Source organism: Pipistrellus hanaki (genome assembly GCF_964339955.1).
Source record: "Pipistrellus hanaki genome assembly, chromosome: 1".
In the NCBI taxonomy this organism is placed as follows: domain Eukaryota; kingdom Metazoa; phylum Chordata; class Mammalia; order Chiroptera; family Vespertilionidae; genus Pipistrellus; species Pipistrellus hanaki.
Window position 1 is genome coordinate 149,640,445 of NC_140503.1, and position 144,179 is coordinate 149,784,623.

Sequence of the window (144,179 nt, forward strand, 5' to 3'; positions counted from 1 at the left end):
TCCTTTCCTTTCTCTCTCAAATCATATTAAAAATAATAAAATATTAATGAAAACATTTAAAAAGTACTTAGGCCCTAGCTGGTTTAACTCAGTGGATAGAGCATTGCCTGAGGACTGAAAGGTCCCAGGTTTGATTCCAGTCAAGGGCACATGCCTGGGTTGTGGGCTCAATTCCCAGGGTGGGATGTGCAGGAGGCAGCCGATCATTGATTCTCTCTCATCATTGATGTTTCTATCTCCCTCTCCTTCTCCCTTCCTCTCTGAAATCAATAAAAAGATTTTTTTAAAAAGTACTTAGATTGTAGCCAGCAGACTTATTTAATCAACTATAGGCCCAGTGCATGAAATTCTTGCACGGTAGGGTCTCTAGGCCAAGCTAGCACTCAGAGCCAATCAGAGTCTTCCTGCTGCAGGCCAAGGCCTTCCTTTATTCCGCACTGCCCCCTGGTGGTCATCGCACATTATAGCGAGCTGTTGAACTCCTGAGGGGACAACTTGCATATTAGCCTTTTAATATATAGGATGTGAACTACAAGTCAATTTAATATGGTCTACATATAAAACAGAAAAACACACACACAGCTACATATATTTAATAAAGTACTGTACAATGCTGAGGCAAAATTCCAACAATTAAACATCTTTTAAAGCTACAATAAGCTCTTTTGTGATGTTATGTAAGACAGTAGGTTTTAAAACTGTCATGTACCCTGTTTATGTGTCTCTGGATCTAGGATGGTGAAGGCCTGGGGTTGGGTGTGTGGGCAGGCTGGTGATAGATCCTCCCTTCCTCCAACTGATGGACGGAGAATGACACAAACTCCACCTGCAGCCCGGACATTCCTGAGCACCTAACCAGGCACCTTATATGGACTGTACATTGAACCACCAATCCGCACCTGCCAAATACCCTAAGCCCCCGATTACTAAGTCCCTAGGCCCCTAATCATGTGCCTTACATGAAACCACCAATCAGCATGTGCCGAGTGCCCTTCCTTTTCCTCCCCTGAAAAGGCGTGTTCACCCCCGCACGTGTGCTTTCTCTCCTTGGAAGGTAGCCTGGCAGGGGTGTTCTCCACCAATAAAGCCTGTATCCTGGCATCCCGGTCTCCGGCCCCTCTGTTTCATCTTTCAGCTGGAAGGGGGTAATGGGGGAAGAAACCTACTGGTTTAGGGGAGTGGACTGAGCTTTCTTAATGCCTTTGCTTTGCTTTGTAAACAGCCATGAATCAATGTTGCTTTTGCCTGGCATCTAACAACAGAAGCAGCGTCCAGTTACCTGCACTTGTATTACTTGAGTTAGTTGGTGAGCTTATCCTCTCCTTTCCCCGCTCCCGGTTTCTTGTCACCAGACATCCTGGGTTTCTTTCTTTCTTTTTTTCCTTTTTTTAAAAATTTAAAATTCTTTATTGTTTAAAATATTACATAAGTTTCCTTTTCCCTCATTAACCTCCCTGACCATGCCTTCCCCACCCCCATCCATTGATTATGCTCATAAGCATGCAAACAAGTCCTTTGGTTGATCTCTTACCCTCACCCCTAACCTCCCCCCCTCCTCACACACACTTCCCTCATAGGTTGCACAGTCTGTTTGATGCTTCTATATTTGTTCATCAGTTTATGTTGTTCATTATATTCCACACATAATGTGATATGTGGAATATAATGAACGAGTGAGGTCATGTGATATTTATCTTCCTCTGACTGGCTTATTTCCTCTCTAGCACAGTTTCCATTACCGATGGGATCAAGTCCGGGGTGCTTCTCTGTGAGTGGAGGAGGGGGAGGGGTTTGTAGTGTCTAGTAGGGGTCGGTGGTGAGCTTGGCAGAACCCAGGCTCTGTTTTGCGCTAAGGCTTATCTTTTCATTCACAGTTTTTGCTAGTCCCTTCCATGTTGCCCTAATTCATTTATTGGGGAAATGCATCAGTCAAGTTAGCTCTAACTCTTTTACACTACCTGGTTTTCTAGAGCTTTTCTGAGAATCTGGGACCTACAGCAGTTGACCTAGAAAGCTCAGGGTGGGGCAAGTGGGCGGGCTCAGCGCTGTGCGCATGCTCCCTGGACACTGGGGGGGGTGGGGGGGTTGAGCCTTCAGCCTTCCTCCGGGAACTTCCGGGACGGGGCCGGCGCCGGAAGCACAGGGCTGTAGACTAGGCCTTTAATCTCCGGCCTGGGCAGGGAGGGGAGCCACCGCGTTCAGCTGGTGGACCAGCGATTGTGTGAGATGTCTTAAGTCCGTTCAGCTCCCCGCACGTTACCGCAGGGCGGAGATCTCCTCGGGAACCCCCGAACCCCGAGCAGCTGGGGGGGCAGCCTGTGCGGAGGCGCTGCCCGCTCCTCAGGCTGGGAGGCCTTCGCTCCGCTCCACACCTCCTCAGCCGCCCCGTTCCTACCCGCGTCCAGCCGCCCCGCCGCTATGTATGAGCGGGCTCCCCGCGTGCTCAGGTTCGCGGACGGCGGCAGCACCGAGGCCCATGTGGGGCCCGGCTCCTACCAGGTGCCGTTCCCGAGGCAGCAGGCCACAGGTAAGGTGTGAGGAGAGGAGGCCTTCCGGAAGGCGCCGCACTGTCCTCCTGCTCCGCGGGCTGTGCCTGGGAGCCAGCGTGACCGCACCCCTTCCCAAGTGTCACCAAACACGAAGCAGGCAGGGCAACACCAGCCTTACTTTACAGGCGGGAACTGGTAAAGTCACCTGGCCCAGGTCACAGGGCCAGCCGGCACGTGGCGAGGCCTTCTGACTGCGGGGCTGCCAGGTGTGCGGGTCAGAGGTGAGAGTACGTCATTCTCCCAGGTGTGCAGGTCAGAGGTGAGATTACGTCATTCTCCCAGGTGTGCAGGTCAGAGGTGGGATTACATCATTCTCCCAGGTGTGCAGGTCAGAGGTGAGATTACGTCATTCTGCCAGGTGTGCAGGTCAGAGGTGAGATTACATCATTCTCCCAGGTGTGCAGGTCAGAGGTGAGAGTATGTCATTCTGCCAGGTGTGCAGGTCAGAGGTGGGATTACGTCATTCTGCCAGGTGTGCAGGTCAGAGGTGAGATTATGTCATTCTCCCGGGTGTGCAGGTCAGAGGTGGGATTACATCATTCTCCCAGGTGTGCAGGTCAGAGGTGAGATTACGTCATTCTGCCAGGTGTGCAGGTCAGAGGTGAGATTACATCATTCTCCCAGGTGTGCAGGTCAGAGGTGAGAGTATGTCATTCTGCCAGGTGTGCAGGTCAGAGGTGGGATTACGTCATTCTGCCAGGTGTGCAGGTCAGAGGTGAGATTACGTCATTCTGCCAGGTGTGCAGGTCAGAGGTGGGATTACGTCATTCTGCCAGGTGTGCAGGTCAGAGGTGAGATTACGTCATTCTCCCAGGTGTGCAGGTCAGAGGTGGGATTACATCATTCTCCCAGGTGTGCAGGTCAGAGGTGGGATTACGCCATTCTCCCAGGTGTGCAGGTCAGAGGTGAGGTTGGGGTTGCCTGGCCCCACTGACCGGAGCAGTCTCCAAACGTACTTCCTACCGCCCGCCGTCTTCTCCCATTGTGACCCTGTCTGCTTCGCACACCTGCCCTCCCATTAGCTAGCGATAACATTTATTTACTCACATGTAACTTTTATATTTCTGTTTTTGCAGTATCATTTGAAGATGGTTCCACGTATTTTTTTCAGATAGACGCCTCTTGTATGAACACACCCATGTTCTCTTTGAGCATACTTAGTGAGAGTCCCTCTATTTCCCCCATTCTGTGCAAAGCAAAGCTATACTCTTGAGAGATAAAGTGGGGATGGATAATTTAAATAATTATTCATTCTCCTCATTTGTTTGCAGTTAGTGAGTTTAGGATGGGTTTTTATTAAATATTTTAATTTGCTTTCTGCTTTTCCTAATCTTCTGATTTTGTGGTTTAATACCATTAAAGTTTTTTTCCCCTTTTTAATCTGTATTTTCCCTATTCCTACATTATGTCTGTATTTTTATTTTTTTATGTTTGTGGTTTTAAACAAATGCTAGGATCCATGACTCTATGGATATGACTGATCAGATTAGTATATTAGGTTAATTTAGGTTTCTCTGGGTGGAGTACAGATTTGTCAATTGTCCTTGCTTTAATATTGAGTTTTAGTAGTTTTCAGCATCTGATTTAAATATCCTTGGAGCTTACCATGTCTGTCTTTAATGCATTTGAGTTAAAAACAATAGCTCCCTAATAATTTACTAGCTACCAATGATTTCACTTATGGTTTTATTTTGGCACAACTGACCACTTTGTTTTTATTTTAAATGTTTTAAAATGGATTTTTAGAGAGGGAGGAAGGAAGGGGGAGAGATAGAAACATCAGTCGCTGTCCCTTGCACACCCCTACTGGGGACTGAGCCTACTACTCAGGCATGTGCCCTTACAGGGAGTCAAACTGGTGACTTCTTGGTTCATGGTTAGCACTCAACCACTGAGCCACACCAGTTAGGAACAGTGCCTAACACATGCTGAGTCAGGGAATCCTTTTCTATTTTTAACAACTCTTAAAATTTACATTTTTCTAAACACCTTTTAAGTGTTTATATACTGTATTTCTATTCTTTGCTTGTTGCTTTTCTCTGTGTACTTTCTCATTTAAACCCATAGCTTTAACCACTATCCACATGCTGATTCTTCCCAAAAGAAAGTCTTTAGAGATATAGGTGATTTATATCTCTAAGGCGAGCTTTCTCCCTATCTTAAGTTCTCCGCATTGCCAATTTCTGTTTTGGACATCTCCACTTGGGTGGTTTCTGGCCTCTAAAATTCCAAGTGTTTGAACTCATCATTTTCCCCACCATTACTGGCTCCTTTAAAAAAAAATTCCCTACCAGTCATTTATAAAATTTACTAGAGGCCTGGTGCACAAAAATTTGTGCACGGGGGGGGGGGGGGGGGGGGAGGGGTTTGAGTTCACAAGCTGTCCTTTTATATATATAAAAGGCTAAGTGTCTGTCTGACCTGTTGCTATGACATGCACTGGCCACCAGGTGGCAGACGCTCAACTCAGGAGCTGCCCCCTGGTGGTCCGTGTGCTCCCACAGGGGGAGCACTGCTCAGCCAGAAGCTGGGCTCATGGCTGGCAAGTGCAGTGGCGATGGCGGGAGCCTCTCCTGCCTCCGCTGCAGAAGGGCGGTAAGGAGAGAGAAGTCCCAGACTGTGAGAGGGTGCAGGCTGGGCTGAAGGACCCCCCACCCCCCCAGTGCATGAAATTTTGTGCACTGAGCCTCTAGTTTTAAAATAAATGGCACCATGGACCTGGTGCTGAGAGACTAACACTTGGCTTCTCCCAAGTGGGATACAGTCCTCTCCACCACCCTAGAGCGACACCCCACCAAATCGCAGCCAACGCTTCTAAGACCCCCTGGCGCAAAATACAGCCCACAGCCCAGCCCAGCCCAGAAATGGTCACTGTGGGCACCAGGTAATGTCGTCACATAATAACGCCAGGCTTCCTCCTTCTAGTGACTAGTCTCCTTGGAGTTTCTTCAGCCCAGGAACAGGACTTGCTTTATAGCAAGTGGAAACATTATACACTTTAACCAAATGTCTGTGAAGGCTTTTCCCATGCCTCATCTCATTGATCCTCACAGAAGTCCTGGAGTAGGTAGATAGGAGACTCAGTAGAATCCTATTTTCTTTTCATTAGCTGGAAAATAGAGATTTAAAAAGTTTAAAAACTTGACCCCACTGAAAAGAAGTAAGAAATGTCGGCATTTGAAATGACTTCAGATTTTCTCACTGCACAGAATATAGTCAAACACTGCTACAGTTAAATATTTTACTCTTTTTTTCTCCCTGCATGATCTACAAAAATAACCTGGTTTGTATTGCTAACAATTACCTGAAAGAGAAGTTGGAGTGCTTTACAGGGCTGGAAAATGTTTAGCTACATCATAAAGCAGGTCTAATTAAGCAAGTTTATTCTATATCTATAAAAGGCTAAGTTGACTGGCACATGCACATTACATATAAAGCTCTCACTGGCTCAAATTGCACATGTGTGTTACAATCTGTCATTGTCGACTGTGAATTTGATTGACACTTCTATTATAGAGAAAGGGTGAATAGCAATATTAAAATATTTCTTCTAATTTCCTTTCAATGTGCATGAATCCATGCACCAGGACACTAGTATTATAATAGCTATGTATGGTGCCAGGTGGGTATCGGAAATACCAGGGGGAACACTTTGCAAAGTATATGAGTATCTAACCATTATACTGTACACCTTAAACTAATCCTATATAATAAAAGCCCAGCGACTGAACAGTTGAACAACCAGAGCCAACTAGCTGGTAGCTATGAAGCACACTGACCAAGACCTTGCTGCCTGTGCCCTGACAGCCCAGAATCTGCTTCACCTGCACCCCGGACCCTGACAGGAGGGAGGTGGGAGCCCGATTACTCATGGAATCGGCCACTGGTTAGCTTGCTGCAGGGGCAAACCTCCAGCAGTCCCTCCCCATGGCAGTTCCTCCCCTTCCCGATTGGCCCTGATCACCAGCCAGGCCGAGTGACCCCCCCCCCCCCCCCGCCTTGTGCACGAATTCATGCACCAGGCTTCTAGCACAAAATAATATTAAATGTAAACTATCACTTAATAAAGGGTCAGGTAGACTTTATAGAGTATGATGTATGAAGAGCAGATGTGGGGACTTTATATTACTTGTTACCTGAATTACACAAGAGGAGAAGACCTCAGAGCAGTGGTTTTCAACTGGTGTGCCACAAGAATTTTTAAAACACGCAATACCTTATTTTTTAGTCATGGGCACTGACTTCTCCTTTAGATTGTCAAGGTAAAAAACGTGACACGTGCCATCACCACAATAGCTGACCTATTTGAGTGACTTAAAATTATAATTATACTCTTTTTCTTGTCAGATTGGAAAAAAATATTTTTTGGTGCATGTAGAATTTTAGTAATTAGTTTATATGTTCCATGAGCTGAAAAAAGGCTGAAAATTGCTGCTTTAGAGTCTTGGAACTTCAAAAGAAAGAAGCAAATACTCTTTGTTTTCAGCATTTCTCTTTCATAATTACGGCTCTTTTTATTGTGGCTGTCAATCCTGCAATGTATTGTAAGATTTTCCTCAGGAAATTATTTCCACCCTAATTTTCAAACTTCATTGCCTTGGCTTTTGGCCATTTGATCAGGGAGACTTTTCTAGATTTGCAGCCTGAGAGAGGATTTGGCTGTTCTTATTTCAGGAGTGGGAGAGATAATGGATCCTCCAGTTCCAGAGTAATGAGAGCTATTTCTGATTTTCTCACAATTATCTGAGAAGCAAGCTTATCTTATCTTATTAAAGCAAAATTTCCCAAGAGACAACTGGCCTGGCAAAATATGTTAAAAACATAATCCCTTTAATAATCTGACTGCTCCTGATATTATTGTGCTCAGAAGTATTTCATTGGTTTTTGAGCTTTTACATAATAAATCGCACCTCACATTAGCTGTATATTAGTTATCTGTGTTGGTTCTATATTAGTTATCTAAACTGGATGACATCAGCCCCTAAATATATTCTTTCCCATTTTTTTCCCCCTTTGGAGAGCAGTTAGCTTTATTTGCCACAGAAGCATGAGCTATCTGTGGTCTTGTACTTATGCCCAAGTGCTTATGCCAACAATAATGATTTTATTTTATTAGCCAATCAGAATTTAGAGAGATCATCTCAGAAAGTACAGTCTATTAAGTTTATTTTATTTTTTATTTTTTTTTATTTTATTGTATATCTTTTTATTTATTTATTTATTTATTAAATATATTTTATTGATTTTTTTTTGACCCCCTCCCTCCCTCCCACACATCCCCTCCCTCCCCAAAGTTTTGTGTCCATTGGTTGCACTTATATGCATGTATACAAGTCCTTCGTTGATCTATTTTCTCCCCCAGATCTTCCTCCCCTCCCCGCTGTAATTTGACAGTCTACTTATTGATATACTGTCACTATATCTATCTTATGGTTCATCAGTTTATAATGTTCTTTATTATCCACAAATGAGTGAGGTCATGTGGTGTTTCTCTTTCATTGATTGGCTTGTTTCACTCAGCATGATGTTCTCCAATTCCATCCAGGTTGCTGCAAATGATGAGAAATCCTTCTTTTTTATGGCAGCATAGTATTCCATTGTGTAGATGTACCAAAGTTTTTGGATCCAATCATCTGCTGACGGACACTTCGGTTGTTTCCAAATTCTGGCTATTGTAGATTGTGCTGCTATGAACATAGGGGTGCATATATCCTTTCTGATTGGTGTTTCTAGTTTCTTGGGATATATTCCTAGAAGTGGAATTACTGGGTCAAATGGGAGTTCCATTTTCAGTCTTTTGAGGAAACTCCACACTGTTCTCCACAGTGGTTGCACCAGTCTGCACTCTCACCAGCAGTGCACGAGGGTTCCTTTTTCTCCACAACCTCGCCAACACTTGTCGTTTGTTGATTTGTTGATGTTGGCCATTCTGACAGGTGTGAGATGGTACCGCATTGTTGTTTTGATTTGCATCTCTCGAATAATTAGTGACTTTGAGCATGTTTTCATGTGCCTTTTGGCCTTCCTTCTGTCTTCTTTTGAAAATATTCTATTTAGGTCCATTGCCCATTTTTTAATTGGATCATTCATCTTCCTTTTATTTAGTTGTATAAGCTGTTTGTAGATGTTGGAGATTAAACCTTTATCAGTGGTAACATTTGCAAATATGTTCTCCCACACAGTGGGCTTTCTTGTTGTTTTGTTGATGGTATCTTTTGCTGTAAAAAAGCTTTTTATTTTGATGTAGTCCCATTTGTTTATTTTCTCTTTAGCTTCGATTGCGCTAGGGGTAGTATCAGTGAAGAAGTTCTTTTGGCATACGTCTGAGATTTTGTTGCCTGTGGTTGCTTCTAGTATTTTTATGGTTTCCCGTCTGATGTTTAATTCCTGTATCCATTTTGAGTTTATTTTTGTGTATGGTGTAAGTTGGTGATCTAGTTTCATTCTTTTGCATGTATCTGTCCAATTTTCCCAACACCATTTATTGAAGAGACTGTCTTGACTCCATTGTATATTTGTGCCTCCTTTGTCAAATATTAATTGAGCATAGTGATTTGGGTTGATATCTGGGTTCTCGATTCGATTCCATTGATCTATATGTCTGTTTTTGTGCCAGTACCAGGCTGTTTTGAGAACAGTGGCTTTGTAATACAGTTTGAAGTCTGGTATCGAGATACCTCCTACTTTACTCTTCTTTCTCAGGATTGCTGTGGCTATTCGGGGTCTTTTATTGTTCCAAATGAACTTTTGGAGAGTTCTTTCTAGGTCAGTGAAATATGCCGTTGGTATTTTAATGGGGAGTGCATTGAACCTATAGATTGCTTTAGGAAGTATGGACATTTTGATGATGTTGATTCTACCAATCCATGAACATGGTATGTTCTTCCATCTGTTTACATCTTCCTCTATTTCTTTTTTCAGTGTCGTGTAGTTTTCCGAGTATAGGTCCTTTACTTCCTTAGTTAAGTTTATTCCTAGGTATCTTAATTTTTTTGGTGCGATGGTAAATGGAATTGCTTTTTTAGTCTCAGTTTCTATAAACTCACTGTTGGTGTATAGAAATGCCATAGATTTCTTGGTGTTAATTTTGTATCCTGCTACATTGCCAAATTCATTTATTAAGCCAATTAGTTTTTTAATGGAGTCTTTTGGGTTTTTTATATACAATATCATGTCGTCTGCAAATAAGGATAACTTTACTTCTTCTTTTCCAATTTGGATGCCTTTTATTTCCTCCTCTTGTCTAATTGCAACGGCTAGTACTTCCAGTACTATGTCAAAGAGGAGTGGCGATAGTGGTCATCCCTGTCTTGTTCCTGTTCTTAGAGGGAATGGTTTTAGTTTTTGCCCATTGAGTATGATGTTGGCTGTGGGTTTATCATATATAGCTTTTATTACGTTGAGGTATGATCCTTGTACTCCCACCTTGTTAAGAGTTTTTATCAGGAAAGGGTGTTGGATTTTATCAAATGCTTTTTCTGCATCAATTGATATGACTATATGATTTTTATCTTTCAACTTGTTTATGTGATGTATCAGGTTTATTGATTTGCGGATATTGTACCAACCTTGCATTCCTGGAATAAATCCTACTTGGTCATGGTGTATGATCTTTGTGATGCTCTGCTGGAGCCGATTTGCTAGAATTTTGTTGAGGATTTTGGCATCTATGTTCATGAGGGATATTGGTCTGTAATTCTCTTTCATTGAGTTGTCTTTATCAGGTTTTGGTATTAGGGTGATGCTGGCTTCATAGAAGGAGTTTGGAAGTGTTCCTTCCTCTTGAATTTTTTGGAATAGTCTGAGAAGGATAGGTTTTAGTTCTTCCTTGAATGTTTGGTAAAACTCTCCTGTGAAGCCATCTGGCCCTGGGCTTTTGTTTGCTGGAAGCTTTTTGATGACTGTTTCAATTTCTTCCCAAGTCACTGGTCTATTGAGATTTTTAGATTCTTCCTGATTGAGTTTTGGAAGTTTGTATTTTTCTAGGAATATGTCCATTTCCTCCAGGTTGTTCAGTTTGTTGGAATAGAGTTGTTCGTAGTATTTTGTAACAATCCGTTGTATTTCAGTGGGGTCTGTTGTTATTTCACCTCTTTCATTTCTGATTTTGTTTATTTGGGTCCTCTCTCTTTGTTTATTGGTTAGCCTGGCTAGAGGTCCATCTATCTTGTTTATTCTTTCAAAGAACCAGCTCTTGGTTTTGTTGATCTTATGTATTGTTTTTTTGGTCTCTATGTCGTTTATCTCCGCTCTGATTTTTGTTATTTCCTTCCTTCTGCTTACACTGGGCTTTTCTTGTTGCTCCTTTTCTAACTCTTTGAGTTGTAGAGTTAGATCATCTGTTACTACTTTTTCTAGTTTTTTGCAATAGGCTTGTAAGGATATGAACTTCCCTCTCAAAACTGCTTTTGCTGTGTCCCATAGATTTTGGATTGTTGTGTTTTCATTGTCATTTGTTTCCAGGATGTTTTTAATTTCTTCCTTGATTTCTCTGGTAACCCAGCCCTTGTTTAATAGCAAGCTGTTTAGTCTCCATGTGTTTGATTTCTTTGGATTATTTTTATTGCAGTTAATTTCCAGTTTTATGCCATTGTGGTCTGAGAAGATACTTGATATGATTTCTATCTTCTTGAATTTGAAGAGACTTTGCCTATGTCCCAAAATGTGGTCTATCTTTGAGAATGTCCCATGTGCACTTGAGAAGAATGTATATTCTGTGGCTTTGGGGTGGAGTGTCCTGAAGATGTCAATTAATTCCAACTGGTCTAGTGAGTCATTTAGGATTGATATTTCTTTGCTGATTTTTTTGTTTAGATGATTTGTCGAAGGGTGACAATGGGGTATTAAAATCTCCTACTATGATTGTATTGCTATTAATCTCTCCCTTAATGTCCTCCAGCAGTTTTTTAATGTATTTGGTTGCTCCTGTATTGGGTGCATATATATTTACCAGGGTTATTTCTTCTTGTTGGATTGTTCCCTTTATTATTATGAAGTGGCCATCATTATCTCTTGTTATGTCCTTCACTCTGAGATCTAATTTGTCAGATATAAGTATTGCTACCCCAGCTTTTTTTTCATTTCCATTTGCCTGGAAAACTTTTTTCCATCCCTTCACCCTCAGTCTGTGTGCATCTCTTTTTCTGAGGTGGGTTTCTTGTAGACAACAGATGTATGGGTCTTGTTTTCTTATCCAATCTGTTACCCTATGTCTTTTGATTGGAGCATTTAATCCATTTACATTTAAGGTTATTATTGATAGGTACTCATTTGACGCCATTTTTATTCTATACCCATGTTCCTTCTTCACTTCTTATTTCTTTATTTTTACAGTAGACCCTTTAGCATTTCTTGCATTGCTGGTTTGGTGGAGATAAATTCCTTCAGTCTTTTTTTGTCTGTGAAGCTCCTGATTTGCCCTTCAATTTTGATTGATAGCCTTGCTGGGTACAGTATTCTTGGATTCAGACCCTTCCTTTGCATGACTTTGTATATTTCGTCCCATTCCCTTCTGGCCTGATAAGTTTCTGTTGAGAAATCAGTTGCTAGTCTGATGGGGGTTCCTTTGTATGTAACTTTCTGTCTCTCTCTGGCTGCTTTTAAGATTCTTACTTTGTCATTGTTGTTTGCCAATTTAATTATAATGTGCCTTGGAGTCTGTCTTCTGGGATTCATTTTGCTTGGGACTCTGTGGGCATCTTGGATTTGTGTGGTTTTTTTCTTTTCTATTTCAGGTAAGTTTTCTGTCATTATTTCTTGAAATACTTTTTCCATGTCTACCTCAGTTTCCTTTCCTTCCGGAACCCCTATTATTCGAATATTATTTTGTTTTGTTATGTCCCAAAGCTCCCGTAGGCTCTCCTCCTGCTTTTTAATCTTTTTTTCTAGAAGTTGCTCTACTTGGGTATTTTTTTCCATCTTATCTTCTAGCTCACTGATGCGGTCCTCTGCTTCATCTAGTCTACTCTTGATGCTTTCTATTGAGTTCTTCATGGTAGCGATGTCACTTTTCATTTCTTCTTGGTTCTTCTTCAGTTCCTCATGGCTCTTCTTCATTTCCTCATGGTTCTTCCTCATTTCTTCTTGGCTATTGTCAAATTTCTCTTCCATTCTTTTTAGCCATGCTATGATCATTACTCTGAATTCTTGCTCTGGTAGGCTGCTTACCTCTGACTCGCTTACTTCCTTTTCTGGTGATGCCTGCTTTTCTTTCACGTGTGGACTATGTTTTTGTCTCCCCATCTTTTCAGGAAGTCTGGTTATGTGGTATTCCTTCTCCTGCGTTGATTTTTGAGGTACAAAATACAACACTACCAGGTACAACACAAGAGGCACTTAACAGGAATGTATTTACAATATTAATAACCTCTAATAAAGGTGACCACTAGAGAAAGGCAACTTAGGGGATAGTTAAGAAGGAATAGAGGTAAAAATAAAATAAAGAAAAATTTTTTAAAAAAAATTAAAATTAAAATTAAAAAAAAAATTAAGTAAATTAAAAAAAAAAAGAGGGATAAAGAGATAGAAAAAGAAGAAGAGGAAAAAATAATGACAAAATGAAGTTGGAAAACAGGGAAAAAAAAAAGATGGAGAGAGAGAGAGAGAGAGAGAGAGAGAGAGAGAGAGAGAGAAAGAGAGAGAAGAAGCAAACTAAAAGAGAAATGTGAAACAAACTATATATATGTGGAGAAAATTGCCAAAGAACAACCTCTGGACCCCGCCAATGCCAGTAACAATATTTGGAGATTAATACAAACTACTATATCCACTATTATTAAGTAAGGCTATGATATACAGAAGTAAAAAAAACAAACAAAAACAGAGGATTTAAAAAAAAAATACAAAGCAACAATAACTATACAGGAATAAGCATAACAATTTCACTAAAAAGCATAAAAATTCACAATAATCAACCTTCACACATACAATGCGACAAGGATAGAGGGGAGAACAGATTTTTTTTTTTTTTTTTTTAACTAGTTAATATAGTGCAGAGATTGGTATTTATACACTTGGATCAGGGGTTGGAACTTAGGTCTATAAGTATAGTGAGAGCTTTAGCAGGGGGTATACAGAGAGAATAGAGGAAAAACTAAAGCCAGAATGGGATAGGATAAACTGTAGACTAAAGGGTAAAGTTTAGTAGGAGAGTGATAGTGTAAAGGTTGAGTTGGGATAGGGTTGAATGATGCTATAGTAGAGATTAAAATAGAATGAAGGTTACTCCTAATGTAAAATAAAGAAAAAATAAAATGGTACTAGAGAGAGAGAGAAAAAAAAATAAATAAAATTTTTTTTTAAAAAATTGCAAAATAGCAGTAGTAATAGTGATGATAGAGATTGAAAAATGTAATAATTGAAAAGGTAAAATCAAGTAAGGAAAAAAGAAAAAAAAATTGTTTCTTAAGTAAAAGATATGAAAAATGAAAATTAAATAAAAGATGTAAAAAATGAAAATAAAATAAAGAATAGCAAAATTAGCATAAAAATGACCAGTAGTAGTCCTTTACTTCCTCAGTTAATGTATTTGGCACTTCTGATTCTCAGACCAGACAGTCTTGCAGTTCCCAGCTTTCCACTGCACCTCAGTTTTGTAAGGTAATCCTTAATTTTAAGTAGGCTATATCTTAGTTATTTGTGTCCATTTATTTTTGATTAATTAAAAGACAAAAGAAAAGAAAAGAAAAAAAAAAAAAAAAAAAAAAGAAGGGCAGTTTGTAATTCAGCTCTTAGGTGTCAGTGTTTCTGGTTTGACCTCCCAGTCTTTTTGGTTGCTCTGGCCTTCTTTCTCTATGGCTCTAGCTGGCAGGGTGCTAGCTGGCTCCCAGACTCTCTCTTCTGGCTCCGATCCCTTGTTTCCAGGAAGGGAATTTCTCCCTGCAAATTCCCCGGATATGCCCAACTAGGCAGGCCTTCCCTAGTATTCCGAAGCTAGGGGTTGAAGGGGATCAGGCGCCGAGGTGTCCAGATGTTCCGCCCTTGGCGGGACAGCCGCGATTCTTAACACTCTGTCCCCTGTCCCCTGGCGTTTGTTTTTTTTTTTAAAAAATAAAATAAAAAATTCCCGCTTCTGGGGAAGCTTATGCCAAACCCAGCACTAGATGTCGCTGCAGCCTTCTGAGGGCTCAGCTTTGCGGGCGCTCCATGGAGGCGGGGCCGGAACTCTCCGGCTACCAAAGCTGGCCGTGCCGCAGGACCGCGATCTCTCAGGCTTTCCCCGCAAACTCTGACCTTTCCGTGGGTGACCGAAGAACTCCTTTGAATCCACGCGCCTGCGCCAATTCGGGCGTCTCCGCTACTGGATGGACCTCTCCGCTGTGGGCTTTCCCGGCCTCAGAGAAGCCACTCCTTTCTTGCAGCGCCGCCGCCGCTTCTGCGGGCCGCCGCTGCCGGCCGCCGCCGTGGCCAGGAAATTCTGTCCAGAGGATCGCTCCCTAGCTTGCTAGAGACCTCGGCTGCCCCTCAGCTGCTAATCAACCCTCCCTGAGCGACTCAGATGCCACTTTTATCTGTTCTGGGACCAGAGTCAGAACAGGTCCGACTGTTCGGTCGCCATCTTCAAGCTCCGCACCCCCCCAGTCTATTAAGTTTAAATAAACAATATTAATGTGATTGCTTAACATCAGCGATTTTCAACCTGTGCTGCAAGAATTTTTAAAACATGCTATATCTGACTATTTAGTCAGGAGCACTGACCTCTTCTCCTTTAGATTGTCAAATAAAAAAATGACAACAGCAACACAATAGCCATCCAGTGAATGAATCAAAATTATACCTATTTTTGTCAGATCTGCAAAAATATATACATATATTTCTTGGTGTGCTGCATAATTTTAGTAATTATTTTATGTTTCCATGAGATGAAAAAGGTTGAAAATTGCTGCTCTCTATGCTCAAAGATCTACTTTTATGTTGAGAATATTCTTTTTTGTTTTTGTTTTGTGGTTATAGTTGTGGGATGGAACTTTTAATTACATGCTACCACCCTCTTTCTCAGAATGGATTGTTTTTATTGCTTCATGCCAGTTTGATTTATCTCCTGATGTTGGCACCTCAAACTCAATATATCCCAAACTAAATTTATTTCTTTTGATATCTTTTCCTCTTCTATATTCTTGATTTCTTCCTACCTGACAGTTTATCATTTGTAGTTTGTACTTTACATGCCAATAGATCCATATGCCCCAAATAAAACTTGCCTTACACTTCACCAACTCTAATTCCCCAGAACTATCATCTCCTAAATTTTATACCATAATTATTAGCAGCACTGTTTATAAGTGTAATTATTTGCTTATTTGTCTGGCTTTCCCACTATTTGAGGTCAGGGTTTTAGTCATTGTTGTACCCTCACTGCCTCTCTTTGACATATAATATTCAGTATTTTTGAATAAATAATTAAAGGTATAATTTAGAATAGCACCTACTAATTCATTATTTATTGTTTAATATGCAGGGCTCTATGATAGGATGACCAATCATCTTGGTTTATCTAGACATGTCCTGGTTTTGGCCCTAAAAGTCCTATTTCCTGGGTAAAATAGGACAGTATGTCACCCTAACTATAATTAGGTATAATCCTCATATGTAAAAAGCCAGGGGCTGTTACGACCAAAACAAATGGATGAATGACCGAACACAGGCTGCGTGGGGCGACAAGGCCGGCAGGGGGGCTAGTGAGGAATGACCAAACGACTGAACAGCAGGCTGTGTGGGGTGACCAGGCCGGCAGGGGGCAGTTGGGGGTGACCAGCCTGGAAAGGGGTGCAGTTGGGGGTGACCAGGCCGGCAGGGGGCAGGGGCAGTTAGGGGTAACTAGGCTGGCAGGGGTGGCAGTAAGGGGCAACCAGGCCTGCGGGGGTTGGCCTAAACCAGCAGTCAGACATCCCCTGAGGGTTCCTGGATTGGAGAGGGTGCAGGCTGGGCTGAGAGGAAACCCCCCCCCCCCCCCCCCCCCATGCACTAATTTCATGCATCTCTCTAAAGCCAAGTGGCCAGAACAACTGGAACTACTGGAATGACTGGTTGCCACGACATGCACTTCGGCTGGCCAACCTCCCATGGTCCCTCCCTCCCCTCTGGCCCTGCTTGATTGGCACCCATTGGGGCAATCCAATAGGACCCCATCCGTGCATGAATTAGTGCACTGGGCCTTTAGTGCTATGAGTAAAACAGAAAAGTCCCTTCTCTCATGGAGATCATCAGTATAAACACTTTAATTTTCTTGTGGTTTTATTTCAACTCAATGTTTCATATAAACTGATAGTCCATTGATGAAAGATTCTAAATAATTACCTTTGGAAAACTTAAATGAAGATTTGATGAGTCTTGAATTCATGGGCTGTTGTGTATTTTGTTTTTGCATTTTTATATAAATTTCTGTATTTTGCATTTAATTTTACATTTGTCTAGGTAAATTCAGTTAGAATCTCTGCATGCTCAGATAACAACAGCCTCAGAACTATCATGAGCTTAGCTTTCTTATATTAGTTCTCACATATTAGTTCACATTAACTTAGTGCCTATATGAACTTAAATTAGAAGGAATATACTTTCAATTGTGAGAGTAAAATATACTTTTAATTGTGAGAAATACTTATGAAGAAAATCATATAAATATAAATTTATGGCTTAAAAAGTGAATACTCAAGAAATAACATTACCAAAATTTCCTTTTTAATCATAATCCTTTTCCTTTCCCCATTAGGTAAGTATTATTCTGATTTTTATGGCTATCACTTTCTTGCTTTTCTTTACAGATTACTAAATTATCTTGATGAAGTGATCCCTTTATCATAATGAAATGTCTCTCTTACTCCTGCTTTTCCTTGATTTTAATATAGTCAAAACAGTTTTCATGGATTCATGGATGCATGGCATATTTTTCTCATCCTTTTATTTGAGCCTGTGTCTTTATGTTTTAAGAGGGTCTCCTATAGACAGCATAAAATGGGGTCTTGCTTTTTTCATTTAGTCTGATGATCTCTATCTTTTAATTGACATGTTTGAAATTCTTCCACTTAATTATCAATATTTTTACATTTAAATTTACTATCTTGCTATTTGTTTTCTATTCATCTTATCTATTACTTTTTTCTTCTTTTCCAACCTTTATTGAATGAGTTGAGTTTTGTGGTGTTTTTTTTTTTTTTTTTTGTTTTTTGTTTTTTAATGATTCTGTGTTGTTGTTGTTTTTCGGTTAGTTTTTACCAGAGGATATTTTTTCCATTGATTTTTTAAAAATTAAATTTATTGGGTTGACATTTGTCAACATGATCATATAGGTTTAGGTGTGAATTTCTATGTTACAAGATCTGTATTCCATCGATTTTTAGGAAGAGTGGAAGGGAGGGAGGGGGAGAGAGCCAGAAACATTGATGTGAGAGTCACACATTACTTGCTTGCTTCCCATCCCCACCCCAAGCCTACAACCCAGGTACATACCCTTGGCCAGAATTCAAACCTTTGGTGCATGTAATGATGTTCTAACGGTTAGAACAATAATTGGGTGACACCAGTCAGGGTTAAATGTTTCTGTTTTTGTCTTTGTCTTCACTATTGTTTTACCAGCTGTAATTCTTTGTTTTATTTTTTTTTAGTGGTTGCTCTAGGATTTATAATGTCTGTTATCACAATCTACCTTCAAAAAATACTGTACCACTTTACATATTATTAACTCATTAACTCTTTTATTAACTCAAAAAATTTTTGTTGTTTATTTTATCCAGTGGCACTTTTCCTTTTAGAAGTTTGATTTGAATCTTTTAATGTAGTATCTCCCCTTTATCTGTTCATCATGTTCATCTTTCTTCTACCTTGTTGAACCTATGAAGAATATTTATGATACCTTAATGTTTATATGTGCTAACTCCATCTTCTCATTTCTAGATCTGTTTCTTTTCATTGACTCTTTTCCTGTTTACATGACTTATTTTCCTCCCACTTGGAAGAAGACTTTTTGGTAGTTTGCACTATTGACTTTATATAATCTGTAGCTTAATTTTGTGTGCTATCTGTGTGTCTTGAATGAAACCTGTGTATTGTTCTCTAGTTTCTTACCGAGTTGGAATAGTTCTCTGAGGTCCTGTGTTTCTCAGCTCTGCTGAACAACGCTTGCCTTTTCAAAATGAGCATTGGCTTCCTTATAAGGATTTCTGTTCTTGTGGTCTTTGTTACTATCCACGTGTTTTTGTTTTTGTTTTTGTTTTTCTCTCTCTTTGCTTTGGGACAGCCAATTCAAACCATCAAAGTTTTAACATCATCCATCAAGGTTTTCCTAATCATCTAAGCATAGTTGAAAAGTTCCCCTCGTTTGAGTTTCTAAGCATTTTGGCACTTGATATATATATTTTTTTAATTTAAAATTATTTTAGTTCTTTTCTTAATCTTTGACAGACTATTTTTTTAAGGGTAAAGTCTATATTTTACTCACTTCTTTTATGTTGTAATACCTAACACAAGTAAGTAATATTTGATTTCAGTCATATTTTAATACACATGGGCCTCAAAAGAAACATTATTTCTAGTTTTAAAATCAATACCTTTTGTTATTAGTCTGAGTTAGGGAGATTTTAAACTATTCTAATTATCACCATAAAAAATTTCATACTATCCTTCAGTTTCTGTTAGTGTACAAGATTCTTACCAGTTTTGAGTCCTCACTTCCATTCTTTTATTTCCTGTTGACTATAGCTGCTCTCTCCCCTCCCCTCCCCGCCCCTCTCCTCTCCTCTCCAGTTAATCCCCACCAAACAATATTTTTCCTTTTTATTTTATTTTATTTATTTTTTTTAGAGAGAGAGTGGAAGGCAGGGGGAGAGACAGAAAGAGAGAAACATCCACATGAGATAAACACATTGAGTGGTTGTCTCCCACATGTGCCTGGAACCAGAGATTGAGCCCACAGCTGAGAGAAGTGCTCCTGATCAGAATCCAACCTAGGACCTTCAGTCTGTGGCTTTATGCTCTATCCACTGAGCCAAACTGGCTAGGGCTCCCATCTCTTCTTTAATATCTATGTTGCTTTAACTATACTAATTTTCTTGATACATTTCTTGAGATATTTATCAGTCTTTCAGCAGGCTAAGTCTGTCTACTGTCTACTAAGTTTGTCTAAGTTTATGATTGCTTTTACTGTGAAATTTGTAACTTTTATTTATAAACCTTTGGGGTGAGGCAATCCAACTATGGATCAAAGCAAGGGGACATTATTAATTACTTGTTATAAACTCACTTTAAGTTATTTCTACTTAGGCTGTCTCTATAAATTTATATATGTTATTCTCTACAAATAATAGATGCTGTTCCAAAATACAAAACAGTGGTCTTTGGAGGATGAAAATACATTATCAGCTAAATATAACTGCCATTTTTATCTCAACCAAATATACTTAGAAGAAAACAGACTTTTGTCTTTTATTTTCTTTAGGTATTTTTTCTGTTGTTTAGCAACTCCAGGTTCTTATATTTAATATATAAGGTATATATTATATATTATATAATATTATATATATATATATATATATATATACACACACACACACACACACACACAAATTCTGCTTTTACATTAGAATCTTTAAAATGCAACAACTTGCCAGAACTGGTTTGGCTTAGTGGATAGAGCATCGGCCTGCAGACTGAAAGGTCCCAGGTTCGATTCCGGTCAAGGGCATGTACCTTGATTGCGGGCACATCCACAGTGGGGAGGTGTGCAGGAGGCAGCTGATTGATGTTTCTCTCTCATCAATGTTTCTAACTCTCTATCTCTCTTCCTCTCTGTGAAAAATCAATAAAATATATTTAAAAAAAATAAAATGCAACAACTTCTGTAGCTAACTGTTAATTCTGATAGTATAGTATCAACAGTTGAAGTTAATAATTGATTTTTATGCATTTTGAGTGCTTTTTCTCTGAAATCATTGAAATATTATCTGTCGCTGATACGATTTTACTTTTATAGGTGGATATGCACCATTCCTTTCTTTGGTTGTGAGAAACACTGTTGCCCTTAACACTGAGGAAGCTATTCCAGGTCCAGCACACTATAATGTTTTTGAAAATCAGGTAAGTTTATAATAAATATTATAATTATTTAAGTTAATAAAATTATGCTTTCTTTCTTTAATAGACTGTCATGACAATTGTTTTTTTCCCCTCCTTCATATTATCTCCTTTCTCCTTTTAATCTATATTTTGTAGTTAGAATAAGAGAAAGTAAATGTGTTTCAATTCTGGTTGAACATATTCTGTAAAGCCAGAGCTATTGAAACTGAATCACATGTCTCCTAATTCTATAGAGTCTCAAGAGTGTTTGACAAGAGTATTTTTGATGTTTCATTCATGTTAAAAATACTCCTCTCTTATTATGTAGGATTGGATTTACAACTCCAATCCTACATAATAAGAGAGGAGTATGCTAATTATCTATTGTGCCGTGAGGCGTAATTACCTACTGTGTAATGACCAGATCATGGATCTGCAGGAGGGTGGGGCAGCGAACTACAAGTGGGTAGTGGAGAGCTGCAGGAGGCGGAGAGCTATAGGAGGGGGGCAGGGCAGCAAGCTATGAGGAGGGCGCCTCAGGAGTGTGGGCAGTGGGCAGAGAGCTACTGGTGCATGGATTCATATGCAGGGCTACTAGTATCTTCATATTCATGAACATCACCTTTTATTCTTTCCACACACTTTGCCTTCGTAAATAATGACTCCTAGCTGACCCCACCAGACCTTATCTTCCTTGTTGGAGGCCCAGACACAGTCGCTGAGGCCTTAAGTTTTGCATTAGTCTCCCTGAGTTGATAATAGCAACCATTCTGTTAGTAGATTTTGGTTACAAGCAATAACATAGATTTTAAAGATAGATACTAGGTTTACCATGAAAGATTTATAGGAAAGGAACTTAAGTAGCTCATATACACTTACAGGAAGATTGAATAATTAAGTCTTAAGGCAGTATAAGACTAAGATAATTCTAGGTATTGCAGTAGTAGAAACTTCTGCAACTTTTAATAGGAAACTACCATTAGATATACTTATTTACGTTTTTTCTTTCCTTTCTCCTCCTCCTTCTCCCCCTTCTTTTTTTCCTTGCCCTCTTTCTCCTCCTTCTAATCTTCCCCTCCCAACCACCACTACCTTTCTTCTTCTCCATCCTTATCTTTTATCTTCTCCTTCTCCTCCTGCTCCTCTTACTTCTACTACTTCTGTTTTTGTTGTTGTTTTATTTTCTTCCTTTCATTTTTTTATGTGTGGCTCCAAAGAAAATTAAAATTCTCAGTAGGGAGAATCTGATTGGTCCAGTTTCATTATGGAACAACACCTGTGGTTCCAGGGTTAGGATATCCTGTGTTTGTAAGCTACTTTAAAACCACTAAGCCATAAACCCCCAACACTCATAGACACAGATAACAGTGTGGTGATTACCAAAGGGGAATGGGGGAGGTAGAAGAAGATAAAGGGGGGATAAATGGTGACAGAAAGAGACTTGACTTTGAGTGGTGAACACACAATATGATATGCAGATAATGTATTATGGAATTGTACACCTGAAACCTATAGAATTTTATTAACCAACTAGAGGCCTGGTGCACAAAATTTTTGCACGGTGGGTGAGTCCCTCAGCCCGAACTGCACCCTCTCCAATCTGGGAGCCCTCAAAGGAGCCCTCTCCAGTCTGAGAGCCCTGACATCTTAGGCCCACTTCTCGTGGTTCTCTGCTTTCTGCAGGGCCTGGCTGCTCCACACCTGCTGACCAGAGGCTCTCCACAGTCCAGAGGCTCTTCATGGCCCAGAGGCCCTCTGTGTCCCACCCTGGACGCTCTGCGCCCACTGCCCAGAGGCCCTTCATGGCTGTGGTGGAATGCTTGCCTCATTGCTATGGCTGCCTGCTCTCAGCGGCCGCCCCCTACCCCCACCTCCTGAGGACTGGGGGACTCTGGCAGGGCTAAGGGGACTGGGCATTGCCATCTTTGTGATGGAGCGATGGTTAATTTGCATATTACCTTTTTATTAGGATTTCACCCCAATAAATTCAATAAAATTAAAATACTACTGTAAAAACATTTAAAACCCCTACAAAACTATGGAAAGGGGGTGGGATTTGATTGTCTCAAGGCTGATGAATATGCTGTTATCTATATATATTCTATATATATATATATATAAAAGCCTAAGTGACCGAATGACCGAATGACCAATCGTTAGACTGGTCACTATGATGTGCACTGACCACCAGGGGGCAGACGCTCAATGCAGGAGCTTCCTCCTGGTGGTCAGTGCACTCCCATAACAAGAGTGCTGCTCAGCTGACTAACCCATCCTGATGGCTCATCCGCCCGGTGGCAGCCACTCCCTCCCTCAGTAGTCCTACAGGTCCAATCTCTGGAGAATGGGCCAGGTACCAATGGACTGGCACTGCTGGCATGATCCCAACAGCACCACTGGCCTCCCGGAAATTAGCCTCAGGCACCGCAGCCGCTTCCCCTGCCTAGACTCTCCACAAGGAAGAAATGATATAAAAGTGGCCATCCCCTTTCCTTTCCCCTTCCCCTTTCCCCTTTTTTCTTTCCCCTTTCCCTTTCCCCCCTTTCCTTTTCCCTTTCCCTTTTCCATTTCATTTCCTTTTGTCTTTCTTTCTTTCTGTCTTTCATCCTCATCAGAGGATATTTTTTCCCCATAGATTTTTAGAGAGAGGGTAGAGGGAGAGGGAGAGACAGAGACAGAGAAAGAGAAACATTGATGTGAGAGACACATCAATTGGTTGCCTTCCATACACACCCCAAACAGTCCTGGGGATTGAGCCTGCAACTGCACTACATGCCCTTGACTGGAATCATACCTTGGACCCTTCAGTCCTTGGGGCAATGCTCTAAACACTTAGCCAAACCGGGTAGGTCCTTATATTGTTTTTTGCTTTATAGCATAAAGAGCCTGAAATGGTCAGCTTTCAATTCATTGGAACATATGTTGCTTCTCTCTGTCTTGAGAATGCTGGAGCTTAGAGGACAAAAAGCAAAACATTCAATAGTGGGTCATTAAATCTAATCATTAGAAGTGTCATTCCTACTTCCATGCCATGGCCCACAAACTAGCATATTCATGGGTATATGGGCTTTCTAGTTCTACCAACAGTTCCCTTATTAAAATTGATACATAACCCCAGTATTCTAAGAAGGAAAAGTAGTAAAATACACAATAGGTAGATTTTAAAGTTGTTAAAAATGACGTGTCAGGATGTTGGAATATTATTTTATGTTAATACTGATTTTAGTCAATTCCATGTGAGATAATATAAAATACAATCTAGATTAAAATTTACTGTATTTAATATTGGGTAAATTTCTTGGATTTAAAGAATAAGGAATTGGGAATTCTGCTTTTTTTATATAATGAGTGAACAAGAAAAAAGTTCTAGTAGTCTCTATTTTTCTTCTTAAAATTTTAAACAAATGCCAGAAGAAGATTGATTTCCTTGTTTATAAAATTATTTCTAATTTATTTACTTAACTGCTGTTGATTTTGGGTGGGGGTAGTTTTAGGCTAAACTCTTATAGAACTTTTAGAAGTTTAAGAAGTGTGCATTTATCACAATGTTTAAAAAATAAAGTTTATTTTATTTTAAATGGATGAATTAGTATTGTGACATAGTTTACATAATTATTCTGTATATGAAACATAATTAAAGGAATAATATTATTGGAAATTAATGCAGGTATTTAACTTCTTTTTTTAAAAAACTTTTCTTTTGGAAGCATAGGTTGAAATGTTATTTTATATCAGTAATACTTAATAAATATTATTTAGGGACTTCAAATGACATTTTGAAAAACCTAAAATATGGGTTGTGGTTGTGAGGGCCTACCTTCAGTGTAAAATACAAAATACCTCAAGCTTTATTAAATAGAACATTTAAGTATTGAAACTGTGTGCAATAATTTGGTCTTCTGTGGTTATCTGTATCTCTTAAACTTATTTCACTTTGATTATGGGCATCATCACTATTCCAAAGTGGTGGGGAGGGGTGTGGAGGGAGGTTGGGTATATCTTTGCCTTTATAACTCTTGCCCAGTCATGGCAAAATCACTTTTCCTTTAGCATATCTAAAGCATGCTAATTTTTTTGTTTTATTTTATTGCTTAAAGTATTACATATAGTATTATATATGTCTTCTTTTTCCCCCATTGACCTCCCCCCAGACACCCCCACTCCGTAGCACATGCTCTCACCCCCCTACTGTCTGTGTCCATTGGTTATGCTTTTATACATGCATAAAAGTCCTTGGGTTCATCTATTACCCTGTAGAGTATTATGCATCTCTTACCCTGTAGAGTGTTATGCTAAGTGAAATAAGCCTGTTAAAGAAAGATAAATATCACATGATCTCACTCATTTGTGGAATATAATGAAGCATGCTGAGTTTTTTGAAAGGAAGTTTGTTTAGTAGAAAAGAACATAAAGGAATTAAAATAAAGTGAGAAGAATCAAGTTTACAAAGTGCAGGCTTTTGATCCTTTAATAGATAATTAGCTCATTAAGTTACCGGCCTTGTTCTGTTCATATCCTCTTTCCTAGGATTCTTACTTCAAAGTGTCAGTACAAATTTCACTTAAGTTTTCTGGTCCTGTTCTTTTCCAGTTTCTGACCTATCTCTGCAGGTACCATCTTGTTTTTGCTACATGAGAATGGTTCTAGATGTTCTTTTTTCTGGGTCTAGACAAATAGTTTCATAATTTTTATTATGTAGGCCTAGGAATAGATGTTCAAATTAGGTCTAATTTTTGATCTGAGAGATATCTCTCACTAGAGTGAGTGATAGGATATCACATATGATACAGTACATGCTCTCCTCTTTCAGATAAGAATTGCCCCTATAGTGTTGGGGAGTTGCTGACAATATAACAATTCATCAAATAACTATAGTATTTAGACAAAAATCCGTACTTAAAAAGTAGTAAGACCATTTTCTCAGAGGTTTTATATAAGATGCATAATCGGTCATATATTTTTGGGTCATTAATCTGACATATAGCAGTTCCTTTTGTAACCTCTTATAAAATCAGTAGAATTGGTAATTATGAAATATGAATAACCTGAAAATATTCTGGCTAATTTGTATCATAGTTAAAAAAAACCCCACTGTAGATCATTTTTAAAATCGTCTGTAAAAGTATTCAATGTAAATTTAAATTACAGTTTGAGCTTTAAGATCATGGAGACCATAGTAATGGCTTTCAAATAATCAAAATTTGAGGAGGCCTTCTTTTTTAGTGTGATTTATCATAACTTTTTATAAAACTTGTAATTTTTTTGCAAAATCATTAAAGTTTATTATAGATCTAATCTCTTTAAACATAGGAATTCTAACCTTATTAAAACAGTAATCAAATAGTGAATTGGCTATTTAAGAATATAATTGGCTCATTTTTTAAAAAAAGACCTCTATTGTGTATTTCTTGAAGCCAAATAAGGCAAATAATATGCAAACTAGAAATAAGCTCAGTTAATAGTGATTGTGAACAACTGACATGTATATACCACGTGAAAAGATCTGTTGGGAAATCAGTGACTTAAAAAAAAAAAATCGTATCTGATCAGTCAAATGCCAACCACTATTATGAATCATCTTTGGAGTGACTGCACTATGACTATTTATAGAAACTGGTACAATGGAATTTTATCTGAATAAACTGGAATTAGCCAGTTGATAATTCTGATTCTGGAGAACACAGATATTAGGCATGGAAGACATTTCTTAGTGCCTTCTCTGCAATGATAAAAAAAAAAAATTAAAATTAATCTGAGCATAAAATCTAGCAGGTGCCAGTACAGCTAAATAATTATCTTAGAAGATTTATTTTTTTCTTGCAGTATAAACAGAATTATTTTAGCTCGTTTCAGAGGTATAAATTCTTCATGAACCTGTTAGCATACACTCTTTAAAATAAATATTTTTCTTGATTTCAGGAAGAAAGGGAGAGAGAGAGGGGTAGAAACATCAGTGATGAGAGAGAATTGTTGATCGGCTGCCTCCTGCACAACCCCCTGCTGGGAATTGAGCTTGTAACTCTAGTATGTGCTTTGGCCCAGAATCCAACTGTGACCTCCCAGTTCATGAATTTATGCTCCACCACTGAGCCACATTGGCTCGACTATACACTCTTTATTTTTGCTCCACAGCTTTGGAGACTCCTGTTTCTCTGATTCCTATTCTAAAACTGAGTTTTGCATTCTCTTAGAGTGCTCTGAGTAAATTTTAGTTTGCGTTTAGAGTTAAAACTGACAGCTATCATTGTCAATTTTCATCCTCTTTTTCTAGGACTATGTCTTCAATCAGGGGCCTTAACTTTCTAAGGTTGGGTTTAAAAGCTATTTGTTCATATAAACATGTACTTATCAAATAGCTATTAATTATAAAGTGCTTCTTTTATTTATTTCATTTTTTTCTCTTCAATTCAGTGTAACATAAAAGGAGGTAGTAGTCTACAAAATCGGGAGAAGCGTTTTAAGAAGTTTATTTCCCATGGTCCAGGACCGGCAAGCTATGGTCAGTCTTGTTCTGGAACCTTAGATACCATGAAGAGAAAAGTACTAGAGACTAAAGATCATCTTCAATCAGTAGGTTGCAATTTTAAAGTAAGCTTCTAATGACATATCTTTTAGTTAATGTAGAAAAGGTTCAGTGTTTCCTGTGATGTTAAGTGCATTTAAAAAGCAGTACTATAAAACTTAGCAGGCTAATTGGTATCCATATTATAGTTATTTATAGTTAATGAGCACTTTGATTTTGTATACTTAAGTTTTTAATTGTATTGCCATCTGACTCCTTTTTTTGCTTTGAATAAATCTATTGTCACTTCCTATATCCATGGTGAACAGAAAGTAAGGAAGATTTTTAAAAACCATCTTTTTTTAAAAAAATATATTTTATTGATTTTTTTTTTACAGAGAAGAAGGGAGAGAGGGATAGAGAGCTAGAAACATCGATGAGAGAGAAACATCGACCAGCTGCCTCCTGCACACCCCCGACTGGGGATGTGCCCGCAAACAATGTACATGCCCTTGACCGGAATCGAACCTGGGACTCCTCAGTCCACAGACCGATGCTCTATCCACTGAGCCAAACCGGTTTCGGCGTAGAAACCATCTTAATGGGTTACCTGTATATGTGTTTATATATGAAACTCTGTTCAAGTGGTTAATAAAATCAGTGAAATTTAAAACATGATTCCTGAAATAAAAAGCTTAACATTTAAATGGTAAAGATATATATAGGGAGCTATTAATGCAAGGTGAAATATGCACAGGTGCTAAGTGAATGACCATGTAATTAAATGCCATAGGAATTTAAAGAAGGACTACTGTATTTTGGGGAAGTATAGTTTATAGAGGATTTATAGAGGAATATGCATTTAGGCATGGAGAGCTAAGTGAGTGAAAATAGAGAAATGGGATCTTATGGAAGACAATGAGAAGATTATTTGACTGAAAGGAGGAATTTGTGTAGGGGACTAGCAGGTAATATGTTTGAAAAGGTATGTTGGTATTGTGTAAATGAATACTTTTTACACCAAAGGCCTACCTTTTTGAAATAAATAATATAATCTTTCAGATTTTGGTCATGGTATCTTTTAGTGGTTCTGACTTCTCTTGCCATAATTTCTTCACATAACTCATGGTTAATTAAATTTGAATTAACTTCCTGCTTGTTTAGGAGAATATATTTTAGGGTTCAATACTCAGTTGAATAATGTCAGTGCAATTGCAGTGAGATTAGTATACTAGAGGCCCGGTGCATGAAAGTCATGTACTCTAGGAAGGTGGGGCAGGCCCTCAGCCCAGCCTGTGCCCTCTTGCAGTCCGGGCGCCCTTGGGGGATGTCTAACTGAGTTAGTGCTGCCGCGGAGGCGGGAGAGGCTCCCTCCACCGCTGCTCTGCTTGCCATCCATAAGCCCGGTTTCTGGCTGAAGGGTGCTTCCCTTGTGGGAGTGCACTGACCACCAGGGGGTAGCTCCTGCATTGGCATCTGACCTCTGGTGGTCAGAGTGTGACATAGCAATTGTTTGTTCTGTTGTTCAGTTGATTTCCATATTAGTCTTTTATTACGTAGGATTTAAATATCCTCTATTTCATGTGTGGAGACACGTAAATGTTTACTTACTCATGCAAGAATTTACCAGGCATTTTTTTAGTGACTGTATCAGACATAAAGCCGGGCACTGATAATACATAGAATACAAATCATTGCTCCCTGAGATCTATAATCTTAACAGGAAAATAATGAAAGAAATTCAGTACAAAAAATTTGATAAAATGATATTTTAATAAACATATCTATACTAGAGGGCCCAGTGTATGAAATTTGTACATTTGGAGATTCCTCAACCTGGCCCGTGCCCTCTCACAGTCTGGGAGCGCTCAGAGGGTGTCCCACTGCTGGCCAGGCATAAGTTGGAAGTCGGACATCCTTAGCACTACCGGGAAGGTAGGAGAGGCTCCTGCACTGCCGCTGTGCTTGCCAGCCAGTTTTGAGTCTGGCTTCTGGCTGAGCGGCACTCCCCCTGTGGAAGCACATTGACCACTAGGAGGCAGCTCCTGCATTGAATATCTGCCCCTTGGTGATCAGTGTGTGTCATTCTGCCATTTAGTCAATTTGTACATCAGCCTTTTTATTATATTTACTAGAGGTCCAGTGCACAAAATTCATGCGTGGGTGTGTGTGTGTGTGTGTCCCTCAGCCCAGCCTGCACCCTCTCCAATCTGGGACCCCTCAAGTGATGTCCAACTTCCCTCTCACAATCCAGGACTGCTGGCTCCCAACTGCTCCCCTGTCTGTCTGCCTGCCTGATTGCCCCTAACTACTTCTGCCTGCCAGCCTGATCACCACCTAACCACTCTCCTGCCAGCCTGATTGGTGCCTAACTGTTTCCCTTCTAGCCTGTTTACCACTAACTGTTCTCCCCTGCAGCCCTGGGTCCCCTGGGGTCTATAATCCCTGAAGGCCCAGTTGCCCCCAGCTTCCCTCCTCTGATGGGCCTGGTCACCCCTAACTGTCCTCCCCTTCAGGCTTGATCGCCATCAAACTGCCCTTCCTTGCAGGCCTGCTCCCTCCCAACTTCCCTTTCTTGCTGGCCATCTTGTGGCAGCCATCTTGTGTGTTTGAGTGATGGTCAATTTGCATATTACTCTTTTATTAGATAGGATAGAGGCCTCGTGCACGGGTGGGGGCCAGTTTGTTTGCCCTAAAGGATGTCCCAGATCAGGGTGGGGGTTCCCTTGGGACATGGGGCGGCCTGGGTGAGGGGCCTATGGTGGTTTGCAGGCTGGCTATGTCCCCTGATGACCCAAGAGGAGGCTCTTGTATCTGGGATTTATTTATCTTCAATAATTGAAACTTTATAGCCTTGAGTGGAGGCCTAGGCTGGTCAGGGTGTGTGGAAAGCTTGGCTTCCTCCATTACCAGGCAAACCCAAGCCTCCTGCTTGCTCCATGGCCACAGCCATCTTGTTTGGGTTAATTTGCATACTCGCTCCTGATTGAGTGGTGGGTGTGGCTTGTTGGTGTAGTGGAGGTACGGTCAATTTGCATATTACTCTTTTATTAGACAGGATAATAATAAAAGCATAATATGCAAATCGACTAAATGGCCAAATAGCAGAACTGCTCGGATGACCTTCCAGACAACCTTCCAGATGAAGCCAGAGCTGCAAGGGCCAAGGCAGCTAGGGCTGGCTGTGAGGGCTCAGGCATCTGGGGCTGTGCAGGCCTACTCTTTTTTTTTTTTTTTTTTTTTTAATATATTTTATTGATTTTTTCACAGAGAGGAAGGGAGAGAAGATAGTTAGAAACATCGATGAGAGAGTGTCATCTATCAGCTGCCACCTGCACTCCCCCCACCGGGGATGTGCCCACAACCAAGGCACATGCATGCCCTTGACTGGAATCGAACCCAGGACCCTTCAGTCCACAGGCCGATGCTCTATCCACTGAGCCAAACCGGTTTCGGCTGAAGGCCTACTCTTGCATGAATTTTGTGCATCAGTCCTCTAATCCTACCTAGAAATCCTATCTAATAAAAGAGTAATATGAAAATCGACCACCACTCCAACACACAAGATGGCTGCCCCCATGTGGACACATGATGGCCACCACACGATGGCTAGAAGGAGAGGGCAGTTATGGGTGATCAGGCCAGCAGGGGAGGGTAGATGGGAGGGACCAGGCCTGCAAGGGAGGACAGTTGGGGGTGATCAGGCCTACAGGGAAGGGTAGTTAGGGGTGACTGGGCTGGCAGAGGAGGGCAGTTGGGAGCAACCAGGCCTGCAGGGAAGAACAGTTTGGAGGGAACAGGCTGGCTGGGGAGGGAGGGCAGTTAGGGGCAATTGGGCTGGTAAAGGAGCAGTTAGGCATTGATCAGGCTGGCAGGGAGTGATTAGGGGGTGATCAAGCTGGCAGGCAGAAGCAGTTAGGGGCAATCAGGCAGGCAGACAGGTGAGCAGTTAGGAGCCAGCAGTCCTATATTGTGAGAAGGATATCCAATTGCTTGTTTAAACATCCCTCGAGGGGTCCCAGATTGGAAAGGGTGCAGGCTGTACTGAGGGACCCCTCCCCTCCTGCACAAATTTCATGCACTAGGCCTCTAGTAGAATATCTAAAAGGCTTATATGTGATGTGTCCCTGCGGGAGTTTGACTGGGAGACCAGGAGTTCTTTTGCTTGCTATGACATTCGCTGACCACCAGAGGTTAGCACAGATAGAAGGAAAGCCCTGGCCAGCAGTTGGAAGGCCCTGATTGGCCCTGATTGCTGGCTAGGTCTAGGGACCCTACCTGTGCACAAATTTTGTGCACTGGGCCTCCAATACAATAAAATGTTTAGTAATAGCCCAAAGAAGAGAGTTTTTGGAGGGATTACCGATATCACAGTTGAAAAGCATCTTTAAGAATTCACTAAGTATTTAAAAAGAATTGTAGCTGAAACTGGTTTGGCTCAAAGGATAGAGCGTCAGCCTGCCGACTGAAGGGTCCCAGGTTCGATTCCAGTCAAGGGCATGTAATGTGGTTGTGGGCACATCCCCAGTAGGAGGTGTGCAAGAGGCAGCTGATCGATGATTCTCTCTCATCGATGTTTCTGACTCTCTATCCCTCTCTCTTCCTCTCTGTACAAAATCAAAATATATTTAAAAAAAGATAAGTAAAACATCTTTCACCTGCTAGTGATATCATACTAGGTCCAGCATACTTAATAGTTGTCTCTAATGATAAAAAAAAAGAAATTCAACCAGTGACAGTATTTTTATAACATAATTATATATTGGGCATGTGCGCACAAACTATAAAATTAATTAATTAACTTAATAACTTATATTTATTTATTATAGAGCAGTGGTTGGCAAATTCATTAGTCAACAGAGCCAAATATCAACAGTACAATGATTGGTATTTCTTTTGAGAGCCAAATTTTTTAAACTTAAACTTCTAATGCTACTTCAAAATAGACTCACCCAGGCCGTGGTATTTTGTGGAAGAGCCACACTCAAGGGGCCAAAGAGCTGCATGTGGCTCTCAAGCCTCAGTTTGCCGACCACTGTTATAGAGGATTAATAGATTCTTAATAAGGAATTTTCCAGATAGCGAAAGGACTTAAATGCCTGTATTTTGATATATTTTATAGTAGTATTTTTTTTCTTTGTCCTCCTTTTTTTTTCTTGCTAGTCCTCTTCTGAGGATATTTTCCCACTGATTTTAGGAAGGGGAGAGACAGATAGAGGGAACCATTAATATGAGGGATGCATTGATTGGTTGCCTCCTGCATGCATCCTGACTCAGACTGTGCATCAACCCTGCAACTGAGATACGTTCTCTTGACCAAAATCTAACCCAGGACCATTCAGTCTACAAGTCAACGCGCTCTCTACTGAACCAAACCAGCCAGGGCATATAAGATATTTTTTATTAAAGAAAAATTTGAAAGATGCATAATTACCCTAAAACTCCTGACTCGAATATTAATATTGGTATTTTTTGCATAGTTTCTTTCAGTATTAAATCATGTATGTATATCACTTTATACACATATATAATTTCACAGATTCACAGATTCAATTTCATATTTTATATTTTTATTTCCTTTTCGCATTATGTCATAGACTTTTCTCTTATTACACAATTTCCACAATTAGGATATTAATAAAGGGTACAAATAATATGGATATAAGTCAGGAGCTGGGAAGGAATGAAATCAGGAAATGTTACAGAAAATATTGTTTGTTTTTTGCATAGCAGATACTACCGGTATGATAGCATGGCACAGTAATGTTGATTGTTGATGTGACTATAGTAATGAATGTCTCTTTTTATTACTTGCTTTACTAAGCAAGATAACTGAGCTGAGAAAGAGACACCTTGTCTCTGAAGGTGGTTTTAGTAGTAATGGTATATATCATCTTGGTTTATATTGATAAAGTGAGACTTGAATTCATCCCCTGAAATTACCTTTATAGGACCAATATTTTTGGTTTAACAGTTGCCGTTTAGTAAATTTAAAACCCTATATTTTATTGATTTTTTACAGAGAGGAAGGGAGAGGGATAGAGAGTCAGAAACATCAATGAGAGAGAAACATCCATCAACTGCCTCCTGCACACCCCCCACTGGGGATGTGCCCTCAACCAAGGTACATGCCCTTGACCAGAATCGAACCTGGGACCTTTCAATCTGCAGGCCGATGCTCTATCCACTGAGCCAAACCAGTTTCAGCTGCCTTTTAGTAAATTTTAATATTTGATTCTTCATTCCTTTTCTTCTTGTCCTCTTGCCTTTGAGTAAATAATATACATTATTTTATTTATTTATTTTTTTTTCCAGAAAATTTCAAAGTTACCTTCAATTTTCAGAATGATTGTTCCTTCAATTCCTTCTTATGGACCGTCATATGGTTATCATCTTAATGAGGATGGCAGTATTAAAAAACATCTTCCACCTGCTAGTGATATCACATTAGGTCCAGCATACTATAAACCTCAATTTGTAAGTATAAAGCATTTAATATTGACAATTGGGAAATTACTTATAATTATGCATATTTAGTTAATGTAATAATAATTGCTGTCACAAATAGATTCCCAATCTTAGTGACTTAATACATCAGAAATCCTTTTTTTCTCTCAATAATAAGGGCAATCTTTGTTAAGAGATTTCCTCCAGGTAAAGATTGAGAGACACAGGTTAATTCCATTTGTGTTGCTGTCATCTTCTGAGACCTTGTTGTCTTCTGCATCCAGCTGGCAGAGGGAAAAGAAGATGGAGGACTGCTAGTGGATAGATTTTGTAGGCCAGACATGAGAGTTGAAGCTCTGTCACATAGACACACTTAAATACCAAAGGAATCTGGGACATATATAGTATAGGAAAAAGAGGAAATATCAGAAGTCTCTGCTATAATGTATAATCCTGTACAATACATAGATATTATTTTCCTGAATTTGAAAGTGAAAAAAAAAATCCTACCTAATAAAAGAGTAATATACAAATTGACCATACCTCCGCTACATCCACCAGCCATGCCCACCAGCCAATCAGAGCGAGTATGCAAATAAACCAACCAAGATGGCTACAGCCACAGAGAGCAGGAGGGAGGCTTGGGTTTTCCAGGCAATGGAGGAACCCAAGCTTTCCAACTGCCCTTGCTGGCCTAGGCCTCCACTCAAGGCTACAAAGTTTCAATTATAGAAGGATAATAAACTCCAAACAGAAATTGCTGTGGGCCATGGAGTGAACAGGAGGCTTTGCTCTGCTCCAGGCTACAAAGTTTTAATTGTAGAAGGTAAATAAATCCTAGATACCAGGGTCTCCTCTTGGGTTGCCAGGGGGCGTAGCCGGCCTGCAAACCACCACAGGCCCCTTGCTCAGGCCACTCCATGCCCCAATGCAACCCCCATCCTGATCTGGCAAACCATCTGGCCCCCACTCATGCACCAGGCCTCTATTCTATCTAATAAAAGAGTAATATGCAGATTGACCATCACTCCAACACACAATATGGCTGCCCCCATGTGGTAAAAGATCCTGCCCCTATGTGGACACAAGATGGTCACCACAAGATGGTCAGCAGGGGAGGGCAGTTGGGAGGGACCAAGCCTGCAAAGTAGTACAAACATAATAATAGATACCATGTACACTTCATAACATATAAAACATAACATTTTGTCACACTTGAATTAGATATGTTAAAATAAATATATTATTAAAATTACTTACCTACCCAATTTCCCTCTCTTCATTCTTCTCCTTTTGTTAAAGTAAACACTAAATCTTTATTATATGCATAGATAACTTATATGGTTTAAAACATATAAGTAAAAGATATCATCTGGTATATAGGTGGCTTTTTCACTTAATGTTATATTTCCTAGGTTTAACTATATATATGTATTAGATCTAATTCATTCATTGTTTCCAGTTAATTTCTTTTTAAAAAAATAATTTATATTTTTAAATAGTATTAGATTGATAGATTAATACAAAGAATTCTCATATGCCATTCACTCAGATGCTGCAGTTAATACTTTATCACATTTGCTATGTCATTTTTTCTCCCTATATATTTATTATTTTAATTAAATTAGAGCATATGTTTAAGGCATGATGCTCCTTTACCCCTAAATACTTCACTGTAAATTTTCAGAGAACAAGACATTCTTTTTTATAACCAGAATACAATTATCAAAAACCAAAACTTTCATATAATACTATTTTCTAATTTATAGATCTTTTTGAAAATCTTGCTGTGATCTTTTAAAAAATTTTTTTTGGTCCAGAGGCCAATCTGGTAGTATATCATGCCTCTTTAGATTCCTTTCAATTGGAGCAGCTCTTTAGTCTTTCTTTGTGTTTTGCAGCCTTGACTTTTTGAAGAGTACAGGCTATTTATTTTGTAGACTGTGTCTCAATTTTGGGTTTGTGTATATTTTTTCATGATTAGAATATATTTTGGCAGGAATACTATAGAAGTGATGTATGTTTCTCAAAGCATGACATAAAAAGCACAGGATGTCATTTATCCTGTAATTGATGATGTTAACTTAAAGTGGTGTCTTCCATTTTTATTTAATGTAGTTACTAATATTTTAGAGGAATTACTCTAAGAATAAGTATGCATTATGTTCTTCATCAAACTCTCACTAGTTTTACCTCCGGTGATGATGCTTGAATTAGTTTTACTGTGATGTTTATCAAATGGTGATTTTCTACTCCATCTTTTTCACATTTATTTTTTGACACTTAATTGTGTAAAGAAGAACTTTATCTTCTTTCTCATTTATATCAGTATAGACTCAGAATTCCTGTTTTACTAAAAGGGTTATAATTTATTGCTCGTTATTTATTTTGAGATTAAATTACCTCAGATTTGGTCCTTGGGAGCCCTTTCAAACTGCTTCTTGCATCTTTTTTGACATATTTCCATCATTTTTTTGAGCATTTCCTCACCTTCTGGCACAGTAAGACATTTCAGGTTCATCTCACTTCTCGCTCTCTCCCCCTCAACCCCCAATCCCAAACTTGGAAGTAGTCATTCCTTAAAGAAGCCCTACTTCCACTTAGTGGAAATGATATTCAAGCACAGTCAGTGCACTAGATACATTCATTGCTACTGGGTTACATTGTTTCTAGGCCTCCTCAGGGGACAAAATTAGAAATATATACTTATTTCTTCTCTGTCTGTTAAAACTGTGAGTTTGTACTGATACCTCCAATTCTAAGCCAATCCCATAAATTTATTCTACTTTTCTCCATGTTGGAACTCCCTTCTCCTATAGTGAAAAATCTGGCAACCATTATTCTCAGTATATTTGCTTAATCCTAAAAGAATCTGAAAGTAGTTACAGAATTGCTAACCCATCACTGCTAAAAACAGATGTAAGAAGGTACAAAGCTTATACCTTATGTGACCTTCAAGCTCTATACAAGCAGGAAGTGAAGGCTAAGGCACAACCTTTAAACTGCTTCCTTGAGTAGTGAAGGTGTGCCTCAACACATGCACAGAGCACATCTGCAAAGGTGGGAAAGTTATTGGTTCAAAGCATTTAACTTTTCAACTATTACCTGGCTGACTACTCAGCTATCCTGTCTGAGACTTACGTGGACACACATCATGAATACAGAATTTAAAGAATTGGTCCAGGAAAATCACTAAACAAACAAATAAACCTCTTGGGGTGAGGGAGAATCTGATTTCCAGAGTTGCCACACACTCTCATTTAAAATGTTCAGTATTTAACAAAAATTATGTAAGGAACAATGACAAAAATAATGGTTTAAACACTTTTCTCATTATTCTTAAAATATCTCAAAATGTTATTCTTGCTTTAAAATTATATTTTTATAGATTATTTATTTTGGAATCATATGTCATCTATTAGAAGACCAGCATAATGCCTCCAAGCTTCCCCAAATGTACAAAACCTTTTCACAGCCCTGGCAGTTATAGCTCAGTTGCTTGGGGGATATTCCATGCACCAAAAGGTTGCTGGTTCAATTCCCAGTCAGGCTACATGCCCAGGTTGTGGGAGTCATGACGGAGATTGATGTTTCTTTCTCTGTCTCTCTCCTTTTCCCTTACTTTCTCTCTAAAAAGCAGTAACAAATCTTAGGAAAAAAATCAAAACCTTTTTACATATGGATAAATCTTACTTTGACATTTAACATTTGATTTCATTCTGGCTAAGTTACTATTAATAGAAGATCAAAATAAGGAAATTTATCCCACAATTTTAATAAATCCAGTTTATTTGACAACTTATTTTAGTAATTATTGAGTCAATCCAACTTGCATTTATTAGCCTAAATATCTAGATTTGTTTTAAGAAAACATATTATGTAAAAACATAGATTTATATTTAAGTTAAACACGAAGTCCTTAATATTCAAAAAGATTCAACAAAGTTTAATTTGAATTGAATTGTGATATTTTCTGAAATCTGCATCTTGAATTTGAGGGAAACTGGAGATAAGGTGGTTAAGCTCAGAAGCTGAAGGCTATATTTTCTTATTTTTCTTGCAGAAAAAATGCCCCAGGTTTCTCACAGACTACTGTGAAGGTGGTAATAGAGTAATGTTAATTCAAATCTTATGCAAATATATATATATATATATATATATATATATATATATATATATATATGGCTAAATATGTAAAGTGTCTCCTTGGAAGTTCAATCAGGAGTTCAATCACTCGCTATGACATGTGCTGACCACCAGGGGACAGCGGTGGGGAGTTGAGGAAGAGAAAAGGGAGATGTGGGGGGCGGGGGAGCGGAGAATTGCATGCTGGTGGTATGTGGGTGGTGAAGGAAGGAGGCGGGGAAGCAGGGAACCTGATCAGCCCTGATCGCCTGCCAGGCCTAGGGATTCTACCCATGCACGAATTTTATGCACTGGACTTCTTGTTTCTGATAATACCTTTTTTTTTAAGCTGTGGGCTTTGTTTCCAGATGTGAATATTAATAGAAAATTAAGAAAATAATACAATAAGTGGATAATTATTGTTTTTTCTCTGGGCTGGTGAATAGCATCTACTGAAGGAATCTTATATAGCTTAAATATAGAAGCAATTCTGAAATTGAGAGTTGTATAAGACTCTAGCCAATAAGTGATTTTTGGCTATGTTTAATATATAAAGAGAAATTTTATGTGTAAATTATTTTGTATAACATTTTGAGTTATAGAATTTAGTCTTTCTCTCTGTGTGTTTTAGAAGAGACCAGGTAATCATTACACATTTATTTTTCAGAGATAGATTTCACAAGCCGAGTTTGCAGTTGGAATTATGACACTGACATATTTGCTAATGATAACATGCTGGGAACTACCTGTGTGCTGCAACAGTGGAAAGCAGTCCATTAGTGTTTAAATTGATGCACTTTGGGACTTTATATTCTTCCTAAAGTCTATTTCCATACTTAATTATGGAAATGACTTAGGGGAAAAGTCACATAGCCACTTCATTTATTTCATTGTCATTGAGAGTGACAGTTAGTAATTCTTCTTCAAGTTATGTTACAACGTTCACTTAAAATAATGCAGCCCCATGCTGAGTTTGCTTCAGTTAAGTCATATTTTATTTGCTAATGATTTTCCAAGTTGACAATGACCTTGGAGTTGGTATTGTCAACACTTCTTGACATAAAGAGAGTATGATTTAGAGTTAAGAGTGCATCAACTTACTTTTCATTTTCTGTTTCTATTTTAAAAAGGCTTTTGAATTATATTTTAGATGGGAACATTTATCTGAGTATACTGCAAGGTTAGTGAGTTAAGTGCTTGCTTCTTCTCATGGTTTAAATAAAACCAATTTTAGTATATGCATAGGGAAGGAATCTGTTAATGTCTTAAATGGTGTGTGTATATGTATGCTTAATCTTTCCTCATATGATTACCTAAAGAATTGTTAACGCCTGAACCACAAAATCACAACAATGTGAATTATTGAAGAAAACTTCTTGGGCATAATTTTGCTCAAGGTCTTGAATTGCTGTGTCAAAAGAACTAATATAAATTATAATGTAAAAGATGATTTATTAAAGTGCTCTGTTTTAAAATATTCTTTTTAAAGTAATTTATAGTAAATCAATATATTAGATACAAGGGGCCTGGTGCACGAACTTCATGCACTGGTGGTGGGTGGTTCCTCAGCCCAACCTTTCCCCTCTCACATACTGGGAGCCCTCAGGCAATGTCCTACTGACGGCTTAGGCCCTCCCCCCCTGGGGAACGGGCCTAAGCATCAGTCTGGCCTCCCTTTGTGGGAGGCAACTGGGCTGATCAGGAGAAGGCACCAGCCCCATCATCCCACTGCTTCAGCCACTGCCAGTCACCACAGCCACCAAGGTGTTTTCATCAACACAGATTGCAGTCCCTTCACCAAGAAAAAATGACAACTTTCTTTAGGCATTTTCAAGATGTGTCTTTCATAGGATATTCCTTCCTTCCTTCCTTCCTTCCTTCCTTCCTTCCTTCCTTCCTTCCTTCCTTCCTTCCTCACCTGAGGATATGTTTCCATTGACTTTTTGAGAATGTGGAAGAGAAAGGGAAAGACAGAGAGAAACATCAAAGTGAGAGGAACACTTTGATTGGTTGCTTCCTGCATGAGCCCTGATCTGAGCCCCAGCAAGGGAGAAGCCTGCTACCTAAGTATATGCCCTTGTACAGAATTGAACCCAGACCCTGCTGATGGCAGGCTGAGGCATTATCCACTGAGTCAAACCAGCTAGGGCAGGATATGACATTTCTTAGCCCTCTAGCAGTGGTGAAAACACCCTAGATCACCTTTTTAGATTCTTATTACCACCCAAGTTACTAAGAATATTACCAGTAGCATATAGGTAACTTAGCCAATGTGCAGTCAGAAAAGGTGTTTCCTCTATAGTTCACACCAATTGTGGGCTGGGCCCTGCCCAGGCCTAAAGCCTCTGGCCGAAGCTTTAGGCCTGGGAAGAGGCCCTCCAGCTCCCTCTGATCACAGGCTCCACTCCTGCCCACTGCCCAGGCCAAAAGCCTGCGTGGGAGGCTTTCAGCCTTGGGCAGGAGCGGACCCTCAGCTCCCTGTGATCGATTGCAGGTTCTGTTCCTGCCCCCTTGATCTGATCACAGGCTTGGCCCTGTCCAGGAGCCCCCTAGCTCAGGCCCTTTCCAGGCTGCTCTGGGACCACAAGGCCTTCCCTCACAGTGACCTGGGTGCCAGGATGTTCCTGGGACACAGGCACTAGGCACCTGTGTATGCAAATTAACCTCCATATTTTTTGGGTTAATTTGCATACTCACTCTGATTGGCAATGGGTGTAGCGAATGTACGGTCAATTTACATGTTTGTCTATTATTAGGTAAGATGCTTTGCCTGGAATATATCAAATATCCTATATAATAAAACCCTAATATGCAAATAGACTGAATGGTGGAATGACTGATTGCTATTATGTGCACTGACCACCAGGGGTTAGATGCTCAATGCAGGAGTTACCCCTTGGTGCTCAGTGCACTCCTACAGAGGGAGCGCGGCTCAGCCAGAAGCTGGGCTCACAGCTGGTGAGTGCAGTGGCAGTGGCAAAAGCCTCTGCTGCCTCCGTGGCAGTGTTAAGGAGCATGGAGCTGGCTTCTGTTTGGCGAGTGCAGCGGTGGTGGTGGGAGCCTCTCCCGCCTCTGTGCCAGCACTAAGGACCTCTCAGGGGATGTCCAACTGCCAGCTTAAAAGTTGGACATCCCCTGAGGGGTCCTGGACTATGAGAGGGCACAGGCCAGGCTGAGGGACTCTCCCCCACCCAGTGCATGAATGTTTGTGCACCGGGCCTCTAGTCTAACATATCTAACACTAGAGGCCCAATGCACAAAATTCATGCAAGAGTAGGCCTTCCTTCCCCCGGCTCCTGGCACCGGCTTCCCTCTGACACCCGGGACTTGGGCTTTCCTCGCAGCCCTGGCTTCATCCAGAAGGTCGTCTGGTCTAATTAGCATGTTACACTTTTATTATTATATTATAGATGGCTACATTACAGTACCCACAGTTTTGCATTTGTGTATTTCACTAGTGTTTATGCCTAAAATTGGCACAATTATAAAATCTGCTTCATTTCTAAATAAAAAGAAAGTACAACACAAATGAGAAATTTTGTTCTTTCTGCCATCAAAACTGTATATGTTACTTTGAAATCCATGGCTATATTAGGTAATTCCATTTGAAAGATGGCCTAGATGTCAAACACTTTAACAAAAGAAAATATTGTGAGTCTCCATATTCTTTTACAGAAACTCTGTAGGGTGCAGCAGTCTTTGGAGTTACCACTGAACCAAAGGACCAGGTTGCTTTTCAGCCACTCTAGTGGATGCCCTGGTTTCTTTCAGTCCCTCTCTACCACCACCTGCTGCTCTGCTGGACACTCAGGCTGAGCAGTTTTCTTTGCTGTTCTGCTAGTTGTTACAGCTTTTGTTTCTGCACTCCAAACCCAAAGGCTTTGGATGATCTGCCTTATTTCCTTTTGTGTTATAATCAGGAGTGTCAAAGCCATATATCCTATGTGTTTAGATATTGGTGGGATGCCTCTTTCAATTTTTATTCATAGCTCTGTTTCTTCTAGGATTGACAAGGTTCTAGGCTGGCAACTGTGTTATCAACCGGACAACCTACTTGTAGTAATAGCAATGCCACTACTACTAATAGTGCAACTGATAGCACCCCTATTACTACTACTAGTGCTTTATAGGTTGTACTTCATAGTGTGTTAAAGCTAAACATCCATAGTGAAGAGGGGAAAATGCTTTTTTGCTGTTTGTGTTACAATTTATTGGCAGGGATATGTATATCAATAATCTAAGTGTATTTAAAAAAATGTTTTCATTGACTTCAGAGAGGAAGGAAGAGGGAGAGAAAGATAGAAACATCAATGATGAGAGAGAATCATTGAATGGCTGCCTCTGCACACTCCCTATTGGGATTGAGCCAACAACCTGGACATGTGCTCTGACCAGGAAACACTCTGTGACCTCCTGATTTATAGGTCGATGCTCAACAACTGAACCACACTGACCAGACTAATCTAAGCATATTGAAACCACTTACAGTGTTGGAAATATTCCTAGTGGAAATAAGGATTAATACTTGTTATTTATGTAACAAGTTTTCCCAGGCTTCATTAGATTGTAATATAGAGTCACAGTTATGTTAATAACTCAAATATATGTTTGTTGTCTACTATTGAGGTAGCTTTCTGCAAAGTTCCCCTTTTCAGGTGTTTTTGGAAGTCCTCCGGGGTTGTCTCAACCATGCTCCTGAACAAGTCTGTTTCCACGGAGATAGCTATTGCTCCTCCAGACATGTCAGTCTCCTGCCAGATGGAGCTCTCTGCTGGGCATTTCCACCGGTGCACTTGGTCACAACTAAAGTTGTGTGTTGAGCTAGAAGTTGGAGGGATAATGCTGCTCTTCCTTTGCATTTCTCTGTTAGAGTGGTCTATAAGTCATACTGATCTTTACTGGTGTTTTTATGAAACAGGTCTTCTAGATTTTTCTCATAGACCCTTTGCACTCTATGGGACACAGGTGTAAATCCAGTAGGGGCTGTCCATTAGGAGGCAAATTCATTCAACAGAAAAGACTCAGTATTTGGCATTGCTACTCTTTCAACTAAGATTTTCTTGCTGGGTGAGGGACATCATGATTACCTGCTTCCCATGGGATTAGATTTCACATTCATCTTCTGGTTGGATTGCTCTATTTGTTCACCAGACATTCCAAAACATGTCTGAATCTTACTTGGATATAGCTGGTAACTGTTTCTCTCAGCTCAAACATCCCATTACGCAAGGAATGAGCAAGGGGATTTACTAAAATCAAAGTAGGGGAAAGCTTTAGAAAACTGTCATTTTGTTTCTCTATGAGATTGCATCTATGAAAAAAGAATCAACAAAATTCCATTTCACTTCATGCAAATATCAAAGTTCTGTCAGAGTTTGTGTGGGCCCCTGTTTAATTCTTTAACATCAGGAGGGTGTAGAAGGGAAAGTTCAGTTTTATTATGTTTGCATTTTATAACATCAGAAGGCTCGTTCTTAGTGGTACATTCTAGAAAGTAAAAGGCATTTTGACCTTGTAGGGAATTTTAGTGCCACGTCAGCTTCTTTTTGGATTTTGTTTAGCATCCGAAAGCTTTCTGGAATGGTGCCTTTCTAACTAGAAAGTCTGTCTTCATTAGGTGCTCATGGCAGTGCTTCAGATTTATTCCAACCATTCATGCCAAAAAATAGAGTGGGTATTAGTTAGCATTCCCTTTTACTTCATGTAATGGCACTGGTGCAGATCTCCAAGGGCATTAGTAGTTTTGAGAATTGCTCCCTACTCACTGCCCAAAAGTCCATCCTTATTTCCAGTTTTTGTCTTTCTGGGGACATTAATAGGGTTCAGTTGAGGTTCTTTTCACATGCAGTGAGGTTTTTCTTCTGGTTCTAGTCTCTGCTGTGCTATATTTCATAGAAATTCCTCAGAGTTTTGGAATGTGAATAATACCTTCTCTTAGTCTGTAGCACTGATAATTTGTATCTTATTTTATACTAGATGGCCCTTGCAGGAAGATTCCTGCAAAAGGGCTTCCTGCTGTGGTCTCCACCGCCCCGCCTGCTTCCCTCTCTTCTCCCCCGCCCCTCCGAAGCTTCGCTCCCTTCTGCAGTGCTTGGCTTCTTTCTAGGCTGTCTTCAGTCTTTGCTCTGGCCTGAATATGCAATTAACTGCCATCTTGGTTTGGTTAATTTGCATACTGGGCCTGATTGACTGATGGGCATGGCTTGTGGTATAGCGTAGGAGCGGTCAATTTGCATGTTTCTCTTATTAGAGAGGATACTTCTTTTGAAAATTTGGTGAGAGCAGGGCAGATATAATTTAAAACTAGAATTATCACAAATATTGCTATTTGTTTTTATTTGTTACAGTAACAGAGAGAGATTAGATCTACTATACTAGAATAGTAACAGTTACCTAAGACAGTTTAAGTGTATGTTATGGGAATTTTATTCAGTATCATATATGTCAACTATTTTAATAATTCAAGCTCCTTTTAAAACTATTTTTATAAATGTGAATTAAAAGTAAGGTAAATATACTTGAAGTCACTTTTTACTATCAGTTTAAACAATTGAGTTTTAAAAATATTCTTAAATGATTGCTCAAAATATAAGGTATTAGGTCAACAGAAGAGAATTGTTGTAAAAAAAAAAAAGCTACTGTTTTTGTATTATATTTTGTTATTTCATTATTTTTTTTTTTATTGAAACCAGGTGCTTTAACTTCTCTAAAGTGAAATTTTTAATGGGTCATATGTAATTTTTAAAAATAAATCTTTATTGTTCCGATTATTACAGGTGTTTCTCTTGTTTTTGTCCCCCTTAGCTCCCCTCTGATTCCCCAGCCCACCCCATGCCCTTACACCTGCTACTGTCTTCATCCATAGGTATAAGATTTTTGTCCAATCTCTTTCCACACTCCTTAGACCTCCTTCCCCCTGAGAATTGTCAGTCCACTCCTTTTCTGTCTCTGATTCTGTTCTTCAGATTTTTTATTCACTTGATTTTTAGATTCACTTGTTGGTAGGTATGTATTAGATGTCTTTTTGTTGTTCATAATTTTATCTTTACCTTTTTCTTCTTCTTCCTCTTCTTAAAGAATACCCTTCAGCATTTCATGTAATTCTGGTTTGGTGGTGATGAACTCCTTTAGCTTTTTCTTATCTGTGAAGCTCTTTGTCTTACATTCAATTCTGATTAATAGCTTTGCTTGGTGGAGCAATCTTGGTTGTAGGTTCTTGGTGTTCATCACTTTGAATATTTCTTGCTACTCCCTTCTGGCCTGCATAGTTTCTGTTGAGAAATCAGCTGACATTTGTATGGGTACTCCTTTGTAGGTAACTAACTGTTTTTCTCTTGTTGCTTTCAAGATTCTTTCTTTGTCTTTTGCTCTTAGCATTTTAATTATGATGTGTCTTGGTGTGATCCTTTTTGGATTCCTCTTGTTTGGGGTTCTGTGTGCTTCCTGAACTTGTAAGTCTATTTCACCAGGTAGGGAAAGTTTTTTGTCATTATTTCTTCTAATAGGTTTTCAATATTTTTCTCTCTCTCTTCTGGCACCCCAAAAATTCGGATGTTGGTATGCTTGAAATTGTCCCAGAGGCTGCTTACACTATCTTCATATTTTTGGATCCTTTTTTCTTTTTGTTTTTCTGGTTAGATGTTTTTTGTTTCCTCAAATTTCAGATCTTTGGTTTGATTCTTGGAGTACATTGATCTACAGTAGAGTTTCTGTATATTCTTTATTTCTGACAGTGTATGCTTAATTTCTGACTGATCCTTTTCCATTTTTTTTGTCATTCTCATTAAGGTCTTTGAAGGTCTAATCAAGTTTCTCAGCAGTTTTTAGAAAATTCTTGAGTAACCTTATAAATGTGGTCCTGAACTCTATTTCATCCTGTAGTTTGCTTTCCTCCATTTTTTTCATTTGTGACATGTTTCTGGGCATTTTGGCTGCTTCCCTGTGTTGATGGAATGGCTTTGTGTGGTAGGTGACCCACAGGGGCCAGTAGCTCAGCCTCCCCAATCACCCAAGGTGGATGGTCTTGGTACACTCTTTTGTGGGCTGAATGCAAAGTCTTGTTGTAGTTAAGCCTTGATTGCTATTAGTACACTGGGAGGAATTGACCTCTAGGCCAATTGGCTATGGGCAACCGCTGTTTTTATAATGGGAGAACTGCTGGGCTGGAGACATGCTAATGGTGCAGGACTTGTCTCAGTGGGGCTTTGGTGCTCACTGTGTCTGCCTCTTGTGTCACTTATGGATGTGAGGAGTTGAAATCTGGTATCCCTCACTGACCACTAGGTACACTGGCTTCTGGATCTCCAATGGGGTGTAGGTCAGCTATTGTCTGAGGCCACCCTACAGGAGCTATAGGGAGAACTACAGTTTTTTCTCCTCTTTGCTTGAGATTTGGAGGTTTTGGAGCTGTCTGAACTGGGTTGCAAATTTGTTAGGTTAAGCTGCGGTAGGGAAGGCCATTCTTATACAAAAGCCGCTGCTTGGAGCTTGGGTGGGTTTGTAGGTTGTGCGGGGCGGGGTCTCAGGGCATCATCAGGCTAGGTTGTTGCGAACAGCGATGGCTGCCAGCCAGCTGTCCCTGTGCCTCTGACTGAGTACCCGTGTCTAGCACCCCAGCACAGCAAGCATTTATTCCTGCGCTCAGCTCTGCAAGCAAGCCACCCTCACTTTCAGACCTGATGGCAGACAGTCCAGCTTCTCCCTGTAGGACTTTGGCTCCCACACGTCTCCCCAGAAACTGGATTTTAGAGAAATCGGGAGCTTGTCTCCCTTTGAGTTGAAGAAAGCAATGCCTGTTGCCAGCTGGGATCTGCCGCCAGTCCAGATCGCATACGCCTCCGTTACCTCAGCTTTTCAGCATTGTGCACTGAATGCTCTTTTCTCTTTCCTTCTAGTTATAGAACTTCCACTCAACTAGCTTTCCTGTGGTTCTGGGTGATAGACGTTTTGTCTTTTGTTTGTAGTTTTGAAATTGTCATGCAAGGCAGCAGTTTAGGTATTTACCTATGCAGCCATCTTGGGTTCTCCTTATATGTAATTTTAATATCTATTTTAGTGGATGTAAAAGAAAGATAATTGTTGATTCCTTATGTCATAAACAATTCCTTTGACATTAAAAGACTGATCGTTACCTCAAGCAATAATAATAAAATGAAATGGTGGTGATGTTTAATTTATTGCCATATATCTGTTATTCTGAAAACTTGCCATAAATATGTTAGAGTTTTAAATACCAGGTAATTTGAAGTTATTTAATACCCCGTTTCCCCGAAAATAAGACAGTGTCTTATATTAATTTTTTCTCCCAAAGTTGTGCTAGGTCTTATTTTCAGGGGATGTCTTATCTTTCCATGCACTAGGTCTTATTTTCGGAGGATGTCTTATTTTTGGGGAAACATGGTATATATTGGTGATATTTTAATTTTAATTGGATTTCTTGAAATTAATATTATTTCTATTCAATTAATGTCATTTTAAATAGAATTTCCCATTCCCTAAATCATACAATTCTGCCACTGTCCCCCCCCCCCTTTTTTTTAAATGAATGTATGCCAAGAGCAAAACTGTTCTTATTGGTTGAAGTCATGCTAAAATGAGAGGCACTTCTCTAGAAATCCTGGCTGACTTAGGTGTGGGATAAGCATTGCAGTAATAACTTACCTTGAGATCTTGCATTTACCCATGAAACCCCTTTGTCTAAGGTTATCCTTGGTTTAGCTTTAGACTTAAATAAAGTTAAGTATTTTTAAGTGCCTTATTTAAACTATGTCTCATATTCACTTTTTTTTTTTTTTTTTAAATAGGGTTTTTCCAATGCAACTTTAAAATACAAAGGAATAGATTTTGGCAAATCTTTGGGAAGACTAAAGTTACCTGTAAAGTCAGGGCCTGGTCCTGGAGAGTATGATATAGTTCAGTAAGTAAAAAAAAAAAAAAAAAAAAAAAAATGTCTTTAATATAGTTTTTACTATAAAGTATTCTTTTTTTTAATTTAAATTCTTTATTGTTTAAAGTATTACATGTCTCCTTTTCCCCCCCGTTGACCTGTCTCCAGCCGCTCCCACTCCCGGCATATGCCCTCACCCCCTACTGTCTGTGTCCATTGGTTATGCTGATATGAATGCATACAAGTCCTTTGGTTGATCTTTTACCTCCACTCCACCCCCACCCATCCCTGCTTTCCTTTTGAGGTTGGACAATCTGTTCGATGCTTCTATGTCTCTGGATCTATTTTTGTTTATCAGTTTATGTTGTTGATTATTTTCCACAAATAAGTGAGGACATGTGATATTTATCTTTCTCTGGCTTATTTCACTTAGCATAATGCTCTCCAATCCAATCATGCTGTTGCAAATGATAAGAATTTCTTCTTTTTACAGCAGCATAGTATTCTATTGTGTAGATGTATCACATTTTTTTAATCCACTCATCTACTGATAGGCACTTAGGCTGTTTGTAAATCTTAGCTATTATAAATTGTACTGCTATGACATTAAAGTATTTCTAATAATTTAGACTAGCCTATGCTGCTATAAAGGGAAAATCAGTACAAAATCTCCAGGAAGTATTATATTGTGGAATAACCTATACAAAAACTATTGCTTTTTTGTGAGCCAGATGCTGTGCTATCCTGCTTTACATGTTCCACCTTATTTAATGGTCAGCAGTTTCTAGTAGTTACTATTTATATATGTATTTTATTAGTGAGAAATACAAGGATTGAAGAGGATAAATAATATATTCAAGATCATGTAGCTATTAAGTGGCAGGGCTATACTTTTATTAAGGCCTGTTCAATTGATTATATAGCCCATGTATCTATGTGCTAAAATATACTGTCTTTCATTATAAAACAGACAAACCATCAGAGAAAATATAAAATAAGTTGACCTTGGATTTTTCATTTTGTCCCTGCTTCTGGTTTATTCTTCTGACTATGTGATATATTTAAGAAGGCATTCTCAGTGTGGATCAGAGGTATAACAATAGGTTGAGGCAATATTCAGAGTCCAGAGTGCTAACCATTACACTATGGAACCACCACACAGGTTGAGGCAATATTAATGAAATTGAACTAGGAATAAAATTTCTGATATAATAGCTTTGTTTTTATTTTCTTCTACTTTTACAGTAAGGCCTTAAACAAGGATCCATGGAAGACCAAATTGAGTAACCATTACCATATTGTAGTCAGAATCTAGACTGTTTTTTTTTATCATTAATTTTTTAACAACAGGGTTCAGATTATCTGCATGATACTTTCTCTCATAGAATAAATTTTCTCACAAGACGTCTCACAGCGATTATCCCATTCATTTGTTAGATTGATTCAGACACATCTATATGCCACTGGTAGATATAGCTTAGACTCCTGTAAGATACCCCAGCTACTGTTTATTCATTGAACAAGCATTGTGTGGATTCTGGCTACGTGCTAGTACTAAACTTAGTAACTGAGAAAAAAGAATAAAACATGGTCCTTGTTTTTGGGAACTTATACTCTACTGTCCTTTTCACTCTTGTAATATTGGATATACACTTTGTATTTTTATTTTTTTAGTAGTTACACTAGAACTTTAACATGTATATTTAGCCTAATGAGGTCTAAACTTAATATTTTTGTCCTTCTTCCAAAGAAAACAAAGTCTATCAAGTGCTTTAACTCTGCTCGTTCCCTTGACACACATTTTTGTTATTTAGTATTCTAATCACATCACCATCTTCTTTTATTGTGGTTGGTTTGCTTATCTATTTCTTTATCTCATGCCTGTCACTTTTATTGAGGTTTAATTGACATAAAACAAAATTAACCTTTTTGAAAGTAGTGGTTCTATGGTAATTGTTTTCCATTCATTCTATTACACTTTTGACTAAACATCAGGCATAACCAGGACTCTATCTGGTCATGTTGTTCTGACTTTATATGTGGTATTTAAAAAAAAAAAAAAAAAAAAAAAAAAAAATATATATATATATATATATATATATATATATATATATAGTGATTTCAGAGAGGAAGAGAGAGGGGAGAGAGGAACATCAATGATGAGAATCATTGACTGTCATCCTCCTGCATGATCCACACTGGGGATCAAGCCCTCATGCATGTGCCCTGTCTGGGGATCAAACCATGACCTCCTGGTTCATAGGTCAGTACTCAACCACTTAGCCATGCCAGCCAGGTTATATGGTGGTATTTTTAGAACAGCTTTTTTTCACTTCTTCAACCTTATCCCACTTCCATTTTCCTTCCATTTTTTATTTTATTTGATCTTTGTTATTTCCAGTTTCTTCTCTTCTTCTATGTGTATTTTTACTTTTGCTCTTAGGAATTTATCTGTACTGATTACATTCCAGACTATAGTTATTATCATTTCCATAACTGGTTTTTGGTTTTGCTGCTTTCACTGTATATTTTATATGAAGTTGTCTTGGTTTCTTCTGGCAGCTGAAATTTTCTACCTTTTTTAAAAAAACTTTTGTTTTATTGGATCACGTCAGAATTATTCTGGGAGATTTGATACAGTATAAAGTGGAGATTCTTGACCACTGTAAATGGAAAGATGAACTCACAGGTTTCTGTTTGGGAAAGACAGACCTAAGTGATATGTGACTCTTCTGATCCCTCAAATATAAATTTATTATCTGTAAAACTATTTGAAGTTTTGAAAACAAATCCATTTATTAAATATTGTATTAAAAAACATAAAGTCAGCCTTTAACAGTGAACTGAGACGTTAAATGCATAAATTATAGCAATGTCAAATAATTGTTTTTATGTTTTTCTATTACCTGCTTTTCATTCTGCTTATGTTCTGGATAGTTCACTGGATATGTTTCATATCTAACTTTAAAAATTCTGTTTAAGAAATAGAAAAAAATAGCAGTATAGTCAATATAGCCTATAATATAATGCTTATAACAGCTAACAGTTATTAGGTACTTATTATGGGTATGTAAGGCACTAAACACTTCATAAATATTATCTACTTTAATCATTACAATCTTGAGAATTGTTTATTGCTATTCCCAATTAGATGGAGAATCTGTCTGACCCTTAGAGAAGTTAAGTGATTTGTTTAAGGTCACAGAGTTAGTAGATAGCAATGCTATGATTCCCATCAGGTTGTCTGACCTCAAACTTTGGGCACTTAATCACTGCTTAGTTTTTTATTCTTTTTTGAGGTTGTGTACATTTCAGTGATAATAAGCTTCCCTTTCATTTTCAGAGATCTTTCTTTATGTTTATTCCTTGATTGTTTTATGATATAAATAGCATAGGGCTATTTCCCCTATTATTTTAGTAATAATTAAAATGCTAAAGCATTTGAAATTTTAAAGAATTTTAATGATAAATAGAATATACAGGAATTTTTTGGTAGCTGTTTTATTTAAATTCCTGACACATCCTATTTTATTTTTGGAGTCATTATTAGAATAGGTTTATTATAATGATCTGAATTGAAAAATGCAGAACTATTTACCAAAATAAATAAATGCATTTCACAAAGTATAGAATATATTGGCCTATCACATCCAGATAAACTTATTATTGCATACTTTTTAAGCAGAAAATGTTGGTGTAAAATATTCTGTTGGTTTACATAACTATATATTTGAATTTGAGAACTCAATATCTTTCTTAAATTTTTAAAGGAAAAAGACATATTATGAAAATATTAACATCAAGAAAGATCAACCAAAAAATTATTTATTACATCTCCCACGACTTTATGAAGTAATAATAATTCAGGAGGCAAAAAGGGTAAGTTGAAAAGTAGCTATTTCATCTACTTTCTAGTTCTACGATAACTTCATTGAATCTTATTATGACAAGGTTAAAGTACTCTTAGATCTACTGTATCTAGTTATCCCTCAGTGAATATTGTGGAAGAAACTGTATTTAAAATATCTGTCAAGTTATCACTGTCTCTGCTAGAACACCTCTTGTAATTAAAAAAACCAAAGCCTCTCCAACCCTAATTTTTTTGTTTGTTTGTTTCAGTAAGGCCACTGTTTCTAACAATTTTCTTTACAAACTGACTTAAATTTACTTTCCTCCTCGCTACCTATTTATTCTTTCTTTTCCTATGACTTCTTTTCAGTCTCTTTTTATTTTTTCTAGTAAGGATTAATGTTCTAAATATCTTTGAATATCTCGTTATTTAACTTCATGGTAACTTATTTTTCTTTGAAGTTATCAAGGGGTCTTCTTATGTTTGTGAATCTCTCTTTTAAAAAAGCATATCATACTAGAACTAAACATAATATTCTCATGTATTCTGATTAGTAGCCAGTAAGATTTTCATCTTCCTTGTTCTGGATAGTGTGTTTATTAATATAAAACCTAACATTCCATTAAATATATTTTTTGTAGCTATGTTTCGGTTTACTCATTTAGAACTTGTAGGCAAATAATACCCCAAATTATCCTCTTTTCAATATATTATTATATTTAAACTTAAAAACTTGAAGATTATAGGATAACATTTTATTTATTTTTTATTTTTTTAAAATATATTTTTATTGATTTTTTTACAGAGAGGAAGGGAGAGAGATAGAGAGCTAGAAACGTCAATGAGAGAGAAACACCGACCAGCTGCCTCTTGCACACCCCCTACCAGGGATGTGCCTGCAACCAACGTACATGCCCCTGACCAGAATCGAACCTGGGACCTTTCAGTCCGCAGACCTACGCTCTACCACTGAGCCAAACCGGTTTCAGCTAGGATAACATTTTAAAAATGGATTCATTTAGATGAGAAATGATTTTTAGTTGAAAAATCAATAGCTATTCTATTAAGAATTTTCTCTGCATTTGATTTCTTTGGTCTTCCCCTAAATATAAATCAGCAATTAAAATATTATTTATAGAAGTATTAGAAAAACATAACAAAATAATGTAGTATAATTGTTTTCATAGAATAACGATTATAAATTTCCAACAGAATAAAAAGTGTAAATTTAGAAGCATGAGAGATGCTGGTCTGTAGTTTTCTTTACTTGTAATTTCTTTGTCTAGTATTGGTATTGGGTAATGCTTGTCTCATAGAGAATAAGTTAAGAAGTATTCTGCTTCTATCCTCTGAAAGAGATTATAAATATCTTCCTCAAATGTTTGGTAAATTCACTAATGAACCCATCTGGCCCTGGTTTTGGAAGGTTATTAATTATTAATTCAATCTTTAATAAACATAGGCCTATTCAGATCATCTTGTTTCTTTTTGTGTGAGTTTGGCAGATTGAGTTTTTCAAGGAATTTGTCCATTTAATCAGATTATCAAATGTATGGGCATAGTGTTATTTATAGTATTCACTGATTATTGTTTTAATGTCCACGGGAACTGTAGTGATGCCCTCTTCTTCATTTCTGATATTAGTAACTTGTTCTTGTTTTTTCTTAGTTTGTTTGGTTAGAAAGTTATAGATTTTATTAATCTTTTTAAAGAACAAGATTTTGCCTTTATTCATTGCCTCTATTCATTTCTTATTTTCAATTTCATTGATTTCTGCTCTAATTCTTATTTCTTTTCTTCTGCAACAGTGTGGTGATGGCTAGAGGGAGGGGGGCAAAGGCTGGGTGGAAGTGGGCAAAGAGGGGGAAAATGGGAGGCATCTGTAATAGTGTAAAAAAAAAAAAAATAAATTCAGCTGATGCTCTGAAATTAATTATGGCACACAAAAATTAATTATAAGTAGTAATCTCTTGAAACTGTTTTAGAATACTCTTTATTTATATGGAACCCATTGCTCTTTCTGTTGTTACCTTGGATCTCACCCAGATTTCTGGCTTCTATTGACCCTTCATAATTCTCTTTTTGGCTTACTATAGTTTAGCTACCCTCTACGGTTCTCATATCTTTATAAAGTTCTTCCTCTGAACCCTCTAGTTCTGGTTAATTCAGGGAAATTTCTTCCTTTTATCTTTCTATAAGGGGGAAATTACCACACATGTTAGATGAGGGGATGTAATGTTTTTAGATTTGTTTCTCAATGTAGTTTTTCCCCCCATGTTATTTAGTGTGCATCAAAATTCACCACTTTTTAAAGTTACAAGTTTGCCTTTAAAGATAATCAGCTTTATTAAGATACTAGAGTCCTGGTACATGAAATTCGTGCATGGGTAGGGTCCCTAGGCCTGGCTGGTGATCAGGGCTGATTGGGGTCTTCTGGCTGCTGGCTGCCCCCTCCCTTCTTTCTGCACCACCCTCTGGTGGTCAGCGTATGAACTGGTCATAGCGAGAGAGAGAACTCCCGGGCTCACTCCTGCAGGGATACTCTCTCTGCATGTTAGCCTTTTCTATTTATATAGATAATTCATATATCATATGCATCCATTTAAAATATGCAATTTAGAGTTATGCAACAATCACCACAATCAATTTAGACTATTTAACTCACCCCAATTAGCAGTAATTCCCATATCCCCTAATCATCACAGCTCTAGGCAATCACTAATCTCCTTTTTGATTTTGTAGATTTGCCTATCTGGACATTTTATATAAATGGAATCATACATTATTTGTCCTTTCTGACTGGCTTATTTTACTTGGCATAATTTTTTTCATGTTGTAACACATATCAATATTATATTTCTTTTTATGGCTGAATACTATTTTATTGTATGGATTACCACGTTTTGTTTATCCATTTATTGATTGATGGTCATTTAGATTGTTTACACTTTTTGGCCAAGAATAAAAATAATTAGTATACTAATATGCTAACTAAAAGCATAAGAATAATGAGCAGAAGAATAATGATGCTTTGAATATTAGTTTACAATGTTTTCATTTCTCTTGAATATATATCTGGGATTGAGACTGCTGGGTAATATCATAACTCTATGTTTAACTTTTTGTGGAACTGTTTTATAAGACAGTTAAGTCTGCCAAAGTCTGAAGGTTCCAATTTCTCCACATCTTTAAAACACTTGCTATATTTTATCTTTTTGATAGCCATTCTGGTGTGTGTGAAGTGACATATCATTGTGATTTTGATTTGAAGTTCCCAGAGACTAATGACATTGAGTACCCTTTCATGCACTTATTGGCCCTTTATATATCTTCTTTAGAAATATGTCTATTCAGATCCTTTGCCCATTTTAAAGTTGGATTGTCTTTTTATTATTGATGTGTCAGAGTTCTGTAGGTTTGATTTTCTTTTGTCTGAACTTATAACTAATTTGAATAACATTATTTGTTACATATGGAATTTAAAGAGTTATGCAACAATCCCCAATTAAACCATTCTTTGAGGACAAGAATCTTTCATTCTGCCGAAACCGGTTTGGCTCAATGGATAGAGCGTTGGCCTGCGTACTGAAAGGTCCCAGGTTCGATTCTGGTCAAGGGCATGCACCTTGGTTGCGGGCACATCCCCAGTAGGGGGTGTGCAAGAGGCAGCTAATTGATGATTCTTGCTCATCGATGTTTCTAACTCTCTGTCCCTTTCTCTTCCTCTCTGTAAAAAACCAATAAAATATATTAAAAAAAAAAAAAGAATCTTTCATTCTGCTTGTTTTTTTATATAACTGTAGTTAGTGGAGTAGATACATAAGTTTTACTAATGCTTTTGTAATTAATTGACTACAGATCTGAAAAATGAGTTTAATTTTAAAATTTGAATTTAGAGAAAGAATTTGTAGGTTTTTTGCTTTCCTCCCATTTATCCTATGGACTAAAAAGAATAAATTTAACAATATATTTTAGGGTCTTTGGATTTAAGCATTTCCTGGTAATATAACAAAATATAAGATATAATAGCATGAATATAATACTTTAATGCATGGTTGTGAGTTTTTAAATTTATTATTCCTTGAGTTCTACTTAATTCTATTGTATACACAATATTGTTTCAATACATCTTTTGAATATATCATGACTTCCACTCAACTGTGAACTTTTATTAAAAAATATTTTTTATTCAATCTGAATATTTTTCATAGGAATATATCTTGCCTTTGACAATAAAAACTCACTTTAATATCTTCCTTAATATTAATAAAGTCTTTAATTAAAAAAGTTTAACACTTGTTTCAATTTAAATTCTTTGATGTAGTAATGCAAAATTTATGAAGCTTATTATCTGTTAAAAAACATATAACACAATTTCATTATATGGCATCAATTCTTCAGATCTTTATTGACATAAAACCTTATTCATTCATTCATTTCCCATATTCATTAAGATAAATGTTTAAGTATTACGTGGCAGGGTATGACAATTTGCCTTGTAATTCTTCTGAGCAAACCTAAATTGCAAATTTTAATTTTTTGGAGGTTCTGCCAAACAGATATAATTTGGAGCTATGTATTTTAAAATATTACTTAAATTCTGGTTGCAAACAAAATTATAGAGCTGTTATATTTCTTTATTTATACTATAAATTTATTAAAATTGTTAGAATTTTAAAAGTTATAATTTAAAGGTTTAATTTAGGCACAGTCAGGTGATAGGAAGATGGCAACTGGCAGGACGGCAGTGAGGAAGAAAGTGTGAGTGAGGGAGCAAAAGAGGAGTGTGTAGAATGTGGTGTGTGTGTGTGTGTGTGTGTGTGTGTGTGTGTTAAGGACAGTTAGATCCTTCAGGACTTATGGGGGCTGGCATACCAGGTGGTCTTAGACTGCAAGATCCTGCTGCCCCTGCAAGCATTCCCAGGCGGCTGGCACTGGCACAGAAACCACACCATCTTGAAGGACAGAACTGCTGTGACTGGGAACCCAGCCACACCACTACCCAGACTGGCCTCAGACAAAAACCAAGATACTACAGCCACTCTGGACAAAGACCTGCTACCACAGCTGCAGACCTATGGAAACCAAGACTCCGGTCACCCAGGCCACAGATTCCTGTGAGTCACAGAGCATGTCCTCATCCCACTGGCCCACTGTAGCGGCATAGGACCCATGCAACCTGTGTTGTGTGAGCAGGCCTCCCACTGACACAGGGTGGCTATGTAACCCAGCCCTCTAGCAAGTCCATGACTCTGATTCTCGGGCACACACTTGTAGGGACTCTGATTTTTGACATGGAGGCACCCAGCTGACCTGTGGGGGCTGAACTGAGTGCACATGACTCTGATTCTTGCCGCATGCATGCAGGGACTCTGAATCTAGGAGTGCATGCGAGACCTCCACTGACCCAAGGTGATCAAACCAAGTGCCCGTGACTCTGATTCACAGTGCACATGCACAGGGACTCTGATTCTCAGCAACACATGTGGGGATTCTGATTCTCGGTGTGTGCACAAGGCCCTAGCTAACCTGAGGCAGCCACATCAAGTTACAGGACCCTTATTCTTGGTGCACGCACACCTTGGGGGACTGTGGCTGACTCATAGCAGCTGTGCCACGCACCCCTGAGAGGGCCGACTCTCAAGTGGATGGACTCTCAGCACGTGCAGCTCCCACTGACCCAGGGAAACCACAACTTTCAGTGCCTGAGCTTTTCATTGATGCTCAGGTGCCACAATGTGTGTGCCTCAGGCCCCTGTAACTTGAAGCTTAGACCATTTGGTGATAACAAAAATGGGGAGATAATGAAACAATCCCCAAAGGCAAGTAAAGGAGGAATCAGCAAGAGGGGAACTAAATGAAATAGAGGCATGAAATATGTCAGAAAAATAATTCAGAGTAATGGTCATACAGTTCATAAACTGGATGGATGAGAAAATCAACAACCTATGCAAGAATAAGGAAGAAATAAAAAGTGATATAGCTATAATCAAAAGCACAATGGAAGGTTTCCACAGTAGAATAATAGGAGAAGGGCAGGACGAAATTAGTGAGTTGGAAGATAAGTAGAGAAAAAAGTCCAAACTGAACAGCAATTGGAGAAAAAATTAAAGCAGGAGGAGAGCCTAAGGGAAGCTTTGGAACAACATAATAAGAAGTAACGTGTATAATAGGGGTGCCAGAAGGACAAGAAGAGTAGCAAGGATTAGAGAATATATTTGAAGAAATAATGACAGAAAACTTCCCGAATATGTGGAAGAAAAAAGTCACATATGCACAGAGAGTCCCAAAGAAGATGAACCCCAAAAGACCCACACCAAGACACGTCATCAGTATCATAGCAAATGTAAATGACAAAGAGAGAATCTTAAAGGCTGCAAGAAAGAGACAGAGTTACCCACAATGAATCTCATCATAAATCAGATTATCAAATGATTTATCAACAGAAACACATAAGGCCAGAGGGAATGAAATGAAGTACACAAAATGATGCAAGACAAGGGACTTAACCCAAGAATACTCTATTCAGCAAAGTTATTCAAAATTGAAGGGGAGGAAACAAAGATGGCGGCATGGGTAAACATCTGAACCTCCTGCCTCACACAACCACTTTAAAACTACAACTAAAAGACAAAATGGGTATCATCCAGAACCATGGGAAGGCTGGCTGAGTGGAAATTCTACAACTAGGAGGAAAGAGAAAATCACATTCAGACTCAGAGGAGGAGCAAAGGTGCAGAAGTGAAGTACAGAAGTACGAAAGTGTGCACACAGAAAGGGCTGGCAACTGAGTACGCTGTTCTCTTTTTCAATTGGGAGGGAAACACAAGCTCTCAACTGCTCTGAACTCCAGTTCCAGGTGGGACTCTAGGGACCCAGAATCATATGGGGAGAAATTGGACTGTCTGGCATTGGACGGGACTCCAGGGCAGCTTTCTATCAAAAGTGCTTGAAGTGATAATTGTTCCTGAATAGTGCTGTGGGACACAGAGACACAGGACCTCTTTCAGGCAGGGCTGACGGTCAGCCATTGTTGTTTGCTCCACACCGATGTTTTCCTGAGACCTACCCCACATAATTTGTGCACAGAGGCTTTTGCATATGAATGGCCTGGCCCTTTGAAATCTGAAACCTAACGTACTGAAGCTGGGTCAAAGAGGCCCAGAGCCTCCAAAAGAAGACCCAAGGCTCAACAGCATTGCTTCATATCTGAGCCTCCTCTGGGCATCTACAAACCCCAAACAAAGAAAGGGAATCTGCAGATATCTCTGTAGTTTTGCACAGTGGCCTCTCTCCTCGGATATCCAAAAGCCAATGTACCCAGTGGTCAGAGAGAGACCATACAGGCTACAACTCCTCAGACTCATAAGAGACACACTCAGGGGGCAGACTCAATAAGCACCAAAGCCCCACTGAAGCAAGTCTTGCCCCATATAGGTGTCTCCAGCACAGAAGTTCTCCCATCATAGACACAACTGATCCTCACAACGAGTTGGCCTGGATGTCAATTCCTCCCAGTGATACCAACAACAACCAAGGCTTAACTACAATAAGAATGTGCACACAGCCCACACAGCGGTGCACCAAGAATTTCCACCTAATTAGGGAGGGTGAGCCACTGGGCCCTATAGGACACCTAGCACACAAAGCCACACTATCAACTCAGGGGAGAAGCCAAAATGTGGAGACAAATAAATGGGTCACAAACGAGAGAAATGGAGGAAAGCAAACTACTGGATATAAAGTTCAAAACCATGGTTATAAGGTTACTCAAGAATTTTCTAGAAAAGGATGATAAATTTAGTGAGATCCTTGAGTATATGAAAAAGAACCAACTAGAAATTAAGCATATACTGACTGAAATAAAGAATAATATACAGAGATCCAACAGCAGACTATGGGAATCCTAAGAATCAAGTCAAAGATTTGAAATATGAAGAAGCAAAATAACACCCAACCAGAAAAGCAAAAAGCAAAACGAATCCAAAAATATGAAGATAGTGTAAGCAGCCTCTGGGACAACTTCAAGCATACTAACATCCGAATTATGTTTGTACCAGAAGAAGAAAGAGCAAGATACTGAGAACTTATTTAAAAAAATAATGACAGAAAACTTTCCCTACCTTGTGAAAGAAATAGACTTACAAGTACAGGAAGCACACTGAACCCCAAACAAAAGGAATCCAAAGAGGATCACACCAAGACACATCATAATTAAAATGCTAAGAGCAAAAGACAGAGAGAATCTTGAAAGCAGCAAGAGAATAACAGTTAGTTACCCATACGAATGTCAACTGATTTCTCAACAGAAACTATGCAGGCCAGAAGAGAGTGGCAAGAAATATTCAAAGTGATGAACACCAAGAACCTACAACCAAGATTACTCTACCCAGCAAAGCTATCATTCAGAATTTAAGGTCAGATAAAGAGCTTCACAGATAAGAAAAAGCTAAAGGAGTTCATCACCACCAAACCAGTATTATATGAAATGCTGAAGGGTATTCTTTAAGAAGAGAAAGAAGAAGAAAAAGGTAAAGAGAAAAACTATGAACAATGAAGTGACAACAAATACATATTTATCAACAAGTGAATCAAAAAATTAAGTGAATAAAAAGTCTGATGAACATAATAAACTGGTGAATATAATAGAATCAGGGGCATAGAAAGGGAGTGGACTGACAATTCTCAGTGGAAAGGGGTGTGAGAATACTGGACAAAAATTATACATTATGGATGAGGATAGTGGGGGGGCAATAAGGGTGGAAGGTGGGGTGGGAACTGGGTGGAGGGGAGCTATGGGGGATAAAAGGAACAACTGTAAAAGTCTGAACAATAAAGATTTATTAGTAAAGAAAAATTGAAGGGGTAATCAGGAGATTCACAGACAAAAAAAGGCTAAGGGAGTTTATCACTACCAAGCCAGCAATGTAAGAAATGCTAAAGAGACTGTTGTAAAAAGAAGAAATAGAAAGGGTGGAAGGAACACAGGCATAAAGAATATAAATGGCTACAAACAAGTACCTATCTATAATGATAAAAGTGTAATATGCTAATTAGACTGGACAACCAAATGACCTTTTAGACGTCTTTCCAGATGTCCTTCCAGAACACCTGTGGTTGTGGGGGCTGAGGCAGAGGTGATTAGGGGTGATCAGGTACGCAGGCAGAATGCTTAGGGGTAATGAAGCAGCAGGTGATGATTAGGGGCGATGAAGCAGGTGAATAGTTAGGGGCAATCACACAGGCAGGCAGGGTGGTTAGGGGCGATAAGGCAGATAGGCTAGTGGTTAGGGGCAATCAGGCAGGCAGGCAGGCGAATGTTTAGGGAAAATCAAGCAAGCAGGCAGAGGTGGTTAGGGGCAATTTAGTGAGCAAGTGAGTAGTTAGGGGCAAACAGGCAGATAGGTGAGTGGTTAGGGTTGATTAGGCAGGCTGACAGAGGTTAGAGGAGATCAGGCAGAGGGGTTAAGGGTGATGAGGCAGGCAGGTGAGTGGTTAGGGGTGACCAGGCTGACAAGCAGGCCAGAAGTTAGGAGCCAGAGGTCCTGGATTGTGAGAAGGCTGTCTGACTGCCAGTTTAGGCCCAATCCCTGTGGGATCCCTGTGGGTTCAGGCCTAAACCAGCAGTCAGACATCCCCTGAAGGGTCCTGGATTGCAAGTGGGTCTAAGCTGGGCCGAGGGACCCTTCCCCATGCACAAATCTTGTGCACCAGGCCTCTAGTCAATAATAACATTAAATGTAAATGTTATTTACATTTAAATGCTTCAATTGAATGCTCCAATCAAAGATATAAAGTGACTGAATGGCTAAGGAAACATGACCCATATATATGCTGTCTACAAGAGAACTACCTCAGAATAAGGGACTCACACAGACTGAAAGTGAAGGGATGGAAAAATATCTTTCAGGCAAATGGAAATGAAAGAAAAAACAAAACTGGGGTAGCAATACTTATATCTGACAAAATAGACCTCCAAGTGAAGGTCATAACAAGAGACAAGGAAGGCCATCAGGGGCCTTCATCATAATTTTAAAGGAATTGGTACAACAAGAGGATATAACTCTGGTAAACATATATCTACCCAATGCAGGAGCACCCAAATATATAAAAGAATTTCTGGAAGATATTGGCGAAGAGATTGACAGCAATACAATCACAGTAAGAGACTTTAATACTCCATTAACATCACTGGATAAATCCTCTAGTAAAAAAATCAACAAAGAATCAGAAATCCTAAAAGACTCACTAGAACAGATGGACTTAATTGATATCTTCAGAACATTCCACCCCAAAACTACAGAATATACATTCTTCGCAAGTGCGCATGGAACATTTTCAAAGATAGACCACATATTGGGTCACAGGCAAAGTCTCTCCAAATTCAAGAAGATTGAAATCATTTCAAGCATCTTCTCAGATAACAATGGCATAATATTAGAAATAAAATACAAAAAAATGTTCACAAAAATTCAAACTCTTGGAGGCTAAATAGGCTATTAAACAGTGATTGGGTTACCAAAGAGATCAAAGAAGAAATAAAAAAAAATGTATTCTGGAAACAAATGACATTAAAAACACAACAATCCAAAATCTATGGAACACAGTGAAAGCAGTGCTGAGAGGGAAATTCATAGCATTACAGGCCTACCTCAAAAACAAAACAAAACAAAAAAACCAACCAACCAAACAAACAAAAAAACCCCAAGAAAAACTGATAATAAACCATCTAACTCTGCACCTTGAAGAATTAGAAAGAGAGCAACAAGAAAAGCCAGCATGAGCAGAAGGAAGAACAGAACAGAAATATAATGACATAGAGGCCCAAAAAACAAAACAAACAAACAACCAACAAAAACAAAACAAAACAAACAAAAGATCAATGACACCAAGTGCTGGTTCTTTAAAAGGATAAACAAGATTGATGAACCTCTAGCCAGGCTTATTAAGAAGCAAAGAGAAAGGACCCCAATAAACAAAATCAGAAATGAAAGAGGCAAAATAACAACAGACCCCATAGAAATACAAAGAATCATAAAAAAAAAATAGTATGAGCAACTCTAGTCCAACGAACTGGTCAACCTAGAAGAAATGGACATGTTCCTAGAAAAATATGACATCCAAAACTCAATTAGGAAGAATAAAAAAATGTGAATTGGCCAATAAGTATGGAGGAAATTGAAACAGTAATAATATAAAAACAATAACAACCTTCCAATAAACAAAAGCCTTAGACCCAATGGCCTCACAGGAGAGTTTTATCAAGCATTCAAAGAAGAACTAAATTCTGTACTCCTCAGACTATTTTAAAAAATTCAAGAGGAAGGCACATTTCTAAGCTCTTTCTATGAAGTCAGCATAGAATGCCAAAACTGGATAAAGACAATACAAATAAAGAGAATTATAGGCCATTATCGCTCATGAACATAGATGCCAAAATTCTCAACAACATTTTAGCAAATCAGATCCAGCATTACATTAGAAAGAGCATACACCATGGCCAAATAGGATTTATTCTGGGGATGTAAGGATGGTACAATATCTGCAAATCGATAATTGTGATACATCACATAAACAACTTGAGAGACAAAAATCACAGTCATATAAGTTGAAGCAGAAAAAGCATTTGACAAAATCCAACAACCTTTCTTGATAAAAACTCTCAGCAAAGTGGGAATAGAAGGATCATACCTCAACATAATAAAAACCATATATGACAAACCTACAGCCAACATACTCAATGGGCAAAAACTAAAACCATCTCCAAGAACAAGACAGGGATGCCACTTTCACCACTCCTGTTCAACAGAGTACTGGAGTACTAGCCATAGCAATCAGACAAGAAGAATAAATAAAAGGTATCTAAATTGGAAAAGAAGGAAAACTGTCATTATTCGCAGATGAAATGATATATTGTACATAGAAAACCCTAAAGACTCTCAAAAAACTATTAGAATTAATAAATGAATTTGACAACGTAACATGATACAAAATTAACACCCAGAAATCTATGGCTTTTTATTCACCAATAATGAACTCACAGAAAGAGAAACTAAAAAAAAAAAAAAAAAAAAAAAAAAAAAAAAAAAAAAAAAATCACATTTACCATTGTAACAAAAAATTAAGATACCTAAGAATAAATTTAACCAAGGAGGTAAAGGACCTAAACTCAGAAAGTTACAGGACACTGAGAAAATAGAGGGAAACATAAACAAATGGAAGAATATACTATGTTCATGGATTGGTAGAATCAACATCATTAAAATTCCATTACTACCCAAAGCAATCTATAAATTTAATGCAATCCCCATTAAAATACCAAAGACCTAGAATAAACTCTCCAAAAATTCACCTGGAATAAAAAATGACCCTGAGTAGCTGCAGCAATCTTGAGAAAGAAGTACAAGGTTGGAGGGATCATAATACCAGATAACAAGATATACTACAAAGCCACTGTTCTCAAAACTGCCTGGTACTGGCGCAAGAACAGACATACAGACCAGTGGAACAAACAGAGAACCCAGAAATCAACCCAAGCTATTATGCTCAATTCATATTTGACAAAGGAGGGAAGAGCATACAATGGAGTTAAAACAGTCTCTTCAATAAATGGTGTTGGGAAAATTGGATAGCTACATGAAAAAAAAGAAAAAAAGAAAAGAAAAGAAAAAAAAAGAAACTAACCAACTTACACCATACACAAAAATAAACTCAAAATGGATAAAAGACTTACGGTAAACATAAGAAGGGAAACCATAATAATCTTAGGAGAAGACATAGGCAACAAAATAGCGGACATTTGTTGTAGCAATATCTTTACTGAAACAGCTCCCAGGGTAATGGGAACTAAGGAGAAAAGAAACAAATGGGACTACATCAAAATGAAAAGCTTCTGCACAGCAAAAGAAACCATCAACAAAATAACAAGAAAGTCCACAGCATGGGAGAACATATTTGCAATTGCTATTACAAATAAGGATTTACTCTCCAGGTTTATAGGGAACTCATACAACTTAACAAAAGGAAGATAAACAAAAGGAAGAAAAACAGGGCAAAGGACCTAAGTAGACACTTTTTGAAAGAGGACATACAGAATGCCAAGAGACATGAAAACATGCTCAAAGTCACTGATCATCTGAGAGATGCAAATCAAAACAATTCTCACACCTGTCAGAATGGTTATCATCAACAAATCAACAAATGACAAGTGCTCGCAAGGATGTGGAGAAAAAGGGGCCCTGGTACACTACTGGTGAGAATGCAGATTGGTACAGCTACTGTGGAAAACAGTATGGTGTCCTCAAAAAATTAAAAATGGAACTTTCATTTAATCCAATAATCCCACTTCTAGGACTATATCCCAAAAGACTAGAAACACCATTCAGAAAGGATATATGCACCCCTATGTTCATAGCAGCACAATTTACAATAGCTAAGATTTGGAAATAGCCTAAGTGCCCATTAGCAGATGAGTGGATTAGAAAACTCTGGTACATCTACCAAATAGAATACTATGCTGCTGTAAAAAAGAAAGAACTCGTACCATTTGTAACGACATGGATGGACGTGGAGAGCATTATGGTAAATGGAATAAGCCAGTCAGAGAAAGATAGATATCACATGATCTCACTCATTTGTGGAATATAATGAACATTACAAACTCATGAACAAAAATAGATATAGAGACAAGGAATAATTGATCAGACTGTAAAACCTTAGCAGGGAGGCAGGGGCAGGATGGGGCAAGGAGGGGGGGTTAAGAGATTAAAGTACTTGTATGCCTGCATTATAAGCCTAACCAATGGACACAGACACTAGGGAGGTGAGGTCATGTGCCAGGAGGTGGGGAGGCCGGCAGAGGTCAATGGCAGAAAAAGGAGACATAAGTACTACTATTTGTAATACTTTAATTCCTAAATTAAAGTGTGTGTGTGTGTGTGTGTGTGTGTGTGTGTGTGTGTAATTTATAAACTAGGTTTTGTCCTTAATTAGTAGATTGCTTAAATATAATTTACTAATCTTAAGTGGCTCTCAATTACAATAGAAAGGCATTATTTCATGTAAGTAAAAATATGCTAAAACGATTGATAACAAGGACGTAAGAGACAGAACTAATATATATCCTTTTGTGATTATTTTTTGAAGCCTGCCATTGCACTATTAATGATTTTGTCTATGACTGAGTTGTCCCATTATTTCTGATGCAAAAATGTTCCCATTTTACTTTTCATTGCTAGTCTTCACTATTTATTAAATTACCCCTTTGTTTGCCGTTATAACAGGTACTTGGCAATTTATTGCAGTTAGTAATGATGAGTAGTACAAAGCTTCTTGAATCAAGAAGTTAACACTTTAGTGGAAGGTACAAATAAGTAAACAATGATATGACAATATTCAAATAAAGTATTCTGAAACTTCAGAAGAGAAACTCATGGATTCTGTTTAGTGGATGATAGAAGTCAAGAAAGGATATCAAAGTATGTTTGAATTGTGTTTTGAAGGATATGTAGGTAATTTTTGTGAGATGGGAAGAAAACTACAGGTAAAGAGGATGTGAAAAGCCATAAATATTTGAGAAAAAGTTTTTATTTTTATCTATAGGTGATGATGAACCAGTGAATGTTTTAAGCCGGAGATTCACAGTTTTAAAATTTTAGAAAAAACATCACAGTTCTATGGAGAAAGGGAGTGAGGAAGAAGTCATGAGGTGATACCTAGTGATTCACACAGTGATTGCCTGTATTAAGGTAGTGAAATGAGGTTGGAAGTGAGGGGGAAGTGACATTTGAAGGTTAGCATTGATTTTTGCCTAGTAATTAATTTGATGTGAGAGGATGAGTGGGAAGGATGGGAAGGATGTATTTAGGATGACTCCTAGATTTCTCACTTAGAATACCATGAAATAGTATAGAGAGTTGGATAGAGAAAATATAAAAACTTTGCCACACTGTGTGTGTGTGTGTGTAATACTGAGGAATCAGATTATTTTAAACATATGTTTGTTATATAGGCAGAAATGTTTTGAAGATAGTCAGAAATTGAGAAAAATGTTGACTGGAGATTTAGGAATTAATTTTTGGGTTAAATTACATAATTAAAAAGAAGTGAGGATGGAGCCTGGAGATTGACTTTTTTTTTTTTTTTTAAATTAGTATTCCCCCAATGCATTGTTTGGTTAGTAAATACTATATAAGCAAATAGGAATTGAATGAAGATAGCAGGTATTTGATTATGAAAAAACCCCACAATCATATTTTTGCCTATGGGATATTACCTTTTTCTTTCTTTTTAAAAAAAATTCCTTACCCAAAGATATGTGGTTTTTTAAAATTGATTTTAGAGAGGAAGGGAATGATGCTCCTATGGGGTATTTCTTATACTTCCAGGTATCTTTACTTTTTCCTGAAACAGTTTGGACTGTTTCATGTATCCATACTAGCTGAATAAATGACCCCTGTGTAAGTGATGTGTTTCTATAAAACAAGGAATGGTTATGAAATCAGAGACCTCACTTTCAACTTTGAAGTATAGAAAAAATATCATGGGATTATGAATTAGAAAATATGGATGTAAAATTTTGCTTCATCTCTCATTATTAAGTGTGAATATTGAAAAGTAACAATTTCTATGGAGGTTTTATTGATAAAATGGGAGTTATGACAATTTCTATTTCACAGGATTGTAAAAGAAATTAGAGGCCTGGTGCACAAAATTTGTGTATGGGGGGATGTCCCTCAGCCAAACCTGCACCCTCTTTAATCTGGGATCCCACTCACAATCTAGGACAGCTGGCCCCCAATTGCTCACCTGCCTGCCTTCCTTGATTGCCCCTAACTGCTTCTGCCTGCCAGCCTGATCATCCCCTAACCTAGGGGTGTCGAACTCAATCAGAGAAGGGGCCAAAATCTAAAATCCAGCCTAAATCGCGGGCCGAATGGTTTACTGAACAGTCATAAACTGACAATGTCATAAACTGACAGCGGAGTGCAGTGATGACAGCGCGGTGCGGGCCACATTGCAAGGCCTGGCGGGCTGGATTTGGCCCGCGGGCCTTGTGTTTGACATATGTGCAACCACTCCCCTGCCAGTCTAATTGTCCCCAACTGCCCTCCCCTGCAGGCCTGGTCCCCCCCAACTGCCCTTCCTTGCTGACCCTGTCACTTCTAATTGCCCTCCCCTGCCAGCCTCATCACCCCTAACTGCTCTTCCCTGCTGGTCTATTCCCCCCCCCCCCCCCCAACTGCCCTCCCCTATAGGCCTGAGTCATCCTAAACTGCTCTCCCCTGCAGGTCATCTTGTGGCAGCCATCTTGTGTCCACATGGGGGCAGCCATCTTTGACCACATGGGGGCATCCATTTTGTGTGTTAGAGTGATAGTCAATTTGCATATTACTCTTTTATTAGGTAGGATGGAACAATGCATGTGAAAGCACCCATTTCATTGAAAGTATTACATATATTGTTTCTAGTAAATAGCCACAGAAGCAGCCACATGTAATTTGTGTTTGTACACTGTTTTTGAGAATAAAAATTGTGCTACATCATTGCCTTTATAAGAATATAACTGGTGTATTTCATAATATGATTATCTTGCTGTTCTATTTATTTTAATTTATTTGAGTGGTCTTATTCTTTTCCTCTTCTAAAAAGTTCTCATGGAATTTTTATTGAATATTTTAGATTTGTTACCCTAAAGGAACACCTTTTTCTCTCTAAAAATAACTATAGGGATGGTGTGTGTATGTATGTATAACATTGTGTGCATATGTTCACATTTGAATTGTAACTTTAAGGATGCAGGTCATCTCAATGAAATTCAATCATGGTTCCCATTCCAGAAAACTGATTTGCTATAAGAATAAATTGTCCATTTGTGACTGAAGCAACCATTGGTTGTCTAAATCTCCATATAGAAAATAAAATTTGATAGTTTATAAACTATAAAAAGTTCTTCAAACTTAATATAAATAATTACTTTAAATAATATTTTCATAACTTTATGCATAAATGTGCATATTTAAAAATATGATTCCACTTTTTTACTGTATATACTTTTTTATATGTATGAATTTTTTCTAAGTAAAAATTTATGGCTGCATTGGATTTTCCTTAAGAGTTTAAGTAGAACTTAATTTTATTCTGGAAAAAAACCACAAAAAAAAGCTGTATAAACTATAATTCTTGAGTCTTACCCACAGCATCTTTTAGAAAATAAAATGACCATCTCTATACATTTTTTATATAAGAATATAAATATATATATAAATATTTTACAAATTGGTTTTTGTAAACATTCTGTTGAACTATGGAATGAAATAATTTTTATTTCAAAGCAGATATTGACAATAATATTTTAAAAAGTAACATTTTAAAGAGATTGATATTTGTGACAAAGTTTCATATAAATGTACCTGAAGAGTTTTATGACATAGAAAAATATTACCTTTTGTGTTTCATATACAGCATTGCTGCATCATAATATGGAGGTATCTTGTGAATCAGTGAGTGGAGAAATTTAGGAGGAATTAATTTTTCAATAGTGCTAGCAAGTTTATTTTTAAAGTCTGAGTCTAATAAGAGTAGTATTTTGTAAGAATTGATAAAGACAAGTAGTAAAGAGTGAGTTTATAAGAAAAAGCGAAAGCCATGTCCTGTTAAGACTAATGAGTATGTGAAATACTCATTTTTGCTTTCAAACTAGACCCTTTATTTGGATGATCAATCAGTCACCAGTGGCAGGTAGTGACCATTAGGTGGATTCATTAACACCCTGCAGCCCGCATGTACAGGGTGACTCACATCTGTCTTCATTAGAAGTTTCCTACTTGCTAGTACTGAACAGATGGGTCATTATTGCCAACACTGCCCTGTGGGCCTACCTGGAGGACACACAAAGTCATCCTATACAGGTCACATATCCACAATTACCTAGTAGGCTATGAGCAAAATATTTTGAGTACTGGTGATATATTAAAATATTTTTAACCAGAAGCTGCCCACGTAGATTTGTATTTGTAAAAAATTTATACAAAGTATTATTTTAGAGAGGGAAGTTATTTAAATATATATGTATAACTATTCTGAACATGTGTAAAAGCCAGGATGTAATTGAGTTGTAAATTAGGCATAAGTTGATGATAAATTTTCATTTAGATTATTTAAATTTGATAGTATGCTGAAAGACTTTAGTAAACAAAATAACGTGTAATAGATATGGTCATTATTGATGATGTTTTGCATAACAAGTAAAATGTATATTTCCTTCCATTAATCTAATAGAGTTCAAATAAGATTATACCTTCTAACATATGACATTAAATTCCAAGTTTAAAATAGCAAAAGCTTACCGATCTATATATTTAATCCATCTAATAGATTTACTTAAATTACTTTTACTTAAAAGGAAATTTATATTCTTGTCAATTTTAGTATTGAATTATATTTAAAGACTGTCTCTTTATTTCAGTGGCAGCAAGCACTTTTGTAAGGGTAGATAAGTTACATTTGTTGTAATATCCTGGGTGTAAATGATGGGAAGATATTGACTGTGCACATTTAACTTTGCATTCCTGCTTCTCTTTTTTACCTACTGAGGTGTGTCTGTTCATTAACATTTAGATTCTTCACAATGGTGAATATGCAAGCCTACCTATATGTAGACAGGTTACTTTTCATATAATGCTGTAAAGCCATATTTTAAATCTAGTGCTCTTTGTTTAGAAATCTGGAAGCTAAGGTCCTGAGGAATTGGAGGAATTAATTTTTTTCTTAAATGTGACAACTGGCTAGTGATGAAAGTAAGTTTCTAAGAGAAATACATTATGAGGGCTACTAAATGATAATAAAGTAATCTATACTAATAAAAGCCCTTATATCATCACAAGATGGCTGCTCCATGTTGTTATAAGATGGCCGCCCCCATGTAATCGTAAGATGGCCACCACAAGATGGCCACCCCATGTCATCACAAGCCTACCTATATGTAGATGGCCACCACAAGATGGCCAACAGGGGAGGGCAGTTGTGGGCAACCGGGCCTGCAGGGGAGGTCAGTTGGGGAGATCAGGCCAGCAGGGGAGGGCAGTTAGGGGGGACCAGGCCGGCAGGGAGGGCAGTTGGGGGGTAATCGGGCTGGCAGGCAGAGTGGTGAGGGGCAATTAGGCAGGCCAGTGGCTAGGAGCCAGCAGTCCTATATTGTGAGAGAGATGTCTGATCCCTGGGATTGGGCCTAACTGGTGGTCAGACATCCCCTGAGGGGTCCCAGATTGGAGAGGGTGCAGACTGGGCTGAAGAACACCCCTCCAGTGCATGAATTTTTTGCACCTGGCCTCTAGTAATAATAATAATAATAATAATAATAATAATAATAATAATAATAATTAGCCTTTCCTTTATAATATTCTTTGAAAATATCTTTTGCCTAGGAAATCAAATAAGGGTACACTAGAAACACAGTGCCCCACTTTTTGTTAAAAAGTGTATGTTTTCTTCATGAGTATTTTTCTTTTAGTGATCAACTTGTTTACATTTGGGGAGAGATACAAAGATTTTTTTTTTAAAGATTATATTTATTTTTTATTTATTGCTTTTGGAGAAAGAGAGGAAAAGAGAGAGAGAAAAATCAATTTGTTGTTTCACTTATTTATGCATTCATTGGTGGGTTCTTATATGTGCCCTGACTGGAGATTGAACCCAGAACCTTGGCGTATCTGAATAATGCTCTTACCAAATGAGCTATCCAGCTAGGGCCTTGAAGGATCGTATCTGAGATGACATGACATTGAAGCTCTGTGTATGGGAGAAGGTTTTTTCATTTTCACCCTGGCCAGGTGGTTCAGTTGGTTGGACTCATTTCCTGTATACCAAAAGGTTGTGGGTTTGATTCCAGGTCAGGGTATCTAACTAAACAGTGGATTCAATCCCTGGTCAGGGTGTGTATGGGAGGCAACCGTTTGATGTTTCTCTCTCACATCAGTGTTTCTCTCTCTCTCTCAAAACAATAAACATATGCTCAGGTGAGAATAAAAAAAAAAAATTTCAATAAAATTGTCCTTGTATTAAGTTTTAAGTTTTCAAGGGGCACAGAAAATAAAGGAATTAGAAAAATGTTGTGGGGCATATGTACAATGTCTTCTACCATTGTGATTCTCATTGAAATAGCTAAAACTTGCAGAAGGTTACTAGACCAACATGAAAACCTTTAGTCTTCTGTATTCGTTTGCGAGGGTGGCCATAATAAAATACTAGAGTGGATGGCTTAAACAACGGAAGTTATTTTCTCACAATTCTGGAATTGGAAGTCCAAGATCACAGAGTTTGCAGTTCTGGTTTCCTCTAAGAACTGTATTCGTGGCTTACAGATACATGTTCACCTTCTTGCTGTGTCAACTCATGGCTTTTCCTTTGTGCACGTGCATCCCTGGTAGCTCTTCCTCTTTTTTTTTTTTTTTTTTTTAATATAATTTATTGATCCTCCACAGAGAGGAAGGGAGAGAGACAGAGAGCCAGAAACATCGATGAGAGAGTAACATCTAACATCGACCAGCTGCCTCTTGCACACCCCCACCGGGGATGTGCCCGTAACCAAGGCACATGCCCCTGACCAGAATCGAACCCGGGACTCCCCAGTCTGCAGACCGATGCTCCACCACTGAGCCAAACTGGCCCCGGCTCTTCCTCTTCTTATAAGGACACATGTCCACTTGGATCAGGGCTCCACCTTTAGGATGTCATTTAACTTTCATTATGTTTTTGAAGTTTCTGTTTGCTCAAATATAGTCACACCGGGGTTTACGCTTCAACATATGAATTTTTTTTGGGACACAATTCAGTCCATAGCCTTCTGTGAGAGTAGAAACATTTAATATTGGTGAATTTTGCTTTTTGAATTAACTTTATAAAGTGTGTTTTAATGTATATGTATTAAATAGTACTATTTTTTAAAAAAAATATTTTATTGATTTTTCACAGAGAGGAAGGAAGAGAGATAGAGAGCTAGAAACATCAATGAGAGAGATACATCAACCAGCTGCCTCCTGCACACCCCCCACCGGGGATGTGCCCACAACCAATGTACATGCCCTTGACCGGAATCGAACCCGGGACCCTTCAATCCGCAGGCTGATGCTCTATCCACTGAGCCAAACCGGTTTTGACAAAATAGGACTATTTTTTTAATTAAGAAAGTACAATTGTATCCTTTCTTCAACATACAGTAAAATTGTAATTAGGGATGAGAATAGGTTTTCTAAATACACTCATTAAATTTGTAGTGATCTTTAGAGTTACTACTGATATTTGCAACTTTTATATCAAATGTCTTTCAATATTATACTGTTAGCAGTGAACATGAGGATTGACTAGATTGCAATGACAGTTTTAGGAAGACATGAACTTTGAAATACCCATAACTGCTTTTAATGTCAAAAAGTACACATGGCCAATCTCAACCTTTGTTTCAATGATTCTAAAATCTATGAATTTTAAAAACTCTGTTTATAAACATCTTCTTATCTTCTTACTTGAATGTGTCTTCAGATGTTCATATGGAGACAAAAATCAACATTTTCAATTGTGATATAAAATATAATCTAGAAAAAGTAAGCTGTTTATTAGATTAAGGCTATATCAATTTTAATAAAAATTTAAGACTTCTCTCTCATTGAAATGTCTTTTGAGTTTTTAGTTCTTACCTTCAGTTTTTCATGTTCGATTATTTGAATGTTTTACAATTCTCTTGTTTCTTTGATACCTTTTAAAATTGTATAGTCTTTGCTTCTTGAAGATTTTGTAAGTGCCCTCAAGGGTTTCAAACTTTATAGTTAAATTCTCAGGAAGAGAAAAGTTTTTTGTGTTGTTCTGAAGGATAGAGGTGCTTCTTTTCATAATCTACAGAACACATTCCAATTATTATTACATGAGTAATTTTCTTTTCATTTAATAGTATTTGTCACATGCTTTGGTGTCTTAAGAATAGTGAAGAATTCTGTTTCTTACTATGCTGGAGTAGACTATACCAGCTACAATTATCCTGCTGAGAGCAATTGTAGAAGCTGGATAAATTTTGTGATTTCCAAATGGTTGAAGGCAACAGAGAGCAACCAAAGGAGATAGGACCTAAGGGATAAATATTCCAGAGAGAAAGATAAATGAGTTGAGATTAATCTGAAATTCTCTGGACATTTCTACATTAAGGCATTTTTTAAAAAATTGTAAGAGGAATGGAAAGAAAGGCTGAGGTGTTAAGCAGAAATAGCTGGTAAAATCTTTCATCATTCCTAAAAGGTTGGAAAATTAAAAAAATTGAAATTCAGGAACAAGGTAGTTAAGGCTTGAGGAAGCCAAGAGTATTGAATAAAGGGAACCTCAGGAAAGTAATGCTGCATTCTGTGCTGTTTTCCTGCAGGTTTTGTTGATTTGTAGGATGCGCAGGCAGGAAGCCAAGAATCCCAGTAGAAAGTGGCAGCTAAACATACCTGATTTAGCCGAAACCGGTTTGGCTCAGTGGATAGAGCGTCGGCCTGGGAACTAAAAGGTCCCTGGTTCGATTCCGGTCAAGGGCATGTACCTTGGTTGCGGGCACATCTCCAGTGGGGGGTGTGCAAGAGGCAGCTGATCGATGATTCTCTCTCATCAATGTTTCTAACTCTCTATCCCTCTCTCTTCCTCTCTGTAAAAAATCAATAAAATATATTTTAAACATACCTGATTTAGAAGCTTCAGAGGGACAGAAAATAGAGATGAAGTACTACCCAGAATAGGGGACCTGGAGGACACTTCAGAATTTTGGGAATAAGAGCAAACAGAAAATAGATTAGCTTCCACAAAGATTTAAACTCAGTATTAAAATTTCTCAGTCCTTTATTGGCCCAAGACGATCTACCTCTATTTAATTATAAGATACAAGAACATTAAATTATCTCTAGAAGAAGATAACATCATTCAGAGTTTATACATTTTTCCATATAGGATGTATAGCATTCCGTTGCAATGCAAGAAGACATCAGATCCCATAGTTGATCAAGGTATTTGATTTTCAGACTCAAAATTTTTGTGATTAAAATGCATAGACATTGTGGACAGATCACGAGAATTCTTGTGTTTCCTGTTCTAAAGCTTGTGACCAATCACAAGAATTTTTAAAAGATATATTAGCTTGTAAGAACATGTAATGAATAACTTCAAAATGCAATGTGTATTTAATTTTAAAGCGTGCCTTTAACATTTATGTAAAGTGTTTTTTGTACTTGTTCAATAGAAACTTATCTGGCCACTGGGTAAAGCTAGCAATAAAACTACCAGTCCACAATGTGTTAAGAATAAGAAATGAGCTAGATAATTTAACGGAAAACCAAGTTTATAAAAAAAAAATCAAATGCAGATTTTAGGACTAAAAATATAATACATGAAATTTAAAACTCAGTTGATGGATTTCACAGAAGATTAGAAGTAAGAAACCTTTTTGCCATTTTATTAATTCTAAAGTAGAAGAGTAGTAAATTTGGGAGATAGTTCAGTAGAAAATATTTATAATTTAAAACACAATTAAAATATAGAAGGCACATGAAAGAGTACAAGAGACATGTGAACATACATATAATTGCTGTCCCAGAAGTAGAGAAAAAAAGAGAATCGGGCAGAAGCAGTGTGAAGAAATACGGGATGAGATTTTTCCCAAAGTGAAAAAAGACATCAACCCACAGATTTAAGAATCTCTACAAACTTGAAGCAAGAATAAACACTAAGTAAACTACATCAAAGCACAATAGGTTAAAATTGTTGAAAACTAAGTACAAAAGAAGAATTCTTAAATATGGACAGAGCAGAAGACATTGTATCTGCAATGGAGCAAAAATAAGCCCCAGGTTATTATTTAACAAAAATAATTGGAAATCAGAAGACAATGGAATTATATTTTTAAAGTTATAAAAGAAAATAGCCACTAACTTATCATTTTATACCCAGAGAAAATATTTAAAAAATGGAGATGAAGTAAACATATTTTCATTATCAATTACATTTTGATAAAATAATCAAGATTTATATCAGGCAAAGTAATTTTAGCAAATAGGTTACCTTTGAGTCAGTGAGTAGTGGGATAAAAGATCATATTATAATATACATACATAGACTCTTAGCACTACATAATCAAAATAAAAATTGTTTAGGGGAGCAGATATCTGAGGGTTTGAAAAAGCTTTTCCAGTTATTCTGATATTCCTGTCTTTTGCCTCTATTTTAGAAGTTGATAATGTCTGTTTTAGGCAGTGAATTATGTGTTCACCTTTCAAATTTTACTTGAATATATTTGTAATGTACTTTTAAGGAAGCAACAGTGATTTATAATATGCATTTTCAAGTTTTGGTTTGTATTTTATTCTTAATTTTATTGTTAGTTTATGTTATTAGTTATTTATTGAATTATGAACATTGTCAGAATATTTTAAATGAGTACTAAATATATATTTATATGTATTTACATTATATATATTTACATTATAAAAATAAGAAAATTGTAGCCTAATATCTGTCATGTATGAATACTTAATACAAATTAGTTAAATCAGAGTCTGCATATTAGATTCTATGAGTGAATTACAAAAAAGTAAAATAAATTATTTGAGAACATGTGTTATAACTTTAATGTATAAGAAAGGAAAAGTGGAAAAAATTCTAACACTTCTTTTATTCAGCAGTATAAATTATGTGGATCATAGTAAGAAATCTGGAAAAAAGTATAACCAGCTTCTTAAACAGCACAAATAAATAAAGGAGTGAATGAATAAGTAAATAATAAAAATATGAACAATAACCATATTTTCTCTAGGGATGTGAACTACCTGCTTCTCATATAGTATTCACTCTTTACAGCAGTCTTTTGAGATAATAATTATAATATATATTTGAAAATAAGATCACTTGAGATAAGGAGGATTATAGTTTATCCAACATCACATGACTGGTATGTAATAGAACTGATGTCAAGTGTGTAGGCAGTTTCTACACAGTAGTATGGTGATGGCTGATTGATGGACTTGCTACTCTTCCATAGAGTCATCATATAAGGAGACGATGAGTACATGGGTTTAGACAGTTTAATGCTTGTAGTAATAGTAACATCTTAGCTATGATCCCTGATCTCCTAGCCCCAGAGGTCAAAGAGAAAAGGGCTAGGTATTGGTAGAATTTAATCTTATGTGAGAGCTGTGGCAAACTTACCCATCCTTACCTCCAGAGAAAGAGAGATTATCTTCATTAACTTAGAACAGAGCAATTCTAACCTAGAAAGGAGTGGTAGGCATTTTAATCTTTATTACTCTTAAATGTCTCTGGGGGAGGAACAGCATATTTCTGTATTTACTTCCTGGGAATGTAAATAAATTTGCTCCAGAAGTCACTGTGTTCATCTTTCCAGGGCCATCTGCTCATACAAATCTTGAAAGGATAGTCCTGGAGGCATTGATTGTTAATGCATGGTTGTGTGGAAATGTGAGATGTGGAAAATTGTCTCCCAACAGCTAGATTTCAATCTTTGTTCTGCTAAACTCCAAATGTTAGTAGCCATCAAATTTCGTGCTTTTTTTTTTTTTTTTTTTTTTCCCCCCGCTAAGAGAGGATTACAATTTACTGCTTTTACTTTAAGCATCTGTCCATGAAACTTTTACTATGATATCCCAGCAAACTAAAATAACTGATCAGGGATATGCTGACTACAGCAAGTCCATGATGACAGATAAGGAGAAGGCAAAATTTTACAAAAATATACATAAGAATTATAATAACTCCTTAGAACTATTTATCATGGCAGAAGAATTCAGATATCAGTTATTTCTGAGAGAATTACTACTCAATAGCTAGAAATACTTAAATTTAAACAATTCAGTTGTTTAAGGAATACTTTTAATATTTTTTGGAAAATTTATGTATGTAGAACACTCAATTATCTTATGATGAAAAATGGTTACAATGAAAGTGTTTAAAAAAATGGTGATTAATATACCTATATAATTGACCAATTATAGTAGAATGAACGAGCATTCATGTATTTTAAAAATATTTTTTAAAACATGTGTTTATTTTCCTATTTATATTCTGAAATGCAGTAGCAAGTAGAGGTTGTTTTGGTACTTATACTCCCACACAGAACTTTTGGAATTCATTGTTTGTGTCTAGATCCAGAAAACCCAATACATGTTTAAGGGGAAAATGGATAATTTTCTTGACCTCAGTAAATTTTTATATTACCACAAAACTCAGAAACTATTCAGATTAAAGACAAATTTGAAAATATTTGTGCTTCATTTAATAATTTACTCAACATATATTTAATTAGCTTCTATTATATGCCAGGTACTCTGCTAACCTCTGGAGCAAAAGTTCGTGTAGGCTCTCACCTCATGGAGCCTAAGGGGAAGACTCTCCTTTAGGAATGAGGTCTGAGGTGAGATGTGAAGGAGAACATAAATTAGAGGAAGAGGTAAGGGAAATTCATTCTAGGCAGAGGGAACCTCAAGGGCTCTGTGGTGGCAAGGGGCAGAGGATAGTCAAGCATAGCCTGGATGTTTCCTGATATACTTATATTATTAGATGAGGAAATATAGAAAATATTATGAATTACTTTGTGAAATCAACATCTTATTGTGGATTTAAGATTAGGTTTAGATAACCTAGGTTAGAGCATACCATCAGAAAAACTTTTATAAGAGTAGTGAAAATCTGGATATGGTTGCTTTTAAGATATAAAATGTTTAACTTTTTATAGTTGACATTGTCTTCCTTTTCTGCTCCCCAAACTCCATAAAGCCACATAATATTTTTGATACTATTGGCTGAAAGATGATTAAGACATTAACTTACTTTTATATCAGAAATACACATGGCTTCTAGATGTAGTATAATAAGTAATACTATTCAAACTATTAAATCATTTAGTTATTTTTAATAGCTAAATTATTGTGGTCATCTCATTGGCTTGAAATTTTCTTTAAAATTAAATATTATAGGAACTATATAAATGAGTTTACTTTATGTCAAAGTAATTTATATTTAGTGTTTTTAATTGTGGAATTCAAACTTTTACCAAGCACTTGTCTAAGATACAATTCCAGATTGCTTTCTGAAAAAAAAAATTCCTCCCTCTCTCTATATGATAACCAAATAACTATTTTAAATTTCCTTTTGTGTGTTTTTATATGAGGAGAATAGATTTCTAAAAAGGAGAGGGATGAGAAGGAAACATTCTCAGTGTTTTGCTAAAATTGAATCTTGAGCCTTCTGACATCCATAAATGCTAAAATCTTAGAAAATGTAATTTTTTCATGTTTCTGAATACATATTTTACATTTAATAAAATAACCATAACTGATATTGATTGTCAGAAATAATAAGCTTGTGAATAAATAAAGCAAGTCACTTGTAAAGTTATAGGTAGAAAGAATGAGATAGGCAATTTGATTACATGTTATTCACTTAATAGTGAAGGTGATTTATGGATATTACATTTTCTTGACTCATGAATGGTAACATTAATAGTTGGTCTAGTAGAAAGAGGATATATCTGCTGCCATTTTTGCTGTCTTTTATCAGTGTTGCTACAGATGAAGACATATTTTCTTGTTAGATATGGATAAAGGAATGGGACATAAGCTCTTTTCCAAATGGAATAAATATTGAAGTGTGGCTTTCTCTTTAAATTTTGACAAATAACTTCTGCATTAAGATATACTATATATCCAGATTCAATTTGTCTTTTGTGAGAGCCAGGTTGAATTGCATTTTCCACCAAATGTGTAATAAAAAATTTAGGCAGTAAAATTATTTAAATATGTACATAGGTGATATATTTGATTATATTGAAAATAATATATTTTTATTGATAAAACAAATTTCCCTCAGCTTTGATAGCTCTATATTTGATACATATTGTTTTACTTCTAAGTATCTAAAGACTTTGAAGTCTCAAATTGTTGAGTTATGTTTAAGTCCAGTAGAGAACATTATATAAAATGACCTCTCTACTCAACAAAAAACATTATACTCTAGTACTTTACTAAACTGCATATAGATATTCAAATCAAAACATGGATACATATACTTGCAATTACCCTGATAAAGTTGCAGCTATAAAACATATAGCTTAAACATAGAGTGTAATAGTCAAAGGCAATGTCATAACTAATAGTGGTCTTCTGAGTACATCTGTATTTAAACTCTGTTGCCTTATTGATTAATTAGCAGAAATAGTCTCAATATTGGGGCAGTTATTTAGGCACAGCATCTTTGTGTCATTGAAATGAAAGATTGGAGGTGAAGGAGTCTCTGACTTAGTAAATTATTGAATGGAATGATTCAAGTATGTATTTGTTTATTTTGCTTGCTCCTTATAGATATATGCTTTTCATATTAGATGACGGTAAACAAACTCAAACAGTCTTAAATACAATAGAAAGGGAATTTACTGGTACATTTGAGAGTAGGTCTCAGTTTCTCTTTCAAGCTCAAATGATGTCTCCAGGACCTGGTTTCTCTTTTTGCTTCACAGATAGGATTTTCCTAATAGTGACAAGAAGGCTTTTGCTATTAATAGCTCACAGTCTCTTGTTCAAGTACCCTAAGAAAAGAGTATCACTGTTCCTGGATAATTTAAACAAAAGTCCATTTTGAATAATCTATTGGTGTGTGATGTTTACTTACCATATTTTAAATTATTATATACATTCAGGTCAGTTTCTGAGCCATTTCGATTGTTCATACAGCTAACATAGGGTAGAGAGGTTGTGGAAGAATTTATTAAAAATTGTTATTAGAACTTCTTTGAAAACAGTGTTATTTCAGAGAATGGATGTGTTAGTTTGTCCATATTGTTATTAGATAATTGTTTAAAAACACTTGTAATAATGTTTATAAGAATTGTACCTTCTTGGTACAAATGAAACTTTTTTAAGTGAAAAAACAACAACACTTGTATTAACTGGCTATAAGTGGATTAGAAAAAGATTTTATTTAAAATTTTTAACTAATAACTGGATTCCTTATAAAATATTTTTTAATTCTAAGAGATTTTTAAAATATTTCTCTTAGCTCTTCTACATTTATAATCTTTGTAATCAAAATAATAATTTGTCTTTTGTCTTTGTCAGCATTATTTTTGGTTTGCTGTTTTGTTGCCTTGCACAGAAATTGCAACAATATGTCATTATAATGGTGGTATCTGACATCCTATTTTGTCCTTTAAGCATGACATTGACTTTTATCTAGCTGAACATGAATATTCTTTATAATTTTATAGTATCTATTATAACTGGTTTTATAATATTTTTCAATTTGGAAAATGTGTTTAATGCTTTTTGTTATTTAATGATTGGTATAGAAAAATGAGGTCATCATATGCTAGATCTTACTAAACCTACTGACATAATAGATTTGTTGAGAGATTTTCTTATAGTAAGCCATTTTTGAATTTTTCAGGGATGGTAGACAAATCTCCTAATATACTATTAAATCAATTTTGCATATATGTTCTCACAGAACATCTCCCTGACTACATTTTCCTAGTAGAGACTGCCTCTTATTTATGAATGCATTAATGTTATAGGATGTCCATCCTTTAAACACAATACAAAATTTTCACAAAATGATTTGCAGGAAAAGTCTTTAGGCACATTTTAAAGTACAATTTTGGCAGAATATAAAATTCACTTGTAGATGTTCTGTAAGGTACACTGAGTTATCAGTGAAAGGATGTTCATCTTCAATGTCCTTGGGCTAAGACAAGCTTCATAGTATTAAAACATGCAGAGCAACTGTTTGTTAATATCTGTATGAATTGTTTGATTATCAGGAAGCTATGTTTTAACAGTTTACATCTTAAACATAGTTTGTTAACTATATAGGTATTTTATAGGGATTTAGTTACATTTTCCATTATACACTTATTTGCCTGCCTGGCCCCAGTAGACATTTGAATTTTTTATCCTTGTGAGTGTAATATCAATTAATATTATGTGGATCCTTTAGTTTTATTTAAGATTTATTAACCTTTACATTATTTCATTTGGATGTGTTCAATTGACTGTGCATTATTTATTAAGCATTATTATTTCTTTTTCCTTTAAAAAGAAGAATTTGGGTTGCAAAAACAGGAAGAATATAATTATATTTAGTAACTTTGTACAGAAGTTTATGTTGCATTTCACAGTAATAAATGCTAATGAACTCTGAACATTTATATAGTACTAATTTATCAAAATAGGAATTATAAATCTTGATGTCTACTAGATAATCCACCATATAGAGTACAATAATTACAGGGAAACTATATAAACTGTTTATTATTTTATTTGGTGAAATTTTTGAGCATAAACTTTTATGTACTTTCTTATAATTTAGTGAGACTTTTCAGGATAGCCACATTTACTCATATTCTAGCTCAAAACTGGGCAGTGTAGCCTCAGGTATACTATATTAAATTTTTGACTCAGCTGAATTACTAAAACCAGGATTATGATGAACAATTATTCCAGAAGATATATTAGGGAATCTAGGTAGCTTTTTGTCAGCTTTACTCACTTTCATGTTGGAATGGTCGAAACTGCATAAACCAATCCTATACTCCAATGCAGTGGTTCTCAATCTTTCTAATGCTGTGGCCCTTTAATACAGTTCCTCACGTTGTGGTGACCCTGCTAGCGGTTCTCAACCTGTCCCAACCCATAGGTTGAGAACTGCTGCTGTAGAGCCTAAGACCATTGGAAAATACAGATATTTACATTACAAATCATTTGACAATAGCAAAATTACAGTTCTGAAATACTAACAAAAATAATTTTGTGGTTGGGGGTCACCACAACATGAGGAACTGTATTAAAGGGTCATAGCATTAAAAATAATTTTGTGGTTGGGGGTCACCACAACATGAGGAACTGTATTAAAGGGTCATAGCATTAGAAAGTTTGAGAACCACTGCTCCAATGCAACAAAACACAATCAAACCTAGTAGCTTAAATTTGAATTCTGCCTCTCTTGATATACTTTGATAGATTTACAAGGAAAAGCCACTTTTGTATTATATTTCTGTTATGGAACAAATGGTAAATTAACTTGCGTATCATTTATTCTACTAAGTGCTTACTGTCACTTATTTAATTTTCTCATTTTACTGGTGTATAACCTAAGTGCTTTATAACCAGCGGCACTTGTAATGCTATCATTGGTTAATACAAAGTTTTTTCAAATGTTTTTTGTTCACTTAAAAGTTTTCCTTACCATGTTTAGTTGATTTATTTCTACTTAAATTTAATGTTTGTTTTAATAATGTAGAATATGTTTGTTTCCAAAGATCAGAAACAAAGAATGCACTATGTTTTCTAAATGAGCTAAAATTTATGATGTAGCTATGAAAATGATAGACACGTGTTCTTTTCTACACTCTCAAGTCAGAGTTATATATGGCTCTGTCTAAACAATCATTATGATTGAGTCACTAAAAGAGTTAACTATATCTGGGATATACTTATTAAATATATTTAATTTTAAACCAAAAGCTATTATTATTAAGATTTTAGTGCCATGAATAACCATATAGCAAAAATTAGGTTAGTATAAGAATACTGAAAATATTTTAAGTTGAAAACTTTCATTTTGAGTTGTTTATAAATTTGTTTTTTTTATCATAAGATGACATAATAAAAAAAGAATGTTGAATATTATTTGTTTTTAGGAATTAGAATAGATACATTTGAATTAGCTCTGGAAAATAGAACAATCATCAGTTATACCATAATATTCAATTTAGATATTAGCTGAGGAATATAGTAAATAATCTCAAAATTGTTATAATAAAGTCTAAAGATTAGAATGAACCATAAATTCATGAGCCATTAAAAAGTTAGTGCTAAGAATATAGTATTAAAACCAGATTACCAAGAATCACATACATATCACATAATATTCTTAGTTCTTTCCCTTCTTTCTCTATGCAATTTCCCCAGAAATCTCCTAGTTGCATGACATCAGGTACCACCTATATGTACTGATCATTTCCAAATACACATCACTTCCAGTGTGTGCTTATACCTTGAACCCTTCTCTGAGCTTTAATTTTCCATGAATTACTTTCTATAAGGCATCTCCATCTTGATGTTTTATACAAACTACAAACTAACATTTTTAAAATGAACTAGTCTTTTTCCTAACTCTGCTGTGGCTTTTATTTTATTTGTTTGACAGTTGCTTATATTCATTAGCCAGGACTGTGTTACATGGCCACACCTATTTGGCAGACAGCTGTCACAAGAGAGGTTGGTAATTGGGATTGTGCAGGCAGCCAGTACTGTGTCTCAGCTAATTACAGGCTATGTTGCTTTTGGAAATAATCTACTTTCTTTTGCATCACAGTTTTCTTATCTGTGAATTGAAATAGTGTCTGGCAAGTGGTAGGTGTTTTGTAAATGTTAACTGTCTTTCTGCCATCTCTTGCTGCAGAGCCAATAACCCTAAAATGCAGTGCCTTAAAATAATAATTTGTTATTTTTAATGATTGTACTAATAGTGGCCGGTGGGGATTGATTGCTAAAGAAGACTCATGCCCAAAATGCTTAGCTGCAGAAAAAAGAATACAAATAGCAACAACATTAAAATGAGAATATTCTTTACAATCAAAGGCTACAAGGATTCCAGGAGGGAGCTCTAATTGTCTTCCTGTTCTAAGGCCATACCAGGACATACTTCCTGTCTCGAACCAGGAACCACTGACTCATGCATGGACATGTTTTGTACTTCAGAACCAGGAACTATGTAAAATGGAGTCTTGGCAGGGTTTCTTATCTCCTGCTGGTCACTTAGGAATATCCTATTACATAACCAGCACCAGCAGTAGAGCCCTGCAGGAGTCCCACCAAGGCCAAGTACAATCATCAGCCTCATTGCTCTCAGTGAACGATATGCATGAGCTGATACAAACCACTCTGAAACTCAGGGGAGCCCTAATGCAAAGCAAGACTGTTCATTGGTAGTTTCATAACTTGACCAGGGATCAGCACCTTCTAGATATTTTAGCAAAACAGCTTACATCAATTCCAGACCTAGTGGAATTAACCTTCACCACACAGTCATTCTCTGCGTTCAGTAGATTCAGGTAGTTTTTCTGATCCACATGGTATCAGCTGGGGTCACTCATGTGGCTGCATTCCAGAGTGTCCAAGACATTTCATTCATATGTGTGGAACCTTAGCTGATTGGCTGTAATGGCTGTAATGAAGCTGGCTGGACTTGCGTGGAGGCTCAAGACTCTATGAGTATAAATGGGAACATGTCATGCCCTGTAAGGCTTAGGTTTAGAAGGGTCACTATGTAACCTACACTGTATTTTCTGTGTCAAAATAAGTCACAAGACCAGTCCAAATTCAAAGGGAAGGAAATGGAATAAGGCATGGATTTATAGGAATAGGAGGAATTTTTGGTGTTTTCTTTGTAGACTATTTTTCATGACTATTATTCACAATTATTATTACTGCCACAGTTATTCTTTAGTCAAAGAATGTAAGGAGGTATTATATGTCTGGACTTCCAAAATAGCCTCCTTTAGCTGGTATCCCCTCTTCCAATCCTATTTCCATTTATTTTTCTTCCAAATCCACAGCCTTGGTGTATTGGGATAATGTTCTAACCAACTGAGCTACCTGGCCAGGACAGAAATAACCAGTGTGGTAGTCAGACATCTGAGATCAAGATGTTGGCATCACCCTATTTACATAACAGCTTTATCAATTTTACCTTAATAAGGTGATGCCAAAAAGAAAGCCAGTTCACATTACAGTACCTTGAAAAGTCCAGGAATATCAATTACTCTGAAAGGTAGCAGATGGGACTGAAAAACATCAGGATTGGTGATAATCTGGCTGAGAAGCAGCGTCTCTTGTAGTATGGCATTTTCCCATTCCCACCGTAGGACAAGATGTGAGGTCTGTTGGTTGAGAAATTAAATGAGAGAATCACTGGACTTGAGGACACTGATATAGAAGAGGAAATAAGTGATGTAACAAACATGGAGGGTATTTCTAGACTTCAGATTGGTGTTTCTAAATACCGCTCACAAGTAAAAGAATCAGAGCACCTTAAAGAAATGGCTGATTCCAGCTCTAGAGCAGGAATTGAATATGATGCACTTGAAGCATCTTTTTATACCAGAGAGCAGAAAAGGTATGAAAGACTACTAAGGTCATGTAAAAAGGATTCAGAAATTCATTCAAACAGGTTCTCAGTGATCAAAATGGGATAATTTCAGCATCAGTGAGTAATATTATAAACTGTTGAGATAATTCAAATATATTAAATGCCAAGAGTCAAAAATTTAAATTTAAAAAATTTATTGATTAGTGTTGTAAGGTGTAAGAATCCAATTTTGAAACTGGTAAATAGGAGAGAGGGAAAAACCTTATGCTTTTCCTAAATGAACTGAGCCTTAGGGTTACTAAGTAGTTGATGAAGGAAGTGCTATTTCAGCCAGTAAATGAGAGAGAATTTTAGAATTATATCATCATTTTGGAATTCCTAATGAATTACTAGATATATTCAGTAATCATCTGTGACTTCTAGCATTGTAAAATGAGAATCAGCTATTATATGTGCCTTCTGGTAGAAGTATGCAGCCTCACTGATGAGGTAATATTGCCCCCTTTCCCTGAAGAAAATTGAATTAGAACCTGATCAAGTTATTATACTATTATACTGCTAGTTTATATTATACTGCTAGTTTATAGGAAGTATTATATTATATTGCTAATTTATAGGAAGTATTAGGGATGGACACATAGTCGATTAGGAAAATAAAAAGTCTGGGAAACTCTAAAGAAATTCCACAAAAAACTTAGCTTCCTCACCAAATAAATTAAAAGGAAAGAAATGATGGAGAAAAAACTTATAGATAACCAGAAGCTTAAAAACACTTAATCATTTGTAAGAATGAACTTTAACAGGGCTTTGATTGAAACAAATATATAACATTTCTATATATTTATATTTCTATATTATTATAGCTATGTTTAATATATACCAATTTATGAGGCAGCCATAAAATTTGAACTCTGAATAATAAAGAGTCAAATCATTATTGATTTTTTTAAAGGTAGAAAAATGGTTTTATGGTTATGTTAAAATGGTTTTGTGGGATAATCATTATTTTTTGGTGATACATTCTGAAGTATTTATTGATGAAATTAAATGATATTTTGGATTTGCCTCCTACATCGGTTGGATATGAGTGGAGAAATATTGACCCTGTGTAATGGGTATATAGGAATTTTTATACTATTCTGCTGGGAACCAATTCCAACATGTAATAATTACAAGAGTTTCATCAAACAGTTGGTGAAGCTTGTGGGGGGGGAGGGGGGCTCAACAAGGCTGAGCCACATATGTAGTTTACCTGTTGGAACTCTAAAAAGCATCTCTCTCAAACCTGAATAGGATAATCATTAACTGCCAGACAGCTCAGGGCTTCTTAATCTGCATGTCATTGCCTCCTGTTGGCCAAACACCTGAACAGCTGTAGGCTATTCCCCAGACTGACGATGCTTCAGTAAGCCCTACCCTTTGAAGCCCTACCCTTTGAAGTGTATTATCTCCATCTTGCCTTAGGACAGATTTTGTTAATAAATAACATGGGGTCCTGAGTCAAGGGGTAGTCTTTAGCTCCTTTAGCTGAAACTTCTCTGACACCCAATGCCTTTCAAAATTATCTTTCGTCCTTGGACTTCTTATTGAATCTACATGCAGCTTCTTTCTCCAGAATGCTGACCCCTTTGTAATGCTGGGACAAGAACCTTGGCATATTCTTTATTTTTCTGTATATGTTTTTAATTTTCCATCATTTAAAAGTAAGACAAGAAGAAAATGGAGAGTTTAATTAAAAGTTTACTAGTATATACAGAATGGGGAGATAGTTCTAGGTATCTTTCCTATTCATCTAAATTGTCAACCAACTTGAGAAAAGACTGATATGTGGGGAATGGCCAATACCAAGGTGAGTTGTGATTCCATCACAGCATAATGAAGTCAGTAGGTCTTAAGTAGAATTTTTCCTGAAATTTGAGGGAACAATGGAAGTTATATTGTACAATCAGTGAAAAGTTATTGCACTTGGATGAAGCCCAGCTGTGAGTTTTAAACTGGTTTAGGCCTCAAGACTGATTGAATATTAGAAGCAACCAGGAAGCTTTAGAAAACATTTCTTTTTTAAAATTTAATAATGCCCAGACCTAATTTCCATTGGCTTTTATTTAAATTAAATTAAATTAAATTAAATGAGACACTCTTCTATTATTTTTTGTTGTTGTTAATACTCATCTAATGGTATTTTTTCCATTGATTTGTAAAGAGAGTGCAAGGGAGAGGGGAAAGACAAAGAGAGAGAAACACTGATGTGAGAGAGACACATCGATCGGTTGCCTTCCAAATAAGCCCAGGATTGAGCCTTCAACTAAAGTATGTGACCTTTATTGAAACCAAACACAAGACCCTCCAGTCCACAAGCTGTCACTCTATGTACTGAGCCAAACTGCCTGGGGAGACACTATTATTTTGAAAAGCTCCCCAGATGACTCTCTTGTGCAGAACCATTAATCTAGTGTAAGCTTTTCAAAAAAAGAGCCTGTGCTTACTTTGCAAATAATAGCCATTTTAGTAGTTTCAACATTTTTAAAAGATGCTTTACTGATTTTAGAGAGAGAGGAAGGGAGAGGGAGAGATAGAAACTGACTGGCTGCCTCCTTCAGGCCCCCTACTGGGGCTCAAGCCCAAAACTCAGGCATGTGCTCTGATGGGGAATTAAACCAACAACCTTTCAGTGCACAGAATGACACCCAACCAACTGAGCCACACTGACCAGGATGTCATTTTTGCTTTTATGAAAAAAAAAGTTTCCCTAGACTATATTCACTTATCTCATTATTTACACTTAATTTCCCCCTATAATCTATTAGTAATGACCACTTATACAATTGTTAAAAACAGTAGAAAACTAATCCCAGCATTTCAGTAGTTGGTTATTTTTTATCATACCTGCCTATATAGGGAGAAGATAGAGCATATATCATCATGCTATAACAATCAAGAAAATAGGTTAACATTGTCTTTGACGTTATGCTCTATCCATATTTCTACATTTGATACTTATTTTATAAAACACAAAATTATGCAGAAGTTTCTTTTCTCCTAAATTTAAGTTTCTACATGTTCAGATACAAACAATCTCACATTCAGTAGCCCAAATGTATCTTTTCTATCAGCCACCAAATAATGGCATGGATTTGTTTGAGACAAGATAACATGGACCTTTGCATGAATTTTTACAATCTATTTATAAAAAGAGGTACTTCTGTATAAGAATTTCTTCTAAAGAACTCTTTTCAAATTATTGCTGTCTTTAAAATGTGTGCTTTAAAGACATTTTACTGAATTAGGAATGCCTAATGCTCCTATTTGGATACACATTATTTCCCAAAGGAACAAATCTCTAAATTCTAAAGATATAGCAAAACAAAAAGAAAAATAACTGCCTTCAAGCTCACAACATGGAAGAAAATTGTATCCCATATAATAAAAGCCTAGGTGTCACGATGTCCTTGTGCGACATCATCATAAGATTGCAGCCATAAGATAGCCAGCAGGGGAAGGCAGTAGCGGGGGGATCAGGCCAGCAGGGGAGAGCAGTTGGGGGCAATCAGGCCTGCAGGGGAGCAGTTAGACATCAATCAGGCTGGCAGGGGAGCTGTTAGGAGATGATCAGGCTGGCAGGCAGGAGCAGTTAGGGGCAATCAGGCAGGCAGGCAGGTGAGCAGTTAGGAGACAGCAGTTCCGATTGTGAGAGGGATGTCCGACTGCTGGTTTAGGCCCAATCCCTGTGGGTTCCAAGGGGTCCCAGATTGGAGCGGGTGCATGCACTGGGCCTCTAGTTTTTAATTGTAAAAAATGGTTAGGTTAATAAACAGGTAGGAGAGGGGACAGGACTTATTTGGGGAAGGTAATGGCATTTTAGATTGGACTGGAAAGGACACATTGAGAAATTGACCTTGAGTAGTGACTCGATTGAAATGGAGTGAACCCTGGAGTTATCCAAGAGAATGGCAAGTGCACAGGTCCTGAGGGAGATAAATGCTGGGTATTCTTGAGAACTGAATAGGGAGAGTAGTAGGAGATGAGTTTAGAATGACATTTGTGTACCAGGGGATGAAAGTCATATCATACTAAGGACCTTGGTTTTTGCTCCAAATCAGATTGGAAATCATTGGATGGGTTAAGAAGGGAAGTGGTGCAATTTGACTCAGGGTCTTAACTGGATTGATCACTAGCTATTGTTTTGAAAATACTCTGAAAGTACACAAGGGTAGAAGCAGGGTGGGCAGTTAGGAAGATTTCACGATAATCTAGGTAAGAGATGGTGCATGGATCAGAGTGGTTTTTGTGGAGGTGGAAAAGAGCGGTTAGATTTGGACATATTATAGATAGAGGTGACAGGATTTGCTGATAGAATTTCATTATATATTCAACTTATGAGCCAAGTATTTAATTCATAAGTAAAGGATTTGAATCTAACTACTTTATAATAGGAAAGATACTATTTTAAGATAATTAAAATAGCCGAAGCCGGTTTGGCTCAGTGGAAGAGCGTCGGCCTGGGGACTGAAGGGTCCCGGGTTCGATTCCGGTCGGTCAAGGGCATGTACATTGGTTGCGGGCACATCCCTGGTGGAGGGTGTGCAGGAGGCAGCTGGTCAATGTTTCTCTCTCATCGACGTTTCTAGCTCTCTATCCCTCTCAATTCCTCTCTGTGTAAAATCAATAAAATATATTTTTAAAAAAAGATAATTAAAATATTTGATGATGAATAAATAGAACTTTTTAATATATATTTAAACTATATTACTAAGATAGTACAAACTCAATTCCAGTGTTTATTAAGTTTTTTTTTTATTGTCAAATATCTAGTAAAAAGTTTAATATCTTACATCTTCTAACATAGTTAAAATATATTCTGACATTTATTTGCTGATACAGAGCAGTCTATTGATTAACAAAGATTTGAAATACAGTAAAATATTTTTTTCAGAGCAGATTGTATACATTTAAATGGAAGAAATTTGGGAGCCACTTTTATTCATTGTAATGTTTAATTGTGTGAAGAGCTGATATTTTTTTTCTGAGCTGTATCAGTAGAGGGCAGTAAAGTTTCAAGTAGTGTGTTTTTAGGTTCCTAGGAAGCTTTGATATGGAAAATTTCTTTTTTTTTCTGTGTGTGTATGTGTGTTTTCTCTTAAGAAGTTTGTTCTGGCTTTCCTTTTAATGAAGTGCTACAGTAATATCTTATAGAAATTCGCTTAAAAACCCTGTAGCTTTGGTTCAGATGTTTAGCTAACTGTTCCCTTAGGTGCTATAAATGCTTTCTTAATGAGAACATGTATTTTTTTTTTTCTTTTTGTAATGATTAAGGGAGTACCAGGGCCTGGAAGATATGACATTAAAAGTCAATTTGAGAAGACTGAAAGTGTGACACCAAAAGTAAATGATGCATCACATGCTTTTCTTTCTCAATCTCAGGTAATGGTCTATAGTCATTTTCATAAGTTGAGTATAATAGGCATAATGTGAAGTCAGCAACAAATCCAGTGATGTTCAGGGAGATTATAAAAAAGGAAGTGATATTTAAGCAAATTGGAAACACACAAGGCCTGAGCAAATCATATTACCAAAAGATGTGGGTAAAATGAAATGAAATAACATGATAACATTAGCAATAATATGCAAAGATGAATATTTGAATTGAAACCATCTATTAAACATTTTCTATTATGCACATCTGCATATGTGATCATTCAGTTTGGCTTGTAAGAGTTTTTAGTCTGAGTTTTTAAATGTACTTTGCCAATGAAGGCAGGCAGTGCTAACGTGTAATCTGTGAGGACATGCATTTCTTTCAGAGAAGGTTCTGAAGGCTCTCTCTGGAGCCAGGCCATAGGTCATATCAACAACTGCCACTGCTGCCTTTGTTAATGATGCTGCAGTCTATTTCACAGTAATCAGCTCACATTCTGCAAGGTATATACTGAAGAGACTTGAAGATATTAAGATATTTCTAAGGCAAGAACATTACAATACTAGCAAATCTTTATAATGCAGAAGCTTGTAGATCAATGTAGTTGCAGCATTTAACCAACTGTACTATGTACAGCTGATTATCTTATTTAACTTGGGAACATTATTAACCTTCAGATGACTGTAGGTGACTGCTTTGATTTCATTGTATTTAAGAGGCACCTCCTAGTAGATAAGTAGAGAGATTGCAGGTATATTTTAGAGATATGATTAACATTTTAATTTATTTTATTTAAAAAAAATCTTTATTATTGAAGGCATTACATATGTAACCCTTATTCCCCCCCCCCAATTAACTCCTTCTAGCCCATCTCTGCCCCCTCACCCCAGGCCTTCACCACCCTATTGTCTATGTCCATGGATTATGCATACAAGTTCTTTGATTGATCTCTATACACCTCTGTCTTTCCTCTGAGATTCAGCAGTCTGTTCCATTCTTCTATGTCTCTGAATTTGTATTTTAATGGGTTAGATGCTGTGGTGAAGAATCAAGGATAGATACCAGCTTTCTACCTTAGGCAACTTGATGGTACTTAAGGTAACTACATAAAATGAATGTGTGGGAATAGGACATTATGCATGTATATACCTTTGATTAAAGAAAACATGTATTTTTAAAAATTAATTTCAGAGAGAAAGGGAGAGGGAAATAGAAACATCAATGATGTGAGAGAACTGTTGATCGGTTGCCTCCTGCATGCCCCATACCGGGGATCAAGCCTACAATCTGGGCATGTGCCCAGACCAGGAATCCAACCCTGACCTGGTTCATGGATTGATGCTCAGCTACTGAGCCACACTGGCCAGACCCATTGTATTTCAATGTATACTCTAAACCACATTGAAGGGGGGAAAAAAGAAAGAATATCCAGGTAACCATAGTATTTGACTACATCAGTCTTGGCTAGTGTGAAATGGGCATATAACTTTTCACCAAATGGATATATATATATATATTTGTGTGTGAGAGAGACAAAGAGGGAAGAAATGGACAAAAAAACATAGAGAAGGAGATAGAAACAGAGATGTTACTGGGCAGATAGTGAGACTTGTGTTCTTATCTTCTTGGAGGAAAGATTTCAATTAAGAGACCAAGTGTAGAAAAACAAGCAAGAATATATTGGCTGCAGCAAAAATATACTTAGGAGAGTGAAATAAGGAAGGGCACAGAAGAAGCAGCAGGAGAGCCTAGGCTGGGCTTCTTTGGCTCACTGGGAAGTCATGGAAAAGGGGTCCTTGGAGACTCAGGGGGTTAGCCCAGGAAGAGCCCCTGCCACTCATTGCTCCTCTGATTGCAAGTCTAATGGGATCTCTTAGTGGTTAGGGGAAGAAGAGGAGAATGGCACAGGTATACTCTCTGGAGGAAAAGTGCCCTGGGACTTAGTTTTCAGGGGTTTTAAAGGCTGGGCATTTAGGGCAGGTCTTAGGAGAGACTCAACAGAATATTTATCGGCTTTATGCTGATATACCAAAATGAGGTTTAGTCTCTTAATTTCTCTGTTCTTGGGTGTGGTTGGCAAATGGCACTAATTAGATTTCTGTATGTCTCTCTGAATATGGCGATTTAAGCTATTTACCCTCTGATTAGGGAGGAGAAGTGCAAGCCATTTACTCTTAAGTGTCCCTGGTTTAGGGAAGCAAGGATTTACTAGGTGGCTGCAAACTGCTGTTTTACTATCTGTCTTAGTTTCCTTATTCTGCTTGTCTGGATTTTTCCTATCTTCTTACTGTTCTATAACATTACAGAGATAGTAGGTAAACAAAAAATAGCAAATGGAATGGTATGCTAATAGATGAATCTGGGTCAAACCATATCTTCTAGAATCTCATATTGAGCTGATTTCCTTTAAAAAGTCTACCTGGCATAGTAAAGTACATAAGGCATCGCCATATTAATATATAGATGACTTTATTAAAAGCCATGTGTTTTATGTTTAATAGGTACCAGATCTTAATTCATCTACATTTTCTTCACTCCATTAGGAAACAAATTAAGCTCTAGATATTATATTATTGAGAAGGAAGCATTTAACTCACAAAGTATCAAAAGGTACTGTAGTTTCTCATTGGCATATTTTCCCATTCTTCACTAGAGATTTGTACCCATGAAATCAACTACCTCTGCTCCTGGCACATATAATGAAATTCGAACTACTTTCAAGCCCTTGAAAAAAATATCATACTCGAAAAAAACCCCATTTGGTCAAAGTGCTACTCGATTTCCACAGAACTCCAACACTGAGGAAATACCAGGTTAGCAATTAGTCCATGTATTAAAACTGTTTAGCTTTATGTAACTTAATATTCTTAACAAGATGGATGCACCAGAGAGTAGTCTTTTTTGTTGTTCTGTGGCTGGTGTTATCATTTTAAATCTACAATGCTTTTTAAAACATTAAATATACACAAGCACAGATAGATAAAAATAACATAATTTTTCATTTCAACATGTCACACATTTTATTTGTAATTTTCTATTATTTTCCTTTATATGGTGAATTTCCTAGTTTTCTCTTGGTGGATATATATAACATCAGCCATGTGGTCACTGTCAGTAATATAACTTAGATTACTCAGTTTTGTTAAAATTCTATTTTGGGGATATCCAATCACATATTCTAGTATTTGTTGTGGGTATTCTAGTATACAGAGCTAAGATTATAACACCAAAATAACATATAGTGGTGAACATATAGTCATCTGTTGCTGCATAACAAACTTAGTGGCTTAATATAAAAAGACTGTTTTATTATATCTATGTCCTGTGAGATAGCTGGAGAGAACTCATACGGTACTCACTCAGAGTGGGTGCATAGCTCCAGCACTGCTGCCCCAAGTAGTTGGTCCTTTAACATGGTAGCTCAGGGCACCACTGACCTTGCAGGATTCGGCAAGGCCTCCTATAACAAACATACCTTCAGAAGCCCCAGGACACCACTTCTGTCACATTCTGTAAGTCAACTAAGTCACTTAGGGCAGTACATACTGAACAGAAGGATATGAAGCTTCATCTCTTAATGACAAGAGTTAGCAAAGAATTTTTGGCCATCTTTAACCCATTTCAGACTACCTTCTGGCCACAAAGTATTTATATTTTTCCCACATGAATTCTCAAGGCCACCAAAGTCTCATGAATTATGGTATAATCTTGAAATCCAGGATCTTGTTATTTGAGTCAGATATGGTACAAATGAGGATTCTTGGGCATGGTATTCAGATCAGGTTCTTGGACTCCTCTCTATCAGAAGAGCTGTGAACTAAAGGTGCAAGTTAGGAGCTCCTCTCATTCAACACAAGTGGTGGGAGGGAAATAGGATAATCATAATTGACACTCCTATTCAAAAAGGAGGGAAAATTGGAGGCACACAGCAGTCATAGGCTTATAGCAGTTAGAAATCCAACCAGGGGTAAGTTGCCATTTCCTTGATTAGATAGATCCCAGTGGGTTCTCAAAATTATTTTCCATAGTCTTTTGTTCTACTTCTTGGTTTCATCCTTTGAATCATCCTTTCTTTCTATAAGAAATAGGTAATGTTTGCAGCTGGAGCTTTCTTAGCCTGCTTCCTGCACATATTTGCCTTTTTTTCTGAACATTACCAGTGGAGAAATTTGGATGATAGCAGGAATGAAACATATTAGCATTTAGATTTTCTGAGAGTTGGCACAACAAATTTTGGTAGACTTTTGGGGACTAGACTTTAGAATTGAAATATTTAAAAGATTGGGAAGAGTTTATGGTCAGTTTCCTTGAGAAAAACATTATATATATTAACAGAAGGATAGTGGATTTGACCATATAAAATGATTTGATCACATTTAATCCAGAAGGAATCTAAAGTACTATCTAGCCATGTGCTACTCAAAGTGTCCCTTTGTCAACTGTTTTCTGCCTACAGTGAGAAAGGAGATGTACCAGAATGTATGTCAACAATTTTCCCATGGAAAAAGAATATTTACAAAATGCTTAGTAAAATATTCAATTTACAATTAGTTGTAAGCTCCTTTTATTGTAGATTACTCTTGGACAGGCAGCAGTCCACAGACCACATTTCGAATAAAGCTGAAGTCAATTCCTATTATCTTGAGATAAGAACTTGAAGCCCAGAAAAACAAAAGAGATTAAGTGATTTCATACCTATTTAGTTACAGAGCCAATTTTGTAGAATCCAGGTAACATGAGTATAATGAAGTCAACTGTTCTTTCAAGTGTATCATATTTTATGCATATTGCTTCTCACTGGAACTGATTTAAAAATAATGAATTATAAAACACATACAAGTACGTATTTTTAAAAAATACATTTTTATTGATTTCAGAGAGGAAGTGAGAGGGAAAGATAGAAACATCAATGATGAGAGAGAACCATTGATTGGCTGCTTCCTTCACGCTCCACACTGGGGATCAAGTCTGCAACCTCAGCATGTACCCTGACCAGGAAATGAACCGTGACCTCCTGGTTCTAGATTGACGCTCAACCACTGACCCACACCAGGTGGGCTACAAATAAGTATTTTTTTATCTGTGGTTGAGAATACACATATGTGGAAGACTGACTTAAACACAGATTTTCATCTGCGTGGGTTTCAGTGTCCTTAACTCCTGCATTGGATCAACTGTATTTGTTTCAAATATTTGAAAGTTTTGATAAAAACTTTTTCAGTGACAAGAAAATTGTTTGTATTATTTGAATTAAAAAAGAGAAATTTTATTCTCTCAGATTACCACTGTATAAAAAATTCCTGGTTATAAATATGCTCTAGAAGCTAAAAGGCAAGGCATTAAAATAGCTGCTGTGATAGGAAGATTAGATGATAGGTAATTTATTTTTCCAAATTGATTTTAATGTTGCTACATCAACTTTTGTAAGAACCTAAACTGCAACAAGCCTACTTTTCAGTACTTTTTGCCATTAAGAACGTCTTTCTTTCTTCCTTTCTTCTTTGAGGAGTTACAATTTACATAATAAAATAACTCATTTTAAGTGTACAATTTGATGAGTTTTGGTAAATGTATATAGTCAAGTAACTATTACTGCAATCAAGGTTTGAAACATCTCCATAATTCAAGTTCTCTCAATACCCCTTTGCAGTTAATCTCCATTCCCGCTTCTGGCCCCTAGGCAACCGTTTTGGTCATTATGATTTTGCATTTTTTTGAAATTTTATATAAATTGAATCATCTAAAATTCAGGATTTACATCTGTCTTCTTTCACTTAGTATGATTTTTTTGAGGCTCATTTGTGTTGATGCATTTATCTTCCCTTTTTATTGCTGAATAGTTTTCCATTGTTTGGGTATAGCATGTTTTGTTTATTATTTATTCACCAGCTGATGGACATTTGGGTAGCTTTTATTTTTATTGAGAATGAACCTAGGAATAGAATTTCTGGGTCATATGGAATGTATATATTTAACTTCCTAAGAATCTGACAGATTTTTTTTTCAAAGTGGCATATCATTTTGCATTCTGCTAGCAATATAAGAGAATTCTCTCTAAAAATTAAAAGCATGTTTATTCTTATATATTATATTTTTCACAATCTTAGGTCCTGGGTCTTATAATATCCTAAATGATACTGTCATTGACAACTCTAGCAAAACATGCTTAAAGAAACAGAGCAAAAGTGCATTTGGATCTTCTGCTCCTCGAACATTCTTCTGGGATCAGAAAAAAGCTTTTACTACTCCTGGGCCTGCTGCTTATCAGGTAACACATGAATGCCAAAATAAAATTTCTTATATCTAAATAATACCAATAATTTAGGGTTAAAAAATACATGTGATATAAGTGAGTCATCATTATAAGTCATATGATTATTGAAATTATTATATAGTGAATTATGATATAAGAATAATAGTTGATTTTCCCTAACCAGTTTGGCTCAGTGGATAGAGCATTGGCCCAGGGAGTGAAGGGTCCCAAGTTTGATTCTGGTCATGAGCACATACTTTGCTCCATCCCCGGTTGCATGTGCGGAAGGCAACCAATCAATGTGTCTCTTTCACATCGATCGATGTTTCTCTCTGTGTGTCTCTCCCCCTCTCTTCCACTCTCTCTAAAAATCAATGGAACAATATCTTCGGGTAAGGGAGAACCCAAGATGGAGGCGTAGGTAAACACACCTAAACTGCTGCCATGCACAAAAATTTCAGAACTACAACTAAAAGACAAAACATTTATTACCCAGAGCCATGGGCGGGCTGTCTGAGTGGAAATTGTACAACTAGACAGAAAGAGAGGAGAGCATTCAGTGCACAAACACTGAAAAACTGAAGTACGGGGGCGTGCTATACAGGCTGGCGGCAGATTCCAACTGGCGGCGGATCCCGGCTGGTGGCAGGCGTTGCTGTCTTCAACCCAAAGGGGAGACACACGAGACCCAAATTCCTACCGGCAGAAGCTGGACTGTCTGCCATCAGGTCTGAAAGTGAGGGTGGCTTGCTTGCAGAGATGTGCGCAGGAATAATTGTTTGCTGTGCTAGGGCGCAAGATGCGGTGGGATGCGGTGGAGAGGCAGAGATGGCTCACTGCCAGCCATCTCTGTTTGCCACTCCCTTGCCTAGTGATGCCCTGAGACTCTTCCCCGCACAATCTACAAACACACCCAAACTCCAAGCAGTGGCTTTTGCATAGGAATGGCCTTCACTATCACTGCTAACTTGCTGTTCAGACAGCTCCATAATCTACAAATCCCAAGCAGGGAGGAGAGGACTATAGTTCTTGCTGTAGCTCCTGCAGGGCTAACTAAGACAGTAGCTGACCTGCACCCCATTGGAGATCCAGAGGCCATTGTACCTACTGGTCAGTGTGAGACACCAGATTTCAACCTCTCACATCCATAAGTGACACATTCAAGAGTCAGACTCAGTGAACACCAAAGCCCAACTGAAACAAGCCCTGCACCATGAGAGTGTCTCTAGCATAGCAGTTCTTCCATTATAAAACAGTGGGTCCCCACAGCCAATTGGCCTGGAGGACAATTCCTCCTAGGGTACCAACATCAATCAAGGCTTAACCACTCCAAGACTTTGTACTCAGACCACAAAAGAGTGTACCAAGACCGTCCACCTCGGGTGATTGGGGAGGCTAAACTACTGGCCCCTGTGGGTTACTTACCACACAAAGCCGCTCCATCAACATAGGGAAGCAGTCAAAATGCAGAGACACAGAGGCATGTCGCAAAAGGGGGCAATGGAGGAAAACAAACTGCAGGACGACATGGAGTTCAGAACCATATTGATAAGGTTACTCAAGAATCTTCTAAATACTGCTGAGAAACTTGATGAGACCTTCAAGGACCTTAATGAGAATGCCCCCCGCCCCCCCCCAAAAAAAGGAAAAGGACCAGTCAGAAATGAAGAATACAATGTCTAAAATAAAGAATTTACAGAAACTCAACTGTAGTTTAACATACCCCAAGAATCAAACCAAAGATCTTAAATATGAGGAAACAAAAAAAAAACACCAAATGAGAAAAACAAAAAGAAAAAAGGATCCAAAAATATGAAGATAATGTAAGGAGCTTCTGGGACAACTTTAAGTGGACCAACATCCGAAATTTTGGGGTGACAGAAGAAGAGAGAGAGCAAAATATTGAAAACCTATTAGAAGAAATAATGACAGAAAACTTTCCCCACCTGGTGAAAGAAATAGACTTACAAGTTCAGGAAATATACAGAACCCCAGACAAGAGGAATCCAAAGAGGACCACAGTAACACACATCATAATTAAAATGCCAAGGGCAAAATACAAAGAGAATCTTACAAGCAGCAAGAGAAAAACGGTTAGTTACCTACAAGGGAGCACCCATACGAATGTCAGCTGATTTCTCAACAGAAACTATGCAGGCCAGAAGGGAGTGGCAAGAAATATTCAAAGTGATGAACACCAAGAACCTACAACCAAGATTGCTCCACCAAGCAAAGCTATCATTCAGAATTGAAGGTAAGACAAAGAGCTTCACAGACAAGAAAAAGCTAAAGTACGATAGTTCATCACTACCAAACCAGAATTATATTAAATGCTAAAGAATAGTGTTGAAGAAGAAGAAGAAAAAAAGTAAAGATAAAAATTATGAACAACAAAAGACATCAAATACATACCTACCAACAAGTGAATCTAAAAATCAAGTGAATAAAAAATCTGAAGAACAGAATGGACTGATGAATATAATGGAATCAGGGACATAGAAAGGGAGTGGACTGACAATTCTCAGGGGTTCTGAGGGATGTGGGAAGAGATTGGACAAAAGTCTTACACCTATGGATGAAGACAGTAGTGGGGGGTAAGGACATGGGGTGGGGTGAGGAATCAGGTGGAGGGGAGCTATGGGAGAGAAAAAAAGAGGAACATCTGTAATAATCTGAATAATAAAGATTTATTAAAAAAATATCTTCAGGTGAAAAAGAATACTTGTTAATTTGGTTCACAGCTATGTTTGTAAATTTTTAAAAACAATTTATCTTATTCTGTAACTCTGAGGATCTTATATGTATTTCTTTAAATGCTTATCTTTATTTTGAGATTATTCTATCTGATTCTTACATTTTATATCAACCAGTCATTGTTTTGTATCTTATGGGGGGATTAAAAGAGAGAAAATAATGTTGAAAGTGATATGAAGATGATTAATCAAAACCTTAATGCATTACTTAAGTGTTTGATGCCAATATGACTGCATATGCAACCCTGCATGTGGTATAATGATGGCATTAATATCATTGAAACCTCTTTGTAATAAATTTCTGACTAATGAAACATGACATTTAAAAATTGACTTCAAATGTCCAATTATCTTACTTAGATGTATATATTCATGAAGAGTAAAACTTTGTTTCAGTATATTTAAATGTTTAAGAATTCATATATCTTTTCAAGATTACCTCCACTGATGCAGGTTGCCATGCTAGATTAATTTGCAGAAATATGATCTCCCTGATATGGTTAACACATATTATGAACATTCAGAATGTTAAATTTTTGAGTATTGTCATCATTATTTTATAAAAGTATAAACAAATGGTCCTTTTGTTGGCATTTTTTAAAGGTTGAACAATAGTTCCTTTGTTTATTACATATATGGGGGAGAGACACTTTTCCATCACATAAATTTAAAATTAGTTATTAAATAACATTTATATTAGTGTTATTGCAAGTGCACAGGGAACAAATATGGCAACTCTAACAAGTTCATATAAGTTAAAATGACATTGGTAGAAAAATAGGGAAAAAGAAAAAGAGTAGAAAGAGAGAAGACCAGATATGTGAGAATAAATATAAAGAGATAATGAGAAGAGATAAAGTGAGATAATGGGAAGAGGTCTCATGTTGAAAAGTTCGAGGAGGTACAGAGTACCCTCTATAAAAAAACTATAGCAGAAGCATGTAGAAAAAATTGCCACTATGGTAAGGAACTGCTGATTCTTCCATGAAGAAGCAATCTAAGGAAGAAATCTATTTTACTTTTATTATTATTGTCGTTGCTGTTGTTGCTGTTGTTTAAAGTATTACATATAGTAGTACATATATCTATATATCTCCTTTTTTTTTTTTGTATTCCCCCAGTTTCCCCCACCCCCTGTCACATGCCTTGCACAAACCCTTGAGCACCTCTCAATTTCTGAGCCCAACAGAGAGCCATTTGTCAAAGCACAAATACAGATTGCAGATTCCCAGGATTGGAATTGGGATAATAGCTTAAAATCTGGTGCATGTCACTCCTTTGATTACTTTGCATTCATTTGCATATTTAAGTTTATAGTTGAACTTCAACATAATATTCTAGACAAATCCATAATTCTGCCTATTACTGTACACCTCACCTGTCCCTTATATAACAAAAGTTTTTTTGTTCTGAAAAATGAGGAGACACAAGTTTCCAACAAAGGTCATCTACATCTCTGGGAAATTTTAGTCATAGTCCATTTAAATATTTTGCTATTTAAATAGTGATATAAATTATTGATTTAGTTTAAAATTTTTACCTAAATATTAAATTATACATTATTAATGTATTATAAAACTTTTAAAAAGTAAAAAGGAGAAGAGGGAAGATTAAAATAGTGCACACATAGTCTGGCCAGCGTGGCTCAGTGGTTGAGCTTTGACTTATGAACCACGTCATGGTTTCATTCCTGGTCAGAGCACATGTCTGGATTGCAGGCTTGATCCCCAATGTTGGGTGTGCAGGAGGCAGACTATCAGTGATTCTCTCTCATCATTGATGTTTCTATCTCTCCCTTCCTCTCTGAAGTCAATAAAAATTTATTTAAAGTAAATAAAAGGAGTAACAGGGCTTTCAGAAATTTAGACATTCATTATGCTTAGAAGAGTAGTGTTTAATTTCCATGCAATTGGCTTTTTTCTAATTATTATTGATTTCAGGCTTACTTCCATTACAAAAATAGATTAAACTCAATTATTTCAATTAATTAAAAATGTAAGTTTTTTAATGAATCAGCATGTGATCACTTTTTATGTGTGTATGTGAAGGAATGACCCATCATCACTTTGAGATATCTACAGAATTCTCCTTAATGTATTAAAATATCCTTAACGGGCATAGTATTTTAGGTGCTAGCTCTTTAGTATCATGAGGTAGAACTCATGAGCAACTGCAGATTTTACTTTATTTGAAACAGCTTGATTATAACTGACAATCATTTTCAAGTGTTTTGAAATCTATTTTTATGAATCAAAATATGATTTTTTTTTTCCAGCAGGAAAGTTACTTATGATAAAAAAAGATAGGGCCAGGCCAACATGGTTCAGTGATTAAATATTGACATATGAGCCAGGTGGTCATGGTTTGATTCCTGGTCAGGGCACATGATTGTGTTGTGGGCTTGATCCCCAGTGTGTACATGTAGGAGGCAGCTGATAGATGGTTCTCTCTCATTATTGATGTTTCTATCTCTCTCCTTCTCCTTTTCTCTCTCTGAAATCAATAAAAACATATTATTAAAAAAAGATGGGCATAAAATAGAGCTTAATAATTTTTCCCCCAATCTTGAAAAAGCCTTTTATGAATATTATTATTCAAAAATGCCTTTTTAAAAATCTTAATTTCACTTTAGACCACTTTCTCACATATTTAATTAACAGCATTGCTATTAGGTTGGTTTTTACTGATTATTTATTTCATTTTCTTAATCTTTTATTTTTTAATCCTCACTCAAGGATATTTTTTCCATGAACTTCTAGAGAGAGTGGAAGGAAGGGAGAAGGGGAAGAAAGAGAGAAACATTGATGTGAAAGAGACACATTGATTAGGTGTCTCTCCCATGCACCCTATTGGGGAACCTGCAACCAAGGTATGTGCCCTTTACTGGGAATGGTACCTGTGAACCTTTGGTACCTGGGGTCTAAACTCTGAGCCATGCTGGCTGGGCTGATTATTTATTTCTTAAAGGTAAGGATTCTGTCTTCATTGTTGCTCTTCATGGTTTGGCATCAGGATAGGAACATAGTAGGTTTTCAGTATATACCTTTACATTTAAGGAAGAATATAAATCAGAGGCTACTTCTTTATCCTATGAGCAGTGTCTTTAGAACATTTTACAAGGAAAGATGGTGGTAGTTATGAAATATTTAATGAGCTAAAAATACATGAAATCTTAAATTGTATAGGGTCTAAAGAAACATGACGTTGTCTACATAAAAATTGAGGAGTGATTTTTATCTTCTATGTTGTGCCTTGCACCTCACCTAGTTGCGTTCTTTTTGTGCCTAGAATTTCTGAAATCTAAGACTGTTTGAGGTTATTTTTACCTTCTGTATCACTATAGATTGTTCAATGTATTTTTATTCAAATATGAATATACCTTTTAAATCTTAAATTTATTTATTAAAAATGTATATTTATTTTTCATGTTTTGAATTTTTCAGGTGAGATAAGTCATGCTTTTATGTAAAAATAGCAAACAATATGAATGTCATTAATTGTTTGCCAGTGTTGAACTTTTGTTCAGATTTTTCTAATTTGTCCTATTTCCAAAATCCTTTCCTGACCTAGAACTTTATTCCTGGTGACCTATTCCATCTACGCTTTCTTTAGGGTTAGTTAAGTGTTCTAATTTTTTAATAGTGATGGTGAGCCAGCAGCACTGTGGTTTTTATTTGGCTCCAGAGACTTAAGGTTAGTTGTGTTTGTCTTAAAAGAAATTTCTAGAAATATATGAATTTGCTCTCAGTTAAAGGTTACTTAAAAAACTCTGTAGAGGAGACACCAAGATGGAAGCATAGGTAAACACCTGAACTTGCTGCTGCACACAACCACTTCAAAACTTCAACTAAAAGACAAAATGGACATAATCCAGAGCCACAAGAAGGCTGGCTAAGTGGAAATTCTACAACTAGAAGGGAAGAGAAAAGCACACTGAGACTCAGAGGAGCTGCGGAAGTAAAGTTCAGAGGTACTGAGACACGTGTGTGTGGAAAGGGCTGGCAACTGAGTAGGTGACTGGTTTTTTCAATCTGCAGGGAGACACAAGTTTGCGACTGCTCTGACCTCCAGTTCCGGGCAAGACTCTGGGGACACAGACTTATAGAGGGAGAAATTGTACTGTCTGGTAGCTGGCAGAACTCAAGGGCGGCTTTTTCCTCGGAGGTGCTTGCAGCGATTACCGCAGGATACTGAGACTCGGGGGCCTCTTAGGACATGGCTGATAGGAAACTTTTGCTGTTTTCTCCACCCCGAAACTCTGCCCCATCCAAGCTGAGTGCAGAGGCTTTTACATATGAATAGCCTGGTCCTTTGAAATCTAAATTTACCTAACAAACTGCAGCTGAGTCAGAAAGACCCAGAACATCCAAAAGAAGGCCCAACACCCCACAGCAGCTTGCATGGCTTCACAGCTGGGCCTCATCTGGGCACCTCCAAAACCCAATCAAAGACGAGGAATCTGCAGATCTCTCTGTAGCTCCTGCTGGGTGGCCTCAGGCAGAGGCTAAATTTTCACCTCCTCGGAAATCCAAGAGCCAGTGTACCCAGCTGTCAGAGTAGGACTATCCAGATTACAACTCCTCAGACCCATAAGAGACACACTCAGAGGGCAGACTCAGTGAGCACCAAAGACCCACTGAAGCAAGTCTTGCCCCATAAGGGTGTCTCTAGAACAGAAGTTTTCCCATAGTAGACACAGCTGATCCTCACAACCAGTTGGCTTGGAGGTCAATTCCTCCCAGTGACACCAACAACAATCAAGGCTTAACTATAACAAGACTGTGCACACAGCTCAAAAAGGGGCGCACCAAGAGTGTCCACCTCAGGTTACTGGGGAGGCTGAGCCACTGGGCCCTATAGGACACCAATCACATAAAGCCACTCTATCAACTCAGGGAAACAGCCAAAATGTGGAGACAAAGAAACGGGTCACAAATGAAAGAGATGGAGGAAAGCAAACTACTGGATATAGAGTTCAAAACCAGTTATAAGGTTTTTCAAGAATTTTATAGAAAAGGCCAATAAATTTAGTGAGACCCTTGAATATATAAAAAAGGACCAATCAGAAATTAAGCATACACTGACTGAAATTAAAAATAATATACAGAGATCCAACAGCAGACTATAGGAACCTAAGAATCAAGTCAAAGATTTGAAATACAAAGAAGCAAAAAACATACAACCAGAAAAGCAAAAAGATAAAATAATCTAAAAATATGAAGTGTAAGATAGTGTCAGAAGCTTCTGGGACAACTCAGGCATACTAACATCTGAATTACGTTTGTGCCAGAAGAACGGAGAAAGGAAGATACTGAGAACTTATTTGAAGAAATAATGACAGAACACTTCTCTTACCTGGTGAAAGAAATGGACTTACAGGTCCAGGAAGCGCAGAGAACCCCAAACAAGAGGAATCCAAAGAGGACCACACCAAGACACATCATAATTAAAATGCCAAGAACCAAAGACAAAGAGAGAATCTTAAAAGCAGCAAGAGAAAAACAGTTACCTACAAGGGAGCACCCATAGGAATGTCAGCTGATTTCTCAACAGAAACTATGCAGGGCAAAAGGGAGTGGCAAGAAATATTCAAAGTGCTGAATAGCAAGAACCTTAACCAAGATTACTCTATGCAGCAAAACTATCATGTAGAATTGAAGGTCAGATAAAGAGCTTCATAGATAAGAAAAAAATATAAAGGAGTTTATCACCACCAAAACAGTATTATATGAAATGCTGAAGGGTATTCTTTAAGAAGAGGAAGAAGAAGAAAAAAGTAAAGACAAAAATTATGAACAACAAATACATATCTATCAACAAGGGAATGAAAAATACAAGCAAATAAAAAATCTGATGAACAGAATAAACTGGTAAATATAATAGAATCAGGGCCATAGAAATGGAGTGGACTGACAATCCTCAAGGGGGAAAGGATGTGGGGGGTTCTGAAAGAGACTCTACAAAAATCATATACCTATGGATGAGGACAGTGGTGGGGGTAAGGGCATGGGGTGGGGTAGGAGCCAGGAGGAGGGGAGCTATGGGGGTAGGGGGGAAGAGGAACAACTGTAATAATCTGAATAGTAAAGATTTAAAAAAAAACCTCTATAGACGGTGTTTTTTGTTTTTGTTTTTGTTTTTGGTTTTTTGCTTGTTAGCAAGCATTTGAGTATATTCACTTCAGATAAATAATTTTAAAGAAATGATTATCTTGTAGGTGTGGATCTAGATCTCATAATTATCAATTTTGGAGATTTTATTTTTGGTACCTGTTCTGAATGTACAGATTTGATTTGAGCTTGAACATTTTCAGGATTTGCATTTATAATTTTGTTATTTTTGATTAAAAGAACACTCAAAATCAGGAAGCAACCTAAAAATTATTTTATTGTAAATGTTAAAATGTGCATTCAACTTGCTCATTTAAATTTGCTTATTAAATTTAAAATATTCGCACTTAAACTCAAATTTAGCATGAGATTGTATAGAAAAATTTGTTTTTTATGTATGCACTAGACATTTTAAAATTTATAACCCATTGATTCTGATATTCGTTACATTTAAAAACATGATAATGCCCCTATATTGAATGGGGATACTTATTTAATCCATCATATGTAGGTGTATGGTGGTGTATTAATGACCCTTGGGTATTACCCATTATCATGCACTGTAATCAATTGAGAGTAAAGCAACACTCCCAACATTACATCATCAAAGCTGTTCTATAGTTCAAAGACACTGTAGATCATTCATGTCTACAGCCCATCCTCTTCCTTGACTTTAGATATATGTCCAACTGCCTATCTGATATCTTCACTTGAATTTCTAATTGGTATTTTTAATTTTAATGCATCAAAACCCAATTAAGTCTTGTCACATTTTTATTTCCTGTAATTTCAGATGAATAGCATATAAGTTTTGTAAATCACAACTCAAATGATTAATTTAGGTAAACAATGTTTTTGAAGGTGGCAAACTTTGAGCTGGTTCTTAAAGTTAATTTTGTGGATTGAGAAAGATTAAGAAAAAGACACATTTGTTAACTTCCCAAGATAACTATTTAGCCTCTTTTATTTCTCATTTCTGTTTCTGTCATGACTATTTGGATTTTCTTTGAAACTTAAGTTGCACAAATTCTCTTATTTTTAACATGATTGTAAAGCTTATTTTTAACATGATTGTAAAGTATCTGTTGTGTTGTCAGTATTCTTAGAATGTACATATCACTGTGGATTTATTTTGCTAAAAGAGTTATTTATTTGAAACTATTAGCTCCTTTAATCTTTATCTTAAAGATGCCCCTTTCCTCTTTAGAACTATATTATTGGATCTTTATTACAAATAGATTTCTCCTTTGGTACGTTCCTTCAGGTCTCTAAGGCTCTTTTAAGATCTATTTCTCCCTGTTCTGGTTTGATAATTTTTTTTGATCTTTAAGTTTGATGATTCTTTTCTTTGTCACCTTCATTATGCCATTTAGCTCATCTGGTGAAGTTTAAAAAAAATTGTCATTGTATTTTCTATTCTGAAATTGTCATTTTTTTTTTTTTTTTGGTATATTGTAGATTCTTACTAAGGGTTTCTAATATTCCATCCTATATAATAAAAGCATAATATGCAAATTTCCCCCTCAATTGGGAGTTCATCAGGGAGTTTGACCTGGCGGTGGGCTGTCCAGGGGAAGGGAGGAAATACCCAGCCAGCAGTTGGCAGCTGCTAGGGACCCTACCAGTGCACCAATTTTGTGCACTGGGCCTCTAGTGTTGGATAAATGAGCATATGAGTGAGCAAGGGAGTGAATGGACACATGGGTGGACTCCTCCTGATGATGAAGCCCTGTAGTCTCTGCCCAGTCTTTCTGGGCATTCTAAACCTAATGAACTACAATTTAGATTCTGAGTTTCTGTGAGGATCATGGGAAACACAGAGGGAAACAGTGGCTGAGACTGAATGTCTGCACTGAGAAAATAAGGACTATTAGAAGGCTGGTGCCCTGGCTCCTCACCACTCACTGACTGGATTAACTCACACAAACCCTGTGCCTGCTCTGGACCTCTTAAAATGGACGGTGAAAGCTTGCAAGTGCTAAAACTATGTGCTCTTATTAATAGTTGGAAGGTAATTTTTTCCCTAGATTCTGGAGGGAAAGATAGGCTTCATCTAAGGAAGTTTTCCTAACTGAATTCCTTTTCTTTTTCTTCCTGTATCAGATGAGATGTGGCTTTGGTCATATTTCATAAGGGCTCAGGGCAGCAGGAGAGGCTGTTTATGATGGAAACAAGCTCTTCTCCCTACAACCCAGCAGCTAGAGTGTGGGGGCTCAGGTCTGTCCAGCTCATACAACTGTCATTCCCAGAGGGAAAGGAGAGACTTTACTCCACTTGGAAGAGAAAGACAAAAATCCTGACATCAGCATAAATGCATTTCCCCTTCAAGCCAGCTCAAGTCTCTGCTTTATGCTTTATGCTTTTGAAAAACCTCAGACATCCCCTCCTTGGCCCCTAGCACATCCATAATCCATAACTCTTTGGGTTATTCTTATTGTGATTCTTCCACACATCTGTAGACTCCCTGAGGGCAGGTCCAAGCCTGTCTCATTTATGAATCCACCTCTAGTATTGGTTATGTGCCCTGCACATAGTAGACACTCATCAATGTTTGTGAAGTGAATATATGACTTGCTGTGTGGCCTTAGGCAAGTCTCTTTGCTTCTCTGGGCTTTGGTTTCTCCATCTGAAAACAAGGTGGATAGATGGTCTGTGAGAGCCCTGAACCTTCATAGGAAATGCTGGGAGATGGCCAGATTCTCATAGGATGGTGGCCCTGAGGACTTGTGCACTCCTCATTACCCAAGGTCCCCTCTGGCACCTCTCCTTTCGACGGAGCATGTGCACACAACCTATGAGATTTTGAATGGCTCTTTTAGAAATTTTCAGAAGCATCTCCTAATTAGCAAGTAGAGGAAGCTCAGCATGGCCAGGCCTCACCACCTGTACAAGATGGAAAAGTTCTTGGAAAGTCATTGCTTAGAGGCCACTCTGACTTGCCCATCGAGAGGCAGGCAGGAACCATGTCTGAACTATGTGTGCTGGCAAGGAAACCAGCCCAGACTTGACATAGCCTGGGCATCAGGAACTAGTTTATTATAATTGCTTGTTGGTGCTTTGTATGATATCTGCTTTAAAATTCTTGTCAGATAATTCAAGCATCTTTTCCATTTTTGTGTTTTCATCTATAGATTATCTTTTCTCATTTGAAAATCTCGTATCTTTTCAAATCTCATATCTTTTCCTTCATGTGATGACTAATTTTGGATCATGTCCCAGACATTTTCAGTATTATTGATTCAGCTTTTCCTGAGCAGGATGCAGGGGTGATTTCTTTATCGAGCTTTGTTGAGCTTTGTCCAGATGGATTCAAAGAATGAAGCCGAAAAGGGTGGACATTAATTGGAAGCAAGTATAGAATCCCACGTAGGGAAAGAGTCCCAAGGGGTAAACCATCAAGCTCTTTTTTGCTAAGGCTTATAAAGGCTGTAGTTCTTTGATTCTTTATACTGCCTTCTAATTGGTCACTCTTTTTTTTTTTTAATTTTATTGATTTTTTTACAGAGAGGAAGAGAGAGGAATAGAGAGTTAGAAACATCAATGAGAGAGAATCATCGATCAGCTGCCTCTTGCACACCCCCTACTCGGAATGTGCCCGCAACCAAGGTACATGACCTTGACTGGAATCGAACCCAGGGACTCTTCAGTCCACAGGCTTATGCTCTATCCACTGAGCCAAACCAGTTTTGGCTAATTGGTCACTTTTTTGCAGAATATCAGCTTCAAAGCCCAAACCGGATGTGGTGCCCCCTTTTTCTCTCACCCTTCAGTGGTAGAATTCTCTATCTCCTGAGAAAATCTGTTTTCCTCTTCCGTTTGCTGGCATTTCTCTGTCCTCTGTGAAAGTTTGTTTCCTTCTTTTTCCCCATACCCTGTGGCTTTTCCTTATCTCTGTGAATGGATGTCTTCCTCTCCCCTTATTCAGTGGCACCCTTTTATTCATTTATTTGTTTGTTTGTTTGTGAATGTATGCTCTGGCAGCTTAAAGCCCGCACCTATGCACTCCTCCCCCATAGATTCTTTTTATTCCTAAATCTGTCTATTTTATCTCTAAAACTCCTTTCAGTATGTTGTGAAATTCTGGTTTTTACATAAATCTGTTTTAGCAGTCAGTCAAATTATTTGGGTTTAGAGCACATATCCTACACCGTTTTTGTGTTCAAATGTCAATTTAGTCTTTAAAATCTTTACACTTTCATTCTGTTCTGTTCTGGTTTTATGCAGCCTAGCAATCAATTTGAAACCTGGACAGTATTCCACATGGTATTTCAGTTCTCAGAGCTTTTGCTTTGTTGATTTTGGTTTAACCCATGACCCACTTGGGAATATACCAGGACTTTATACACAGATTTAAACAATCCCTTTCTTCAGTTCATTCTTTTCTAGACATGTCCTGCCCTCTAGGCTCTGCAGCACCAGGTGGGGAGAAGTATCATTTGGATGAACAATAAGGCTCCGCCCCACAATCTCCAGAACACCTGGGGTGGTGGAGTGAAGGGGAGGACTGGCAGGGTATAGATTCTATTACGGTGTTTCTGTTGAGGAGAGTGAATGTAATCAAAAGTCCTACAGGAATTTCTTTTTCCTGGTTCTTTGGCTAGTTAAAATAGGTTTTCCCTAAGGCATTTTTTTCTTTTCTGTGTCAACTGGCATTTCCAGGGTGTGGGTTACTCTTGTGTTTAGGCTAGGATATATAGGAGAAGAAAAAACAAGTTAGGAATAAATTGCCCCAGGTCTTCCTTTGAGTCCTGAGGTGCTTAGTCTACTTTATTTTCTTTACCCTTCAGGGTCTTCTGTCACTGTATTTGATCCAAGGTTTTACTGTATATACTAATTTTCAGGATCAGAGTGCAATGTGCTTGTTTTATTTTGTCCAGAACTTAAAGCTTCCTATTTAATTTTATGTCTTTCTGTCTATCTATCTATCTATCTATCTATTATCTATCTATTATTAAATATATTTTTATTGATTTTAGAGAGGAAGAGAGAGGGACAGAGAGATGGAAACATCAATGATGAGAGAGAATCATTGATTGGCTACCTACTGCACTCCCCAAATGGGGATCAAGCCTGTAACTTGGGCATGTGCCCTGATTGGGAATTCAAATATGACCTCCTGGGTCATAGATCAATGCTTAACTAATAAGCCATGCTGCCTGACAAAATTCACACTTTTTAGAGAGCTGCTTTCTGTATTCAATCTATGGTTTTTAGTTGGGCTGTGTTTACTCAATCTTAACTGGAGCTACAACTCCAGTGCTAAGATACAAGTATCTTTAGAAAAAAAATTATTTTCAGATTATTTGTTCTAGTATTTAGAAGTACATTGTGCATATTTACCTTTATATTCAGTGATCTTGCTTAATTCACTTATTCATTCTAATAGTTTATATGTAGTTTATTTTAGATAATTTGCATACAAAACTGTATAATATGTGGAAAATTACTTTGTAATCCCTATGCATTTTGTGATGATAATGATGATGATGATTACCATGCTTTAGTGTACTGACACTGGCACCTGGAGAATGTTGAATAAAAGTGGTGAGAATGAACATCTTTATTTTGGTTCTGGGAGAATATTTTAATTGTTCCCTATATTGTTAATATGAAGACTAATTAAAATAATTTTATTTAAATCTAGCTTGCTAAGAGCTTATGTTGGGAATATGTATTGAATATTAATATTTTACATCTATTTGGGTATTCATGATTTTTTTCTTTATTATCTTTATATAGTAAATTAGATTGATTGCTTTCTTAATAACTCATTTTTTGCACATAATTGAGTAACATCGCATCTGTTTTGATATATTATACTTTTATACGCTACAGCACCCCATTTGCTAATATTTTATTAGGGACTTTGTTTCTGTGTTCATGGGATAGATTAGTCCTTAATTTTCTTTTTAGCAATTTCATTGTCATGCTTTGATATCACAGTTATGGTCACTTAATAACTTAATTTGATGTCTTGCTTTTTTTTCCTGTTTTCTGGAAGAATTTGTATAAGTTCTGTGATTTTTCCCTTAAATGTTTCTTTAATTCCCTGGTGAAACCCAGGATATAATTTTTTTAGATAGTTTTTAATAATAGATTGAATTCTTTTATTCTATTTAAGGAATCTTTTTGTATATTTTTTGTGCCAGTTTTTTCTCATTTTATCTAAATTTCAAATATATTAGCATAAAGTTGTTCAAATATCATCTATTATTTCTAAATATCCCTAGAATATATAATTGATGTCTGCTTTTTTATTCCTTACGTGTTTGTTTAATCTTTTTTGTTGATGCATCTTGCTACAATAGATAGTGTACCATTTCTATCAATTTTTACAAATTATCATTTTGTGGCTTTTTTGATTTCTATTCTACATTTATTGTTCTTACTATCTTTATTTTTTCCACTTTTTTGAGGTTGAATCTGCTTTTCTTTTTCTAGGTTCTTAATTTGATGTTTAGATATTTGATTTTGAATATTCTTTTTCACTATAAATTTCACTTTAAGCCATATGTTAGCTGCATTCCACATATTTTGAATATCATATTTTCATTATTATTTAATTTAAAATATTTTATAATTTGTACTGTAATTTGTTATTTAAGCCCAGGGATTTTTTAAATAATTGTAGTAGAGGCCCAGTGCATGAATTCATGCAAATTATTATAAGTAGATCATAGATGGAAAGGAAATACTTGTTTGGGAGTCTGTAAGGTGATTGCTAATCTTATTTACTTAAAAATTCTTTTAGAATCAGCTTCAATTTATTGTATGTTGAATAGGTTTAGAAATTAGGTACACTGAATAGATTTTTATGTAATTTTAGAAGCATCTTTGTGTGTGTGTGTGTGTGTGTGTGTGTGTGTGTGTGTGAATTTCCATAGCTCTTGATATACTTGGAAGTCTGCGGTAGGCCCAAGAAATTTTTAAAAATATTTTTACATTTTTTGAAAATAGAAGCTATTCAGAGAAAACAGCTTTATGTAATAATATACTATCCTTAAATGGAAAAAAGATGGGGTAGGAGAAGACTGTTGTTTATTAAAAACAGTTACTGTCTTCTTGAATACCTCAAGTGAATTAAAATCCAAACTGGTACTCATATGTAAAGTGGAACTAGTTAAATTTCATGGTGTTTTCAATGAGTTACAAGTTTTCTTTTTTAAAAAAATGTACTTTTTATTGATTTCAGAGAGGAAAAGAAGAGAGAGAGAAACATCAATGATGAGAGAGAATCATTGATTGGCTGCCTCCTGCACCCCTTCTACTGGGGAATCCAGCCCATAACCTGGGCATGTGCCCTTGACCAGAATTGAACTCTGGATACTTCAGTCTGTAGGCCAATGCTTTATCCACTGAGCCAAACCAGCTAGGGCACAAGAGGTTTTCTTGAGATATGTCAGATTATTATTAACATAATTTATTTTCCCTTATTTCTAAATAATTTTCCAACTATTTGCTTGAATTGTTTTGGCACCTGGAGAGGGAAGATTTAAATTTTGTCAGATCAAGGATTTCTTTCTTTCTTTATTTACTGACTGTCCTAAGTTGTTTATTAGGTAAAAATTTTACAAACATTACTTACCACTAATATGGTTTCTTTTGTAGTATAGAAGCTTTTTATTTTAATGTAGTCTCATTTTTTAATTTTATTCTTAGTTTCCGTTGCCCTAAGAGTTGTGTCAGTACAGATATTGCTATGACATTATGTCTGCTATTTTGATGTCTGTGGAGTTTTATAGGATTTTTATGGTTTCTATCTTACATTCAAGTCCTTTAGCCATTTTGAGTTTAATTTCGTGATCTAGTTTTATTTTTTTGCATGTATCTGACCAAATTTCTCAGGACTACTTATTGAAGAGACTTTCTTGACTCCATTGTATGCTCTTGCCTCCTTTGTCAAATATTAATTGAGCATAACAGCTTGTGTTGATTTCTGGGTTCTAGGTTCTATTCCATTGGTCTATATGTCTGTTCTTGTGCCAGTACCAGACAGTTTTAAGAACAGTGGCTTGGTAATATAGCTTGATATCTGTATTGTGATCCCACCAACTTTGTTCTTCTTTCTCAGTATTACTGTGGCTATTCGGAGGTGTTTTTTTTTTTGTTTGTTTGTTTTTATTTTTTTTATTTTTTATTCCAGATGAATATTTAGAGAGGTTGTTCTAGATCACATGTGTCAAACACAAGGCCCGCGGGCCAAATCCGGCCGGCCAGGCCTTGCAATGTGGCCCGCACCGCGCTGTCATCACTGCACTCCGCTGTCAGTTTATGACATTGTCAGTTTATGACTGTTCAGTAAACCATTCGGCCCACGATTTAGGCTGGATTTTAGATTTTGGCCCCTTCTCTGATTGAGTTCGACACCCCTATTCTAGATCTTTGAAGTATGCCATTGGTATTTTCATGGGTGTTGCATTAAAACTGTAGATTGCTTTGGGTAGTATGGACATTTTAATGATGTTAATTCTACCAATCCATGAACATGGTATGTTCTTCCATTTGTTTATATTCTTTCTCTATCTCTTTTTTCAATGTCCCGTAGTTTTTCGAGTACAGGTCTTTTGTTATATTTATTTCTAGGTATCTTAAGTTTTTTAATGCAGTGGTAAATAGTATTATTATTTATTTTTTGGTTCTCTTTCTGTGAGTTCATTATTGGTGTATAAAAAGGCCATAGATTTCTGGGTATTAATTTTATATCTTGCTACATTGCCAAATTTATTTATTTGGGCTAGTAGTTTTTTGATGGAGTCTTTGGGGTTTTCTATGTATAGTATCATGTCATCTGTGAATGACAGTTTTACTTCTTTTCCAATTCAGATGCCTTTTTTTTCTTCTTCTTGTCTGATTACTATAGCTATTAGCATCCTTATGACTATTGCTCTGAATTCTTTCTCTGACATATTGCTTGCCTCTATTTCGTTTACTTACTTTTCTGACGATTCCTTCTTTTCTTTCATATAGGGGCTGTTTCTTTGTCTCCCTATGTTCACTCCTCTCAGGGTGTGTGGTTATGCAGCTCTGTCTCTCTTTTGTTGACTCTCTCCTCGTGATCTCTGACCTTTCTGTCCATGCATTGTCTCACCAGCTGTGTTTAATTCGCCAATTTCAGTTGTATGTTATTTGATTCAGCTGTTCCTTCTATCTGCTCTGTGAGAAGGCACATGCTCTATCAACTGAGCCAAAACAGATCAGGACTTTTTATTTTTATTTTTTTCTTTACTGATTAAGGTATTATATATGTGTCTTTATCCCCCCCCCCCATTGTCTCCCCACCCTCCCACTCATGCCCTCACCCCCCTAGTGTCTGTGTCCACTTGTTAGGCTTATATGCATGTATACAAGTCCTTTGGTTGATCTTTCCCCTTTACGCCCACCCTCGCCATATAGTTGTACAAATTTTATACTTTATATACTTAAGGAAAAACTTAGTTTACAGGCTTAGATAGCAAAATATCTTTTTTATTTAGAAGAGGATGGGAGATTCCCAGGAGAAAGGTATCTGAAGGATTTTGAGAAAGACATGCCTTCCTTAGGCAATCAAACAGAGGAGGAAAACAAGGTGATAAAAAGGAATGATTTCAATGATAGAAAAAATTTGCCTCATATACAGGTGATATTCTTTTTACTTTCACAACTTTACTGAGGTATAATTAACATACAAAAACTTTGCATATTTAAAATATATTACTTCATAATTTTGACATATGTATACACTTATGAAACCACCACAATAATGAAGGCAATATTATACCCATCACCCCAAAAGCTTTATTGTGCCATTTTAATCCCTGCTCACCGTCTTCATCTGTGGACAGCCACTGATCTGCTTTTTTTGTCATTGTAGGTTAAGAACTTGTTATTTTGTTTAATCATTCATTCATTTTAGCAAAACTTTTTATACTACTTCTATTACATGAAATCAATTTCCCTAACACGAACTACTTATTTAATAATAAGTGTGAAGTTTTAAATTGCTTTTCTAATATAAAAGGAGAGCAAAGATCTGTAAATAAGAGGAATCCAAAGGCTTGAGAGTATTAGGACTGTAAAAGGGAAGATCAGGAAAGGTGAGATAGCTAATGAGAATTTTATTGGACAATATATCATCCATGTAGAGCTAAAGAAAAAAGATTATGAGAAGGCAAGGATTGTTAGTTTATCTCCAAAAGAACAAAAAATGTCCCAAAACATAACTGAACAAGATCCCAGCGTAAGGCTGTAGCAGCAGTATTAAGATTAGAGTAGAAATAGGATAAAATAGAATTGATAAAATTGGATAAATTGTGAGTAATTTAAATACATATAAGAGTAAAATATGTCAGTGCAGACAACTCCGAGAGCTAAAAACTCCAGGGAGACCCAGTCACAGAAGGGCCCCCACAGTGTTGTGATTTTAATCAGAATTTTTAAAGATAAAGATTTGACCCAGTTTCCTTAAAATAGAGTTTATAATGTGCTTGCTTGCTTATTTATTCACTTCTTTTAGCAAAACCTGTGATAGTTCTATTACATTGACTTCCCAAATAGGAACTATTTGTCTAATAGTGAGTGTAAAGTTTTAAATTGTTACAATCCATAATATTTGGATATTCTTTTTATGTTGGAAGAAACTGTACAAAAGCTACAATTTTACAAGTGAAACTAGTTGTAGTAAATAGTTGTGTGAAATATAAGTCAATTGAAATAAAAATATTGTGGAAAAAGTCTCTAGCCTGAAATTAAATTGCACTTTACAATTCTCTGTGCAGTATAAAGCTACTTTTTAGTGATTCTTCCATCATTTTTAGACTTATTAGAGGCCCAGTGCATTAATTCGTACATGGGTGGGGTCCATTGGCCTGGCTGGCAATTGATGCCTATCAGGGGCTGGCTGAGGAGAGAGACCCCAGAAGGTTGGTCAACCAGTCCCCCGATTGGGACCTAATCAGGGGTGCCAGCTGGCAGAAGGAGAGGGACTGCGGGAGGTTGGCTGACCAAGGAGAGGGATCATGGGAGATTATCCAGTTGCGGGGAGAAACCACAGGTTGGCCAGCCAGTCCTCTGATCTGGTCCAACTAGGGTGCTGGCAGGCCAGGAGGAAGGGCTGCTGTAGGTTGGCTGGCCAAAGGGTAAAGGGGTCACAAGAGATTGGATGGCTGGGACCCACACTGGGACTGATCAGGGGATTGGCAGGGCAGGGGAGGAGATATTGTGGGAAGTTGGCTGGCGGGGGGGGGGGGGGGGGAGGGGGGAGCGGGAGGAGCCACAGGAAGTTAGCAGGCCAGGGGGAGGGGCCACTGGCAGTTGGCTGTGGGAGAGTGCCTTGACCACCAGGGGCAGCTCCTACATTCAGTGTCTGCCCCCTGGTGGTCAGTTCGCATCATACCAACTGGTCAACTGTGGACTGGTTGGCCAGTCATTCGGTCATAATGATCGCTTAGGCTTTTATATATATAGATAATGCCACAAAGGTGGGAAGGAATCCTCCATGTCATATAAGTCTGCATTGTAGTTCCAGAAGTAGGATATTTATACAAGTCAGAAGAACTGGCATTGTATGAGGAAGGATATTTTTCTCTATAATGCTAGGGAATGGTTTTGATAATATAGGGCTAATCTATGTTGAAGGAGGCAATAATTACCCAAAAGCAATTGAGATAATTTTCAAAGTCATTGATTGATCTTGGAGACCTCTAATATACAAACCATATACGTCTTGTCTAGCATCTAGGACTGACAGCCCAAAATTCCAAGCAGAATCTCAAAATACACTTATCATTCTTGACTTGGACATAAAACCAACGCTGCAGCTGGAGACTGAGGACTAATATGAATCAGGGATTGTGTAAAGACAGATTGAGGCTGTCTACTATTAATTTACTCACGAAACCACAACCTCACAGGCCATGAGGTCAGGAAAGATGCTGTCTTATGCACTTGATGTAAATGAAAATGTTTTCCAGGCCAAATGGCATCATCATGTATGTAAATTGGCCAAGTCTTTATTTAGATGACTGTCTTCTATTAATTACCTTTCTGGTAAAGGTTAAGATTGTAGGTACTATAGGTATAATTTGTAGTGTCAATCAAATAATCCTATGTAATAAAAGTATAGTATGCAAATTGTCCTCTCCATCAGAGTTCTTCCAGGAGTTCTACCAGAGGGTAGGGGCGGAGTTGGCAAAGGGAAGGGAAGGAGGCCCTGGCCGGTGGCAGTAGCAGGTAGCTGGGGAAAGGGAGGGAGTACTCGGCCAGCCAGTGGTGGCTGGTGGATGGGGGAAGGGAGGGAGTACCTGGCTGGCAGCCGGCAGCCACTAGGGACCCTACCAGTGTACGAATTTTGTGCACTGGGCCTCTAGTTGAGATGATAAAGTATACTTTTCTCCTTTTGATCTTGTGTTGTTTATATCACACATCAGTTTTTTTATTTTATAAGACCCAGTGTGAATATCAGGTAATAAATCTCTATATTAATTAAAAAACTATTAAGACTATTCATAACAAATTGAAGTGGCTTGCAATTTTAAAGATAGTTTTAATAGATGTCTTCTTATATCTGAATTGCTTAGCAGCTTTAATAGAGTCTTTGCCTAAGTATTTTTTAAGTTTTGCTGCCTTATTTTAGTCTCCTGAGTCCCCTCAACCAATTTAACATCTGTAAACTTAGTAAAAGTAAAACAGTGCTCTTTATAAATTAGAAAACGATGGGAGTTTGGGAAGATTTGGGGGATTCATTGTATAATATAGATTGAGAAATTTAACTTCTACATACTATAATTACTTTTGAATTATTAAATAATGCAATCTTTTGTTTATATGATTAATATGCTTTAAAACTATAATTTTGTGATATTTGTGAGACTATAATTTAATATAGATGTGAATTTAATTGTGAAAATATAATTTAATTAATATAATACAATAACCTAAAGTTCAAATATTTTTATTAAAGGTTCTTTTTATTTAGGCAAGAATACTTGAAAAGAATTTTTTGTAGTAGAATCATGGACTGACTTTATCCAGACTTTAGTGCCATTATTAATAAACTAAAATCAAATATAATGGCTATAAATAGAGGACCATTTTTAGGTGTATGGTTTTAAATTCATTTAATATTTCTATGTTGGAAACCCTTTTGCCATATTTAATGAAAATAAGCATGATGTTATAGCAGTTTGTATTTGAATTATGCTATTATCTTTACTAGTATTGAAATGAGAGAAATTCAAATAACAACTAGTAGGCTAATCTAATCTGATAAAGAGGGAATATGCAAATTGACTATCACACCATAACAGTCAACATGGCTGTGCCCACAGTGGAGGCCAAGTTCCCGTAACAATCAGCAGGGATTTGAGGCTGCATGGTGCTGGTCTGGGACAGGGGACCTGAGGCTGTGCCCTAGGCTTGGTGGAGCTTGACAGGGCACCTCAGGCCACACCTCCTGCCCGGCAGGGCTTGACAGGGGACCTCAGGCCTCACCCCCACCCCAGCACTGGGCCAGGAGACCTCAGGCCATGCCCCCTGCCCTGGCTTTGGGCCAGGAGACCTGAGGCTGTGCTCCATGCCCCAGCGCCAGGCCGTGGGACCTAAGGCCATGCACCCTTCCTGGCATGGTTTGACAGCAGACAGGCTGTGCCCCCTGCCCAGGGGGCTTGATGGAGGACCTGAGGCCATGCCCCCTCACCCCCGGTGGGGCTTGACGTGGGCCTTATGGTGTACCCATGCACTGGCTCAGGCTGGGGGACCCCAGACCACACACCCTGCCCTAGGCCAGGGAATCTGAGGCTGTGCTCCCTGGCCTGGGCCAGGAGACCTCAAGGCACACCCCTCATTCTGGGATAGGGGAACCTCAGGCTGTGCCCCATCCCCCAACCCCAGCACTGGACTAGGCGACCTGAGGTACTCCACCCCAACCAGCAGGGCTTGACAGGGATGGGGTTGGCCAGGTCTGGATCTAGCCCAATGGGGGTGGGTCTGGCCAGGTCTGGGTCTCACATGATTTCAAGGTGCACGTGGGTATGTGGGAACTTGACTCTGGTTCCCATGGCACGCCCCAGATCCTGACAGGAGGAAGATTTTCATATACATTTTACTAATGTTCTTTAATCCCTGACACTTCTATTATAGAGAAAGGGCAAACAGCAATATTAAAATATTTCCTCTAATTAATTCCCTTTTAATGTGCACAAATTGTGTGCACCGGGTCATTAGTATTTTATATATATAACATTGCTCACCTGAATCAGAAACTGGCATAGGCCTTCAGTAGATGTTCTTTCTTTTTTTGAGGGTACCCTTGTTTTCTCTGTGATATTGCATTAGGAACAGAATTGGTAACAGTTTAGTAGCCTTATTCCCAATTAAGTGAATATTAAATACAATGAGTATTAGTGTATAATTGCTTTGAGAGTTGAAGGTAGAACTCAAGGATTTGACTATAGCCTTCTGGAAAGAGTCCATGAAGAAGATATGCTTATATCCATGTTTTCATTCATTGATCTCCATGAATACAGTGAAGATGGAGTAAGATAACGTTTTTTCATCTTTATATGAAATATGAATTGCCTTGTAAGCTAATTGCATTATGCCCATTTTGGACTTCTTTATAATACTTAAGGTCAAATTTTTTACTAGCACAATGTTTTATAAGTTTTGGCCTCCATTAAAATCATAATGACTTGAATTTTTGTTGGTATACTTTTACTTTTTAAAAAATAACTAATTTATTAAAAAAAATTAGTGTTGCCAAATTTTGTGAATGGTACCAGTCTATATTGTCCTCTAGTTTTCAGATATGACAGTTTTATTATAGATCCTTTTGTGATGCATTCATCCATTAATCACTCTCTCAGTGGTATTGACATGACAATCATGATAAAACTGATCTGTGCAACGTTTCCACATTTGGTGAGAAACAGTTACCATGGTAACTTACTAGGAGCACTGGGACAGTTTTCTTGGGCTGAGAGACACTAGAAAAAGATTAGCTAGAACAGACTATTCTTTTGAGGAAATGAGGCCATGAATTTGATATTTTGTACTTAGAAGATATACCTAACCAAAAAATGATAAATATTTTCTGAGATATTCTTAGGGGAAAACATTTTGAAGTAAAGTAAATTTAAAGTAATTTCAATTAAAAAATATAGTATTAAATATTGTGAAGGCAGAGGAAACAATTCCATCAGTGTAAAAAATATTAAGATCACTTTTAATAATTACTACTTTAACTGTCCTCTTATTTTCTACTGTATTTCAAATCAATATATATATATATTTTTAAGATCACCCAAGGATATTTTTTCCATTGATTTTATGAGAAAGTGGAAGGGACAGGGAGAGACAGAGAGAAACACCAATGTGATTGCCAGAACCGAGGTACATTGACCAGAATTGAACCTGGGATCCTTTAGTCCACAGGCTGAAGCTGTATCCACTGAGCCAAACTGGCTAGGCCAAATAAATAGATTCTTTAAAATTTCAACTTCCATTTTTTAGTTGTTGTTATGGCAAGGATTACTTGAACTACTTGGAAGAATAAAATACCAAATCTCCTATAGCTTGCACGGTAGTGGGAAAATTGAAAAATATGTGCAATTTTGCAGTAAATAATGGTAGACACACTGATAGAAGTAAATGTAGGCAGACTGCCTATCCCAGCCTGAGGAGGTTCAGCAGTGTTTAATCTGAGTCCTAAAGGTTGAGTGAACTGAATTAAAAGGAGGATATTCCATGCAGTGTTCAACATGTACAAAGGCCCCTTTGCTTTGCAACTTTTTGGAACAAAAATAATTCAGATTATTTATATTTAGAGCAGAGTGTGAGGAGATTGTGGTGAGTGAACAGGCCAGAAAACAAATACTATATCAAAGAAGGGTCTTATATGGCCATGCATAGGAGTTAGAACTTTAGTTAGTAGGCAGTGAGTTTTAAGTGATGTTTTTAAACAGAGGAATGACAAAAATAGAGTCAATGTTTAGAAAGATAATTCTTACAGTCATGTAGGGAATGAGCTGGAGTGGGTTTCACAGGATTCAACCTGACCAGTAAGGGAACATATTAGATTTCTACAACTGCTATAACAAATTACTACAAATTTAGCATCTTAAAATCACACCTATTTATTATTTCACAGTTTCTTATGGACAGAAGACCAGATGCAGCATGGCTTAGCTGGGTCTTTGCTTAGGATTTCATAAGACAAAACCAAGCTGTTTATAGAGCCATGTTTCTTTCAGAGGTTCTGGAGAATAATCTGTTTTCAAGCATATTCCGGTTAACACAAAAGAAGGTGAAAGGATTAGCTAAATAAATAAATAAATAAATAAACAAACAAACAAATAAATAAATAAATAAAATAAAGTATAACCCATAGAAACATAACAGTGTAGTGTTGACCAGATAGAAGAAGAGGGCTAGGGGCAGGGTGGAGGTAGGCAAAGAGGAAAGGGAAATAGGAAAATCTGTAATAGTGTAAAAGAAGTAAAAAAAAGAAAAAAAGAAAAGAATTTAGTGCTTTGCAGGTATATGGTGAAGTTCCTGTTTTCTTGCTGTCAGCCAGAAGAGCCTCTATTATCTTCTTAAGATCAAAAGCATTCACTTTCTTGTGACCTACTCCATCTTTCTGATGCGTGTTTTGGATTTCTTAGGACATATTCCTAGAAGAGGGATTACTGGGTCAAATGGGAATTCCATTTTTAATTTTTTGAAGAAACTTTATATTGTTTTCTGCAGTGGCTGTACCAGTCTGCATTCCCACCAGCAGTGTACTAGATGTTCTCCACATCTTCTCCAATATCTATTGATTTTTTGATGATAGCCATTCTGACAGGTGTGAGATGATACCTCATTGTTATTTTAATTTGTGTCTCTCTGATGACTAGTGACTTTGAGCATTTTTTCATATTTCTCTTGGCCTTCTGCATGTCCACTTTGGAGAAGTGTCTATTTAGGTTATTTGCCCATTTGTAAATTGGATTGTTGGTCTTAAAAAAGGACATTTTAAACTGTCAGCATTAAAATTAGGTTAACAAAGATGGCTGGCATTTTAAAAAATTGATAACTGAAGTCTTGGTAGGTGTATTTCGCATTTATTTTAAAGTATTTTGTAGAGTCATCCCTGCCTCTCAACTTGAACATACTCTTTTTTTTTTTTTTTTTTAATCCCTGAAGGCTTTTCTTCCTGGCATTTAAAAATGCCAGAACAATATTGCACTATAGTTCATGTGGGTAATTTGCATTTTTTATAAATTCTATATCTAGTGATGTCAACTCTTCGCCTACCTCATACATGGTCATAATTTCTTAACCACCAAGATTATTTTTACCGTAAGAGCATTTGATTTTTGGGATTCCCTAATGTTCCAGGCATACTGTAATAGATCCTGAACTAGAAATCAGGAATCTTGATTCTCTTCTCAAGGCTTCTTTTCAATACAGTGCTGCTTCCAAAGGAAATATGTCGACATTTTTGCTGAGGTATGAAGACAATATTCTTTCACCTGTACTATTCCTTATTTGATTGGGCATACTTTCTGTCTTTACTAGTTGCTCTTTTGCTATTCCAATTCCCCCCCCCCTTTTTTTTTTAAATTTGTTTTTATTGATTTTAGAGAAAAAAGGAAGGAAGAGGGAGAGAGAGAGAGATAGAAACATTGATGAGAGAGCAACAACATCATTGATGGAGTCCTTAACTCCAGCATGTGCCCTGACCAGTAATCAGACCTATGACTTCTTGGTGCATGGGACGATGCTCACACTCTGAGCCACACCAGCCCAGCACACTCCCCACCCTCCTTAATTATAGCTACAGAAATAGAGGTTCTGAAGCCATTGAAACAAATGCCAAAGATCTTTCATGAAAACATTTTATCTAAATGCTACTGTAACCTAGTTCACAATTTTTCTCTCTTTTTTTTTTTCTGGCTTATTTTTAAACTAAAGAGACCACAGGAATCTCTTTGTAGAAAGCAAACACATGCAAGCTCTTTTGAAATATTATTTAAATAGTAATAATGAAAAGTAAAAATGATATTTTATGCATTTATTATTTTATCTCCTCAAAGTTTTTAAAAACTTTTTTGTTGTTGTTAATTCTCATCCAAGTATATTTTTCCATTGATTTTTAGAGAGAGTGGAAAGGAGGGGGAGAGACTCACAGAAACATTGATGTGAGACACATCAATTGGTTGCCTCCCACACTCTGGGGCAGGGGATTGAGCAAACCCAGGACCCTTCAGTTTGCTGGACAGTGCTCTGTGCACTGAGCCAAACTGGCTAGGGCTTTAAAAACTTTAAAAATATATTTTAAAGCTCACATTAAGTAAGATATTCTTCACTTTTAAATTGTGTGTGATGATTAGTCTGGGATTGATGTTCAAAGAAAGTAAAGCATTTCCCTAAACTGTAGAGAACAAAGAAGACAGCATGTAATTTAATGATAAATATCTCTGAGGACTTTCTAATTATCTTTTAATATGGTGTTCATATTTAGAAAATTAATTTACCCATTTTTATGGTCCCACGTTCAAATTTGGAAATATGCTTTTAAGACATCATTGCTTAATTATAACAGAAGCATTAACAAAGTAGATTTAAAAAATCTGAATTTGCACATTTGAGCATTTCACGAGGGTTTAAGACCTTTTCTAGACCTTTGATTTGCTGTGTGCAAAAGTAAAAAAAAAAAAAAATCACCTTTTAAACATTTGCCAACAATTTCCTAATGTGCATTGTAAATACATGATTACATCTGTTTCTTTATATGAGTCTCACAGTGCACACTTAGGGAGCTTTCTTTCTACTGGTATCCAATTGATTTAATTATGCAAGTCCCACTAATGTGCTAATTGGAAGACAGACGTTTTAGCATTTGCCTGAAATTAGATTACATTCATGGAATCATAATTATTTTGATGGCTTGCCATAGTGAAATAGATGAACTGTGTTACCAGCTAAATTTTTAATTAAGTTAACTTTTTACTTTCATTCCTATGTGGTTTATTTATTTTGCATATAAGATTGTTTTTCATAGTGCCCTTTGTTTTATTTTTTCAGTTGTCACTGTTTTTCTAATGTGCCACATCTCAAACATTTTAATAACATTTTGTTGTATAGTTACAAGCCTGAGAAATGAAAGATAAAACAATTTTGATATGAAGACTTACTGCTGAGAAATAGCAGTAAGAAAAATTACATATTAGAGCCCAATTGTGGCTTAAAATACTTTACCTTATAAGTTCTTAATATATATACACTATTATACATCCTGTTTTCTATATTAGCTTATCTAAGTTTATGGTTCTGATTTTAATAAAACACTATTATGATCTTGTTATGTCGCAGTCACTCTGATAGCAGTTGGGCACAAAGATAACTAGGACCTTTCCTCTGGAAGAACTTCATCCAAGAATAGTATTAATGTCTTTTAAAAAATTGAGGAATGCCCTAACTGGTTTGGCTCAGTGGCTAGAGCGTCAGGCTGTAGACTGAAGGGTCCCAGGTTTGATTCAGGTCAAGGGCATGTACCTTGGTTGCTAGCACACCCCCAGTAGGGGGTGTGCAGGAGGCAGGGGGTTGATGTTTCTAACTCTCTATCCCTCTCCCTTCCTCTCTGTAAAAAAAAAAATTAAAAATTTTTTTTTTAAATTGAGGAACATTTTCTGTTTATTTTCATATTGCCTGGAATGACTCCTTTTTTTTTTTCTATTTAAATGTTTATTCTACCTAATTTGATATTACGATGGATTCCCTATTTTTTCTTCATATTTTCCCCTTAAAAGTCATTAGACTCTCATCTTTTTTCTTAGGCCAGGATTTTCTTAGACCAGGATTTCAGAGGCTTTTTGGCCTTTTGAGAAAAATATTTTAAAAATTGATATAATTGCAATATAAATATATAAAGAGATAATCATGTATAACAACTTTGAAAAGCAATTTAGCAGTTTCTTCAAAAGTTCCAAATTTTAAAATTTGCCTACTGTCGACCTAAATGTTCTGCTCTGAGGTATTTATTCAAGAGAAATGAAAGGTTGGTATGACAGTGTTTATGGCAATATTATTAATCAAAACCATTATTATTAAGCAAAACTGGAGACAATATAACTGCTTTTTAAAGATAATCTTTTATTGGATATTCTGTTGCTTCATTATATACATCTAGGTGTGTATTTATTTTTTACTTATCCTCATTGGAATTTGATTCAGTAACCTGAATCTGAGAATTAGTATTTCATTTATATTGGAAAAATGTCAGCCATGACCTTTGTAGATAGGATCTCTCCAAAATTCTTCCAATTAACTCTTTGTGGAATTCCTATTAGATGCATTTGGGGAATTCTTATTCATTTCCTGTTTGTTAAAATTTTCATCTAGTTATCTCTTTAGTATTTGGGGTGACTTCTTCAGTGCTATCTTCCAGTACACTAATTCTCTTCTTAGCTGTTTATCAGTTTTATCTATTGTTTTGCTACTACATGTAACAAAAGCCCCATTACAGTGCTGACCAATCAGAAATTTGTTTTTACCACATAGCGTGGCATCTGAAAGTTGGCAGCCCAGGGCTGATGCCGCAAGTTCTTCCTATTTTCTATTCCTCCAAACTTAATATATGGTTAATTCTGTGATTGCCTCATGATAGCAAAATGGAAGCTTCATTGCATTCTTTCTGTTTGCTTTACAAACATTAATGGAAAATAATACTTTTATACTTTCAAATATCTTGTCTATAATTATAAAAATGGTGACAGTGTAACTTGATATTATAACAGATTTTCAATGAATACTTAAGTCAACTACTTAAAATATGAAATTAAATATTGTCAGGACATTAAATTAATTCATATATACCCATTATTAAGTAACATGTTATAAAGATGTTTTTGACTCACTTATTGAATTTTAGTTCCTCTAGCTATACCTCTCAGTATATATTAACTATTAATACACAGTTGTTCTCATCCTATCTAATAAAAGAGTAATATGCAAATTGACTCTCCAAGACACAAGATAGCCTCCCACAGTGGTCAAAGATGGTTGCCCTCATGTGGACACAAGATGGCCACCACAAGATGGTCTGCAGGGAAGAGCAGTTGTGGGCAATAAGGGGTGACCAGGTCAGCAAGGGAGGGCAGTTGCGGGGGGGTGGAGGGGACTCAGGCCTGCAGGGGAGGGCATTTGGGGGGGACCAGGTCTGCAGGATAGGGCAATTGGGGGTAGGGAGGAGACAAGGCCTGAAAGGGAGGGCAGTTGTGGGCAATCAGGCCAGCAGGGAGGGGAGTTAGAGGTGACCAGGCTGGCAGGGAGGAAAGTTAGGGGCAATTGGGCAGGTTGGGGAGCAGTTAGGCATAGATCAAGCTGGCAGGGGTGTGGCTAGGGGGTGATCAGGCTGGCAGGCAGTTAGGGGCAGTCAGGTAGAGGCAGGTGAGCGGCTGGCAGCCAGAAGGCCTGGGTTGTAAGAGGGATGTCCGACTATTACTCCTGTGATAAATTTTGTATATGGCACAGTTTACCTTAAACTAGGGATATTATTCTGGATTATCTAAGTGGGTCCAATAGTAAACCCTTAAGAGTAGAGAACTTTCTCCAACTGGGGACAAGAAGAAGCCAAATAAATTAGAATTCTGGGGGACTGAATAGGTTGTTGCTGTTTTGAAGATGGAGACAAACACTGAATAGGAATTTGGAGGTCTCTAAGCAGAGAGAGGCCCTCAGTTAATAGTCAGTATGGAAATAAGGACTTGCCATAGCTTCAAGGAAATGGCTTTTGCCAACAACCCGAGTTAGTTTGGTAGTAGATTATTCCCCTGAGCTTCCATCCAGGTTAAGAGCCCAGCATGATTTACACTTTGATTTTAAGCTTGTGGTTCCCTGAGAATAGAACCCAGCCATGCCTGCCCCAGACTTCTAACCTACAGAACTGTGAGCTAATAAATGGGCATTATTTTAAATCACTGTGTGGTCATTTGTTACACAATAATAGAAAACCAATATATTGGTCCTTATTTTTTTCATACTAAATTTATTTAATTTCCTAAAGAAATAATTTGATTTAATCTGTTCAAATGAATCTCTTAAATTTAACAGATAGAATACAGAGCATGCATTCTGATTCCAACTTACACTTAACATTTTCCTGTTCATCCCAATGTAATTTGATTATCTTATTATTTCATCTATAAAAAACTATTGTATAATTATATTATGAGCACTTTTTGATGCTTAGAACATCTTTAAATGATATAACCACTGACTAATGTGACAACACCTTTTGAACTACATGAGTGCTGACAATGCAGATAGTCTGAGAAGTAAATGTCTTTATTAACTATTGATTTAAATCAAAGCAGGAACAATATTTCATACTTAATACTACAGAGAATAAAGCATATTCATAAAATCTAGAGTAAGAAATATAGTGCATTGATTATTAGACTTTTCAGCAACATTGCAGGTAATATTTAAGAAGGTCACATTGTGCTATTGTTTGATTAGAGCATCCTTGCATTGTCAAGTGGCACCGCACATCAACTTTCATTTGTATTGTCTAGGTTTTAACAGTATACATTAAAAATGATCAATATAAAAATATTATTTAATTTGCCTTTAAAAGATCAAATTTTCATAGATCTTAGATAATATTATATTATTTGGCCTAAAATCCTTTCCAAGTGTAGTATGTTTTGTGATATTAAATTAAATATTTTGCTTGGAAAAGGAGAAAGGTAAGGCAGTAGTTCTTAACTAACTTTTGGAAAGAAGGAGAGGAGGAATCAAGAATAATAAGGATACTAGGAATATTGAAAATTGAGCACCTTCTTTTCATTTTGAAAAATATTTAAATTGGTTAACCAAAATGAAAGCTTTAGAAATATTTTGAAAACCTTATCTCTAAATCCAATGTATTGTTTATAAATATAGGGTATCCCAAAAATGTATACACACTTGGAGTTATTACAAAGTCAGTGTTTATTAATATACAGTTCATTTAAAAAGTTTAAAGAATCTACAGAAATGAATAATTTTTTTGGTCAATGCCTGTTCTCAAACTGATGACTGTTCTGGCCCAGGCACTGCCGATAATGTGGAGCAATGGTATCACAAACATCCAGAATCACTGTTTGTTATTTGTGCGCCCTCAATTTGTCAACTGTTGCCAATTTTTGTACCATAAACTTTACCTTTTATTTATCCCCATAAAAGAGTCTAGTGGATAAGTTTTCTTTGTTCAAATCTTAGTCTGGGCTCACCCATTATTTTAAATCAGGTAAGCCTGAAAAAGGAGTGAAAATTAAGTAAGTTATCAGCTGTTAAAGTGTGTATACATTTTTTAAACATTCAGTAAATTATTATTATTCAAAGTGTGTATACATTTAACTTAAAACGGATGCAGATTAACCTTTACTATGGAAAGACTGGGACATGGTTGATTTTTGCCTGCCCTTTCTGCAAGAGCCCTTGGGGAATATTCCTGGTGAGTTCTGCACCCCTTAAGAATTGCCTCTTAGTGATATTCTTGTGAGTACAAACCTAATGGCTTTCAGATATAGGTGTTGTGGGAGTCCTTCCCTGTGGTGGGAATCTTGGTCAATTTCCAGTAAATATTTAAATTTTATTATTTTGATTATTGATCATTGACTTTTATTTATTGGTTAACTTTATTTGTTTAAATTCAGCAGTCCTTTTCTCTTTTCCATTGTAGAATTTAAATTTTTTTCTTATTGCTTTCTAAGAGATATTCATGTTCTACAGAGAAAATTCTGTGAAAAACAACTATACTATTACTAAGAATCATTAATTACTAATTGGGAACTTATTATTTCTCTCTAATTTTTTTGCAATAATCATGTCATATGAAAGTTTTAAATTTTTATTTATAGGATCCTTATCATCTTAAAAGTAGTTAAATAAATATACTTATATTCTTGTTATGTTATTTTTTCACATGTCATTTTATTTTATTTTATTTTTTAATATATTTTCATTGATTTCAAAGAGGAAGGGAGAGGGAGAGAGAAAGATGGAAACATCAACAATAAGAGAGAATTATTGATCGGCTGCCTTCTGCATGCCCCTACTGGGGATCGAGCCTGCAACTAGGCATGTACCCTTGACTGGAATCGATTCTGGGATCCTTTGGCTCAGTGGATAGAACAGGCCAATGCTCTGTCCACTGAGCCAAAGCAGATAGGGCCACATGCCATTTTAAATCTTGGGTTTAGGAAATATTTAAAACTTATGGAGAAAGAGAATAACAAATCAAAGACTTTCACATTCATCATCATGCTCTATCAAACTCACATGCAGCTATACATTTTTAAATATCAAATTGGATAAAACAGTCTAAATATATATAACACATAGATTTTATGGCTTTCTTTTAACCCTACTCACTATTGAATTGAGTGATAGATGATCATCTAATATATATATTGTTCATATAATACATATCTATTTAATACACATATATATTACATATACACATATATATATATGTGTATATATATATATATATATATATATATATATATATAAAATCAATTTTCAATGTCTAGTAGGCATTCATCTAGAGCAAGGGAGAACTTTTTTTCTGCCAAGGGCCATTTGGATATTTATAATATCCGTGGGCCATTCAAAATGATCACCTTAAAAATTAGCCTATCTTTGGTCAAACATTTAACTCACCCTTAATGCCTTGGCAGGGCCAGACCAAATGATTCACGGGCCACATGTGGTCCACAGCCAACATTTCCAACTCCTGATCTAGAACAACTAGATTACTTTCATCACCCCACCCTTAGCTCCCAGCCTATTTTTCCCACTTTGAACTCAAAGAGTTCATGAAAAACTACAGCACTAAGTACTATATATTATAAGAATATTTTCTCTCTATCCATGACTATAATGTTTTGCTTTTGTGTTGGGGTCTTCCTACAATGCATGACCTGTGCCTGATTCTCCTTTTCTCTATTAGTTATATTTATAATCTGAGAGTGACAGGTTTTTAAGAGTTGTAGAAATATAAATTGATTACTTTCCCTGTAAAACAAATTAAATTGATTAAAGATTTAAATGTTCAATTAAAGATAAATTTGGATTAAAATAATCTTTAATTTCAGAGGACTTTTTGGATAAAGCATAAAACAGGGGAACTATAAAGGAAATGTCAGGTAAATTTGCCTTCAAAGAGGTAAATACTCTTCCATAGAAAAACTAAATATTACTCTAAAACACTTCCCTACAAATAAACAGAACTCTGAAAATGTTAAACCATAAAACAAATGCTATAAATAAGTGACAAGAGATAAATTATAAACTAGGAATAATATTTTAAATACATATGGAAGACAATGGCCATTTTCTTAATACAGAAGAATTTATAAAACAAAGAAAAACAATGAAGCACTCAATTAGAAAATGAGCTGTAGATTGTTTATATAGATATGAAAAGATGCTCATATTAACTTGAAAAAAAATAAAATTTAAAGGTGGAATTACGTTTTCTTATTTAAAACATTTTTAAGCCCAGGTGGCATGGCTCAGTGGTTGAGCATTGACCTATCGACCTATGAACCTGGAGGTCACAGTCAGAGCATATGCCTGGGTTGTGGGCTTGATTCCCAGTGTGGGACATGCAGGAGGTAGCAGGTCCAGGCTTCTTTCTCATCATTGATGTTTCTGTCTCCCCCTTCTTCTCCCTTTCCTCTCAATAAAAATATATTTTATAAAAAGATTTTTAAAAGGCAGTGCTCAGTGTTAGCAAGGGTAGAGGAAGTAGATAGACTATTTGGAAAAAACCTTTCTGAAACAACTTGGTAAATTCAACCAAAGGTTAAAATGCACATATCCCTTGCCGTAACAATTAAAATTTTTAGAAATTTATATTATTGACATTTGCACAGAAGCTTATAAAATATACATGTGTCTTCATTTACTGTGTAATTGTTTTTTAACAATGCAAAAGTGGAAATAAGCCAAATGCTCATGGTTAAAGACTGGTTTCAGTAACAGTAGCATAATATAGGATTTATCTTGTCAGGCAGGACTGTGCAGGTTGGTAGGAGAGGGACTTTCTTTTTCTGTTTTCTGTTTTAAATGTTTACAATGAGAATATTATTTAAAATGCATGCGTGTAGTGATAGGAAAGGAAAATAGAGCAATAACTGATTGCATCAAATATGATCTATACTGGCCTGGTAGTGCATGTGGTATTGGTCCTGGGTGCTTCAGCCAGGAACAGGCAGTGGAGACAGGATGCAGTGTCTCCCCTTTTTCAGAGCTACTTGATATTATCTATTTCAGGTAAACAGAGTGTTTTATGCCAGCTTTCCATTTCTATTCAGGACTGTATGATTTAAGTTATCACATATTCTTCTCCACTTATGAGTTGTTGGCTTGTGTTGTTCTTTTATTTTATTTTATATGTATTTTTTACTTTCTATATTTGTCCTGAATACTCTCACAGATTTGAGTGGCTTTATGAGATATATGAATGAAATGCTTTCTAACCTGAAAGCATGGACATTTCTTTTTTCTCTTACACTTGTCTTCTTTTTCACATGCTTCTGTGCATGCTTCATTGACTTTGCCTTTTATTATACTGGCATTAATATGGAGTATAGATTTTAAAAATCAGAAATTTAGTTGTCTGAAGGTAGTTATATCTTTAAGGTATTGAAAGTGTGTTTTATAAAACCAGAACTTGGGTCTAGAAAAGTTACGTCTTCTTTTATATACTGAAATGTAGATTCCAAGTAACTATAGCAGAGGCATTTTAAATTGTTCAATAAATAATACTTTTAAAAAGAATTGATTCATCCTCCTGAAATACATAGAAAATCATTAAAATAATTTTTTTTAGCATGACATGTCTTCCATAATGTTAATAAATGATAGAGGCCTTCCTGCTGTTTTATTTTTCATGTCTAATAAAGATATTAATTAAATTATGTTTGTTTCATAATCAAGTTACAATTCCATGTCAGTCTTTGTGCATTTAATCATTTGAAACAGATATAGTGATATTTTTCTAATGCTTATTCTAAAATTAATTTATTTCTGACATTGAGGAATATAATACTTTCAAACAGTACTTTTAGTAGCTGTTTTTGGAAAATCAAATGCCACCCACATATCTGAGCTATTAATAATGAGGTATGGCCTTAGTCGGTTTGTCTCAGTGGATAGAGCATCAGCCTGCAGACTGAAGGGTCTAGAGTTTGATTACGGTCAGGGGCACATGCCTGGGTTGTGAGCTCGATCCCTGGTAATGGGTGTGCAGGAGGCAGCCAGTCAGTGATTCTCTCTCATCACTGGTGTTTCTATCTTTCTTTCCTTCTTCCTTTCTTCTGAGATCAATAAGAATATATATTTAAAAATAATAATGAGGTATGATAATAGCTAACATTTAAGTAGCTCCCATCTATGTGCCTGGCACTCTGTGTTGCACCTGTATGAACTCATTTAATCTTTTCAATAACAATAGGAGGTGGGAGCTATTACTATTCTATCCATATTGCCACTGAGACTATTGAGGCATAAAATATACCCAGGGCATATGGTTAGCAAAACTTCTGAGCCAGAGCCAGAACCTAGGTTACACAGCTTCAGTGTCTTTATCACAGTTGGACACCAGTGCCAGTGCTTAGTAAAAACTTGGTACATTTTTATTGTTTGGCTGACCAATGCTAAAATAGTGTTGCACTTGAAAACATAATCTTTTAAATAGTATTTTATTTATCATACTGAAAGAAACAGTATAGCAATTCTTCATAGGAAGAGAAAGAAAGAAAGAAGTAAGGATATTAACATTTTTATTTTAGATGATCATTATCTTTATTCTTCAGGGAGGTAAAAATATGTCAGATGTTTTTAGATGGCTATAACCTTTAGCTATATAAAAATAATTATAGCACATTGAAGTTCTTTCATCTAGTGTTTTATTCTGCTTCTTTATCTATTCCAGCGATTTTCAATGTGTGTTCTGTGGCAGGTGCACTGATGTGCCACAAGAATTTTTTAAAATATGCAATATGCAATAATTGGCTATTCAGTTAGGAACACTGACCTCTTTTCCCTTAGATTTTAAAATAAAAAATGATCTTCCAAAATTTTAATGTATTTTTGGTGCACAGAATTTTAGTAGTTTGTGTGTGCCAAGAGATGAAAAAGGTTGAAAATCATTGATCTATTTAATGAACAAGTATTTAGTGTCACTAAAAATGTGCTATTAAACTTTACATTAAATATACACTAACTTGAATAATTCTTTAGTGTTGCATAAGCATTATAAATCTGGAAGAAGACGGCATACTTAAAATGTATTTTATTCAGCAGATAATATATAGAAACATTAGGGAAGAATAATTAGGTTTCCTACATTTCAAATGTATAATTTGCCCTTTGCTTTTGAGGTCTATAATCTACCGTATGTGTCATAAATGGAAAAGAGTTATTTGCCTGAGTGGTTAACATTACCAGAACCTCCTGTCTCTGCCTACACAATGTTCATTTCCTCCTGTTCCACACCTTCTTTGTCTTAATCACCTTGCTTTCTCTCTTCTCCTTTTATCATCTTCATAGTCTATTCTTAATTGTCATCACTTCTGTTCTCTCTGTCTAGATATAATCATAACCATTTTAGGTAATAAGGATGCTAATATATTTATAGCTTACAGAAAATAAGCCTGGACCATTCTACCCACACTTAGCTTATTATCATTGAGGCATCTTCCAAATATAAATAGTTCTATGACTTGCCTCACTGACAACCTCACAGGAACAAAAGAAAAGAGAAAGATACTTCTCCTGTACAGTGACCCATTAAATATTTCTGAACATGACCTTTAGCATAGATCATAGTGGGAATGGGTTGGATGAGTAGGTGAGATCCTTGAGACTAATATAAAGCTGTGGATATGACTCAGTAATTTTGATTTCAAGTTCTATGGTATTTCAGTATCACTACCTTGAAATGATCCCTCTTTTTATGCAAGGGATAATTCTTGCCTTACTGAACTTAAGTAGATGACATTAAGGGTCATTTGATTTCAAAGTTTGAACATAAATTGATTTGAGTATTCCTTGTAGATATTTCTCTAGAATTAATGAATAATTTTCACAATGCTATGACTCAAAGTCACAGATCTCTCACAAATCACATTCAAAATTTACCTCTTCTAAATCTTCTAAGTTTATCAAGATGATTGTAGTGTGTTATTTAAATGTCCAATTGGCTCTGGGAGCAATTATATATATATTCATCATATATATATATATTCATCTTATATATATTCATTATATATATATGTGAATATATATATATGAATAACTTACATTAACTTTCTTCTTTTTCACATTCAACTTAGAAAAGAATTAACTTTTGGATTTGTATTGAGTTGGTAAAACTGAAGAAATTATCTTATGTCAATTAGAGTTATTATAACTGGCAATAATCTATGCTTTTTTTTCTGCTTCAGTAGCATAAGCATTTACAGGAAGAGAAAGGTTATGTAGGCCATTTCTGTTCATGTGTTTTACTTTAATCTGCTGAGCTATACATTTTTTTTTCCTGTAAAACCAATGTCAGAGTAGGTCATGGAGAGCCCAGGCATCAAATTTAAAGTCACCTTTTTGATAGCAAAGAGAAAGAAGTGCATCTCACATAAAATATTAACCAAACTGGACTTCCTGGAGACCCATGGTAATGATTTTGTGAAAATTAGTCTTTGATCACTTTGTGTGTATATACCCATTCTTATACATTATTACTGAGATTACAAATGATAATTCTCTTTATTAGAAACAGAAACAGCCGGGACCGGTTTAGCTCAATGGATAGAGCGTCGGCTTGGGGACTGAAGGGACCCGGATTCGATTCTGGTCAAGGGCATGTACCTTGGTTGCGGGCATATCCCCAGTAGGGGGTGTGCAAGAGGCAACTGATCGATGACTCTCTCTCATCGATGTTTCTAACTCTCTATCTCTCTCCCTTCCTCTCTGTACAAAATCAATAAAATATATTAAAAAAAAAAAAGAAAAGAAACAGAAACATTTTTTAGGGAAGTCTTTTACACAACACACATTTTATATAGAACTGCTTATGTGTGAGAAAAATTTAAGCACCATTGGGGTTGAAAATATTTTCAAGACATAGTGTCAGCCTTAATATTATGGAGAAACTCAGTGAAAAGGCTAAACAAAGCAGGAAATATTTAAGGTAGACAGATAATGATAGATTCATTTACTCCTTTGTTAACTCATAGATCCACTTTATGATTAAAAAGAATTCATTGATCACTCCCTGCATGCAAGGCACTTGCCTTCTCTGAATATACAATAATGAACAAAATAGATGATTTCTGAACCCTCAAGGATTTACATTCCTCTGGGGATGGATGATAGTAATTAAATAATTAGAGGCTTGTTTAATTGCAACTGTAACAACTGCTGTAAAGTTAAAAGCAGTGTATTCTGAAACCATATGGCAGGAGACCTGACAGAACTAAATGAATTCAGGGAAGATTTGAGACCCAAAGTATGAGCAAGAATTAAACAATGAAGCCAATAAACCATAGGTCAAAATAGTTTTTAATAGAGATTTTTAAAGTCATGGGTAGTATTCTAGAACTGAGTTAGGTTTTTCTAGAACTGAGTTAGGTTTTTTCAATAGTTTTAGTGCCCTCAAAAACAGAGAACTATGAGTGAGATTACTACTTGCCTACCCTATATGTATTCTCCTTTTCTCCCTTACTAGCAGAACCCAGTTTTATTTAGGAAAACAACATTCCCAGGTAAATCAACTGCTTTTTCTAGGTTCCCTTATCGGAATAAGGTGGTTATATGACAGAGTCTTAATGCAAAGAGAACAAAACTTATCGGGTTGGACTTCTAGGAAAGTTCCTCAGAGAAGGCTGTTTTAACTGTTAAGCACAATTTTTACCTTTGACCTTGCTCTTCATTTTTGAAATGTTCAATATCTTGAGAACATAAGGATAGGGTCATTATCTAAGTCTGGTGCAACAGAAAGCAGGAAAGAGCCTAGATTAGGGGTGTCGAACTCAATCAGAGAAGGGGCCAAAATCTAAAATCCAGCCTAAATCGTGGGCCGAATGGTTTACTGAACAGTCATAAACTGACAATGTCATAAACTGACAGCGGAGTGCAGTGATGACAGCGCGGTGCGGGCCACATTGCAAGGCCTGGCGGGCTGGATTTGGCCCGCGGGCCTTGTGTTTGACACATGTGGCCTAGATCCTAGTGTTCTGTGGAACCCCTTTACTCCTGGGTTGCTACCATCAATTTTCTTTAATTTGTGAGTATAAAAGGAAATTTAACCTGCAAACATGTTGGGTAAATAGAGTCTTATCTGAGGAAACACTGCTTCTCAGATGACTTTTTTTTTTCTTTCTGCTTTTGTGTTGACAAAGTAAGAAATAAATGTTCAAATAAATATGGTATGTTTGCTTAATGTGCTAGTCACATGCTTATGTGTTTATGTAAACAATGAGTAAAGAAGAATTAAAAAGTGAAGGATGTCTCTTCTAGCTAGGATGATAAAAAATGCTTCCCGGAGCCACTTCAGTCCACCTGGCATGTAAGTGGTTCCAACTTCTCTGCAAGTTGGCAGCCGCTAGCCCTAGTGGCCCAGGCTGGGAGGCTCATTCTGGAGGCCCACGTGGTGATGGGCTCTGCAATACGTCAATGGATGCAGGCTGAGCTTGGTTGGAAGCAGAGGTCTGCTGTGGATCTAAGAAATACCACATGGAGTAATGTTGATTCCAAGTTTGGCCAGAGGATACTGGAGAAGATGAGATGATCTAAAGAAAAAGGTTTAGAAACTCAAGTGCAAGGAGTCACAGAACATATTAAAGTTCAAGTTAAAAATAACCACCTGGGACTTGGAACTGCAACCAATAATGAAGACAACTGCGTTGCTCATTAGGATTATTGTAATTGGCTTCTGCCTAAACTGAACACTTGCCATGGACTGGAAACAGCAGTCTCCTCCTCAGACAACAAGGAAAATAAATCTTTCAGTCTTGAAGAAAAGTCCAAAGTCTTCAGAAATTGTTTTCATTAAATGAACTTCACAAAAGGGAAGGATCTATCATCTCGGAGCAAAACAGATCTTGGCTGCATTTTGGGGAAAAGACAGAGTAAGAAGACTCCTGGGGGTGCTTTCATCCTGCCACTCCAGATGCCTTCCCTATCCAGGAGCCTTTGCAAAGCAGACGGCAGAGCTAAAGAACATGGCCTGGTCATGGTTTCAGGGCCTGACCTTCCAGACACCCAAAATGGAAATGAAAAGGGGAAAGAAAAGAAAGAGGCAAAATACCCAACCCAAGAGCAAGAAAATGAGAGACCAGGTTGAGCAGCAGCTCGGAAACTCTCACTGGGACAAGAATTCTTCTGCTTCTGCTGAGGATAGAGAGGATTGCATGTGGCCCTTGATGACCAGGACTTACCACCAAAACCCTCAAAAAGGTAGAGAAAAGGAAAAGCTACAAAAGTGATGCTTGCTATGTTAGATGAAACACCAGTGGAAACAAAAAGAGGTAAAAAAAAAGAAAGGCTTTCAATAAATTTTGTTGAGCCAGGGCCTTTTAACCTCTCAGACACAACGGTATTGCCAAGTGAACTCCGTTGGCCTCAAGTAAGAGCAAAGTTCACCAAAAAGAGTTTGTACACATCTTTTATCATGCTTATGGATCACTGAGTCTTATTCAATCGTGACATTTTCTCCCAAATCGTATTCCCAGAAGAACTTTAACACATAAGTGCCTAGTCAATCCCTAGCGACTGACACTATACTTTCCATCCAGAAGACAAAACAGGCTGGGTACTTAACATGTTAAATATCTATTTATATAAAAGCCTAAGTGACCAGTCGACCATTTGACCAATTGGTAGCTATGATGTGCACTGGCCACCAGGGTTAGCTTGCTGCTGGGGTCCAGCTGATTGGGACTGGGTGAGATGTGCCGAACACCCCCTGGAGCCCTCCTGCAGTCCCTTCTCAGTTGGCCAACCTCCTGTGGTCCCTCCCTGACTGGTTGGCCTTGATCAGCCCCATTGGGATTGGGTGAGTTGGGCCAGATATGCTCTGGAGCCTTCCCCGGGTCCCAGTCATGAACTGGTGGGGACCTGGATTGTGAGATGGTGCAGGCTAGGCTGAGGGACCCCACCAATGCATGAATTTGTGCACCGGGCCTCTAGTCTCTCTATTTAAGAGCCCAAGGGTCTATCCGACCATCTGGCCTGTAGCTATGACACGCACTGTCCATCAGTGGGCAGACACTCAACACAGAAGTTGCTATGACACGCACTGATCATTCTATCTAATAAAGAGGGAATATGCTAATTGATCCTCATACCATTGCAAAGATGGCGGCACCCACAGCCAATAAAGAGGGACTATGATAATTGACTTCCTTGCTCTCAAAGATGGTGGTGCCCACAGCCACAAGGTGACGGTGCCCAGTCCCCTCAGCCCTGACAGTGCAGCAGGTGGGCCTGGCCTCTCCACGTGCCTACCTCTGGAGTCCCCAATTCCCTTAGCCCCCCAGCTGCCCAGGGACAGCCCAAGCTGCAGGCAAGTCTCAGATGGTGGCTGCCCAGCCACCCAGGGCTACCTGAGGCTCAGGTAACCAGGGTCGGCCAAGGCTTGCACTGCTGTTAGTGGCAGCAGCAGAGGTGTGATGGGGCGTCACCTTCCCCTGATTGCTGGGTTGCCTCATGCCCCTGAGGGCTCCCAGACTGTGAGAGGGGGCAGGCTGGACTGAGGGACTTCTTCTCCAGTGCATGAATTTTCATGCACCAGGCCTGTAGTTTAAAAATAAATGGCACCATGGACCTGCCACTGACAAACCAATTCTTGGCTTCCCCCAAATGGGACATGGGCCCTGCCACCACCCTGGAGCAACACCCCACCAAATCTCAGCGAATGTTGCCAAGACCACATGACTCAAAATGCAGCCCACAGCCTGGAAATGGTCACTGTGGGTGCTGGATAATGATGTCACATAGCAATGCCCGGCTTTCTCTCCCTAGCAACTAGCCTCCTTGGAGTTTCTTCAGCCCAGGAACCTGACTTGCTTTATAGCCAGGTGCAAACATTTTACAGGTTTTACATGCTTCATCTCATTTGATGCTTATAGAAGTCATGGAGTAGTAAGATAGAAGACTAGATAGAATCCTATTTTCTTTTCATTAGCTGGAAAATGGAGATTTATAAAGTTTAGAACCTTGATCCAACTGAAACGAAGAAAGAAATGGAGGACTTTGAAAATGACTTCAGGTTTTCTCACTGTGCAGTATATAGTCAAATACTGCTGCAGTTCAATATTTTACCCTTATTCTCCCTGTGTGATCTACAATAATAATCTGCTTTGTGTTGATAGTCACTGCTGTGTTGCTGACAATTATCTGAAAGAGAAGTTGGGGTACTTCACTGGGCTGGAAAAAGTTTAGCTAAATCAGAAAGCAGTCTAATTAAGCAGTTTATATATATAAAAGGCTAAGTTGACTCATGCATGCGCAATACATATAAAACTCTCTTTGGCAGCAATTGCACGTGTGTGTTCTGATCTGTCATTGTTGACTGTGAATTTGCTTGACACTTCTATTATAGAGAAAGGTCGAATAGTGATATTAAAATATTTCTTCTTATTTCCTTTCAATGTGCATGAATCCATGCACTGGGACACTAGTGTGTGTGTGTGTGTGTGTGTGTGTGTGTGTGTGTGTGTGTGAGAGACACACTGAGTGGCCAGATTATTATAATCATATATATATATATATATATATATATATATATATATATATATATATAAGGCCTGGTGCATGAATTCATACATGGGTGGGGTCTGGTCAGCCTGACAAGGGGGAGGGACATGGGCAGTTTGCTGGCCTGCCTGTTGGTCGAACTCCTGGTTGAGGGGACAATTTTAATATTAGCCTTTTATTATATAGGATATACACTGAATGGCCAGATTATTATGTGTTGAGAGATAATAACAATCTAGCTACTCAGTGTTTGTGTGTGTGTGTACATACACACACACACACACACACATAAAATCTAAACAGACAGAATATGCAAATTGATCCTCACACCATCACAAAGATGGCCATGCCTATAGCCACAAGATGGCGGTGCCCAGTCCCCTCAGCCTGGGACCTGGAGTTCCTGGTCCTTTCAACCCCTCTTGTGGGTCCAGCCATGCTGCTTGCCCACTGCTGGAGTCCCTAGTCCTTTTAGCCGTGCCAGGGGGGTTGTAGTCATTTGAGTTTCTGTGGCCCCTGGACCATGCTCAATCACTGAGCCATGCCAGCTGGGCCCAGAAGAAATTTTTAATGGTCCAAATCATAGCTCTCATAAACAAATTTTTTTTATACTCAGAAAAAAATAAAGATGCTTCATAGAAGAGGTTTCACTTGAACTAGGTTTTACAATTGTGTATTTGCCTTCTATTTTTCATAAGCACTTGGGAGCTAATGAACATTTCTAGCAGATTCCTGTTATTTTTTAGTATAATAACTTATTTGCTATTGAGATTCCAATGGTTTAAGGCTTGATGAGCTGAACATTAGGAGGCTGTTAGTCCAGTTGTCAAGTAGTATGTTAGAGCTCATGCAGGATATTTTTGGTAAATAGTATTTTAGAAATGATACCAGTGTGTGTGTGTGTGTGTGTGTGTGTGTGTGTGTGTGTGTGTGTGTGATAAATAGTATTTTAGAGTCCATTCCAAGATTTTTTTTTTTTGGTAGTAAAGACAGGGTTAAGGTGAGAGTGGGAACAATCGATAATTAATGATTCTTAGATATGACAGGGAAAGGTAAAGAAAAGTAAAAGCCAGCTTTCTATTTTTAGGCGTGGCTAAATAAGGAATTACTGTAGGCAAGTGAGAGGAATAGGTGGTTGGGTAATGGGGGAAGGGAAATAATGAGTTTTATTTTAAAGCTATGTGAGGATAATGAAGTGGAATGTCCAGCAAAAACTAGAAATTTGTGATTTAAGCCTGAATTTTATCATGTTATATTGGAGAAACTAGTTGAAATCAATGGTTTTATTGCTTAGATGATTTTATCCATCAGCACTTTTTTGCTATTCTTTATTGAGCATTAAGGTATCATGATTAGCTGAAAATTCTAGTTCTGTTAATAAAACAGCCTTAGGATAAAGGACCTTTTTCACTATGCCAGGAAGATATGGGAAATAAAATCAATATTTTTCTTTTTGCCTATCACAGTTAACATTGTCATATCTGTAGTAAATTATTTTTTTTTTCTTAAATAACACCTACTCTTTCCTTAGTCATATAATTAAAGAGACATATTTTTAGAACAATTAAGATTGAGAATGCTAAAAAATAGCAAGGGTAACATGTTTGTAATTATAATTTGCAATTTATAAAATAAAGATAATTGAATTATTACCTGAAATACCTTTATTTTCTATAAAGCCTAAATTAAGCATATTGGATAAGCATATTGGTAAATTGATTTAATCAAAGTTTTTTTCATATTCAGGCAAAATTTCACTACATGTATGGCTTCTAAATTTTTTCACCATATATATTTGACTAAAGACTTTGATTCAAAGCTTGATTGAAAGTTTCGTTGAAATATTCTAATGTTAATTCTCTGATAGGACAAGCTTTCTTATAAAAATGCTAAATGGCTTTTTAATAATTATATATTTGGGATGTTAAAATTTTAGACTAGAATATACTTAACTATAAAATAACAGCTAGGACAAGTACCTTCAAAAGTGATTAAAATTTGTTTTAGTTGAAAAAATGTGTTTTTAATATTTTATGCTATCCAACATTATATTTACACTAGAGGCCCGGTGCATGAAATTTGTGCAATCTCTTCAATCCAGCAGTTGGACATCCTGCTCACAACTGCTCACCTGCCTGCCTGCCTGATTGCTCCTAACCACTTCTGCCTACTAACCCAGTGTTTTTCAACCTTTTTTGGGCAAAGGCACACTTGTTTCATGAAAAAAATCACGAGGCACACCACCATTAGAAAATGTTAAAAAATTTAACTCTGTGCCTATATTGACTATATATAAAGTAATTCTCTTGAATAGGAATCAAATAAACACAAAGAAAGTATTTTATAATTACTTTATTATGAAATATTAAGTAAACAAAATAGTGAAAAATTATAAAATTCTTGTCTTGTCTGCACCTACGGCAACATAGTGTGCTGCGGAACAGCGGTTGAAAAACGCTGTACTAGCCTGATCACTCATAACCACTTCCCTGCCAGCCTGATCAATGCCTAACTGCTCCCCTGCTGGCCTGATAATCCCAACTGCCCTCCCTTGCCAGCCTGGTCACCCCTAACTTTCCTCTCCTGTAGGCCTGGTTCTCTCCTCCCACAACTGTCCTCCCTCCCCTGAAGGCCCGATCACCCCAAACTGTCTTCCCCTGCAGGCCTGAATTGTCCCCAGCTTCCCTCATCTGCAGACCTGGTCCCCCCCAAACTGCCCTCCCGTGCTGGCCTGATTGCCCACAACTGCCCTTCTCTGCCAGCCATCTTGTGGTGGCCATCTTGTGACCACATGGTGGTGGCCATCTTGTGCGAGGGTATGACAGTCATTTTGCAAATTACCTCTTTATTATATATATATATATATATATATATATATATACACGCACACACACACATATATATATGTATATGTATGTATATATAACATTTATTATGTATTTAGAAATATAAGAAACAGAAATAGAAGAACATTTATTTTATAACTTGAAATAGTTCTGGTTGAACTGCCTAGTATTTTAACTCTCATGCAGTATATGAATTTCTGTTGGTTGGATATCCAACATACAATCGGTTGGATAGCTATTCTATCTATGTTGCTGTGGGCTAGTCCTGTGAGAATTGTCTCCTAAGTTCTGCAAGACAGAGTCTATTCTGCCTTTGTGGCTCTGCGCCCTCTTTTATGTTGCTCTTTGGAGTTTCTTTTGTTGAGGTTTCTGTTTCTCTTTCTCTTCCTCCCTGCACGTTTTATCCTTTACTAGTATTCAGCTTTATTCTTTAGCTTCCTACCCTCTTCATGTTTAA

General features: G+C 37.0%; 1 protein-coding gene and 1 pseudogene across 2 annotated transcripts; both read left to right on the plus strand.

The window, feature by feature from the left end:
• Positions 1 to 2,418: 2,418 nt before the first annotated feature.
• STPG2 (sperm tail PG-rich repeat containing 2) lies at positions 2,419 to 106,184 on the plus strand (the record flags this gene model as incomplete). Its single annotated transcript, XM_084865563.1, has 10 exons — positions 2,419 to 2,527; positions 20,512 to 20,615; positions 27,006 to 27,164; positions 33,412 to 33,573; positions 47,472 to 47,584; positions 51,325 to 51,433; positions 90,888 to 90,995; positions 93,644 to 93,803; positions 97,098 to 97,258; positions 106,155 to 106,184. The coding sequence occupies 10 exons, from the start codon at positions 2,419 to 2,421 to the stop codon at positions 106,182 to 106,184; spliced, it is 1,215 nt and encodes a 404-aa protein (XP_084721689.1).
• A 31,588-nt stretch (positions 106,185 to 137,772) lies between these two features.
• LOC311612547 (PIN2/TERF1-interacting telomerase inhibitor 1-like) lies at positions 137,773 to 138,604 on the plus strand (annotated as a pseudogene). Its single transcript has one exon. The product of its transcript is annotated as a PIN2/TERF1-interacting telomerase inhibitor 1-like (transcript).
• Positions 138,605 to 144,179: the final 5,575 nt, after the last annotated feature.